Source organism: Diabrotica undecimpunctata, chromosome 6, assembly GCF_040954645.1.
Source record: "Diabrotica undecimpunctata isolate CICGRU chromosome 6, icDiaUnde3, whole genome shotgun sequence".
NCBI lineage: Eukaryota > Metazoa > Arthropoda > Insecta > Coleoptera > Chrysomelidae > Diabrotica > Diabrotica undecimpunctata.
This window is the reverse complement of record NC_092808.1, coordinates 6,829,914-6,974,092: the sequence shown is the minus strand read 5'-3', so window position 1 is coordinate 6,974,092 and position 144,179 is coordinate 6,829,914. Positions and strand designations below refer to the sequence as shown.

Genomic DNA, 144,179 nt, shown 5'->3' with positions numbered 1-144,179 from the left:
TTATGAACAATACGAACGAAGTTAGCGATAATTTTTTTGTTAATTATATCTCCATTGTTTATAAACATTAAGAAGTAAAATTGGCACAAATTTTGAATGAAAATCTAAACTTTATATTGAATTTTATAGCTACAAAATTTATACAATTTTTCGAAACTTAAAACCTTTCGAAACGAAGTTACTTTCGAAAGATCGACATAGGAAAGTGGAGGGGAAACTGTTTTAGCTCCTCGCTGCAAAATTTAATATTATGGTTACGGATTTATCATTTAAAAGCTTCAACAGTTCTGTAGGAATTTTATCAGGTCCATTTGCTTTTCAATTTTTAGCGTTTCTTATTGCGTATTCTACTTCTTCTTTCAATATGTCTGGCCCAGTTGCATTGATTATCTGAGTTAAGTTGTTTCTATCGTCTTCAAATAATTCATTCAGGTATTCTGTCCATCTTTTTATTTTATTCTCTAGATCTACAATAAGATTTCCATCTTTGTCTTTAAGTTTACCTATTTGGCATTTCTTTATGCTTCGGCAATTAGATGATACGGCAATCATCTAATAAACATCCCAAAATAGTCTCAGAAATTCTACAAACTATTTTTAAATAAAACACAACAATGGATGAAAAAATGGAGAGTCAAATTAAATGAAAACAAATCACTACACTTAACATTTACCACGCGTAGGGAAACATGTCCGACTGTAACTTTAAACGGTACGGGAATCCCACAAGGTGATGAAGCATTGAAGTGATTAAACTGGAGGAAGCATATATTTACTAGGCAAAAACAACTGGGTCATAAGTTGAGCAATATGTATTGGTTGTTAAACAGAAAATCAAAACTATCAACTGAAAATCAAGTATTAATCTACAAATTCATCTTGAAACCAATTGCAATCCCTAATATTGACTAAGTATACGAAGTTGCTTTCCTAATAACATTTTTCCTAAGTTTATATCTTGAGTTAAACCAATATAAATGCCCTGTCTAAGTGTCACAAAGTTCGAATAGCTATGATGATTGCCGACCTCCGCCGCGGAGATGGCACTTGAAGAAGAAGTGTCACCCACAGGTTTACTTTGGTTTTCCTCTCATACTTCTTTCAGGAACTTACAACTCTTGGATGATACATTCTACCTATAACCTCAATATTAGTCACCTATTTCACCCAGAAAATTCTTAAGATGTACCTGTAGAACTACCCTAACTACCTGCAGTTCTAACAGCATACCTCGAAACCTCTCTCTGATACAATGAAGTACAAAAAGCATAACCTACGAGAACTTTTTTAATTTTCGGTGCAATTTTTGTTATGTAACAACCTTCTACTCGCATTAGAAAACTTTTTAAAAAAATATTAATGAAATCAGTATTTTCTTAAGTTATGGTGTGATATACCATAGGGAAATCGGGATTGGTTTTTATATAATAGACATACGCAATATATAATTATTTAAAAATAAACAACTGGACTGAAACGTTATCTAAAAAATAAAAAAGTTTTATAAACAAATGTCTCTTAGTAATTATAAACAAGATTAAATAAAATCTACAATAATTCAATTCAATAAAAAATAAGTAACATTCCTTGTGTAAAACACCTAAATATTTACACAATTATCTATAAACAAACAGAACATATAAAATAAATCAATTAAGATAACTTAGTTTAAATGAGATCTTCTTAGTTTTAGGTATTTTTCTTTATTTTAGTTCTTTAAGGGTAATCTTAAGTGGGTCTATGAAACCGTATAACAGCCTGGCTTCAAATCTCATGTCTGGCTGGTCCCAAGATAATTCAAAATTTCTGATCATCTGCAAACATAAAGCTCATTTAATGAAAGTGAGAGGAATATTATTTAGTCATATTATAGTGCAATTTGAAAAATTCTTCAAACCAATATCAAAAAAAAGTACAGCATCAATTTGCTTTTCTTGAAAGATTTTGAAAACAACAATTATGATAAAGTGTCACTTTATCAGTTTTAAAAGGACCCAATTTAGTATTAGATTAATTCAATCGTGGCGAAGAAACACTGACGTGTGTAAATTTGTCTAAATAACAAATATCACAAAAAGAAAAATAGTGCATGGGAACAAAAATACCATTACCTAGACAACCATATAGGAGGGACAAAGAGCTCTGAAGCCTGGAGAACTATAAAAACGATGAGAACAACGACAAAAAACCAAGTCATAATAAATAGAATACCAGAGAACACATGGGTAGAGCATTTTGAGAACTTATTAACAGAGAGAAGAGAAAGGTTTAAACAGACAAATGAACAAGAGGAAGTAGAAGGAAGAATCGAAATATCAATAGAACAAGTGAAAGAAGCAGTTAAGGGAATGAAATTAAAAAAATCTCCAGGCCCAGGCGGAATACATCCAGAGTTGATTAGGTATGGATCATCAAAACTGTTTGAGATGATCCGAAAATTATTCGAAAGATGCTTAAATGGAGAAGAAGTTCCAGAAGAATGGAGACAATCGTATATCTCTCCAATACACAAGAAAGGCACAAAGATGGATCCTAAAAACTATAGAGGGATCGCAGTGATTGCTACTATAGGCCGACTATACTCAAAAGTACTACGATATTAAAGACAAACAACCCAAAGAACAAGAGGAATTTAGGGCCGGACGCTCCACTATAGATAATATTTTCACATTAAAAATTGCAATGGAAAAACGAGTGCAGAGAAATACCGATCTCCCAACTATGGATAGAAATGGATAACTTGAAAATAAACCCAATTCTTATTAACGCCACTCAAAAATATTACGAACAAAACTTTGCAAGAATTAAAATGGGACAAGAAATCAGCTCTCCTTTTCAAACAACTAAGGGACTAAGACAAGGCTGCTGTCTGTCACCCACCTTATTTAAAATCTATTTGGACAGATCCTTAGTGAAATGAGTAAAAAAATGTAGAAACATGGGAAGAAAACAAGCTATATACACTTTTCTTTGCGGATGACCAGGTAGTAATTGTCGAAGACAGCTACAATCTTAGCTATATGGTAAGAAAACTGCAAGAAGAATATGAAGTGGCAGGTCTAAACATGAATATGACAAAATGTGAATATCTCTCAGTTGGAACAGATGAAATATGTGACCTAGTCTTGGAAGACGACAAAATCAAAGGCGTGCAGTCCTGCAAATATTTGGGGGTCATTTTCAACAAGAAGGGAAATAGCACAGATGAAATCAGGGAAATAATAAACAAGGGCAGAGCAGCGACCCATGCCTTAAACTCTCTTCTCTGGTAAAAAACAATTCGACGAGAAACCAAAAAACACATTTACGGTAGTATAGTCCAAAGCATTACACTTTACGGTTCGGAAGTATGGGACGTCACCAATGCTAATAGAAACAAACTTATAACGACAGAAATGGATTATCTGAGACGAAGCTGCGGTAGATCGAAAATGGAGAGAGTTAGAAACGAACAAATAAGAAACGAAATGAAAATGGAGAGAAATATCAATGATGACATAGAAAGAAAACAATTAATCTGGTTCGGACATGTTAAAAGAATGCCAGAGTACAGATGGCCTAGGAGAGTACTGGAATGGATCCGTCCTGAAAGAAGAAAGAGAGGATGACCACGGAGAAGTTGGCGCAACGATATTGATGAAGCAAATGCTCCCTATTGATTTAATTGGGATTGATACACTATTAAAATGCTTGCACTAAATTGTTATAAAAGTCTTACGACTGTACAAAAATATTAATGATGTTAAAGAAATTTTAGTTCATACTTACATTTGCAATCGCCACTTCCACTTCCAAAGTAGCAAATCTTCTTCCGATGCACGAACGGGCACCATGTCCAAACGGCATGTAAGCGAACGGATGAGCGTTTTTCGCTGAGTACTCGTTACTGACAGATCGTAACCATCTTTCTGGCATGTATCTAGAGGGTTCTTTAAAATATTTGTCTATTAAAGTTGTTGTATAAAAATGCATTGGCACTACATCCGTCTAAAACAAAAAATAAGCATTCTAAAAATCATATGTAGCCACCATAGAGGATGAACATGGAATACGACTTACTTCTTTTGGGTGGTTAGCCGCTCTCATGCAACAACATTCAAAGCAAATATCAATATACTTTAAATTTTGTAAATAACAAAAGTTTGATTTCTTTAAAACATATTAAAATGGATATATTTGTCAGACATATAATAAAACTAAAACTAACAGACTCTGTTGCTAACTGCTAAGTTCTTAATATCAGACTTTGAGACAAAAAAACGTAGAACAATGTATGGGAGTGTATGTGCAATGTATGTACAGAACCACACATTCCTGAGGAAGACATTTGGTCTTGTTGGTGGGAAATAATTTGCTTTGATAATGCAGTTGCTTTTAAATATTTCAAAGGATACGTTGACAAATATAAACGTTAAAAAAAACTTCTTATATAAAAGATATATCCAAGTTAGAGTAAATGGTAATTTGTCGTCAAAAGTGGAATTGGAAAATGGAATTCCTCAGGGATCTGTTATAAGTCCTACGCTATTTATAATTGCCATAAATGATGTTCTACGAAATTTAAAACTTCCACTTAAAGGCCGCTTATATGCTGACGATCTCGTAATAGTTGGTCAAAGCAAAAACTTAAACAACCTCTCACAACTTGCACAGAGTTTCTTGTTAGATATTGAAAAATGGTCAGAGGAAACTGGATTTATCTTTTCAACAACTAAAACTAAATATATAGTATTTTCTAAAAAGAAAGTCAGTACACCAATCTCATTATATCTATACAACCAATCACTACAACAAAAAGATTCACTAAAATTGCTAGGAGTTACTTTTGACAGAAAGTTGAATTGGAAAGAACATATCAATAATCTAGCATGTAAATGTTACAGAAGATTAAATTTACTAAAAATTCTAGCACACAAGAATTGGGGTTCAGACAGGAGTACATTGCTAATTATATAGAGAACTATTATACGATCACAGCTAGACTACGCGGCTATAGCTTACGACTCAGTATCGAAATCAGTACTTAAAAAGCTCGATCCTATTCATAACACAGCACTCAGAATATGCCTCGGAGCCTTTTGTACAACACCGATTGAAAGTTTACTTTGCGAAGCAAATGAATTGTCGTTAAATGATAAAAGAGCTTACCTTAGTCTAACATATGCAACAAAAATTAAAGATAATGCAAAAAATCCTGTCTATAGAAATACTTTTACGGACAATTACCCAAACCTTAATGCAAATCACCGTTCTAATAAACCTTTCTATAAAAGAATAAAAGACCATTTGCATCTGTTTGATATTGTCATACCTGAATGTCTTCCATACACATATGATCATAATCCACCTTGGATTCAAAACATACCATCATATAACTTTGAACTTACGTCATTTGATAAAAACTCCACTAATCCTGATCTAATTATTTCCCATTTTAGAAAAATCATTAGTCGTTATAAAAATCATACCCAGATATACACTGATGGTTCAAAATCATCCGAAGGTGTGGGAGCGTCTGTAGTAACTCCAGAGAAGGTCCTTAAATTCAAACTATCTAATGTTAGTACTATCTATACAGCTGAACTGTATATTATCTTAACAGACTCACTTAGTGCCATACAAAGCATCCGACAACTGTATCCAAAAAACCCGCTTTAAAAAAAAATTAAAACAGTCCTTCTTCAGGCTTATATCAATCATAATGAGATAAATTTAATCTGGATCCCATCCCATATAGGAATAAAAGGCAACGAAACTGCTGACCATAGTGCGAAAGACGCGATAGTGAGTGACGTTTCCGAGATCGTAAACACATCAGTATCAACGGAAATAAAAGTTTATATAAAAAAATCAATCTTAAGTGCGTGGAAAAATAAATGGAATGTGTCGAATTCTAAATTAAAACAAGTGAAACCCAGCATAGAGGCATGGAATGTGTTACCTAAGTCAAGAAGCCAAGAAATAATAGTAACGCGCCTCAGACTCGGACATACTAGGTTAACGCATGATTACTTAATTAAAAAGTGCGAACCGCCGCGATGTGAAACGTGTAATACGACACTAACAATAATGCACCTACTATGTGAATGTCCCATCTACAATCAACAACGAAGCAATAACAAGATACCAGGAACACTTATAGAAGCTCTAGGTGCAGACTGTAACTTTAACAATACTCTGAATTTCTTGAAAGACATTAACAAGTACCACAATATTTAATAAACCAAATTGTATTGAAGTAATTGTACCAAATGGAATCCACTAATTTTTCGCTAATGGCCATTTGGTCGATGCGATTTTCTAAATAAAATAAAAAAAAATATAAACGTTTTTATTCTAACAATATTGCCTGTTTAACTCCTTGTTGACTCGTTGCACATACTTGACATGCACAGATAGTGCCAACTCTTAACATTAAAAAGAAACAATTTAGAATTGTAATACGAACACCCTTCTGCAATTCTATATTAACTTAACTACAAAACTATTATAACTAAACAACATTTAAGAGTTCCCAAAAATACGAAAAATTTAGCTTTTGACAATGACTTTATAAAAATGTCAACTTGTTGCTGATCAGACGGTACACTTTAAAGTAATGAGTTCCTTTTCCAAACAATATTTAATTATCTAAAGCATTCTTCTTCTAATTCATTTTCCTTATTCTATTTCCACTCTTCATCGTTAGTTGTTAGTTTATCAAAGTCTACATTCACTGCTTTACCAATTAGTTCTTCTTTCTCTGTATCAATTTGGGTACGTTTTTTCAATTATTCCTTTTTTGTCAATTACTGGGGCTATTTAGCAGGCTAATTAGTTGGGGTAGATATTGTAATATTAGTTTCTTCCTTCTATATCCCTAGCCATTCTACATATGTTCTTTTGCACATCTTTTAGTTCTTGTCGAATGTCTTGGTTTTCTTTTATGACTACTTCATATTTTTTATCAATGATATGGTTTTGATATCTCATTTGAGAGATAACCAAACACAACACACGTGTACAAAATTTAAGCCTGCAATTTACCTAAACTCAAGAAGAATTAAGAAGATATTCCTAGTCATATTCATATCCAGCACTTTATTAAACAGCTACAAAACTTTACTTACCCCCTTTGGCACTTGGTAACTTATAAAAATGTCAACTTGTTGCTGATCAGACGGTACACTTTAAAGTAATGAGTTCCTTTTCCAAATAATATTTAATTATCTAAATCATTCTTCTTCTAATTCATTTTCCTTATTCTATTTTCACTCTTCATCGTTATTTGTTAGTTTAGCAAAGTCTATATTCAACTGCTTTACCAATTAGTTCTTCTTTATCTATATCAGTTTGGGCACGTTTTTTTATTTATTCATTTTTTGTCAATTACTGGGGTTATTTAGCAGGCTAATTAGGTGGGGTAGATATTGGCATATTAGTTTCTTCCTTCTATATCCCTAGCCATTCTATGTTCTTTTGCACATCTTTTAGTTCTTGTCGAATGTCTTGGTTTTCTTTTAAGACTACTTCATATTTTTTATCAAGGATATGGTTTTGTGGTTCCACCATTCTCATTTGAGAGATAACCAAACACAAGACACGTGTACACAATTTAAACCTGCAATTAACCTAAACTCAAGAAGAATTAAGAAGATATTCCTAGTCATATTCGTATCCAGCACTTTATTAAACAGCTACAAAACTTTACTTACCCCCTTTGGCACTTGGTAACCGCTAATTATCATGTTCTTTGTAGTAGTTCTGAGACCTCCGATAGCAACTGGGGCAATCCTATTACTCTCTTTTACGGCAGCTTTTAAGTATTGCATTTCAGACAATTTGTCAGCTGTTATCACTGTGTCTTTTTCTGGAAGATATTTTAAAACTTCTTCACGAAGTATGCTTTGCTTCTCTGGATTCCTGGCCAGAAAGTATAGCACCGCTCCAAGTGTCTTTCCCGTCTGAAACGGATTTTTCATTTAATATTATCAAAAAAAAAAAGAAAAATGTAAAGTTAGAATAAAATTAGTACGACATTATAGTTGGAGGGACTATGTTGATAGAATGAACCAAGAAATAATAGTAAAATTGTCAATATTAGCTAATAACACTGAATAATTAATTCACGAAGTGGTGTTAAGGTATTATTATAAAAGGAATTGAATTTTATAACTTAAACATCATAGTTTTTAAATATCAAAAATGTAATTCAAAGTTAATCAAACTGCATTTAAAGAGTTTTCACCCATATACATATTTAATGACTTTCTAACATGTACATCCAGATAGTACTGATGATGGAAGAGTCATTCCGCAAGCGTTCTGTGATGTAGCCCGATAGGGTTCTTTATTAATAAACCTTGTATAAAGGAAAATTTTTTTTAATAACAATTTTTTTGGAGAATGATTTTGGAAGTGATTGTAACTGGGCATATCAGGCCCAGTGGATCAAATATCTTTGCAATCGAACATAAAATGTATATCTTTTTGTTGTTTGCAGAGTTCCAAGCTAAGCCAAGAGTTTTTTCTTGTGGTTCAGTACTAATCTGCATGATGATTCCTCTTCAGAATCAGTAATGCTTTTGTCATTGGATTTCCACTTGTAGAATAATTGTTGTTGAGACAATTAATGAACAACTGCAAACCTTTAGTCTTATTTAAGCGTTCAAAAGTTGTTAATCTTTGGAAAGATTCACAAGAGTAAATATTCTGTTGGTTGTTACAGAAAACGCATTTTTTTATGTGTTGGAAAGAAAAGATTTTGTTTTTTTTTTGTTTTAAGTTTTTTTTGTTTTTTATTAGATTTATTTACAGACTGTTTTTGTTTTTAAGTCTCTAAAGATTGTAACATTCGACATTTATCTTTCAAAAATTCAGTTAAGTGAGACAGGGTGCGAATTTCATTTGCATTAATTTTGTTTTCCCAGGAGTGTCTATTAGCATTATCAAATTTGTTGTTCATTAAGTAAGGGTGTTGTTGAATGGGAAAGTGTTTGGTAGGACGGTTTCCAAAACTTCCAAAGCGTTTAACTGTTTTTGTAATCCATTTAAAAGTCCCAGTAAAGATTTTACGTGAAAATTTATTGTTGTTTTTATCGGGTATTTGTAAGGAACTGATTGTTTCCGCAGCATCACCTTTCAAGGAAAGTCGCATCATATGTCCAAAGAAAACGAAGAACATCTCTGCCAGCTTTATGTATCTCAATCTGTAAAAAGGCTTTGCGAATATCAGAGATTACACCGATTTCTTGTTATTCGAATCTTAATAAAATAGTAGGAATCAATTCAATCAAGTTAACCTCTCTTTTCAAGGCACGGATTTAAACAAAGTTTGTCTTTTTCCTTAGATGAAGCATCAAAAATTGATCTGATTTTTATAGATGCTCCATTTGGCTTAATTACTGGCCTATGGGGGTAAATAATAACCTTCTCGGCTTAGCTGCTCTTCAAACACTTCCTCAATTATATTTTTATCCAGCCACTCCTTAAATATTTAGCCGTAGGCTTTAAGATATCCATCTTTGGTCATTTTCTTCAACGTGATATCCAGCCTTTTCTTAGCCATTTGGTAGTTGCTGTAATGCTGGATGTCCTTCTAACCAAAGCAGTCTGGTTTTATATCGTCCTTTAGAATCTATTGAATCGTCTCAAAGAAAAGTTGTTTTGCCGCTAAGGCTATTTCTTTTCTTATCTTCCTTTTTGCTGGAGCATTGGTGCCCAAAGCGTCTAACTTCCAAAGCTGCCTAATCGACGCGTTGCTAATAAAAAGTGAAATATCTTCGGTATAGTTGTCCGGTTGATCTAAATGTATTTTTCCCATCAGGGTCTTGCCCAGTAAGGTTTCTACAGCTACCAGTCGATATCTTAAAACATGCCTTCTTCGGGGCCTTGCTGCAATATCTACACCTATTAAAATCTCTATAAGAGACGTATCACCGGAATCTGTTATCTCTATATCTGGTATCCTGAGTTCTTCCATCTGGAGAGCATTAAATACGGAAGAAGTATCGCTACAGATAACGGGTTGATCTAGCGCATCAAATGTGCAGCTGTAGTTGTTATAACTCAAGATAGCATTATAACATTCATGTTTTTGTGCTAGTTCGCTGCCTCCAAATAATACATGCACAAGGTTAATCTTGAGCTTACATTGATAACCCAACAATCTAGCAGTAGACTTCAGAATGTATGTCTTTCAAGATCCGGTATCTATTAAAACACGCGCAACTCGCGTTTTGCCTAAGTAGTTCATTTCGACAAAGTTTGCAAAAAAACATTTTTAGTAGCACTGTTAGCCAGCGACTGATTTATTTTCGGCACAGCTTCACCATCATTCTCTATCTGTTTTCCTCTTGCTTTTTTACTTTGTTCATCTATAGATCTTTGTACATTAAAGGCACATGTGATTTATTTATGACAAAATAAACAACTTAATTGACTGCGGCATTTTCGAGATTGTTGTCTGATTTTTAAACAGCAAAAAACAAGCACCTATTTCTGTCAAAATATTCACTTTTTGGTCATAAGTTAACCAAGCTTTGAAACAGTGGCTGTTTTCGTGTGAATTTTCACAAAAAATACATCTATTTATTGTGCTATGAGAGTTTATTAAACCCATAGCAGAAGGAAACTGGGCTCCATTTTCTTTATTCATCGTTATTGTCGGACCATTCCGTTTAAACTTACCAGACTTAGCACCAGATAGGTCGAAACCCTCGTCCGTTAAGAAAACGTGCTGCTCATTGTCGACTTCGTTTTTCAAAAATTGCAATAAGCTTTAGAGACGATTTTCGATAGTAGAGATTCCGGCAGTTTTAATCGAAGTCTGTGATCCAATACCTCCTGGTAATCGCTGCATACTATTAATAAATCTGAATGTAGACACGATTCAACTAAAGGAAATAACAGCCGCGTATTTGTCCGACTTTATACCTAATGTCTCCAACGCCCTAAACTGAGTTGCCAACTTATCATATAATAAAGAAATATCTAATTTATTGCTAGACGAAGTATTATTATTATTACTAACTTGAGCGAATAACCCGAAAACTATCCACTAGTTACCTAGTTCTACCACCCGGTACAGTAACTTGAATTAAATACTCAATATATATATATATATATATATATATATATATATATATATATATATATATATATATATATATATATATATATATATATATATATATATATTATGCACAATCTCAAATAGCTTGCCTGTAAAAAATGGGATAATATAACCTTACTTTTACCCTCCTCTTAAAATATTTTAGTTACCGTGTCAACTCCCGCTGTAAACATATCCATAGTCATAATAAATGCCGTTTCCTTGTTCACTTTTGTTAAACGCTGCAGTACGCCAAACTCACCATCCGGTACCTTTTGATTTTTAAATTTTTCTGAAGATTCATCAATCATTCTTGATAGGACACTAAAATGAAACAAAAGCAGTTATTAAAGCCAGTCTTACTGGAGTACCTACCAGTGCTTAGCGAGGACAGCGCTGGGCAGGTACGTTTACACGTATCCAGTAGCTGGTACTAGTCTCACTGACACGCCAGTCCCTACTTGGAGAAGTCAGTCGTTTGTTTTATTGTCAGTGTCGTGTTATGTTTGCAAAAATGTACGTCAGAGACGATGTTTTTACACGTGTCTACAACCGCTGGCACGGGATTGGAGTGGAGGGGACCACAAAATAGACCAGCGCTGGCAGACAGCTCTCGTCTGACGCAACACGCAACAAAGTGTTTACGTGATGCCACTACCAAGCCAGCACTGTCGTGCCAGTGCAAATGGCGCCAGTTACTGGATACGTGTAAACCTGCCTTAATCGTCAAATCTAGGAACGACTTTCGAAATCTTACTTACGAAATATATTAGTAGAAGTAGACAATTCGACGTATAAACCTCGGTTGGTACAGTCTACGACAGAGTTTTCTTGAAGAACAGTGACAGTGGCATGAAATGGAATTTAAATCAAAATTGAATCGAAGAGTTCTGTCCGGGCAAAGTCCAGAAATTATAGCGAATGTTATGTATTTTATTCAAGACGAAAAGGGCAACGTAGCTCTAATATACTTAAAACAAGTTCAGAAACTTGTTACAACAGCAACAAGTGTAGATATAAGCACCATAAAAGCAATTTCGAGGGAAATGAAGTCCATAGATGAAGGTATGGCATCATCATTTAGTACTCCACATAAAAAAATAGGCCAGCTTTAAAATCTAAGTGGGATGAGTGTGACAAAGGGATACTTTGTAGATTTATAGTTTTTGACCTACAAAAAAAAGTTTCCAAGTCTACGACTAGTATACAGAAAAATTGTGTTTAAATACAACTACAATGTATCGCATGAATCTTTGAAACAATACATAAGGAATATAGGGTTTTTATTTCTAAAATTTCACTTTATCACTTTATCATGTTTAGCTCTAGAAACGACTTTATTGTAGACTATAAAGCAGATATAAAGGTCTTGGTTAATAACTTGGAATAATAATATTTAAAGCAAATATAGTTTCTTGTACCCACACCGATACGGAAGCTTAAATTCGCGTTACCCATCCCTACCAATTAATATTTGACCAAGAATTGTTTAAATTTTTTTATGTCAACTGCACAAAATAAGAAAGAATTATTTTTCTACTCACTCATTTATATAGTCAAGATTATCAGCATATTCTTTAAACCTCTTGGAGGGAAGATACTTCCAATATGGTGGCAGGTGTTCTAAATAGAAGGTTTGATCGAAGAACTTCAATACAGCTAGAACGAATTTGTTGGTTTCTGAATTTTTGTCTGTATGTGCATCAAGAGCCCCTAAAAACGTGATCTTCATAAATAAATGTTAATTAAGAACATCAAGAAGAAGAAAAACTATCTGACTTGACAATGGCTAGTGTGACCTTGCCAAAACAGTGGTTTCTCTATAAATCCATTTCAGAATTTATTCCTCCTTGGGTAACAATGTCTTCAACTAAAAGAAAGTTTTTAAGTGGAAGAAAAAATATCGGTGATAGAAGCATCTAATAAAAAATAATTATAGTGTTCGAGTTTTGGCCGGGAAGTTTCAAATAGGAAAAAATCAAGTTAGTGACATTTTAAATAAAAAGGCCGATTTAAAAAAGTGGTATAGTGAAAGTGGAAATGTTCCAACAAAAAAATAGGATTAAAACTGAAGGTGTTGCCATCGATGCTATAGTATACGATTGGTCTTGTAAAGTGAGAAGTAAGAATATTCCATTATCTGGAACGATAATAAAAGAAAGAGCTTTAGAGGTGGTGAAATAACTTAATTTGAATTTTAAAGCTTCTAATGGCTGGCTTGACAAGTTTTGCTAAATACATAACATTAAATTTAGAGCAATTTTTTGTAGAAACTGCAAATGCTAACTTTGACGACGTTTCAAAATGGCAAAGAAAACTGCAAAATTTATTAAGTGGCTATTTACCTGAATCGAAGATGATAAAAAAGATTTTAACAGCACAGCCGGTGGGAATAAGAGATGGGTGCAGACCAAAGTTGAGGTGTATACACGGGATAACACAGGATGCTGAGAAGATCGGTGTTGCTAACTGAAAAATCGAAGCAATGGACAGATCAGAATGGCGCAGAAATTTTGAGACGGTCAAGGCCTTTTAAGGACTCTAGCACCATGATGATACCTTATTTCAAAGTACAGTCACTCTTTGAATGCCAAAAATATGTATTTTAAATAAATAGCGAAATTGATGATTGTGATAAAATAAGGAAATATACGATACCTAATTGTCTGTTTAAAGCAATAATCGCAACTGACTCCAATGCCCATTTATACAGATCTTTCTCAAAATCTTCGGATGTTGTATTAGTCCCACTACTTTTCATGCGATATGCAATAAGCTTCATGAGGTCCTTAGCTGTTCCATCCATTCTCGTGGTGTATTGTTGAATTGTTTTAGGTTGCATTAGTATTGGATTTACGATAGTTCTTAACTTATACCATTCCTCACCTTGCCTAAAATAACACACAGTTATCATTTTATGTGTTTCCGTTTATCGCTTGAACGTTTATTGAGTGCGCAGCGAACGCATATCTCTTTACATCACAGACAAGAAACGTTTTATTAGACTGTTCTTACATAAAACGAACAAAGCAAACATGTAAGCCAAGCAAATCTGTTTAAATTCAAATGTGTTTGTAATTTAGATACAGATATCATTATTCAACCAATCATGGCCATTGCTGGACATAGGTATCCCTCAATCTCCTCCAATGTTCCCTACACTAGGCCCCTTATAGCCAGTTTCCCGCTACTATTTTCAAGTTTATTAAGTGCCCTGACCAGTTTCACTTTTGTGTCGTGATTTTTTCGTCAATCTTCATCTGCACAGTGCTGAATGACTCGTATATCGGCAGTCTAGTAGCAACGCGTGACTGAGAGTTTTGGTAACACTGATCTGCATAAGCCAAACGTTCCGTTCCTAATCTAAAATAAAGTATAGTTATTTTCATAATTTGTCTGTTTATTTGTTGTTGCCTTCTCTCTTCTCATTATCTTTAAACTTTTGCATACGAAAATAATTTCCTTTCAAGGAAAGAGTAGCATAGGTAGAAGAAGAATGTTCTGGCTGAAAAACCTCAGAGAATAGTTTGGATGCAGCTAAAGTGAACTCTTTCGTGCTGTAGTGGCAAATGTTAGAATAGCAGTGATGATTGCCAACCTTTGTCGCGGAGATGGCACTCAAAGAAGAATATGAAAAGAAATCTTAAAGCATAGGAACCATATTTCGTATGCTTAAAATTGACGATCCCGACTGTTGATTATCACTACACTCTATTTACAGTACATACAAAAAATAAACTTACAATAAAGCAATTCCTAGGTTCCCTTTAAAGAAATCTTTTCTTAGTTTACTTCGATAATAAAACATGGCGTCCATAATGAATCTGGAAGGGAAAGGGCCGCTGTTGCGAAGTATCTGTAAAAATAATATTCTGTAGAAATATACTGTAGACATAATCGTACAAGACGAAGAAATACATCTTATAGGGGGCAGTACGCAGTGTTAGTATGCTGCGCTAAAATATTTTAGCATGTACCTACTTAAAAATTTCTCAGTGATTTTAGGGTTTCACAAGAAAATCATAACGGTGGACAAATCGATGTGCATTTATTCTAGGTCAAACGACAACTTCTTAAAACTAAACTATTTTATATTGTGTATATTAATCTCTGTCTCAAAAAGAAAACAAGGTTATAGCTGATCGAAAGTAGACTTTTATTCATCGAATACAAAAATCGAAAGATCTTACAAAAATATTTAAAATGATTACAGGTAAAATTGATTTGCATGAAAATTAAGGTAAGTTATAGCTAAAATATAAGTCCACTTATACTTTTTGTGACGTAGAAAAAGTATCAAACTTACCTCCGTCAAAACCACCTAGCTTGAAACTATTCGTTGTTTAGTTATAATTTACTTCATTTATTTACAAACATTGCATTCTAAAAGTTTAATTGGCTTAGAAGGTTTAGTTTTGAAAAAAAAAATATTGAAAAAAGGGCTTGAAGATGGAGCTAAAGACATGCGAATACAACCTTTAAGCAATCATATCTCATTTAATTTTTAGTACATAGAAATAAAAAAAAATTAAAATCTTTAGTAAAAAAACTGTTTTTCTTCAAACGTCAAATAATGGTGACATTACTTATCTAACTTGATCCTGTCAAAGTTTGATGTCTCCGCCGGCAGCAGTTTTTTTTCCCATTTCTTTACGGCGGAGGGAAACATGTCATGGCAACAATATGAAACATGTCACAAAGCAACAATACAAATGTCATTAACAACAATTAAACAAAACAAAAAGTACAATTAGTTAATGAGGCATTTTCAAAATTGAAACCGTGCAAAAATGTTCCCGACTCTTGATACGCATTGGTAATTGTTGATGATACTGATGGTCGAGAACAACTTTCAGCAATAATTCCCGATGTTGGCGAATCATGAGGGTTTAAAATTTTTTGAGCATTATCGTTCTTATCGAACTTGGAGGGCCCCAAACGTGCTACTGCATCATTAGCCGCGGATTCAATTTCGTTTAGGTTTTCCATTTTCGCACTAAATTTGCGCTTGCGGTTGCAACAACAATAAGCTGTCTTTAATAATTGCAAACAACTGTCAAACAACTGTAACCAGGGAGACGCAAATCCCACCGACGACTTAATTATTTTAATTTCTAACATCTAGACGACTTTGATAGTTGTCACAGTTAATTTCGAGTAAAAATAGCGTATGAATTGTACTATTTATGGTTGAAAATTGCTACTTTTGAAGAAAAAATAGTATACTTTATTCGGCAAAGAAGCGACTTTTCTTGACTTGCCCGGGCGAATATCGGGCGCGTCAAGAAAAGTCATGCTTCTCCGCCTCATAAAGTAATATACTATTATTGTATTTTAACATTTGTTCTGTATCTTTTTTAGTTGTTGAGTTATTTTGAAAAAAAAAAGGGAAATAAATGCACCTCGTGCTTCTTTAACATTCTGAGCAAAAATCGTGAAAGAATGGACTATTAAAAGATATAATAAAAGTGATATAAATAAACTCTTATACGAAGGTTATTATATATACATACTCACATACTCCATATCATCTGGATCATACAGGAATATCTTATCTCTGCGTCCCCATATTCCTCCTAAACGTACTACATCTCCATACCGTCGTTGAAATCTTAAAAATTTATTTTATAATGTAATAAAACAATATTTTTTGTTTTTACTATTTTTTTTATTGCTGCATTTTCGACTTGTTTTAGTGTTTTTTGTTGCAGTTTTTCATTTTGGTCTAATGCGTTCTTCGCTATTTAATTTTAGATTTATATGGAAAGAATATCACATGAATAGGCTAACCAAATTTAACCCGCTTTGAACATTCCTTGCTGAATAAATAGTATGTAATTAGTTGCAAATAGAGTGTGATCAAGATATCAAACGAGAAATGGATCAAGCACTCCGAAAAATTAAGAAAGAAAAAGGGATTTTACCAAATGATATTTGTGAGGAAGTGTGGAGAGCATTAGGAGAGATAAGAACAAGTTGGTTAATAGGCATTATGGAAGTTCGACAAAGGCTGGTGCCTGTTAATAAAAATAAGGGAGATGTACAACAATGAATAAACTACAGGACCATAAAACTGCTTAATCACACCATGAAAATATGGGAAGGAGTAATTCTTAGAGGGATTTATGCAATAAAGAAAAAAACGCTTATATGGTATTCATTGATCTTGAGAAAGCATTAGATAGAGTTCCTCGAGAGATTCTGTGCTGGATACTCAATAAAAAAAGGCGTCCCCGGTGAATATGTAAGGATTGTGAGAGACATGTACAAGGAAGTAACAACTAGTATTAGAAAGGTGTGGGAGAGAATGATAGATTTCATGTGAAAGTAGGGTTAGCACCAGGGCTCAGTGCGTAGTCCTTATTTATTTTTATTAGTGTTAGATAAATTTACAGCGAAACTACAGGTAGCATTCCCAATGTTGGGCAGTTAAAAAGAAAGGGAAACACCGAAATGAGAGCGGATGAGACGAAAACGAGAATAGATGGAAGGAGTTTGATATTGATATGACCTAAGATACAAACTTATGGAGAAATGTAATTGGGGAAGCTGACCCCACATAGGAATAAAGGTAAATAGAATGATGATGATGATGAATTGTAAATATATTGTAATTCACAACAGGTTATAGGTCTACTCATACTCATGATCTACAGGGTTTTATAAGTCAAAATAATGTTAGTGAAAATATACTTACAGTAGGAAAAGTTTATCCGTATTTATATTATGAAGCTCTGCTCCAGGAAAAAACCTCCACATATTTCCCAGCACCGGCAAAGGTTTCGGTCCAGGTATGCTCTCAAACGGTTTGGCATTTTTCCATCCCTCTGGAATCGCTTCATCATTGTGAGCACTTGCCAAATTTTTATAAAAATTTTCTCGGTTGGGCGCTGTGGAATATTTGGTGGCTTGGCAAAGTGTTGAAAATTTCAACCGAAGAGCGCGTTTTAACAGCATGACGGCTTGTAAGATAGTGATAAAAATACTAAAATACCTAATTGTTGACAATGGTCAAGATTCAAGGTCATTTTAAACAACAAATTTTGTTTATACTGACGGATAAATTCTCTGGTCACCTTCAAAAAAATACATTAATTATTTTTAACAAAGAAGGTATCTACACTTTTGTTTGTTTACTTATTAAATGTTGCGAATATGATAATATATCTTTTGAATGCAATATTTAACATAAGGTTTATTATAACAAAAATATCATCCTTTAGATGATACACTAGGCTCCGACCACTTTCCTATAAGTACAATATTAACAGGGCGATATAAGGTTTGTTCCAACCAACATACAATAACCGTTTCTGTAATCGTTCTTGAACTAAACCCTATTCATTCTACAAATGCCCAATCGTCAATAGAACCACGTGTAAGCCAAACAGGGTCGTACTGATGTACGACCTATGTATCATACGATTTTTAAAAATATTTACTTTTGAAACTGTTAGTGTAAAAATTTCTTGAAATTTAATCATTATATCACAATTAAACTAAACTCTAAAAAATAACATGACCAGTAAATAACTTAACAATAACTATAACACAATATATTAACTTAAAAATCAACACGATACAATTAGAATTTAAAATGATGGCGAATTGGGATCTGTAACATGAGAATCTGTCTCGCTTACGGTAATAAATTATATTTTATCGCCTCTTGACGAATGAGACGGCGAATATCAACACGTGCTCATGTTTACTGATGGGAATTTGGTAAACGAATACACATTTCGTTCTATGCGCAGACGCCGACTTGTCACCATTTCGAGAACGGTGATATCAAAGAATATAGACGCTTATATAAGCGTCTATATTCTATATATATTCTATATATATATAAGCGAATATATAAGCGTCTATATTCTTTGGTGATATATTGAACGAAGTTGGAACGCTTTCGGAACTGTTTGTGAGTGATTAAAAATGGATAATAAATTAGCTGGTAAGTTAAATACATGTGATTATTTTTATATTATAAATACTTATATTCACAGTTACAGTTATTAATTAAATATTGTGTATATATGGGATTAGGCCAACAATTAACCTCGAAATCGAAACGACAAATTTTAGTAAGTCAAAAATGAAATTTTAATTACAATCAATTGTAGCTTAATCCCATATATAAATACAATATATAACCTAGACATGCCACAAGAAAACAGTTTCAAAACCTTTATTAAATCAAAAAAACGTACATTGAAGTAAAAACTACTAAAACTAATGTATGATGGTATATTAAAATGTATATTTTAATATACATTTCATACCATACATCCGAAGTTTTTAATTCAATGTAAGTTTTTTCAAAACTATGGTATACAGCCAACCACTGGGTTTCCCATTTTACTTTCTTTCTTATTAAATCAGTTACAATTAGAATATTTATTTTTAGAGTTACAAGAGTATGTGGTAATCAACACCACATCCACTACAACCCCTGTTTCGTCTGCTGTATTAGGATTGGGGACAGAATTTAAATGGAGCGTCAATCAAACAAAACAACTTATAGATTTTTACAGCAAATACAGAAAACTGGTGGGCACATTCCAAATAAAAAATGTAAAAATGTTGTGGCAAAGGATTGCGGAAGAACTTTGTAAGATCAATATATTGGTAACTTCCAACAACTGTCACAACCGATGGAAGGTACTAGAACGAAACTACAAAAAGTTTGTGGATGACCAGAAGAAAACAGGTAAGATTCTAAAGAAAACAATTTCATATTTTTGTTTGAGGGAAAGATTTAGGTAGTAAAACAAAAATCCAATCGGTTTTTAACAATATAATTTAGTGATTGTGTTTTATTTTAGGTAGAAGTCGAAAATTTTTTGAGTATCAACTTGAAATGGAAGCAATATTTGGGAAGAAGAAAAATGTACATCCAGAAATTTTATTATGTAGCAACACAGTGGACACATCATTCGAGGTAGAATCTGAAACAACTATAACAGAGGAAAAAGAAACTAATCAACCTTCGAGTTTAATCGATAACATATCGCCAGAAATATCTTTACCCTCCAAATCGACACCATCTCGCAAATTTAAAATAGCAAAAAGAAACACTTCTCAGTTAGAAAAATTGAGATTAGATCGCAAATTGTATTATGAGGTAAGGTTAGAAATTGAAAGACAGAGACTAGAAGAAGCAAAGAGAAGAACCAAAGTAATGGAAGAAAGGAATGAGATCATGAAAACGTGGAAGTGTAAATGTCAATTTAACTCTGCAACCAATTAAAACACTGTTGTTTTCAATATTTTTTAATAAAGTACATACAAAAGTATATTTTTGACAGCGGTCAAATAAAGATTTTTTATTTTTCTAATATCTGTCAAATAAAACAAAGTTTTTTTATATTTCTAATGAATTGCAGATTCTGTCCCTTATTACAGTGACTCCTACATCTTCTTCGACTTCTGCATGATTATCTACTTCAACTAGATGATTTTGTGCAAATTGTAATTGCACATCTGGCTCCCTAATAATGTTCACTAAAAATTCTTCTTCAATCGCTATGTTATGAAGTACACACGCTGCCGTTATAAAATGTACTATAATTCTTGTATCTCTTAGTTTTATATGATAAAGTTGGCGAAACTTTTGTTTGAAGATTCCAAAACAATGTTCAATTATGTAGCGATTCTTTGATAATTTTAAATTATAATTAATTTGTCTCCTTGTTAAATTACCTCTAATTGTCTTTCTAAGGTGTAAGTAAATTAGTTTGTAACGGATATCCACTATCTCCCAAAAGAAAATATCTACCGCATTTTATTTCCAAATTGTTTTTTAAAGGAGAGTTTCTGAACACCCGGCTATCATGCACAGATCCGGGATAACCTATAAAAACATCTATAATTTTTCTTCTATAATTACATACAGCTTGCATCTACAAAAAAATAAAGTTTTTGAAATTGTTAACTACCTAAAGTAAACTAACCTGGATTGAATAAAATCCTTTTCGATTTATGTACGAGTCCGGGTCATTTGCAGGTTTATCTATTTTAATGTGACATCCGTCTCTCGCACCTATCACATTCGGAAATCCATTATTTCTAAAATATTGTTCACTAATAGATTTTTCATTTTCATCTGGCCATTTAATAATGTCTATGGATAGGTTACTGAGAAACAAGGAAAGACGGTCGTATAATTCTATTAACGGAACTTATAGTCACGTTAAACCGATCACCGACATCTCGGAAACTTGCAGTTTGATGTCCTATATACCATAAATAGATAAGGACCTAAAATGTGCCATTTATAAATGTGTTACATGTCTAAAATAACATACACATAAGTTATTGTAGGTACCTGATGTAAAGCAGAAATGTTCCCATACTTTCCAGCTTGTTTATGAAAATCATGGCTTGCTTCATAACATTCACTTATATTTTCCACAATACCCCTCGACACTCTGAAATGCTCAAAAAAAACTTCTGGGGAGTATTGTTGTACTGTGTCATCTGTAATTTTATAATTTAAATTGCTAAATATTTTTTAATTTAATATTGGTTCATTCTTACCTAAATAATTTTCATTTTTTACCCTTGATTCTTGTAAAATGACCTCCATATCGTCATCGCTTGTCTCTGTATCGGATTCTAAATCACTATAATCCTCGTCGTCAAACATGTTCTTAAAAATTAAAGCGGTATCTTATAATTATATCTTTACTTTCTTCAAACACAATCACAAACTCCAAAACCTAAAATCAGCTCTAGCAATATGTTAACAAACGATATACACGTACTACGCAAGTCAGTCCCCAGTTCCACTACGATTCTTACTTTTAGTTGAGTATCATAATTACCGTTCTGAAAACGATTCCAGAATGATTCTACTTCAGTTGGAACAGAAACATTATCGTACCCGGAACGATAACTAAATGGTTGGAACGCATTTTCTTTACAGCGCATACGCGTAACCATTCCGAGAACAGTAATTTGACGGGTTGGAACAAACCTATAATAACAGTACAATACAACCAAGTCGAAAATGGATTGAATCTTCGGCCAACGGGAAAACCTATCAAAATATTTTAACAAACAGTATCAAAAATGAAAGTTTCACTTCCACAGTAGACAACTTTGAACAGTTGGTCTCCAATATTAATAAAGCAGCTAATAAGGCAATGAAATGTAGCACAGCCGACAGTAAGAAAACCATAAGACCAGTTTGGTGAGATAGAGATTGCAACGATAAAGTGAGAGATAGAAAAGCCGCTTGAAAGAATTATAATAGAGTAGCAAATTTTCAAAATTATATAGATCTACGAAAAGTACAAGCACAGTGTAGACTAATGTTTAAACAAAAACAAAAAAAATGTTGGGTAGAATTTATCAATCAACTTAATAAAAAAAAAATTCATACCAAAAATTTGGAATTTTATTAAAAAAAATATCAAATGAGAATAGCAGTTACAGAAAACCTTCACTAATACAATCAATTATCGAGGAATTATTAGATACAATTGCACCGACTTGAGTAAGTATTGAAAAGGTGGGTGGAACACTATAAAGAACTACTTACTATCGAAGTAGAAGATCTAAATTAACCACCCCCAGGAGTAAACAACAATACACCATTGGAGCCTCCATCAATTCAGGAAGTACGGGATTCAATAAAACACATAAAAAAAAAATAAATCTCCAGGAGATGATGGTATACCCGCGGAACTTATTAAATGAGGAGGTGCTGCTCTGACTAATCATATTATATATAAAATCATACTGAGAGCCTGGAATGAGGAACAAATTCCAGAAGAGTGGTGTATAGGGATCGTTTGCCCGCTACACAAAAAGGGTGATCAATTGGAATGTAGAAACTATAGGGGAATAACCCTCCTTAATACAGCATACAAAATATTTTCGAGTATTTCATATGGTAGCCTAAGTGCATATTCAGAGGAGCTTCTTGGCGAATATCAAAGTGGTTTCAGGCCTGATCGATCAACAACAGACCAGATCTTTATGCTAAGACAAATACTGGAAAAAACCAATGAATTCAATATCGGCACATACCATCTTTTCGTAGATTTTAAATCGGCCTATGAGAGTGTCCTAAGAAATAAATTGTATGAAGCCATATATGAATTCCACATCTCCGATAAACTAATAAGATTGGTTAAGGCTACAATGCGTAAAGTTGTTTGCAAAGTCGAAATACAGGACGAACAATCACAGGCATTTGAAACGCATGTTGGGCTGCGAAAGGGAGATGCGCTGGCGTGTCTCCTTTTCAACATAGCTCTGGAAAAGGCAGTCAGGGATCTCTAAATAGACAATAGAGGAAACATTTTTAATAAATCATCCCAAATTTTGGCATATGGAGATGATGTTGACCTAGTTGCCCGCACAACACGCAAGCTAGAAGAAATGTATATTACTTTGTCAAACGCCTCAAAAAATATGGGCCTGCAACTAAATGAGGAAAAAACTAAGATAATGGCATCAACAACCAACAATAGAGCCAGAAACATCGGCCACCAATTCACGGTTGATAACTCTACCTTTAAAGTGGTGAACAAATTCACATACTTAGGCTCCCTGATCACCAAGGAGAACGTCATGACGAAAGAAATCAAGCGAAGAATAATCCTAGCAAACAAATGCTATTTTGGACTGAGTAGACATATGAGAAGCAGAAACTTAAGCCAAAAAACAAAAATAACCATATACAAAACCCTTATACAACCAGTATTGACATATGGGTCGGAAACATGGAATATTTCCAAGGCAGATGAAAATCTCCTGCTTATATTTGAACGAAGGATCCTGAGAAGAATATTCGGTGGCATCTGTGAAAATGGTGTTTGGAGAAGGAGGTACAACTACGAGATATATCACAGATATAAACATATATTTGGTGGTAAAGACGTAGTATCCTTTATAAAAATAGGAAGACTAAGATGGGCAGGACATCTGGCAAGATCACAGCAGAACAACCCTCCTAGAAGAATCCTTATGTCACAACCTGTGGCAAGTAGAAGTAGGGGTAGGACAAAAGTCAGATGAAGGGATGGTGTAGATGAAGATGGTAGACAAATAGGCGCAGTAAACTGGCAACAGTTGGCAATGGATAGAACTGACTGGCGTAATAGACTTGGGAAGGTCGAGGCTCTTTTATAGGGCTGTAACACCAATGATGATGATGAATTTCACATGTAAATATTATACATATTTGCCATTTTGTTGTAGGTACCAGAATCCAAAGATGATTAGATTAGATGAAAAATACGTATTAATTAGGAATCCTTCGCACGGTGCTTCTGATTATTATAATTATAAAGAAACATACAGCGTCATATTGTTAACTGTGGTGGATGCCACGAACAGATACATATATGTTGAAAAAAATGGCCGTATAAATGATGCATTAATTTTTAACCAATCAGAATTTAATGCAGCACTAACGGAAAATCGACTTAATTTGTCCGAAAATGTGGTTTTGTAGCTGATGATGCGTTTCCACTACGTACAAATATTTAAAAACCGTATTCAAGAATTGGAGTGCTGTCACACAAACAAAAGATTTTTAGTTACCCTTTATCCCGTGCCCTAAGTATTGTCGAAAATGGTTTTGGTACACTGTCATCAGGATTTAGAATATTTAAAAGACGAATTTGCTACCAATTTGTCTACAGTAGATTTAATCGTTCGAGCTGCATGTGCCTTGCATAATTGGCTTCGTACAACTACTACAAATTATATTACTACAGGAACAGTGGATGTTGACTACGGAATATGGATACTACTACGATTACTTTAGGATCAAGGAGAAGAGACGGAGGACCTAGAAATTTAGGCGCAATTACAACAAATAAGGGAAGTATAATAACAACTAGTTGAAAAGAGCTGTAGAAATCCGGGATACTTTTGCTGACTACTTTGTGGGCTCGGTTTAGTACCGTGGCAAAATGAAATTATTTATTAGGGACTATTACAACAAAATGTATGTTTTTAAAAATATAAAAATATTATCTACCTACCATGTTTGATTGGCTTTTTCTGCCTCCCATCGTTACTGTTCTCAGAAATCTCTCAGCATTTTTAAACCAAATTAGAACCGGTACATATAAGTCGTCAGATCCAGAACCACTCATTAGTGATTTCAATACTTTGCTCAATTCATGATTTATGTTGTTCTAATATTTTTTATTTTATTTTTTAAGTAATTTTCAGACATATTGGGTTTTTTCATATGTTGTAGAATTGCTTCCAATGCTGCTCGCTTCACTTATAGAATGCGATAAAGCTCGGTTTGTGGATTCCACAATAAATTTTAATTAAACAAAAGTCAGATATCGAGCACAATTTTTATTAAATCTTGCCCAAGTACTTTCGCTCCTAGAGCATCTTCAGGGGTATTTTGTCAAAATTAGGCTATCCAATAATATATGGTGAATGTCATACACATTAACTGATACTTTTAGACAACACGACACAAATGACAAACAGTTTTTGGGCGACATTAGGAGAGAGTATGATCGGATAAGAAAATTCTCTCTCCTAATGTCACCCAAAATGTCCCTGAAGATGCTCTAGGAGTGAAAGTACTTGGGAAAAATTTAATACAAACTGTGCTCGATATCTGTCTTTTATTTGATTAAAATTCATATATTCGAGCATTCAACCTTATATCATTTGATTCCATAATACATCATAGTTTTGATAAGCATCCAAAAATCTTGCCATGTCTGCATTTGACCATTTTCAGCCATGTTTCCCTGTATTACAGCTTGTTGCACTAAAAACAACAACTTTATACACGCTAGAAGTACTCTACTCGACTTTCGGCACGTTGTGTTTCAGTGTGGAAATAAACTAATTGCACAGAATTAAATATTTTATTAAAGATATAGTGTAAAATGTAAATTTTTTCCAACGTTATCAGGGCTTGCTCCATTTTTTTCAAATTCGTTCAAAAGAGCTGCTGCATTGTGTACATTTAAATTTGAGAATATTCGGCGTTTAAACGATAAAATCACTCTTTCATATAGTGAAATTTTACTTGTTTATTACTTACTTTTTATTCTTGTTAGCTTTTTCGTTACAGGGTCACACCAATATCTATGTTCTGTCTAAGCGTCTCCTAGGGTTTGCTTTGGTTTTTCTCTCCTACTCCGTCCAAAAACTTACAACTCAGGAATTATTTGTATTAGATGATATATTCTACGTATAACCTCAATATAAGTCACACATTTCACCCATAAAAAATTTTTAAGATGCACCTTAATGAGGTAGAAAAAGCACAACTTACGAGAAAATTTTTAAATTTTCTGTGCGATTTTCTTAAATTATCTTTAAATAAGAACCTTTTACACAGCATCAGAAAACTTGACTCGTTTATGGCAGGACATAAAATGGGGAAATAGGAATTTATTTTTAATAGATAAATAGACATATATACCATATAATTATTTATTAAAGAAACAACTGGACTGAAAAATCATCTAAAATTTTTTAATAAAAATAAGTTCAACACTCTTTGTATACAACATTTAAATATTTACATAATTTTCTATAATCAAACAAAAAATAATAAAATAAATCGATTAAGATAACAGTCTGAACGAGATCTTCTTAGTTTTCGGTAATTTTTTTTTTACTTTAGTTCTTTGAGGGTAAGCTTAAGTGGGTCTATGAAACCGTATAACAGCCTGGCTTCAAATCTCATGTCTGGCTGGTCCCAAGATAATTCAAAATTTCTGATCATCTGCAATCATAAAGCTCGTTTAATATAAATAAGATTAGTATAAAACAAATAAATAAAGGGAATGGTTAGTCATATTTCACTGCAATTTAAAAAATTCTTCAAACCAATATCCAAAAATATTACAGCATCAATTTTGCTATATATACTCTATAAAGTTTGGTAAAAGTTAATTTCTAATTTAGTACCAGTAATTATAAAGTCATTATTAATGACTCCTTAACGACTCGTTAAGGACATACAAAGAATTGATAAGAATTATTTCCGAGAATTTCTAGTCACTGGATTTCAAACCAGTTCTTAATTTAGTCTCATTATGTTGTCGAGTCTCAACAAGAAAGGTGTTACCACGCGTATTAGAACTATTTTGTAGAATGGAGATGGTTAAGTGTAGTACGAGTAAATAGATCAGATTGACACCAGAATCCAAAGAAATAGTTTACACTGTATTCAAATATATGCAAATACTATATCCTGAAGATAATCGAACCAGTATTAAACAACGTGTGAGTGAAGCTACTGGAATATCTTTACGTACAGTAGAAAGGATCATTCAACAAGCGAGTATGTTAACAAACGCAGAGTCAAATAAAACACTAAAATTTCATTAACAAACAGTTCATTAGAAATACCATTCATCGTTTCCATGAGACTAAACGTTGTCATGTATCATTGAAGCCTTTGCAGAAAAGGCTTGAAGAGGTGTACGAGTGGACTGGAAGTGTGAGTTCTCTCTACAGAATTGTGAAATATTTGGGATTTAAATGGAAGAAAACGAGGTTTATTAATTGAACGGAATGATATTCCTGCTCTACGCATTAAATATTTGGACAAAATTAAATATTACAGAAGCGAAGGTAATTTAATTGTATATGTTGATGAAACCTATGTACATGCAGGACACACTACGCCAAATAGCTGGACAGATGACAAATTTGAAAAAATATATGTACACTTCCCGTCATATAAAACTGGTACACTTTTTTTTCCCAATGTAAACCTGGGTTCAGACTGGATATAGTGGTTCGTGAATTAATTCGTTGTTACCATCACAGATAACGGAATTGCACTAAATCTAATTAAAAAAAATAAAGTTATTATTAGATAGATATTATTTTTATCATTAACAACAAAAAACCGTATTTAATAAATTTAATAACCAGATCAGATTTTAGGGTTCAGCTAATATCCAAAATATTTGAAGGATCTTTAAACCTAGATTATTGGCACAGGGAACATTGGACTGCATCTACTGTACCTAATTTTTTACTTCAATTACCTACCGAACACGAACTGTATTTTGTATCAATAAGTTTAGTCACAGGCCAACTACCAAGATTAATTTAATATTTATTATATGAACGATAACATTAAACTAACATTATACTTTATCCTACGTAGATTATAAAGTGACGGATCCAATACCTCACTGTAATGTTTTATTAAAATAATTTAAAGTTATGTCTAGATTGATTTTATCTATCACTATATTTGAATTGAAATATTTTCATAAATTATAATAAAACACAAATCAAGGTATGAGTACTTAATTGAGATAATGAAAAATTACAAAATTAATATGAGAGTTTTTTAGGATGCATGTTTAAACAAATTTAATGTGACTGACTGATCGTGAATGCTCGATGTTTTAGTTTTTAGAATACTCAAAACTGGCGGTCTGTCACAGCCCTGCTTTTAGCTGATTTCATATAATATTTTCGTTGAACTGGCAACAGTGCCCTAGAAATTAGAATGACACATGTGACAAGATCAACTTACATAACTTGAAAAACATGATTTTCGGTAATAAGAGTTGTACCAGTTTTTTATGACGCGAACGGTACTTTAGCCACTGGATTTTACCGGAAAACTATATAAATTTTTAAAGTTTTTTTTTGAAAGTTAGAAAATAAGTAAAACCAACCCCAAGAACAATGTGTTACATTTTTGCTGGTTTTGTCATACCCAATGATTTGGATCTCAATATCCTTGGATTGCATCTACAATTCTTAGGGGATAATTATCCCTGCGAGAGGGGCAAGGTTTACTGGTTCCACTAGCCTGGACTGACTGGTTTCGCCCTCGCGGATTTACAAGAGGGTAGGGAGATTTTGGGAGGAAGGGGATTAAGGACTTCTCGGTCTCAGGTCCTGTAAATAGTGAGAGGCTATGGGCTTACGTTAGGAGCCGGAGCACTGCATAAGCGAAAAATGTGTGTCTCTTCTAGTCTCTACCTGTAACGGCCGGAAAGAACAAAAAAACAAATTTCGAGTTTACAATGTATTAAATAGACTGTATACTACAACTAAGATAAAAAAATATCAGTTATGGCCAATAATGTTTCGATCAGGCGCGAAGGGAGACGAGAAGAGACAAAGCAAGGAATTAAAGGGCGGACAATTCCGTATTATTAGATATACCTTGGGTTAGTATATAGATCTTAGTTACCTTCGCGTATTTAGGCTCTAGCTAATGAATACGCCTCTAGTCCTACAGGGATTCAAGGTCCGTCAGTTGAAACACGGCGTGCTATCGTGAACTTTCGACTCTACAGATACCGGCACTTCTACGTCACACTATCCCGTCGAATTAAATAGCGCGCTCACTGGCTGCGTATCGTCCCGATCTCCCGTCCTTCTTGCGTGGGGCGCTCTCGACTGCCACCTTCCCACTAGTCTTCGCTGGCCCGCTTCGTTCGGTTTTTTATGAGCCCGTATTCTCTCAGCCCTCACAAATATAGTGAGATTGAATTTAGCTCCATTTTTTATTCGGTCAAAGAAGAGTTTTTGGATTGTAATTGGATTAATTCTTGGACAGAAAGAGTTTGAGATTCTTCAGAATCTGCGTCGTTTCCATGGTCTTCCGCAATGGAAGACGTGGCCGAATATCATTAGCTATATACAGCGTATCTCTCTTGGTAATTATACACACCAAATTGTATGCAGTTTTTATATCATTTTTAAGTGAGAATATTGCCGCAGATGAATGTTTACATATTTTTCCTGACTTGCTTAGGCTACAGGTACATAATCCTCTAATGATGTCTACTGTTTGCTCTTCCTACTTTTAAATGGAAGCATTTTTTAAGGAAAGAACTACAATATCTTCCACTGTCAAAATCTGTTAGTCTCTCTGTTTCAAGTACAGTTCATAAGGAGTTATGATAAAATCCATTAATTATGTAAGATTAAAAGTCAATGTTCTATTTCGTACACTATTTAGTCTTTTAAAATTCTGAATACTATTTCAATACAATTAAAAAATAAACAAAACATAAAACGTAAAAATTTCAGGTTATGGTGACTCGTAAATCACGCTTAAATTAGGACCAATAGGAGGTTCATATTTATTTTCCTCTGCCGTACGTTGTGGGATCGGTGAATATGGGTCCGGTGACTATGGCACAACCTGCTCAAATGCCAATCTCACGGCGATAAACAGCGACAGCGGAAAAAGTCAGTCCTTCCACGATATTTTTGAATGTGGTGTACCAAATGTTATAGGTTGACGCTTATGTTGTTTAGGTTGACGCTTTTAGAAACCAAAAGTATTGTGGGACTAAATGGACTGTCATAAATACCATGTTGATCAGACACTGGCACTTCATGTTTTATTTATGATTTAATTGGGATTAATACAATATTAAAATGCTTGCGCTAAATAATTATAAAATTCGTTAGAATTGCACAAAAATATTAATATTGTTAAAGAAATTTTAGTTCATACTTACATTTGCAACCGCCACTTCCACTTCCAAAGTAGCAAATCGTCTTCCGATGCAAGAACGGGCACCATGTCCAAACGGCATGTAGGCGAAAGAATGAGCATTTTTCGCAGAGTACTCGTTACTGACAGATCGTAACCATCTTTCTGGCATATATCTAGAAGGTTCTTTAAAATTTTTGTCTATCAAAGTTGATGCATAAAAATGCATTGGCAGTACATCCGTCTAAAACAAAAAATAAGTATTCTAAAAATCATATCGATGGCTTTATTCCAAATGTGGCTAACTTCAATTTTTCCATTTTTGTTGAGCTATTTACACAGTAAACCGCATAATTATTTTAAGTTTTGTTTCAAATGTGGCGAATTTCATTAATTTTAACCTTGGCGCCAGAATATATAGAATCATTAGTATCTACGTACACAATGAACGTAGTTCGCAATTCCATATGTAGCTAGTAACACATAGCCACCTTTGGAATGGACATCTTTCGATGTAGGTGAAGTTAGCGCCATTTTTTTTATTATAATTTCTGGTACAGTGAACATACCATAGGTTGTTCTGTGGAAACGAATATTCAAAACATTGTGGTAACGTAGAGCTTGATGGGGAACATTAAAGTTAAACTGGCTTAACAGGGCAATCAATAAATCCATGTATGATCTTATATATAAATATAGCTCCTGACATATCATGACGGCTCTTGAGTGAGGGTAAAGATAATAAGGACAAATGTAGCTACGTGCATTTTATTACGAAAAACCTTCCCCAGACGAATAATTTAAAGAACTATTTATTATTCTTATATCTAAAGTGTTTGTCAGTATTAAGCCGCGTTTACACGATGACAATTGGCGAGACAATTGTCAGAAGACAACTGACTGGCATGAAATTATTGTCTTCGTCTAAACACTTCAGGCCAATTGCCTTGCCAACTGCCCTCACAATTGGCCCAAAATTCAGTTGTCTCCGGGAGTAGACTGAGGACAATGAGCTGCGCCCAGTGAGCCCCCCCATCACTCGAAATCTCAATTGTCGCGACAATTGGCGCTGTGTTAACGGTGTAGGCCAGTAGTGCTGTCTTGTTTTTTGCCAGTTCCCTCACCGGACACAACAGATGACGAGCAGTCGGCCATGTTTTAGCTGTCTACTGCCATGGTAATAGTTGGCCCCGTATAAACATCTTCTCGTTCAACTGGACTGGCCTCCGACAATCCGCAACCACGTGATGACAATTGTTCAATGACAATTGTCTCGCCAATTGTCATCGTGTAAACGCGGCTTTACTACCAAATATTTTATAGAGAAACAATAATTCAATTTGAAAGACCTGATTTGATCGACAGGGTTAAACTTTAAATTTCGTTTAACCGAAAACGACGATTTTGTAGTTAGTCACTTTTGGAACCAGGCCATCGATATGTAACCCACCATAGATATCGGACATGGAACACGACTTCCTTTTTTCGGGTGGTTAGCAAGTTAGTCACTCCCATGCAAAAAAATTCAAAACAAATATTAATATAATCTAACTTTTTTAAATAACAATTGTTTGATATATCTTTAAAACAGAATTAAAACATAAATTACTTTTTGCTACTTTTATAACATAGTCAGAAAATATATTTGTTAGGAATGTGTTAAAACTCTGATATCAACTCTATTTTTAATTCCACCTTTTAGTTACACTTCTTTGGATGTCTGCTTCTGTCGATGTATTGCTACATTATCTGCAAATGCACAATATGATGTCGCTGTTTGTTGTATTTTTCTTTTTTTTTTTGGTCAATTATCTGTATTTTGGTTTCAAAAACGTTTTGTTTTTTACATATCCAGTAATTTAGCAAACAATTAAAAATTAAGTACTTACCCCCTTTGGGACTTGGTAACCTCCTATTATCATGTTCTTTGAAGTAGTTCTGATGCCGCTGATAGCAACTGGAGCAATCCTACTACTCTCTTTCACTGCAGCTCTTAAGTATTGCATTTCAGATAACTTTTCGTCTGTTAACACCGTGTCTTTTTCTGGGAGGTATTTTAATATTTCTTCACGGAGTATGCTTTGCTTCTCTGGATTTTTGGCCAGAAAGTATAATACCGCTCCAAGAGTTTTTCCCGTCTGAAAAACATTTAATTTTATTTAATTTCTTTAATTTTAGTAAAAAACCGTTATGTTAGAATAAACTTAGTATGACATTATAATTGGAGGGATTATGTTGATGGAATGAACCAAAAAATAATTTTAAAATGGGTAATAATAACTAATACCACTTATAACAATAAAACAGTTTTAACGATAAGTTCAGTCTTCCCTAAACTCAAAGATAAAACATTAAAATATAATATGTCTAACACTGTATAGTATTCCTTGTACAAATTGTAATTTACAATACATTGGCCATTCTTCAAGGCGATTAAAGGACCATATCACCTACCACAAGAGTGATTGAAGAAATATTCAGATAGGTGTAGTTTATCTGTGCTCGTTAACCAAAACGATCACACAATGAATTACATACAAGCCAAGGTATTAGCAATTGAAAACAATTCTTTTAAAAGATTGACTTGATTGATTTAATTCAACAAAGCGATAGCAGCTTTTGCTAGAAGATTTAATCTTTTACACATTTCGCAGAGACCAGAGGACAGAAAACGATATTATTATATCGATTTCGTTCATGGCCGCCAAAGCAGGTGGCGCCTTTGTACGCTAACCACTGCGGTGGTGAAGCTTTAGGAGACATTCGTTGGAGTTTGAATTTGTATCAGCCCAAGTGTCTGATGAGGCTGGGATAGGCCGAAATGAGTCATAACACTTTATTGATATATATATATATATATATATATATATATATATATTATAGCTTATATTTGAATGAATATATCCATACCTTTACCGTTTTTTTTTAAATATTTTAGTTACCGTATCAACTCCTGCTGTTATCATATCCATAGTCATGATAAATGCAGTTTGCTTATCCACTTTGAGTAATCGCTGCAGTACGCCAAGCTCATCATCTGGTACGTTTTGATCTTTAAATGATGCTAAAGATTCGTCAATCATTCTGGAGAGAATACTAAAATGGAACAAAAGCAGTTACGAGTATATTCTCTAAAATAAACGTGGACAAACTGTTAAAGGGACAACAAATTTGCTGATAGAGTTCGGTTCTGCATCGATAATTATAATGTTGTATTCAATATGGGCTCCGAATATTTTTAACATTAATAAAGTTTAATGTAAGTTATAAATTGTGAATCTTAGTGATATATTGAAATAAACTGTAAGTGTACAAACTCCTTACATAACATCCAGTTAAATTAGCATTAAAGTCAGCAAATTGCAATTATTTGTTATTGTTGTCAATAAACAAATCCAGTTTTACCAGCAAATAACCGCTTTTAGTAAAGACCGATATACCTGTTTTAGCAGGTGTACAGAGTCGGACTTACCTTTCACGAACGTTTATCGAAATGAATTCAAACATGGAATCACACAACAGTTCTACAATACAAGACCATCAAAATCAAATAAACACATCACAGTCATACTCTTCGGCAGCGTGGAGAGTACAATTTCCTTTAAAGTCCCAAGCAATTATCTTTAGTGCCTTAGAAAACACCAAACTTCAAGACTACCTTCCCCCACTACAAACCCTTCTCAGTGTGAACAAATGTCTATTTCTAATATCCCGGAGATACCGAATAAAGTAGATGCATCAAATAAGGACAGTCACATAATTAATCAACCAAAAAGAAACTTTGATGACATTATTTAACCTGAAGCAGATCCATCTTCAAAAGAATGTAACATTTTTCCACCACCTAAAGTCGAAGCAAAATCTAAAAAAGCTAAAATTAGTTCAGCAAGCACTTCTGAATGCTCATTTTCTCTCTTACTTGTCCCTGCTAAAAACTTCATAGAAAGCCACCCTCTACTTTTCCCTCTAAACGTTAATCAACTTAACATGCTCCTAATCAATATCACGGGGTCAGCAGATCCTATAACCACAATTCAAGAATATACCACAGACTTACCAGCTTTGTCCTATATGCTCAGTCAAGTTTATCCCCATTTAAAGGAAAGATCCATAAAACGTAAATTCACGTCCATAATGAAAAAAATCCGTATTTATATTAGCAGTGAGACATCGGAAGCGGAAAGTGACACATCTCAGTTAAGCCAACATTAATTAAAAACACCCCTTGTCTAGTCCTTTCTGACTCTCTCAGCGCAGTCAAAGCTATGCAAAATGTATACCCTAAACACCCCATTGAGAAAATTATCAGGGCCGAATTATTGAAAGCTCAAGAAAATTTCAGAAGAGTCCACTTCCTATGGATACCATCTCATATAGGCATAGAAGGGAATGAAGAAGCAGATACTAGTGCGCGTAACGCTATCACCAGTGACACATCAGAAACAGAGTGTCGGAGTATCGCAGGCGATCTAAAAGTTTATTTCAAAAATAAGGTGTTAAGTGCGTGTAATCGGGAGTGGAATGACTCTAGTTCGAAACTCAGAACCATCCAAAGTGATATTTTTTCATGGAAGTCCACAGCCAGAAGTAGAAGATGCCAAACTATTATTACACGTCTACGACTTGGACACTCTAGGTATACTCATGCCTATCTCTTATCTTCTCAAATAGTGAACCTCCAAAATTCGAAACATGCAATACAGTAGGCAGTATAAAGCACTTCTTGATAGACTGTCCTAAATATGTAAATCAAAGACAGTTTTATAATTTGCCAAATAACCTGAAAGCACTCCGCAACAAAAGTTTAGTTCCGAACAATTTATTAGGTTACTTAAAATGTATAAATATGTTACACAAAATTTAACTTAATTAATTGTTACAAATGTTTAATTGTTCTCAAATTGTAATTAATTGTTACAATGAATTTTTTATGTTATAAACGCGGTTTTTCATCTTTTACATCACACAAATTCTATTATGTGCTACAAAAATTGATTATCCTTTAGAAGAGTATAAAGAAGTATGTCACAAATGAAACTGTGACTGAGATTCTTAAAATTAAACGCCTTTCGTTTTCAAGATTAAAGGCGTTGAAGAAACAAACGTTACACATTTTTTACGATTTTGCCGAAACTACTTGCAATATTGTAATGAAATTTTAAACGAATATTTTTTGGAAGCTGATGCATCCCATGAATTTGTTTTTATATCTGACTTTCATAAAGGGCGCTAGCTACCAGATTCGTACCAAGTATTATTCAACATAACATCATTCAATTTTTCGAAACCTTGTAACTGTGTACCATTTTCGAAATATTTTGATTTAGAAAATATGAAGTAATAACTGATGCTGGTTTAAAGTAATGATAAAGTTCTAATAGGTATATCTCCATTTTCTCTAAGTTTGCCATGCAAAATTGACATTTATTAATGACGACAAGTCAACAATAATTAGATTTTTGCGACCTTGTTTTTTGGAAAATTAGATATTGTTAATAAAAATTTAGATACAGAAGCTGAAATGCGTCTCACTCATCACTATCAATTAATACTTCAACAAGAATTGTTTTATTTTTAATGTCAACTCCACTCAATAAGAACGAATTAAACTTTTACTCACCCATGCATATAGTCAAGATTATTACAATAGTCTTTAAGCCTCTTGGAGGGAAGATACTTCCAATATGGTGGCATGTTTTCTAAATAGAAACTTTGATCGAAGAACTTCAATACGGATAGAACCAATTTGTTGGTTTCTGAGTTTTTGTCTATATTGGCATCAAGAGCTCCTAAAAACGAGATTTTCATAAATTAAATAGCCTTCTTGATTTACATACTGATGCCGGGTTCATAAATCTAAATTTATACTGGAATAATTCCTAGAGTAAGTCCTGTAATAATTCATTTAAATTATGAAATAACCGACCAACAAAAACGAATAAGGGAACTACTTTAAAACGTATTTTTCAGTTGACATTATTTTAAAAATTAATATTAACAGGTTAAACGCCATGACGGTCTCTAGGGACCGATGTTATACTATTGCCCCGGGCCAGAGCGGTCCGCCGGGACCGCTTTGTTATGCTTTCAGTGTTTTTTTTTCTGCGGGCCAAGGAACTGACAATTTCATTTATATTCTCGGATCCAATGGACCCCTAGGCGTACTTACAGCTTAGGCTTAGGTATAAGAGTTTATATGTATGTTTTTTTATCCAAACAATAAAACAATAATTTTTGTGTATGTAATATATAGTCTCCCGTTTTATACCGCTGTCGCGGCTTTGGGAGTATAGCAGGGTAGTCTGCTATATCTAGGGCCTACGGTATACAAGGAAGGTAACATGGCCAGTGCTACGCTTCAACCGTCTATTATTACCCCTGGTTTTACCCAAGGTACTCATTTTTATTGAGACTGAGTCGACCTGGGGCCTATAGACATTTTTAAAATGTCTAGATGTTCTTGCCGGCGGTAGGATTCGAACTCCGGACCACCGGCTTACGAGGCAAGCATCCTACCGCTTGCGCTACGCAGGCCCTTTTTTTGTGTATGTATATTTAGAAAAACTACAGAAATAAACATTTAATTGTGAAACAAAATAATGAATTCATTTGTGACTGGAATTAAAACATTCAATGCACACATATTCGTCACAATCTTTACAGAATGTATTAACTTCTTTTACGTTTATTTTTGGATATTTTTCCTTCTCTTTTTTTCTGTTAACATCCTTTGCAATACTTTTTTATTTTATGTGAAGGCCCTTCTTTTTTGCCAAAAATATAAAATATGTTCAGATTTTCGCTTTTTTTTAGGTGTTTCATTTGGCATATTTTCTTTGTATTTTTTTCATAAATCAACATTTCTTTGTACACTTTTTGCGAAACTCAGTAATAGATATACGGTAAACAGTACTTCAATTGCAACTTTGCAGTGCCACTTTATACTCTTTCTAAAAGCTGAATTATAGGATGCTATTCGATCAGAAAGGTCTATGGAACTTTTGCCTTTGTTGTACTCCAGAACAACAGTTGGCTTATACTTTGTTTGGTCCCTGACTTTTACTTCTTCCATTGAATCTGTATGTCTTGTCGAGTAAAGTAAGACATGGCTTTTGTCACGCCATTTCATAACACAAATTCCCTTAAAAATAAAAAACACACCACAAGAGGTGTGTTTGTCCATCTAAAAATTTGTTTGCTAGATCTAAACTTGTATATTAATTATCGGTAACTACTGGTCTTCCTGCATCCAAAACAGTTGTTCAGAAAGAGTCATTACAATATTTGTAGAAACACTGGCTCCCGCGTCTTGTTGTTTTCAGCAATAAATCTAAATCTTTATGTTTCATGTATACCGCCACCCCCGCAGAGCACAGTTTGAATATTTTTAATCCATATTTGTGGGTCTTAAGCAGTAAGTATTGCTTAAATATGAGGCGTCCTTGAAATGGAATAAGCAATTCATCTATGCAAAATGTATTTCCTCACTTATTTCCTTACCTCTTGATATTTTTTTTACAAGTGTATCAACAAGAGACTGAATTTTAAATGTGCGATCACCTGGTGGACACATTGTATTATCTGTAAAATGCCAAACCTGCATCAATAACTCAAACCGATTTCGACTCATCATCTTTGGTACAAAGCTACTGTATAATGTATTTCGTTTCCAGTAATGACGTATTCTATAATGACGAAGTCAGTACTTGAGTCGCATAAAGGTTTGATTGGTGAACCATGGTCATATATACAAACATATGGTTAAATGTAAAAAAATAATCAAATGGGGTTTCATTGACCAAAACTGCTGCAAATTATGGTCATATTTCTTTCGACTCATGGTAAGTAGGTAAAAAAAATTGGTTCACTCTATTTGTTCTTTCAAATTTAAACCAATGTTATTTGTGTCTTTTATTGTTTGGGAATCCTCCATCAAATCAGACGAAAACCATTACAATAAAACAAGACAGGACAAGCATTTTAGCTGGACAGCGGAGGGCCCGCTAGTGCTATACCAATAAAATTATACTCTGATGAGTATGGATGGCTGACGAACTAATTTCAGATTACAGTCACTCTTTAAATGCTAAAGATATGTATTTTAAATAAATATTGAAATTAAAGATTGTGATAGAATAAGAAAAAATACGATACCTAATGGTCTGTTTAAAGAAATAATCGCAACTGACTCCAATGCCCATTTATACAGATCTTTCTCAAAATCTTCAGACGTTGTATTAGTCCCACTATTTTTCATGCGATATGCAATAAGCTTCATGAGGTCCTTAGCTGCTCCATCCATTCTTGTGGTGTACTGCTGAATTGTTTTAGGTTGCATTAATATTGGATTCACGATTGCTCTTAATTTATACCATTCCTCACCTTGTCTAAAATAACACAAAGCTTTCATTATAGATATATGTTCATTGATCACTTTAACAGTGTAATAGAAACGTTTCTTTAGTGCATAGTGAACACATATTTCTCTTCAGCGCAGTCAAAAAACATTTTATTAGACTGTTCTTGCATAAAACGAACAAAGCTAACATTTAAGACAAGAAAATCGGTTCAAATTCGAATGTGTTTGTAATTTACATACAGATATCATTATTAAGCCAAGGACGTCCACTGCTGAACATAAGTCTCTCTAAGTCTCTTCTAATTTTAATAAAGATATCGTTTTTCAATGGTTAACCGTGAATCGGCGCAAAGGGTTATTCCTATACCTGGTTCACAATTTGTTGATAGCTCACTACAATTTTAACCCTAATTAGAAAACTGAAATACAGAGAGGATAAGTAATACGATATAATAGTAAAAACCAACCTAAAACTGACGGTTTAAGACGTTTTCGACTAACCCACCTTATATCTGAAGGAATACAATACCTTATAATCCTATTACGGGGGTATTTTGAATGGTTAGAGATGAACGACCAGTGTCGTAGAGTATATGATTGAAACATTTATTTGAACTAAATAAATATATTTTTTAAATTGTACTTATGTAAATTGTATTTTTTAATAAAACTTATTTATTTTATTCAAAAATAAAAAGTTTCTTGCCATTTGTAAAAGATACATTCATTTAATTAAGGAAAAAGGCGCCAAATGTCGCCTGGCAAAATTTCCAATGTGTTTTAAATGTATCCATTATTTTCGAATCCGGAGAAAACTAATAAATATTTTTGAAAAATTTAAACGCAGAATGAAAGATTACATTATTACTCAGGGCAGAAAGTCCCTGAAAACTTCTACAGTGTTTATTTTAATATGTTATGTAACAGGGGTGAAAATAAAAGAGAAAATATAGTATAATTTTTAATTGAAAATGTTGCATGCAAAAGAAACTTTTTATTTATTCTAAAAAATATTTCATTCTGCTTTTAAATTTTTCAAAAATGCTTTTTAGTTTTCTCAGGATTTGAAAAAAAAATGGATACATTTAAAACACATTGAACATTTTGACAGGCGACATTTTGCGCCTTTCCCCTTTAATACCTTACGATTACAACTACTATTACTTACCTTATATAATTACGATTAGAAAACTATTCAAATTCAAAATAAATAGGATCAACTTCGGAATCCGAATCGTCTTGAGGGTTAATAATTAGGTTAATAATCTCTACGGTCGCATCAATTATGTTATCAAGATCCCACATTTTTTGTTCTTCTTCTATTACATGTCTTACTGCATCTTTCCAGTTTTGTTTTGTAATATGTTATAAAGACTCGTATAACAATTCACGTACAACTTGTATTTTATATGACGTATTTTTTCTAGCCACATAACTTTTTATTTGTGCTCAAATGAGTTCAATTGGATTTATTTCGCAGTGGTAGAGTGGAAGTCTAAAGACTGTGATGTTTCGCCTTTCCGCCATTTTGTCAACTACGTATTTCTTGAACTTAGATTTGTGTTGCCGGGCAATTTTTAAAAGTTCTGCTTTTACCATTCCATCTTCGTAAGGCAGATACTTATTCCGCAGCCAGTCAAGAATATCCTGTTTCTTCCACGCATTCGTTAGAAGTCTTTCTACTAGTCGTGAATGATAAGGTGCATTATCTAATACTATAATTGAATTTGGTGGTATGTGTTCAATAATTTGCTCAAAATACTCTTCGAAAACATCAGCTGTCATCTCCTCGTGATAGTCTTTTGTGCTTTTGGAATGAAATTCCAACAAACCATGCTTAACAAATCCTTTTTCACTGCCAATGTGAGAAATTATTAATCTACTGCCTTTACCAGAAGGTGGGGAGATACCAGTAGACCAACCTTCCATAAAGGCTTGCCTGGAGCTTAATATATTTTTATCTGACCAAATTTTTTTTAGAGTATGACCTGAGTTTACCCACGTTTCATCCTGGTAGAAGATGGGCCTTTCTTCAGCCCGGAATTTTCGTATGAATCTTAGATAATTTCTTCTCCAACATCATCTTCTCCTCCCGGTCAATCAAAAGTGATTTTCGGTCTGATTTCTCCCACCGGAAATTTAATTCTTTTAAAACTTGCCACAATTTAGTTCGTCCGATATTAGGCAAATTCGGGTCGTCTCTAACTTCTTGTAAAATTTTGTTTAGGTTTGGTATTTCTTTTTTGAAAAAAAATCCATGAATTTTCCTTCGAATACCATTTTTGGCAAATTCATCAATTTCAATAGGCTTTTTCCCTCTCTTTAAGTGTTCGTTTGTGTTTAGGTTAGCTATACCGTGTTTTTTCTTTCTGATAGGAACCTATATAAAGTTGACTCTCCTACGCCAGTCATGTTGGCACAACTTTCGACTATGTTGCGAACAGTGTTTGTGGGATTCTGAGAAACCAGAGCATCGTGAACATTCAGGACAATAGTCTTCTCTCTTGGTGAATAGACAGACTTACTGACTGTACGCAACAGTACCGGTGTAAAACTTGATGATGAAGCCATCACAAACAATACAACAAAACGAGCACGAGCGAAAGGTACGTATATGTTCGTAGGTATATGGAATAAAAAATCACTCACGCACTGCATATAATTTACAAAAGAAATATTCGAGACGCTAATTACTGCCGTAGACGCGGAAACACCGACGAGCCGTGAATTACATGCGATCAAAAACGTACTAAACAAAAAAATTGTTTTCGTTCGTAACAACTTCACCCTTTCAAGTTAAGTTTCGAATATAATAATATTATTAAAAATCTGGGGAATTCCATCTTAATTATCTTGCAACGAATAGTACCTTCGAATATGAATTCCAGGTTTTCTAGTAAAGTGATTAAACGCGAAGATTAGTATTGAAATATCCAAAGAGATGAGGTATTCTTATTTACAAAATTGTTAATGGTTAAATTCTTATTTTTATTAATATAATATAATAACCAACATTAGTCGTGAAAGTTTTAATTGTTTTTTTGCTAAATATATTAGTATTAAAATATTATCAATATTATATATAACAATATTAAAACATTATATTATTATTTAATGAATAAACACCTTAGGAACGCCTATGATTTACGACCGTTTTATGAGTTTGAGGCATATTTCGTGCTCTCAACAATTTGTGAACGAAGAATAGCGTCGTTCAACAGCCTCCAGTAAGAGGTTTGAATTTGCGGTTCACCTAATTTGCGATCAAAGAGAGGTCTCCCGACTTCTTGTTACTTCGTATAGATGCCGTTTCTAGCATACCAGGCTGTTATTATAATTATAATGGTCAAATACTAGTCTACATTTCATTTTAGTTTGAACTTCCACAAGTGTTCCTGATGAGGAGTTGAATAACTCGAAACACGTGTAAAACAATGGTGGAATTCGAAATGAAATGAAATGCAATCTTTTACTTTCATTTTAACGTCTTTTTTTACGTAAAGACCGAAAAAGATAGCGTTTTTCAAGAGTGAACCGTAGATGCACGTCGGAGTAAAAGGTTATTCAAAGAGTCTTTTAACTTCAATTTGCGGTTCACCTAACGAAACCATATTTCGTATGCTTTGACTGATGACGCATGCATAAAGATTTACGGTCCCGACTATTGCTTAACGCCTACAATATTTTTACAGTAAATACAAAAAAAACTTACGATAAAGCAAGTCCCAGGTTTCCTTTAAATAAATCTTTTCTTAATTTACGTCGATAATAGAAAATCGCGTCCATAAGAAATCTGGTAGGGAACGGGCCGCTGTTGCGAAGAATCTGTAAAAATAATATTAGGTATTTCGTATTAGAAGAAAAAACACAGAAATACATGTTACATAATGCAGTAGGCCTACAAATGTATAAGGAATTTTTCCTACTTTATTTCCATTACTGTTCAATGCTAACTTCATCGACCTCTCGTTTATATTTCATTGGTCCTTTACTGATTACTATTGTTCTAGTTTTCCGAGTTGAAATCATTATGTTAAATTTTCTTGCTCTTGTATTAAATCTATAAACTAGGCTTTGAAGGCTATCTTCATTTTGGGCTATCAGTATTGAATCGTCTGCGTAACAGAGTATTTTAATTTCATTATTTCCCATTCTGTATCCTCTTCTTTTATTGACACTCTTTTTAACTTCATCCACGATTAGATTAAATAGCATAGAGCTTTTTCCTCTGCCTTACTGCATTGCTTGTATCTATAAGTTCCGTAAGTTGGCCATCTATTCTGACTTCCATTTATTGTTTTGACCGACTTTTTCAATTGTTTTTATAATATCCAGCGGGATTTCTTTATTATACGAGATATGAACACCTTTAAATCTTACTCTGTCCTAAGTGCCTTCTTCAAGTCGATCAAAGATTTATCTGTCTGTAATCTGTTTTAGGACGAATATTGCATCTGAGCGAAAAAAAGATAAATAAATAAGGGTTCATAGTATTCCAGATAAGATATTTTAAAGTTCGCCACTCACACCATTTTTGGGCCATTTTGCCTATTTTTCACAAACATTATTCTATAAATTTTTTACGCAGTTTTAGGTTTATGCAATGAAAAAATTATTTGCCTTTAAAATACTCTATTGTAAAAGATTCTAGGATCAATTTTAAGCAAGATATGTTTCCTTTTTAGATGTATTTTGTAATATGTATACTAATAATAGTTTCCTCTGAAGACGCTGGTACTCTAATACACAAACAACGAGATCTAATAGCAGGTATTATCCTTTGTATTAATGTTGCACAAAGTATTATACGACAGTTTGCAATATACTTTTTCATAGTTCTTCTTAAGGCATGTTGGGCATCTTTTGTAAGGTCATCAGTAGACTTCGGCAAATATGCATATTGCATATTTTATGCAAATATTCCATATTTTGGCATATTTGTATAAAAGTTTGCATAAAGTGCATAAAAGTTCAGATTTTTATACTGTATTTGAACATTTTTAAACATACCAATTTATTTCAATTCTTATATAAAATTTTGTAGTCATTTTAATCAAGAAATGATCTAAGTACGTAATCTCTACAGGTACAAAACATTCACAATTTCAAAGAAGATCAGTTTAAGTAGCCCTCAACATTCTTAGAAAGTCTCGGTCACTGAGGCATTCAGTTATTGGATAATCGCTAAGGGTTCGCTCATTTGCATTTTATGATCTAATCCCCAAATCTATCTACAATTTATTGTATCTTAACAGCAGGTAAACGGCTAATAGTTTTGTTCCTAATTTAGGGATTTTCCAAAATCTCCCAGTTTATTGAATTAGGTACCTAAACATTTCTAATTTGATGCTCAGATTTGTAAATCATTTTTGTTTTGATATTCAAAGCGTAAACACTCGTTGTGCGTAACAAAAAGGAAGATTGTGATTTTATAATGCCTAAAACAACCAGTGCTTCAACTTGGATTAAACCTTATAAAGAGCTGTCTATGGACATGGGAAAAATCTACTGTTCAGTCTGTGGCAAAATTGTAAGTATCTAATATTTTCTATTAAATATCTAATATTTCATACATACAGGGTGTTTCCAAATGACACTTACAACGTTTGACTGTAGATACTTCTCGAAAAATTGAACAAAACGATATAGTTAATGAGGGGTCAAACTTATTTACTTTTCGAGATACAGGGTATTAAAATTTAAAAAAATTAAATTCTTTTAGTTAATAACAACAGTAACTTTAAAACCAATAAACGTATTTACTTGAAATTTAGTACTCGTAGGTTGTTTTTAAATGAAAAATAGCTTCCTTTAGTGAGAAAAAATTGTCCATGGTACAATACAATGGTGTGTATTTAGAAAAATTTTTCACCTTTACTTTTTTTTATGAAGTCAGCTATTCTAAAACACAATTATTTTTATTGTAATTGAATTAACAAAAAAAAAACTTTTGTTGAATTTTAAAATAAGTTATATGATGTACCAATGGTTAGTAACAAAAACTAGTTTGTGGATTAATACTGCATTTAAAACACTTAGCGAGTGTTTTTTTTTCCAAACCAGTTATTTGATTAACCAAAAACACCTTGTATATTTTTATATTTTAAAGGTTGGGTTAAAATAAAGGTTTTTATTTTTATTTATAGATAGCATGTGAGAAGAAATTTCAGATAGACCAACATGTGAGAACTGCTTCACACATAGCAAAAAAAGGAAAAATAGGAGGAAAACATCAAACTTCAATGGCTAAATGTTTCCAATCTACTTCAAAAAAATTAGATGAGCAAGAAACTTTTAATGAAGACTTGTGTCGCGCATTAGTGTCTGCAAACATACCGCTTTCAAAATTAGCAAATGTAAATTTTAGTTCGTTTCTAAAAAAATATTGCAAACTTAATGTTCCAAGTGATCGTTCTCTAAGAAGAAATAATGTGAACGGGCTATACTCGTCTGTGTTAATTAATATTAAGGAAGAAATTGCCGATAATTATTTTTACATATCTGTAAACGAAACCACTGATTCCTCAGGAAAGTATATTGCTCATTTATTGATTGGTGTTCTTAAAGAAGATACCTTACCAAAATCTCATCTTATTTCATGCCAGCAACTTGAGAAAACAAATGCTTTAACAATTTCGCGTTTTATACAAGAAACATTAGCAACTTTTTTTCTTCCGACAACTATTCCTTCTAATAAATTACTGCTTATTTTATCGGATGCTGCTCCTTATATGGTGAAAGCAGGACAAAATTTAAAAATATTTTTCCCAGATTTAATACATGTTACTTGTGTAGCGCATGGATTAAACAGAGTTGCAGAGGAAATACGAAAAAAGTTTCCTCTTGTAAATACCATGATATCCAGTGTCAAAAAAGTATTTCTTAAATCTCCTATAAGAATTCAACTTTATAAAGAAATGCTACCTAACATTCCTCTTCCACCACAACCTATTTTAACGCGATGGGGAACATGGTTAGAAGCAGCTAATTTTTATGCAGATCATTTTGTTAAAATAAAGAACATAATTGATACGTTAACAGATGAAAGTTCCCAATCTCTTTTGGATTCTAAACAAACTTTTCAGAGTAACTTGCTTCAACAAGAACTTTCATTTATAAAATCAAATTTTAGTTTTGTTCAAAAAACAATTACTCAGTTAGAATCACCAAAACTGTCATTGTTCGAAAGTACAGCATTAATAAAAGAATTTGCGTCATGTTGTCGGAACGATATTGGAAAAGAAATTTTAAAAAAATTTGAAGCTACTATGGAAAAAAATAAAGGTTACCATATTCTTTCTGAAGTAGTCAGTGTTCTAGCTGGAAATATTTCGGAAACAATTAATTTAGAACCAAATGTTTTGGTTAGTTTGAAAAATGCTCCCGTTACATCAGTTGATGTTGAACGAAGTTTTTCCATATATAAATATATGTACTCAGACAGAAGCCACAAGTTTTTGTTAGAAAATTTTGAACACCACTTGGTCATTTATTGTTACCATAATTCTAAATAAGTTTATTCATACTTAAAAATGATGTAGTTACTTAAAATAAATGTAAATCTTAATGAATAGTAGGAAATATTTAGTTATGTACACTTTTTTTTTTAAATAAAATTGTTACTATTTTACGATTTTTTTATTTATTTGTATGCATATTTTGTAAAATATTTGCATATTTTCGGGTAAACACGTGCATATTTATGCGCATATTTTCTACATTTTTATTTGCATATTTGCCGAAGTCTAGTCATCAGTAAGTACCATAACTTTAAATTCTCTTTGGGCAACGCTTTTTATTATATCCATAACCACAACTCTATCATAAGTACCTACATCACTAGGATTTACTTCTATGTGATAATTGCTGTTCAAAGTCATAATTTCCAACTTTTTGTTTGAAAGAGTGGTAAAATGCATCATTTCCATTTTTAATCTCTCTACTCCAGCAGCATATAATTTTTTCAACAAACACATAATTCGAGTCTTTTTACCAGCCCCAATGGACCATATATAAGCAAATGGGAGAAATGACCATATTTTGTAAGATTTTTCAAATTCACACTTTGCTCTGTGTGGTAATCTGCACTTGACAGGTCCTTAGAATGATATTTATCAGCCCACAACATAATCATTTTGCTTTTCGAATTAAAACAGTATTTTTAAATATTTATATTATTTATATTTTATATTAATTATTTATATCTAAAAGATATGTTTCTTTAAAATCTTCTATTTTTGAAGATTTTTTCTATCTTTTAAGCTATTTTTTAAATTTCTGATTAAACTTTTTTTGTACATTTAGGTATATGCATTAAGTAAAAGTGATAAGCAGAAAGATAAACTTTTATACAAAAGTTATTATATACTCACATATTCCATATCATCTGTATCATAAAGAAATATCTTATCTCTTCGTCCCCATATTCCTCCTAAACGTACTACATCCCCGTACCGTTTTTGAAATCTGAAATATAAATTTTATAATGTAAATAAACAATATTCTTTGTTTTTAATATTTTTTTTCGTTGTGACAAAGTCTTCGCCTTGTTGTAGTAAAACTCTTCAAATAAAAACACACTAGATGATAATTTAACACTTAACGAGCAATGGCATATCAGCGGCGGCCGGCCAGGTGAAGTAGGTGAAGTAGGTGAATGTGAGGTTCACCAAAAAAAAAATATAATTAAATTGAGACAAATAAATAAAAAATGAAAACAACATTATTATATCTAAATTCTGAAATCAATTATTTATTCTCTTTTAATTAATCTAAAAATTAAAAAAGACAACTAGCTTTATTAGCGGTACGTACTTGACGGTCAAGTCCTGACCTGTCTCACTAGCCGTGTATAATAGGATTCAGGAAGAGGTGAATATAATTTTTGAAATGCAAAATCCATCTGCATCAGCGTTCACGGTTGCCATGGCAACGTGACGTCAGCCTATCCTTAGTGATAGCTGAGAAAACTGGTACGTGCAGTTCCGCTTAAAAATATATTATTCGTCTTCACCCACTGTTGGATGTGTATTTGGTATTCCTATTTTTCGGAAATTTCTCTAAGCGACAATATTTTGAAATTTAGTCCATTATATAGATATTTTTATATAGTATAGTATTTATTAGTTTAGTTTAGTCACAATATTAATTTTATTTGTTTAGTGCACTTTATTAATACATTTCTCTGTGGTTTGTTTCGGATTTCGGATATAAAGTGTTCTCGTGGATTTCGTTTGGACAAAATTAATTTTAGAGAGACATGAATCCAATTAATGACTTCTTCTTCTTCTTCCTATGCCGTCTCCATTAACGGAGGTTGGCGACCACATTTCTAAAAATTTCTCTGTCTTTTGCAACGGGGAATAAATCGTCTACAGTCATGTTTGTCCAGTCTCAAATATTTCGAAGCCATGATTTCCTCTTTCTACCTATTCCCTTTTTGCCATCGACTCTACCCTGCATGATGACCTGCAGAAGACTATATTAAATGGTGGCTATTTAGGCTCCATTTAGGCATTGGAAAAATTAAGATAAAAGGGATGTTCTTTTACATTGTCGACCAACCAGTATTTTAAACATCTGCGTCTGATCCAGAGTGGTCGGCTGCAATCAGCATCTGACTTAGAGTGGGCGGCTGAATCGAAACTCACCAACCCCAGGCGTGGTGTTTTAATCGCCAAAAAACCCTCAATGAAATGTCGAGGTTCAGAACTAAAATACCCCAGGCAAGCAGAACTGAACAAGAAAAACTGTTTTCAAGTTATTAGGGCCATAAACTCTAAACATTTTTTTAACGAATTTTTTATGAGATTTGGGCGCGAAGTAGGTACCAAAACTCCGTTTGGCTCCGGCAAGCTTTCCTCATCTTCACTACTTTTTTAGGCCACGAGCCGCCGCTGTGGCATATTAATGTAGAAGAACAATCAAGGAAGCTGCAAATGATATCATAGAATATATAGTTAGTACCAGTGACGCAGTACAAAGCAGATGGTTTGAGCTCTTTAAAGGACTACTAAACCCTATTCATTCTACAAATTCCCAATCGCCAATAGAACCACGTGTAAGCCAAACAGGGTCGTACTGATGTACGACCTATATATCATATGATTTTTAAAAATATTTACTTTTGAAACTGTTAGTGTAAGAATTTCTTGAAATTTAGTCATTATATCACAATTAAACTAAACTCTAAAAAATAACACGACCAGTAAATAACTTAACAATAACTATAACATAAATATAACACAATATATTAACTTAAAAATCAACACGATACAATTAGAATTTAAAATGATGGCAAATTGGGATCTGTAACATGAGAATCTGTCTCGCTTACGGTAATAAATTATATTTTATAGCCTCTTGACGAATGAGACGGCGAATATCAACACGTGCTCATGTTTACTGATGGGAATTTGGTAAACGAATAAACTATAGTTACCGAAGTGGAAAATGATACGTCACCCCAAAGGCCAAGAAATAATACCCACATAGAAATTCCCTCAATATTAGAAGAGAGAAACTGAATCACACGTCTCAAAACTAACAAGTCCTCCAAGACAAGAGTCGACTGCATCACAGCAGAGCTCATCAAACATGAAGATAACAGCATTATACATCAAATTCATAGCGTAATAGTCAAAGTCTGGCAAGTAGAATAAATGTCAAAGGAATGGTGCACTTGAATCAGATATCCACTGAAAAAAAAGGAAATTTGTTGGAATGTTAAATTTATAGGTGTATAACTTTTCTGAACACTATCTTTTTGTATCTTTTGTTCAGTTTGAACTACCACAAGTGTTCCTGATCATCTACAGCGAAATATAGAGAAATAAAAGAAAAAAGAGTTTTTTTTTCAAATAACAGACCGCATACCCGATACACACCATTACAATAAATTGTTATATATATATATATATATATATATATATATATATATATATATATATATATATATATATATATATATATATTCAGGAATTCTACAGTATTCACTGCCTTCCCTCGCTCAACCGTTTCCATCTCTCTCTGTTGTCTCTTACTTACTCATGGCGTCGTCTACTTCGTTCCTCCAGAATCTTCAGGGTCGTCCTCTTTTCCTCCTTCCTATGGGGCTCCATTCGGTTATTCTCTTTATCCATCTGCTGTCACTAGTTCTTCTTACATGTCCATACCACTTTAATCTTTTTTGTTCTAGTATGTTAGTATGTCTGTTTCTATTGATATTCTTTGCTTCACTTCGTCATTACTTCTCCTATCCATTCTTGTTACTCTGCAGCATCTTCGCAGACATTCCATCTCTGTTGCTACTATCTTACTGCTGTTTTTCCTGTTTATAATTCAATTTTGAGCTCCATATGTCATAATATTTCGCACTAATGTTTTATAAATCTGTATTTTTGTGTTCATATTTAGGTGTCAATCCCACCATACTGTTAAGTTGTCGAATTGCTGTCCTTGTTTGTTCTAATCTTTGCTTAATTTCTTCCTCTGTTGTTGCCTTTTTCGTGATTATAAACCCCAAGTATTTGAATTTATCTTTTGTTTTGATTGTTACGTTGTCGTCAATCTGCAGGTCTTCTTGATCTTGTGCAATCACTACTTGATCATCTACAAAGCTTAACGTATATAGATATTCGTTTCGTACAGGTACTCCCATGCCTTAGCATTTTCTTTTCCACGTAATCAAGGCTTTCTCTAAGTATATTTTGAATAGGGTTGGACATGTGGAACAACCCTGCAGGAGTCCTATTGTTGCACTGAAGTATCCTATGATTCTTGTTCCCATTTTAATGGACACTTTATTTTCTTTATACAGAGCTTTTGCAGCTTCTATGAGTTCCATCTGTATTTCTAATTTGTACATTGCCTCCCATAGTTCTGACCTTGGTACAGAGTCATACGCCTTTCTCAGGTCCACAAATGCCAAATGTATATCTCCTTTTTATGCTTTTTTTCTTTTCCAACAGTTGTTCCAGTGTGTATATGTGGTGTATGCATGATATTCCTGTCGTGAAGCCTGTCTGATCCTCCCCGATTTTGTCTTTTATCACTTGCTTTATCTTTTCTCGCACTATCTTCCCATATAATCTTCCTAGTGATGATAATACGCTTATTTCTCTGTAGTTTTTGCATCGTTTTCTATCTCCTTTCTTAAATATAGATGTCATATATGCCTCCGTCCATTCCTTTGAAAGCTGTTCTCCATTTATGATTTTCTGAAATATCCATTTTATCATCCGGTGTAATTTTTTTGAGCCGTACTTTATAAGCTCAGGTGAGATGCCTCCAAGTCGCGGTGCGTTCTTATTTTTGATTGCTTTTATGGCCGTTCTCATTTTCCTATCTGTTATTTTTATTTCTTGTTCTTGGGGATCTGCTTCGTCTTCGTTGAACACGCAACAAAAAAGCGAACATTGCAAAGAAACTAGTACTTCCTTCCTTTTTAGGTCCAGTTCACTAATTAAGGCCAAGAAGATCCAGTTATACCAGGACTATGTTAGATTAGTAATATTGTACGCTGTCCCAGTATGGAGCTCGACATCGGAAACCAATTTGAAGAAGCTTAAAGCTACAGAAACGTCATCACAAGATCATCGATGGATCTACATGGGAAGAAAGAATAATAAATGCAACCATCAAAGAAAGGTTCGAGTATACACCACTGAGGGAGGTGACTGAGAAAAGGACAAGATGCCTCTTCCACCAAGCCACAAGAGGACTCCTTAAGACCAGGAATATCCTCGCCAAAAATTGGATCCAGAGAATATTCAGATCAAAACACAGATGATCGACCATATGATCAAGGTGTAGCCGGGTGGTTGCCGAAAACAGCTAATCAGTACGATGCTGAAAACTAGTACCTACAGAAAAAGAAGCTAAGGAGTCCACGATAGAAAAATTCAATGTCTGAGGGGAAGCAGATAAACCAGTAAACGGTGCAGAAGCGGGACGTCAAGAAAAAAGACTACGATATCTTATGTTGAAATATTTAAGTGTGAAATGTTAGTTATATTAATAGTCCAGTCGTCAAAGAGTTGACCCCTAAAAATTATACGAACAAGCTGAATTTTGTCGAGAATATTAATTTTGGGACCCCAAAAAAGATGCAAAAAAGTTTACCACTTTTACCCCCGGGCTTCCCACTAAAACCCCTCTAGTAGGGGACTAAAAACGCAAAAAATCGATTTACCAAGAATCTGTACGCTGTAGAAACAAATGTTTCAAATAAAAAATGTAACTGAGATAATTTTAAACAAAAATGTTTATTAGAACTTTTTGTGTAGAATGAACCGTTCTCTCAGAAACAACGCTTGCAGCGACCGTCGATTTTAAATGTGTTACACGCGCGAAATCAATGTTCAATAAAATTTGTATCAGCTCGACGGTAAAAATTCGATATCTTTTAATCAAAGTGTTCTATCGACGCAAATCAAGATGCGTTCTAAAGGTAAAGAATGCAGCTTTCGTATGCAGTTTTTTTATTTTGCCGCAAATACTTCAGTTTTCAATACATTCAGTTTTTATAAAGGTGTTAAATAAACGTGGCACGATTTTTGCCAGTTTTTACGATTCTCGTGAGATCAATAAAATTGATCACTTTCATTGACCAGTTATAGTAAAATTTCCATTTTTAAAAATCAATCTTTAAAACATATGACATGAAATTTCAATTTTGAGTTGTTCAAGAAAATACTTTGAGAAAGAAACTAAAAGAATTCTCGAAAGTGGGACCTAACTTAAGTTTAATATAAACATTTTCGGAAAGTTTATTTTTAAAGTGATAAGATTTTATACAATTATTAAGTGGAATATACCTTATCATTTGGCGAGATTACCTTTTTTAATTGCAGTGATAAGTAGGCTAATTAAACAGTTTGTTTATAACTTATTCGTTTTAAAACATAATAATGTCATAATAATGTCATAATAATGTTTAAGTAATTATATAAAAATTCTATGAATTCTGGAATCTCTATGACTTCTCGTCCAATTTTTGGATTTTTTATATATTAACGCATAATCAATGTTTCCATATAGTCCAGGGAAATAATTTTTTCTGAGGTCATCTCAATAGTCAGTTATTTGACGAGTTTTTTTCGATAATATATAAACAAACTTATACGTTTTCTGCAAAAAGTTTGGTGTAATTTTTTTTGAATCTTCGCTTACCTTGCTTTTATTAATCTCGTCAATTTGGTCTTGATTATGTGAAGGATCAGATTCGAACTTAAGACTCCGCTAAGACCTCTCGGAATTGCTCTTTATTTGTTCTTAGTTTAAAGGCATCTATCCTCGTTGTTTTTTTTTTAAATCCTTTTTCTCTCTTCTTTCATGGTAATATTTATTTTTCCTCTAACTATACGATAGTAACTACCCGTTGTTACGTTGTTTATTGTTGTGACGTCTTCAAATATTCCTTTGTTGTTTGAGAGAAAATAGTCTATTTCATTTTTTGGTAGTTCCGTTAGGTGCGACCCATGTCCACTTTCTGATAGGTTTCTTTTTGTAGAAGGTATTCATTACATACATGTTTTCTTGTTCCAGGAGTTCCATGAGTTTTTCTCCTCTTGTGTTTCTTCTTCTTGCCTTAAAGAGGCGTAGTCTACAAATATTTAAATTAATTTGTTGCTAAAAAACCAGAAATATAAGGCAAATCGTTAATTGTCTATAACTCTTTTAGCTACAAATTATTTTATACTTTTGTGATTGCTTCCAGAGGGGAATCTTGTAGTACTTAACAAACATAAAATTTTAGGTTGATCCATCAGTTAGTATAAAAGTTATTCACATTGTTTATATATCAACGTTTCTGAATAGCCCATTTAAGGCCCAATTGCTTTCGAAAATATTTTAGTTACTGCGTGGTTACCACATGGTAACCGCATGCCTTTATCAGATATGCCATATATATGATAGAAAGACAGAAAATGCAGAACATTCAAATGACTCTTATAGGTACAATATTTGTGTAGTATTTGCTTATTTTCCTCACTTTGTTTAATCTGCTAACTAAAAGATTTTTAGTTAATTATTTGTGTTAGTTTACAAAAATGGAATGAGATAGCTTTTGTACCTCGCCACGCCTTTACTGTCAGTTTGAGAGTCCAGTTTTATAAAGGTTTAAAATTATGAATATATGGATGAATATCAACAAACTTGATATATCATGATCATGATATGAGTGAATGATACAGTGGCATGATACTCGCGTGATAATGAGGTATTATACTTGTATTAATATAAGTATTAAACGAAGTGTCCATCGTTTGATACTTTTAAAATCAATTTACATAAGTATTATTGTCAATTTTAGTGTTTATTGATAATAAATTTACAATTTCCAAGTAATGAATTAATTTAATTATCATTTAAATATCTAGAAATGATAACGAGCTCATTTTTAATGCACAACAATAGTATAATAACTGATTTTTAAAAAAACATTGTATGTATTATAATGAGGGGAAACTTAACAAAATGATTGATGAGTTCTGAAAAGAAGTACGGGCCATTATGGTAGGTAATAAAAATTGGTACATTCCCGGAAAATTCATAATGGAATATTCATGTTTGGTTATATTAATAATACATAATAGCTTTAATATCCTTGTCCTTGTCCTTAGTATACATGTCGGACTAGACAAATGACGTATTTGAAATAAAAACCGATTTAACTTTAAAGTTTATACGACAAAGATAAAACAGTTGCATCTTACGCTTAGCTGGACGTGTACGAACTCATCACTATATAGCCCCTCATAAAATTATTAGACCCTCGGAGATATAGTCAACTGATCACCGGCATCCTTTGGAGATTGGTAAACTCATCACCGCAGATAGGTAAACTCATCACCGGGATTTTTGCCTGGTTTCTAATGCGAAAGATTGCCTCTTACCTGTTATACTTCTCGTTTATGTGATAATTTAATAAATTCAGAAATTATTTTAAGTAAGTTGCTTTAAAATTTAACTGATATATTAATATGTCTCACGGTGTGGCCTATTAGACGTATCTGCCAATCTAAATGGTTTTGAGATCTAAAAATTTAGTTGCATAGGATTTCGATAGTGAACTTTAAAATGAAAATATTTGTCAATATGTGCTATTTTTGTTTATATCGGAAGTAGTCCCAACTTCGTTATTTGATTTTCATTGCATTTTTATATTTCTCATTGAATTCTCGAGATAATTTGTTAAGCATACATTCGGTCTAAGTCTTACCGTTTTGGCGTGATTTGACTATTTTGAAAATAATACACGATTTTGGACAGTTAGTAAATATAAAATATCTGAAAAATAGGAAAAGCTAAAAACTTGAGTGTGCTATTAGTGCATTGAAGTCGAAGGAAACCTAATTTTTTACACGTGCAAAGCTTTACATTTTATGGCATCATTGGCGGAAATTTTTAAATTTGAAGTAATCAGCAATGCATTTATTATGACAGAATGTATCAAAATGCTTAAGTACAGCTTCCTGTACTTTATCTTTTAATGACTTGTACAAAGATCCCACAATTAGAGTCCTTTTAAAAGCAATATTTTTACATTTTTTGGTTAGTTTTCGCCATTATTTGTAGGAGTCAGATGAGTTGTTCATTTCATTTCATAAACATCATGACAACTAACCTCAATTAGTGTAAGATACAAAATAATTTTTATTCTGTAATTTGTACTGATTTTGTTTATTGTAGCACCCTGATGATGCAAATAGAGATTTGCGAAAGCTTGGCAGTTTAAAAAGAGTACTTCTTTGTCCTATCTTCGGCTGCACACCCAAATATATAGTTGTGTTTGTAGTCTAACTGATCAGCGTTGACTACAAGCGTTTATCGCTTTTTTAGTATATGTATATAAGGAGTCCAATTAAGTTGGTACCATATGGAAAATTTTTTTATTTTTAGTTTTATGAAAAAAAATTTATTCTCTAGTTCTGAATGATCTAGAATTTCAGTCATCAGAATCAGATATTAGTATTCTTCGGTCATTTACGCGGTTTGTTAAACAACATGAATTTTATTAAGACTTGAGAATATCCACAATTCATTTTTTTTGACAAACCGCGTATACAACTAAAAAAAAATTATATCTGATCATTGTATTCTAGGTTTTAGATCATTCAAAAATAAAAAGGATTCACATATGGTGCTGATTTTATATATATATATATATATATATATATATATATATATATATATATATATATATATATACATATAACAATGTGACTTTAACAATTTAATTAGAAATCTCAAAATATAATATCAGAAAAGGTAATCTACAGCAACAAAGTAATATTATGCCTTGCCTACAAGAAACATCTTATACAGTTAACTTAAAGAACTTAATTACCCTGATTTTTTTCTGTTTGATCAGGATGATTCGCGAAAACCAGTGCGAAACAACTAAACAAAAACCGTATAACATTTCTACTCACCAGTTGTATGACATTTCGCCTTAGACTCTTTCGTCGCACAAGTCCACAAAAGGCAATTCGATTTTTTTAGTCTTTCGCAATCAATTGAAATTTGAAATTATTGATAACCATCAGTTTTTGTCTGCGTTGGCTCAGGACGTAATAAATTAGCAGTTTACTATCCATGTTGAAGAAACAAGGGCAAATGAAGAGAAATTTTTCTTTTCGCATGATTTTAGGTAGCTATCAATAGAATTTTGTGGAATTCCCAAATAAAAACCAATAAATTGTAGTTGCATTTAAGACATCTGGATTTGGATTATTCTGTGAAATTACCAAAAACTAGCCGTTTGCTGGGATTTTATGGTCTATACCTGATCCAGGCTGCAGGTAGGCCACTGATCAGTTTACCAATCTCTTAGGGTCTATTTTGAAAACCCTACTTTTATGGCGGTGATGAGTTTGTACTATGTACGAGGGTATTTATGGTAATTGGTGATGAGTTTACGTGGTACCCGCTTGGACATGTATTTGATAAAAGGGGAATTTGGAAAAAGAGGAATTGGTAGGAAGGAATATTCATGGCTCCGAAACCTTAGTCAATGGACTGGCTTATCAACAGATGAATTATCACTATCGAGAACAATAGTCATGGAAGCCTAATTTGGGAAAGGTACTAAAAGAAGGAGATGCATTTGATATTGCTAAGAGGACTAAAAATACGATAAAAAATTTTTATAGAAAAAAGACGAACACTTCTCAAAAATACACAAAACATATTTTTTGTAGTACAATAGAAAGAAAAACATTATTATTATTAAAAAAAACACTAGCGAAATCCCTGAGCAATTGAAAACATCATATCTTAGTACTACATACAAAAAGGGTGACGAGAACAATTGTGACAATTTCCGAGGAATAGCTGTAACTGGATCTATGTGTAGAATATGTGGGAAAGTTTTGAAAAATCAAATCAAGAAACAATATTTAGATTCTGAAGCAGAAGAACAAGCAGCTTTCCATACAGATCGACCACATTTTCTCCTTAATCCAAATAATAGAAAAACAGATTAAAGAAGAATTAAGAAATTCATTCATTGAAGAAGTTGTGGCAATCAATGAAAAGTACGAATATTAATATAGCGTTAATAAAAATCGTCAAAGTACGTGACTGGGGTATAAGTAACAACAGGGTTTGTAATATTAAAGATATTGAAACTAGGATGTTGCGTGTACCCCGGTTTAGGAGGGTACAGGCCCCTCAAGTGTACGACTTATGGAGTCACGAAGTAAAAAAAAAAAGAAAACTGAATACTTGTGCATTGAAAGACAACAAAAAGATCTCATATTGGTCGACAAAACCACCATAAAGCACTTCTACCTAGGTATCAATATTTGGCATGATGGAACATTAGATAAAGTCATAAGAGAAGATCCTATTATTCAGTTCACGATGGTGGTGGCAACTGATTCATCCCTACCGCTTCTTGACGTTCTTCTTCTTCTTCAAGTGCCCTGTCCGTTGCGAACGTTGGCTATTAACATGGCAATTCTGATCTTATTTGCGGCGCTTCTGAATAGTTCGACCGATGTGAGCCCGGACCACTTCCTCAGATTTTGGAGCCACGAGTGTCTTCTCCTGCCTGGCCCTCGCTTACTGTCTATTTTTCCCTGGACAATCAATTGCAGTAGACGGTACTTATCGTGTCTCAATATGTGGCCTAGATATTCAAGCTTTCTTTGTTTAATTGTATTCACGATTTCTTTCTCCTTTCCGATTCTTTGGATTACCTCTGTGTTGGTGACATGTTCGGTCCAGGATATACGAAGAATGCGTCGGTACACCCACATTTCGAATGCTTCTAGTTTTCTCGTGAGCGTTCTTGACGTTAGTATAAGGAAAAACCTTCTTCAAGGTTTTCATGACTACATTTATCGTAAACCCACCCATACCAATCCTTTCTTGCATGCCAACTCTCATCATCTACCTTCACAAATTAATTTTGTAATTAATACCCTCGTCTCCAGGTCAATACACACTTGTGATAATGAAAGTGGACTCGCTGATCTCTTTAGTTTAAAACCAGCTCTCAAAGCGCGAAAATCACATTAATAAAAGCATCCGCAGACATCAATATTCCACTCAATCTCAATCCAAAGTCTAGACTCTCATCCAACGAAAGCCTTCCTTACATAAAAAATGTCACTGACAAAATCGACAAAATTCCTAAATCAAGGAAAATAAAGACAATATTTACCCCCAACAAAAACTTTCATCTCTTGTCCGATCAATCAAAGACAACAAAGACTGTTAGAACAACTGAGTTGATGAAATTCCTTGTGCAGACTACCCCGATCCTATATAGACCAAATAAATCATAAAATCAAAAATAGGATTTATGAAAATTCCATTTCTGTTCGCAATTCCGATTCATTTTCACAAAGACTATTAGAACAACTGAGTTGATGAAATTCCTTGTGCAGACTACCCCCGATCCTATATAGACCAAACAAATCATAAAATCAAAAATAGGATTTATGAAAATTTCATTTCTGTTCGCAATTCCGATTCATTTTCAGCTCTAGGTCAACACCATCTTTATACTAGTCACCGAGAGTCATAAACCAAGAATTATCCAAGAATTAATTGAAAAAAGGCCAAATTATTTTGATAAAAGATTTGACGGCATCCGGTTTTCTTCGACATGGAGACCTCTCATAAAGAAAATATCCTCCGCTCCACTCTTTAATCAAAATCCCGCCATCAGAGATGTTCGCACTAACCCCCACGCCAACCTCCACCCAAACCACGGTACCATGGACGGTATAAATGAGTCGTTCGCTGTTCCCAGTAGCAGAAGTGCATTGATAGTGATCAGTGTAGTAGTGTCTGGGGAGTTGGGGCACTGAGATATCCGAAGCCCTGAAGAAGACACCAGAGAGGATGTTGAAAGCTCGACGCGGTTCGCTAGTATTTAGGATTTTAGGATTTCTAAACCATCTTGTGCCCTTGCACAACATAAAATTCCAACTAAACACATTATTGATTTCACGGATACAAAATACTGTGCAAACAACAAAATTATCATAAGCGATCCATCCTTGAAATGTGCCGAAAACCCATACAGCACAAATAAGAACTTCATATCCTTATTCTTCTTTTTTTAACTAATATTTTAAATCGGTCCATTCTCCATTGAATATAATATAAAAAAATTCATCTTTTTAAAATAATTTCAGTCTTTTTTCTTATACCCATTCCATCGATAATCGTACCTCACTGGCCACATATGGAATTATGACATGCAACAACGGATAGCAAACAACTGAAAATATACTAGTGTGGTGTCACTCTTGAAAGAGCTTTAACAAAACATCCAAATGAAGCCATCGGTCAAAATAAAAAAATCACTAAAAACTGAATAAATGAACAATGCTGCTGGCATACAGTTTTTCTTGTGTTTTTGTTTTTTTTTTCTCGTTCAGTTTGTTAAGTTTTAATGTTAAGTTATCGTAGAGTTTTCATCACATCATAAAAACCTACAAATTGTTTTGTAAGTTTGAACCCTGTTTTCTACTTATGTTCTAAGATCATTAGATCATCAAAAAATAATAAACGCGAAACGTATGCTATTAAATCAATGAATTTCATTTAAATAAGTCTTTCATTTGCCAATAATTGATCGATCTAACCTCTGCAATTCACATATTAAATATATTTTAAATTTAATTAACGGTCGTACTCTTTGCAATATATATATATATATATATATATATATATATATATATATATATATATATATATATATATATATTGTTATGGATCAGTTTATCGATCAGAAATAGAATAAAGAATTTTTTTATTATTTTAATATACCGCGGGCATATAAGTTAAAATACAACCCTGTACTTATTTGTAATAGTTAGAATAAGAGAAGACATTGTTTCCGTGACGGAACAGTTTTTCCTTGAAAGACTGAGTGAATAGTGAAAGGACAATGGAACCTCGTATAATTATAGATTTAAGAATAAACCTGTAATTGTATTTTGCGGTGGGCATTTTTCGAAAGTAAATAAGAATTAGATTTAGATATGAGATAACAAGAATTTGGAATTTTATTTCTGTTGAAAAAGGCAAAATTGTTAATGGTTTCTGAAAAGCAATTTGAGTGAAAGTAGTTTATTTGTTTTAAACATTATGTTGGAAATTTTCTAAATCGAAAATTAGTGGGAAAGATGAATGCTTATGATTGGTTAAAAAGGAATGATGGGGAATGAGAGAGTGGAGAAGGTTGTCTGGGGAGATTGAAAAGATTATTATGTTACCGGCAGACCAGAAGAGAAGACGTGTTTTTCGTGTAGTCAATCTGAGTACCAGTGTTTTCGTGTGTTAGTGAAAAAGGTGGAAGCTGAGAGCAGATCAAAATCGAGAAGATTAATACCTCTTTTGAGTCTGCATAGTCCACGAGATATAATTGAGAAAGAAAGGAGAATTTGTGAGTAAAGAGTACCGGTCAAAAGAGGATTGGGCTTGTGTTTTTTCGGAGGAGTAGTTTGCTGGTATGCGGTTTGGATCGATGCTGAGAACGGGAAAGATTTGATGGTAGCCGGACATAATCAATCAAGGAAAGAACTGTGGTTTGATCGAGAGGAGACGTCATTGGTGTAAAAAATAAAGGTCAGTCAAATAATTTGAATAAAAGAAAAATCTAAGATATTCTAAAGATAAAATCAAATATAAGCATACGAACTAAGATTCCAAGTTTCAAAGAGTTATTTTTTTTTGTGAATAAATTATATTTTTATATGGTCATTTTTTTTAGTAGATATTATTATAAAACAGATCAATAGATAGTTTGTAATTGAAATTAAATTTAGAGTATAGGAGTTTGTTGGGAAAGATAATTGCCCACAAAAGTTATTTATTAATATTCATCGTATTGTTTATTGAAAATAAATAATAATTTGTGTGTATATTTATGTTGTTTTAATGTTAGTTCCGTTTCCTGTTCTATCCCGATTATGAGCAACTAGGAGATACTGAACCCACTAGAAGAGATATATAAAGTAAACTGATTAAAGTAAAATTAAAAAGGCACCCTGAAAAATTTTAATAGTAATTGATTTGTATGACTCTGCATAAATTAGTGAATTAATTAATTAAATAATTGGATTAATTAAATTAGTGTTAATTAGTAATAAAACATCATAAAGCAGATCATAACAATATATATATATATATATATATATATATATATATATATATATATATATATATATATATATATATATATATATATATATAAAATATATAATATATATAGTATATACTAATGTAAAAGATACTCACAGTAGAAACATTTTATCCGTGTTTATATTATGAAGCTCTGCTCCAGGGAAAAACCTCCACATGTTTCCAAGCACCGGCAAAGGTTTCGGTCCAGGCATGCTATCAAACGGTTTAGCATTCTCCCATCCCTCTGGATTCGTGTCATCATTGTGAGCGCCTGCTAAATTTTTATAAAAGTTTTCTCGGTTAGGCGCCGTGGAATATTTGGCAGCGTCGTAAAGCGTTGAAAATTTCAATCGAAGAGCGCGTTTCGACAGCATGACGGCTTGTGAGATAATGATAAAACTACTTAAATACCTAATTGTTGACAATAGGTTGTATTTGGTCAAGATTAGGAAACATACAAGGTCATTTTTAACAATTTTTGTGTTTATACTGACTGACTGATTAATTCATTCTCTTATCACCTTCAAATAAATACATCAATAATTTTTAAGAATGAAGCTACGTCTATAATTTTTATTGGTTTTTAAACGTTGCTAATGGGACAAAATATTTCTTGAATACAATATTTAAAATACTATTTATCATACCAAAAATGAGAGAGAAGTACAAAAATAGGATTAAAGGAGGTTAAATAGGAAATCGTAAAAAAATAGATTTCCTATTAATTGCTTTCTGTAATTATGTATTTTTGTTAGTAACATTCGATCTACTTGTACAGAAGATATGAAATTTAGAAAGGACACTAATATATTTCCCGATAATATAAAAATTATTAAATTATTTTTAAATACGTTATTCTATCCTTGAGGGAAATGTTGAAAATATATTGATTATGCAAAGTTGACTTTCTACTCATTTGTTCCACATCTCGAAAGCTTTGAGCTTGTTAAAAGAAGCTTTGAAAAGCGCCACTGTCAATACTACGTAGAATAAAGTAGAAAAACATAACCTACAAGGATAAACATTTTAGATCAGAGTGTTAATGGTTTCTGAAGACATATTTCATCTTTATAAATGCTGATTTTGCCTTCTTTATACGTTTCTTTATTTTAATTGAGTTCCTTTTTATGTTGGCACCAAGGTATGCGAATCTGTCTTATTATTTGTAAATCCTCTAAACTGTCTGCAAAAGCTACTACATCGGCAGCATATCTAAGGACCTTCTAGTGCCAACGCTGTGGGGAAACTTGTCTTACTCCTGCGTCTACCGAGATTGCCTCGGTCAACCGACCTACCTGATTACCAACTTTAATGTTAGCAGTTTAGTTATAATAGATAGTATGAATCATTTTTAGCGTCTCTATCATCTTAGCCATCTACTTTCAGGATTGTTATGAGTTTGTCATGTTAAATCTATCAAACGATTTCCTTCATTTAAACGAACTTGATAAAACAAGTATGTATATTTATATAAACAAGGTCTTTGCATTTTTAGTATATCCTGCTATGTATGACTTAAAAAGTTTAACTATATAGCTCATCAGACTATTATTCTATAGCCTTGGAATGTTTTGTCATTCGGTATTTTTGGTACAGTTATGAGTATCACATTTATGCAATTTTACCCATCCTTTAAAATGCAATTCTTATTTAGAATTCAGTTTTACTAGTCCTTTCTAAATTTTCACGTATATACCGAAACTTCTTTTTAAACGAGAACCTATACTACAGAAACCACTATCCTTCGAAAAGCTGAATTATATACTTTCTCAAGAACACCATATAATCGTTTATCATATATCGTGAAATACCATAGTTAGCATAATATATTGTTAGTCTAGTTTTTGTACTTAAAAAGATTTTTAGTAATTTTAATAACTCAATTGCTTTTAAAAAGTATTTTCTGTGTATTAAAATATAAGTGGCACAGTCAGTAGGACTGTCAAACGGGCATTAGAGAGTATAATTATCGGTACGTTTTTACGCTTTGAAGAATTTAGTGAGAATATTATGGGATGGACACCTTTTCTTTTAGTGCAATTGCATTTATAGAGAAAATGGAAATGGGTCAGGTAGTTTGTTACAAAAATTGGTAAATGTTGGTAAAGACATTTTTGATATTTGGAAATTAAAAAATACTTTCAAAATGGCATCGCCATAATTAAAAAGGGAATATTTAGACATGATTCCAGATTTAAATAAAAACCAAGCATTGCTTTAACTAAATGTTAAGGGAAAATATCCATAAACTACGATAACGTAAAGAAAAACTTTGACTTTTTTTACATCATTCAGCATTTAACATCACATTTAGTGAAAATATTATTGAAAAGAAAACAAATCTGTCCAAAGTCTACAGTGGTTAACGATTGACAAAAAACTGAATAATCCCTCTGAAACTGAAAAGCTGAACGAGAAAGCTTAAAAATAACTCTAGGAAAATAAAATAGATAAAGAGGTCCACCAATATCCAGACTCAAAAAAAAAATCAAACTGGTAATTTCTAAGAGACTTGCAGAAGAAATACAAATAAACTTTAGCCTTAAAAAATCTCCCAAATACGATTGAATATCTGGTGAAATAAAGTAAAACTTTTGTTAGCGGACACTTCTACACAACCGAAACCTCTACTAAACGGACAGTTTTTAGGTCACCGAACATTTCTTATGTGGGTTAATATGAAAACACCTCCGAATACCGGACCCTCTTCACAACAACTCCGGACAAAATTTGCCTTCAGTTTTTCTAATGAATTATTGTAATTTTACTTGCCAACAATGGACAGTCAGGTAAAGGCGATTAAAAGATTAAAATTGGGGCTCTGGAAATCCAAATATACAAAATCCCTGTATAAAAAGTTTTTGATGAGAAGAATGTTATCATCTATATAATGTTCTTTATCAACGGCTGAACTGGAGAAGTCTGTAATGATCGCTAACTTCTGAATTTGGATTGTGGCAACATGGGAAGACGTTTTCAACCCAAACAATAAAACGTGTTTTATTAGGTGCAGTTTTTTAAAAAACGATAGTAATGGAGAAGAAATTGTGGAAAATCTGGAGGTATAATACAAGACCTGTAAAATGATTTGCCATTGTCAACCTTGTGTGAAAGTCATGGAGTCGAAAATTTTTTTAACTACCTAGAGATTGATGGAGCCCTATTGACGGAAAATCCTGAAGAAAACTTAGCTAGTTGTGTTAGTGATTTTAAAGAAAACGAACAGGAGTTCAATGTTTCCGACAATGGGAGTGACGATGAACTAGAACTTACTGCAACTGTAAGTAATTTAAATGATGGTTACCTAAAATTAAGAGACTTAGAATTATTTTTTATATATAAAGGTGATGCAAGGGTAATTAAAAAAATATCTGATATAATTCTAAGTGTTGAGTCAGAAATTGTGAAAAATAATGTTCAAAACAAAAAACAAACCGAATTTGTTTTTTAAGACGTAATACCTACCTTTTTGACATTAGTATTTTTTTTTGTTTTATTTGTATACAGATTGAACGAATTTAAAACGGAACATACGAAATCAATGTATTTCGGCTCAACTCCGCTCTAGGTGGTTGGCCAACAAAAGGTTGTCAAATAATTATATTATAAAAATCCAATACTTCAGCGGGCTGGTGGATTCTGAATTCATTCAAGAACAAGTCAAAACTCCACCCAAATAGGTTGCCTAGAATCACTGTGAAAACTAGACTACACAAGCAGTTATTATGCTGTCAAACCACTTATCGCTTCCTTACAGTCCAAGAGATAGAGCCGAAATTTTGAACTGATCAGTAATATGACATTTCTCTATTGGAATATATTCATTGTAACTGGGTTAAGACTTTGCCTTACAGGCGGACGCCCCTCGTGGTACAGGGGGTGGCTATACAGGGATGAAGTTGTAATTTTTTTCAGAAAAATTAACGATCGATAATATGGCTGAAAATTTGCCCAGAGTAAGATCTTGGTATAACCAGACGAAATCCCAAAGGGCGGACGCGAGAGTGGATACATAAGGGGTGGCGGACAGGGGCGAAATTGCAATTTTTTGGGGAAAAATTAACGATAAGTAATATGTCCGCCATTTTCATGGGTCATTATTTAGCCCCTAAAAACTCTAAATCCAAAAGGGCGGACAGCTGGGTTGGTCCACAGAGCCATAAAACGGGGTCAAATGTACCACTTGACTGTACATTTTAGGTCTCGGTAACAATTTTCAAACTGATTTTATTATGATATTTTTATACCGATTGATTTGAAAATTTGTATGCTCACTTCTGTTACTATTCTGAGAAGCGTCATCCTCAAAATTTTCCAAAAAAATTTTCGTAAATGAAAATTTTCGTAATTTTTTGAGGTAAAATCTAATTTATAGAATCCTTTCGATTTTCTGTAAGTTATACCATGATTTTTTTCCAAAAATTTTCAAACGATTTTTACGATAAGAAAAAAAAATTAGAAAAACTTTTCTAAAACATTTGATAAAACTCTACGTCATCGTCTGAATCTTTTATAGAATATTTTGTAGTTTTAAAATGATATTATGATAATGTTTTTTTTTCTAGCTAAAGTCATATTTACTTTACAAATCACATTTTTTTCTTAAATATAAATATTTTACGAATTAATTTTCAATTGAATAAATGTTTGATATTTGATATTTTATTAAATTAAAGTAATTTTATATTGTTAACTATTAAATGTTTTTGGTATAACAAATAGTAATTTTACTTATTTTTTATTACAATAAAAAGGTTTTTAAATTTATATTGCATAAATAATGGTTGTTCAGATATAAGAAAAATTTGATTTATTATTACATTAATAATCAAATACAAAATATATTATTTCTATTTATCAATAGGTAAAATTCAATTTGTAGAATTCCTTTAACATTTTACAAATAATTATTAATAAAAATCAATTTAATAGTGGAATTATCAATTTTTTAAGTTTTGAAATTTACTTTGTACTTAGATATTTTCAATATTTTTTTTAACTTTCAAATTGATTGAATTTTTTTTTTCATTAGTTAATTATAATTTTACAAATTCTGTTTGGACATTAATTTTGCATCATTATTATTTTAAAATATTAAAATAATAATGATGCGCGTTCCATTTAGATCAGTAATTCTAGACGCATGCGCTAAATGTAATAAGTATCAAGATGCTTTTATCCAACTTGGTGAAACTTGTGAAATTGTAATGAAGTTGTTGAAACCTTAGAAACTTTCATATGTCACTTATATGGAACAGGACTGACGAGAACAAATGAAGCAGATAATGAATGTGATATTATTGAAAGTGAAAGTGACGAAGGTGATGAATGTGATGACATCAGTGAGAGTGAGAAAAATGACGAAATTTTTAAAGTTTTTCTAATTTTTTTTTCTTATCGGAAAAATCGTTTGAAAATTTTTGGAAAAATTCATGGTATAACTGACAGAAAATCGAAAGGATTCTACAAATTAGATTTTACCTCAAAAAATTACGAAAATTTTCATTTACGGAAATTTTTTTGGAAAATTTTGAGGAAAACTTTACTTGACGCTTTTCAGAATAGTAACAGAAGTGAGCATACAAATTTTCAAATCAATCGGTATAAAAATATCATAATAAAATCAGTTTGAAAATTGTTACCGAGACCTAAAATGCGCAGGCAAGTGGTACATTTGACCCCGTTTTATGGCTTTCTGTACCAACCCAGCTGTCCGCTCTTTTGGATTTAGAGTTTTTAGGGGCTAAATAATGACCCATGAAAATGGCGGACATATTACTTATCGTTAATTTTTCCCCAAAAAATTGCAATTTCGCCCCTGTCCGCCACCCCTTATGTATCCACTCTCGCGTCCGCCCTTTGGGATTTCGTCTAGTTATACCAAGATCTTACTCTGGGCAAATTTTCAGCCATATTATCGATCGTTAATTTTTCCGAAAAAAATTACAACTTCATCCCTGTATAGCCACCCCCTGTACCACGAGGGGCGTCCGCCTGTAAGACAAAGTCTTAACCCAGTTACAATGAATATATTCCAATAGAGAAATGTCATATTACTGATCAGTTCAAAATTTCGGCTCTATCTCTCCGACTATTAGGCAAGCTCCTCTTTCCTTTAAAGGAGACAGATAGTTGAACGATATTTTATACAATGTCTATCACCGGGTATGGATTTATTTTTGTCCAAGTTTTATATTGGTCCACTATTTCAAATGCAGTTCAAACAGACATATATTAAATTGTATGTTCCGTTTTAAATTCGTTCAATTGTATATGCTTTTCAATGCTCTTTTTTATTTCAATTAATTAAGCAATAACTCTACACAACGGACAACTCTACACAACGGACAATTATTTGCCCAATTGGTGTCCGTTATAGAAAAGTTTCACTGTTCTTAAAAAAACTGTCAAAAAAAAACTACAATCAAGTTAACGTATATTATAAACGCACCTTTTTGTCCAAAACACTTGCCAAATCTTTAGAAGATAGCTGCAGTTATTATGATGCTGAATCCAGAGAAACAATAGAACACAGTTCTATTATAAATAAATTTATACACTTAATTTTATTTATTTATTAAAAAAAAACAATTTAAATAAAACAATAAGAAAAATATGAAATATTCATAAAAACCAACTTAACCTAAACGAAATCTTCTTAATTTTAACAAATTTTAATCACTTCAGTTCTTTAAGAGTAAGTTTGAGGGGATCCACTAAGCCATATAAGAACTTAGCTTCAAATCTCATATCTGGGTGGTCCCAAGACATTTCAAAATTCCTGATCATCTGCAAATAAAAAATTCGTTAATTGTAAATGCGATTCATATTTGAAAAATCAATATTAATTGATCTTTGGTAACATAACATATAAAAAGTATTTGAAATCTACTAAAATTCATTATACACTAATACCACAATAATTTGGTTTACTTGGAAATCTCAATTGGAACATAGATTACATCAAATAAAAAAAATTGAATTGGGGGAACAAAATATTCGGTAGAGACCTTTTTATGGACATCCATTCATTTTGATTATATGTTTCTATTTTGTTGTCTATTCTTTTATTTCCTCATTCATCGGGTACGCCACTGTTACGGTTTTCTCACAGCTTTTTTTGTTTTCCTTTTTTTCTAACACGTGTACTAGATAGCGACCAAAAACTGCACGTCCTTGATTATTTTTAAATGATCCACATTCAAATTGCATCCAACTTCATCATCTACATTAAGTGATTATTGGTAATTGATAAATCCCACTTAAAGCACACTTAGTATATTTTTCGTAGCATGTACTGGATATTATATGGCTACCTGCAAAATTCAAGCTGTACATAAGCTGTAGCAGATACCACCTTTAAATAAAACTTTAAGAACGTAGACCAAAGAACTCCTTTAATCATTATTATCTTATTTGTCACATTTCGTCTAATCTTTGGCACAATTTGGCTAATGGAATACTATCATATGCCTTTTGAAGATCGCAAATACCATGTGTGTCTACATACCGTGTTCCAAGCGCCTTTCTATTGGTTGTTTTAGACAGAATACATTGTCTATACAAAAACGACCAGTATGAAAGTCACTCTCCTCTTCAGCATCTTCTCAATAATATGCAATTCGGATTTTATCTTCCCATATATTTTACAGATTGAGTTGGTTATACTTAGCCCTCGGTAATTCATACAATCCTTTATTTCGTCTTTGTTTTTGTATTTACTGACGTGTTTTTCAATTTCTTTTGGTGGTATTTTGGTTTCTTTGCGGTAGGATTTATCAGAACTTGAAATTCTGCTCGATCTTCTGGCAACAGTTACCATCTTTTGTCATTTTTCTTGTCACAGATATTTTGTAGGTTAGCATTTGATCAGGACCGCTTTCTAACCAATCGATTCGTGCGAATATTTGAATTAGAAATTGTTCCGTAAGCGAACGACATGTCAGTGCTATTTAACAGCGAAATATCAAAGTCGTCCATGTAGTGCATAGACTTATATTTATATATTAACCCATTAGTGCCCAGATTATTTTTTCGCAGTTTTTAATGTAATGCTAATATTTTTTGCGAGCAGTTTTATTAAAAAACATTAAAATAAATGAATTTACGAATTCGGATTTATAAATCACTCAGTGTATAATGTTCATACGCCAGGAACTATGATACAACGATAGGAGCTAATGAGTGCAAAAAATACAAAATATATCTGTTAATAGTTCTATTTACTCGTATTTAAAAACTGAAAATGATGAAAAAGAAATTTAAACATTTTGGTTTGTGTGATAAGTAACGAAACAATCAATAGAGAGACCTAAGTTACATTTTTTACACATCGTGCCTGTTGAACTTTTGCAAAATCTTCCAGCACAACGTCTTCTTTGGTCGTTTGGAATTTTATCAACTAGGTGTTCCATCCTATCATATCTAATTTCATCGGCTACTCTTTGCGCATTAGTAGATGAAGTCCTGCCAGTGCCTTTGGGAGATGACGAATATTTCTTCAAATAAACTTGGACGATAGCCCTTCGATAGTCTATTCGGGAGATCTGAGAGTTGTTTGATTTTCGATACAAACACCACGCGGTATTGACTGAAACATCAAGAACCTATGTATGTGCTAACTGGTCGGCTAACTTGTATGTGTTTTTTTTCCTTTTGCGAATAATGTTAACATTTGTTATTGGATTGATGCCATATCTATTTGAAGCAATGCAAACTACGGAATTATCAACCCAATTAGCTACTAGTATAGCATCCGTTTTACTAATAGTACTTTCATAGTATGCCCTTTCCTTTTTCTGAATATCTTTTTTAGCTAATAAAGGACAGCTCCTAGGTAAAAGGTTTTCCCTAATCCCTAATAGTCCCCGTATTTCCGTATCCTTTCAAATTTAAATAAGACAATAAACAGAAGGTAGTAAATAAATTGTCAAAGTAAAATAAGAATGGATAATTTCAGATTATTAGGTAGTTCTATCATTTTCACCAGTGGTGCTCCCGCCTTTCCAAAGTTTCTTTCTATGTCAGTATCAGGAGTTACAGATTTTTTTCGATACCTCGAAATCATTCAAATAGCTCATCAATGTATTTAGGCACCAGACTTTATAACCAAATCGTATGGGTCTGGCTCTTAAAAATTGCTTGCAGCTATGATTACCGCAGTCGAAGGTATAGTCTTTTTCAGGAACAAAAAACTTTCTGAATCTGTCCTTCACTTTATTTATAAATGGCCGTATGAAACCCAATCGCGGGATTTAGAAACTTGTGGATATACCATATGAGCAGGTATAATATCGATATCATAAGATATCAGATATCCTGACAAGAACTAACCTGTTTTCAACTGAAAATTTGCGACGTAGGCGATAGAGGATCTATTTAGATGGCACCACTTTGCAGTTACATAATCGTAGCACTAGGAACTAATGGGTTAATATAGACCGAGCATACCGGCCGCGCGTACTAAAGACAAGATCTCTTGCAGTGGTTTGATCTGTCTCTAGTGCAATTGAATTTCTTGGCTCCCTCTCACCCCTACCAAAAAGAGACGCTGCTGTACTTACTTTATGTAAGACAGTGACACAATGAACAATGAAAAAAAAAGATGATGTTGTCACTTAGCTCTACAAACTGTTCAGTATATGTTAATATATACGTCTATGACGTAGTGGTCCAATACCGGCGTAATAATTTTAATAACTGTAACAGTTACTTATTTCGGTACCTTACTAAAAAAAAAAACATTTTTTTTCCTTACATTTGCGATGGCAACTTCTATTTCCAAAGTGGCAAATCTTCTGCCGATGCAAGAACGGGCACCATGTCCAAACGGCATGTAAGCAAACGGATGAGCGTTTTTCGCGGAGTACTCGTTACTGACAGATCGTAGCCATCTTTCCGGTATAAATTTAGCTGGATCTTTGAAATTTTTATCTATCAATGTTGATGCATAAAAATGCATAGGAGAAACATCCGTCTGAAACAGAAAATATTTTTATGAAATTTAGGTTTTTAATGTAGATATAATAATAATAATAATAATATATATATATATATATATATATATATATATATATATATATATATATATATATATATATATATATCAAGGATATCAAGAGTATTATTTAGTCATTTTATCTTCGTTCAAGGTATATAATTGTTAATACATGTCTGATAAAGAATAATAATAATTATTATTTACGATTTATAAATAAAGTAATTACCAAATTACAGAAAAATTTGTAAGAAATTCATGTCAGTTGTATATACTCAAAAACTAAATACGTTTCTTAAAATTTCCTACTCATTTTTTGGTTTTTTAAATTATTGTCTTTCTCTAACCCAGTGATTCCCAGAATGGGCGACACCGTCCCCTGATGGGTACTGCAGCGATCCAGTGAAAAATTAATTTATGTATTTCACTACCAATCACGCACTGCTACTATTCATGCGGTGTCACTGAGTTGTCGTTCAAAAACACGTGAGTGCTAGGGTTGCTACGGCAACTGCTACTCATGCGATTGGTCGACCGCAAACCAAAGCCTGGAACGACAGTAGTACTGCTAGTCAATCGAGGTAATATAAGATTACTGCTGACGAAACTATCGCAGAGGATTACTAAATTGGTAGCAGCACACCAGGTTAATCCTTTTCATTACACACTAATACATACATTTTTGTTTTGTTATTAAAATTTAGAAAAATTGCTCTAGAGACATTTGTGCTAATATTGTGGAATATTTCTTTATATACTTTTATTATTTTTATCAAATTTTCATACCAGTATTCAAATTTACTTTAAAAACTTCACTAAATAATTAAAAAACTAGTACTTACTCCTTTTGGTACTTGATAACCTCCTAGTATCATGTTCTTTGAGGTAGTTCTGAGACCGGTGATAGCAACAGGAGCAATCCTACTACTCTCTTTGACGGCAGCTTTTAAGTAATGCATATCAGACAATTTATCGGGTGTTAATACTGAGTCTTTTTCTGGGAGGTATTTTAATACTTCTTCACGGAGTATGCTTTGCTTCTCTGGATTCTTAGCCAAGAAGTACAATGCCGCTGCAAGTGTTTTTCCCGTCTGAAAAAATAATGTCAAGTAACTACGAATACAAGCTCAAAATCGGTGAAGATCAGGCCAAAGGGCCTAGTATTAGAAGGAAAAGAAAAATATAAGCTACAATAACCTTAAAAGCTAAAATAAAAGAACTACAAGATATAGTACATATTTTTCCAAACAGAATGCTATTCCCTTTGCAAATTTTGGATGTACGGGTACTAACTTCGGTAGAGGTAGGAAGCGATCATAAGTTAGTATTGTGCAAAATCCGAATGAAAATCAATGCATCATAAAAATAACATCGCAGAATACACCACAAATATAAAAGTTGAAAATCTACAGGACGACACAAGGTATTAATACCAAAAAAGAATAAGAAAAAAATACAGAAACACATAAATCATACAAAGCAATGGAGTCGAAGAAAGCTGGGCAAAAGTTAAAGCAAATATTTTAGATTCAGCTAAAGGCGAAAGAAATAAAGATAAAGAAATAAAAGCAAGTCTTTCCCAAAGTAAAAAACAGTGGTTCTATACAGAGATGAAATAAAAATGCAAGAAGAAAAAGCTTACCTGCAGTACTTCAATACTCAAACAAAACAAACGAGCGTGAGCAGGTTACACGAGAATAAAAAATGAAATACATATATTTATACGAAGAATTACAAACGAACACTGGATACGCTTTTCAAAAGAAATAGAGAATGATTTTTAATATTTACAAAACAGAAATATGGCGGTTTATAAGAGGTAAAAGAGCAGATGTGAAGGAATTAATATACCAGAAACAGGAACAACAAATGAAGTTGCAACCACATCATCATCAATGGCGCTACAACTCTTCGTGAGTCTTTGCCGCGTTTACTATTGCCTTCCATGTTTGTCGGTCCTGTGCCAGTAATTCCCATTGTCGCACTCACATTTTCTCTAGATCTTTGACTGCATCTTTCCACCTTTTTCTAGGCCGCCTTACAGACCTTCTTACCTCTGGCCTTTCCCAGAACACATTATTTATAAGGCGATTGTCGTTACTGCGTATCACATGCCCTGCCCATCTGAGTCTATTGGCCTTTATATATCTGACTAGATTTTCTTTTCCGAATAGAGACTCTAAACAGACAAACACCAAAAATAATCACAATCGAAGAAGTTTATACAGTACGTTTAGTTTTGAATTAGATATTGCACACTACATACATCGCTAAAATCGGTAACATTGCCTCTCCGATCTACTTAACACCTAGACAGAAAACGAGAAAACCATTTAGTAACGCATAACAATGCATGATATACACCTCCGTTCGTCGATTTTTGTTTTCATTACGTATGGCCGGTTCACTTCTTACAACATAAACTCGATAAATATACACTGACCTTTATAAGGCGGTGCATTTGTATTAGTTTTTAATAATGTGAACAACTTTTTGCCTTTGAATCAGAAATAAAAGCGCATTTCTTTAAAAAGATAAAAAAAACAAAAAATATACTCTTATTGAAAATAAAAAATAATTCCTAATAAAATAAGAAGTAATTCTTTATGCCCTACAGAAATGATTCAAATATTTGACCTTCTACAGCTGAACAATATTCCAATCTCTCATAAAAATATCTGCGGATAGATGAAAGAGTTTCTGCTGTAACAGAATTGGATACTTCTCTTATTCGGTTTTTTAATATATCCAAATTTTGAGCTGTAGCCTTAGAATGATCGTAGATGATGCTTTTTAAGTGTCCCCAAAAAAACGTCCATGGGTGTAAAACCGGGAGATTGCGCAGGCCACTTAATATGGCCTGTTTCACTAATAACTCGACTCGGGAAAGTATTAAGACAAGTACTTCCTAATTATTCGAGCGTTGTGAACTGAACAGCCGTCTTGATGAATCCAAACATTCTCCAGCTTTACATCAGGGAGACTGAGAATAGCAGGGAGAACATGATTCTGTAACAAATCGAGGTATACTCTACTATTTAAGTTGTCCTCAATAAAAAATGGACCTACTATGTGGTCTCCTAAAATGCCAGTCCAGACTGTAACTTTTTGAGGACGTTGAGTTCGGTAAACAACACTTCTGAGCTGGTTTTTCTACTCCCAATACCTTGTAATGGAAGGATTGTGTCTCCCTACTAACGAAGTAGAAGATTCATCAGTGAATAAAATGTTTTTAATAAAATTTGGTTCATCATTAGCCTTCGTTATTAGAGTTTCACAAAACTCCGTTCTTCGAAAGTAGTCGTCTCGATAAAGCTGCGTTTTCGAATATTTAAAATTCTTGTAACCGTGCTTTTTCTATAATTTCATTACAGTAATATTGCTAACATCTAACTCTCTAGCAACGCTTCTACGTATTGAATCTACCCTGTGGCGCACCCAGGGGGGGGGGGGTTTGGGGGTTAAACCCCCCCAGGGCATATAAAGTAAACAATATATAAAGAATAGTAGAAAAATGTAACTTGTCTTTCACACACAATACAACAATACAAAAAATCCAAAACGCTGATTGAATAATTAAATTACCACTTTAAATATGTCAACACAATAATTATTGTATAAATACGCAATAATTAATAATATTTTTCATTATATTTAGATATAGATACCTAATATTAGGCTTATAAAAAATTAGACAGAACGAGTCTGTTGCGAGTAGCATGCGCCTACAGGACTGTATCTGCGGCGGTCTTGTGGACTATCACGGGTTGTGTTCCTCTGCATGAGCAGTAGAAAAGAAAAGAGACATCTCTATGGGAGAAGAAAGCATTTGACAACAGCTATAAAAAAAGAAAAGGAAAGATCAATGGAAAAATGGCAAAAAGAGTGGAACAATAAGGAAGATGTTGCTCAGTGGACAAAGATGCTGATCCCGAGCCTAAGGGACTGGGTAGATTGTCTGTTTTAGGGCGTATCTTCATAGGTTCAGAAAGACAGATGCAGATAAATGCCTATACTGCGAATATTCCGACACTGTTACTCACACAATGCTGGAGTGTAATAGATGTACAGTGGAGAGAAACAGAATGTATAAAGAAATAGGTATGAACCCTGTGACTGTAAGAGATGATCGTAAAGATGACGGGAAATACGGAGGGATGGAATAGTGTTCACAATTACATCCAAGCAGTCATTAAAAAGAAAGAAGAAGAAGAGAAATACCAACCGGGCTAATGACAGAGATAAGATCTAATTACTATTTTAATGGGAATAAGTCGCAATTGAAGGTTAAAATAAGTTTATTGACGTTTGAATTTTTTATCTTTGATCTTGCACTGATAACTTGTTTATACTCCAACAATTAATATAAGAAAGAATAGCGGTTGGTACAGAAGTACATCTAGCCTTCATCGACCTACAAAAGGCGTATAATACAGTTCCAAGACTTAAATTGTGGCAAGCTTAACAACAACTCGACATTAGTCCATACCTTTTAGGAATAATCACACAAGTATACAGGGATAACACTATTTACCTAAAAATCGGATATAGACTATCAGAGCCAATAAAAAAAACTAAAGGACTAAAACAAGGATGCAGTATGTCACCCTTACTGTTTAATTTATATATTGAGGGAACCCTCCAAAATTGGAAAAACCACTGCCAGGGAATGGGAATCCCCATAGGAAATGACGTACTGTTCTCCCTAAACTTTGCGGATGACCAAGTCATCCTAGCTCAAGATTCTTATGATCTAGAATTTATGATAAAGTGTCTATAGAGAGAATATTTAAAATGGGGGTTACAAGTCAGCATGAAGAAAACAGAATATTTACTTAATTATCAGTTCAGATGCAAGGTTTGAAGTGTTGATAGACGAGGACGTGGAAATCAAACAAGTGAAAAAATTTAAATATTTAGATCCACTCATTGCTAAGAACGACTTGGGAGAAACCGAAATTAAACTCGAAGTAATCAGGGACGTAAAATTGTAGGATGTCTGAACTCCTTATGGTGGGATCACCACATTTCCAAAAGGAACAAAAAAAGAATAGGGCAAACCATGGTTGAATCAGTTCTTTGTTCTATGGCTCTGAAGTATGGACAATTAATGCAGACCTGAAGAGAAGATTGTTGACAGTTGAAATGGATTATTTGAGAAGAAGTGCTAGAATATCAAGGCAGGAAAGGAAGACTAACGAATCTATAAGAAATAACATGAATGCTACAGAAACGGTCATTGACAGAATAGAAAGAAAAGGTTCAAAATGGTTTGGACATCAATTGAGAATGTCTGACAAACGTTGGCCCCAAAAACTTCACAAATCGAAGCCCCCTCGAAGAAAAAAAGAGGTAGACCTCGACGCTCTTGAAATGAAGGAATTAGAAGAGCGATGTAATCGACAGGTTTGGAGGAGGAGCATGCCTTGCACCGGGAGGATTCCCGGAGGAGAACGGGAATACGGCGATAGCCGTCTTCAAAATGTATTGTATTTACAAGTTCGATTAATGTCAAACGTCAATAACCTTATTTTAACCTTCAATTTTGGCTTATTCCCATTAAAATAGTAATTACTTTAAAATGCCATAAGAAAATAGCTTCAGAACAATAGATAAGATCTAGATAAGAGAAGGGAGTGTTCCAAAAATGTCGTCAGTCATTACAGTGGCCATCCCACTTTCGGAGTACGGTACGTGCGACAGTCAACTGCGCATAAGTAAGAGAGGGTGGTTTTAGTTGGTAGGCAGGATAATAGATACCTGAATCTTTGGAACTGCTATCTTTAGTACTTTAAATTAAACTAAAACCCAAATTGTAGGGACTCAACATAGAGGTAGCATAAAAAAATTTCAAAACCTCCCCCCTAAGACAAATTCTGGGTGCGCCACTCAATCTACCTCGATTGTTGCACAAATGTGTGTATACTGGTATTACCTTTCCTCAAATTATTTTGGTGACACTTCTCGAGCGTGTCATTTTCTGCAAATTTTGAGGTTTAGGCAACTCTCAAAATTTTGAAAAATTTGTAAAATTGACTGCACACAAGGGGTTGGTCTCCTGTCAAAAAACACCGAAAATAAATGTACACACTGTTGTCCAGAATTACCACCACGAAACTATTTTTATTATTTGAAACTTTTCTGTGAATGTATAAGCAGACATGTTGGTTACAAAAATAAATTAAAAATCAATGCTGTTAGTGCTTTAATCAACCACGATAATAATGACAAATTATTGACGACGGGTCAACGGAGGTTCGTGGAAAGTCGACGGCGCGCAGTGTTGCCATTTATAGGGTGCATATCTAATTTAAAACTTAACATACTGTATAAGAAAAAACATGAATTACAAAAAACACTTGAAAAACTATATGATACAGGAGATTTTGGGTTTTTTGCGACCTACACGACGAATTGTTGTACTTTCTATCTATAATATTTTACTTACCGTATCAACTCCCGCTGTTAACATGTCCATTGTCATGATAAATGCAGTTTCCTTATTCACTTTTGTCAAACGCTGCAGTACGCCAAGCTCATCGTCTGGTACATTCTGATTTTTAAATTTTGCTAATTCTTCATCAATCATTTTGACAATTACACTAAAAGAAGAAAAGTTCACAATAAACTCTTCAGATATAGAAAATTAAAAGATTTAAAGGGTAAGTATGTGTGTATCAGAACAATCATTTTTAAGTTGTTCGACGTACATTTTAAGGTTATTTAAAAAGGTATAAAAACAAATGTTGTAGATCTTTTTATAACCTCCAACTTTATTTTTAACTTTTTTCCATAGGATTTGTAGTTTTTCCAGAAATCATGACTAACCGATTTTTACCCTTAAAAACTTATCCCTTTTCACTTTTCGACTTAAGATTGTCGGTTAATTATTTTTTCATTAGTTTCTTTTCCTTAATTTTCCAATGACAATATTTCCTGTAACTATATTTTTCACTTTTTACCATTTTTAAAAGGCCTTGGTCTATTTTTTTTTATTTTGGCCGAGATATTAATTTAAGTAGGAATTATAGTTTATTTTTATGAACGAGAGAGTAATTAGCATAATTTTAACTGGTAGCTCCGACCACTCCATGGGCGTGCTCAAGATTAATTGAAAAATTACTTTGAATAATTGTAAAAAATAAATGAATTATTTCAGTGTTATAAAGTGTTATGTGTATGTAAACAAAAGTGACCTCTTTTACATTAAAAAGGGTTTTAAAAAATTCACATTTTTTTTAATTTTTAAAAATTACAAAAGAGAAAAAGAGTTTTTAAAACCGTCTAAGGTATGTTAAATAGATGAATAAAAATATTAATATAAAACTTACAGCTACTTGTAACAAATCCAAATCAGATTCAGAAGATGAACTTTCAGAACCAAGATTTATAATAACTGGCTCGATCATTTTATCAGTAATATTGTCCAGCTTCCACATTTTTTCCTCTTCTTTAATAGTGTGATTTACTGCCTTTTCCCAGTTTTCAGGTTTTACATTATTTACGGCCTCCAAAAACAACTGTTTAACATCATGAATTTTAAAAGTGGTATTTTTTCTTGAAACTTCACTCTTTATCTGTGCCCATACCAGTTCAATCGGGTTTAATTCACAATGATATGGTGGGGATCTAAGTACTGTCATTCCACGATTTTTGGCAATTTCATCAATTTCGTATTTTTAAAATTTTTCTTTATGAAGGGCACACAACGAATAAAGTTCCTTTCTTATAGATCCGGGATGGTACGTAATATTTTTTGAACTCAGCCAATTCTGCAAGTCTTTTTTTAAACACTTGGTTGTGGGCAGTCCTTCTATAAGTCTGGAGTGATAACTTGCATTATCCATTAGGTACTATTACACAGTTCTTAGGAAGAAGATCTATCATTTGTTCGAACCATTCTTGAAAGACATCAGCGTTCATGTCTTCATGGTAGTCACCGGTACGAGTTGATTCAAAAGTTAATAAACCACCTTCAACAAAACCGTCTGAACTGCCAATGTGTACTATTATCAGCCTGCGTCCCTTTCCTGATGGTGGGTTTAAACCAGTAGATAAGTTATTTACAAAAGCGTGCCTTTGACTTGTAACAGTTTCATCCTGCCAAAATTTATTTGGTGTATGACCCTCGTTGATCCATGTTTCATCAAGATAAAATATTTTTTTTTTGGTTTCTCATTTCCTTTATGGTTCTTAGAAAATGTCTTCTCCATATGACAATATCGCTTCTTTCTAATAAAATAGATTTTCTGGGATTATTTTTCCAGCGGAAGCCTATTTCTTTTAAAAGTTTCCATAACGTACTTCGACTCATTTCTGGGTAATCCTTATCATCTCGAACTGAGACAAGAACTTTATCCAATGTTGGAAATTCTTGTCTAAAGAAGAATTCATGCACTTTCCGTCGAAGTCCTTCTTTAAAATGATATTCTATTTGAAATTTTGGTTTCCCTGGAGCATTACGTGGCATTTGAAAACTACCACATTTCTCTTCTTTAATAACTCTGTAAATCGTAGATTTCCCAACACCAAGTGTACTGCTAACTAACTCAACGGTCTCATCAACACTTTCACATAAACGTTTGTCTGTAAATGATTTAAAACAATTAAATATTAATGTTTTTTCATTAACTGTTAGAGGACCAATTTTTTGGCGTTTACACGGAACTTCCAAATTTGCCATAACAATAGTATACACAATAAACTGCACCTTGCAACTGAAGTACCTACTTTTAGTGAACTGTTAAGAATTTTGAATACGCCACTTGGACCTTCCTATATACAAAATGGAAAAACCCACTATCACATTTTCTGTGGAATAAGTTTAGAAGGTAATTATCTAGTCAATTACTGTCGTAGATTCCTGGAATTAAAGAATTAAATGTTTGATTGTTGAAACCCTTACTTCGTGGAATGCACTCATTTCAGATAAAATAAAACGTTTTATTTTATCTAAAGAATTAAACTTTATTTTGCAAATAGGCAAAGAATTAAACTTTATTTTGCAAATAGATAAAATAAAACGTTTTATTTTATCTAAAGAATTAAACTTTATTTTGCAAATAGGTAGGTACTTATTAAACTTTTATTGGTTATATATAACCAATAAAATAAACATCTTAAATTTCTGGCAAATTCATTAGTACCTGTTAACCTCCATCACTCCGACACTGGCAACCTTATTTAGGGATTAGTAATCCTCACAACTATTGTATTCTATTCTGCTCCAACCTTTATACCTGGTGGTCATACTCAATTTAAAATTGTTTTCCTATATACTTCTGTAAACTTGTTGACAAATATCTGTTTTTCATTGAGTCACCCGTATCAACAGTTTAGGGATTTGCATACATAATTTATTGTTTTATTACTCTCTCATACATAAAAATACACTATAGAAATAAAAAAATAAATTTTGACTTACCTATTAATAAAGTCAAATTTTTCACAAAATTCGTTTAGTTGTTTAGATGGAAGATACTTCCAATATGGCGGCATGAATTCTAAGTAAAAGATTAGATCGAACAGCCTAATTAAATAAAGGACAAATTTGTAGAGATCCGAATTTTTGTCTGTATTTGTATTAAGAGCACCTAAAAATAAGGACTTTTTAAATAAAATAATACTTGTTCACTCTCTCGTTGTTAAAAATATAGGTATAGTGTCTATAACACTTCGCCTTATACCGAAAAGCAAAATACCATAGACAAATTTAAACCGATCTAAATAATACTCTACCTAATTGTCTGTTTAAAGCAATAATTGAAACTGAATCCAATGCCCATTTATATAAATCTTTCTCGAAATCAGCGGGGGTTTGATTAGTTCCCTCGTTTTGCATACGAAATCTGATCAGTTTCATGAGGTCTTTAGCCACTCCGTCCATTCTTGTGGTGTACTGCTGAACTGTTTTAGGCTGCATTAGTATTGGATTTACAATAGTTCTTAATTTATACCATTCTTCACCGTTTCTAAAACAAGAAAAACTTGTTTAAACAGAAAAATAAAATTCTCTAACGTGACAAATCCAAAATGAATATGTGATCTAATACAGTAAGAATTAATCTTAGATCTAATGAAGGTTCGAAGGAAGTACAAATCCATAAAGAGAGAAAATTACAATGGAATACATAAAGAATGAAAATAGCAAAGACCGATGGCTACAAGATTCCTATTTAGAAATTGAGAAACTGGAGCAACGACACGACTGCTTATATTTGCATAAAAAATTAAAAGAATTAACAGACAAAAGCAGAATTTACAGGAAAAATATATTACAAGACTTTGGTGGTAGAATTTTAAGTGATGTTAATAGGAAAATTACATAATAGAATTATTTAAAGATGGCCAAAGAATCTGTCAACAAATAAAATCTAACCGAGATACAGGCCCACCGATTTTAATCTCAGAAGTTCAGAAATCCATCGACCAAGAGAAACGAAAATAAAACGAAATACCTGCAGAATTGTTACAACTATTAGATAATGAGAGTGTTGTGATTATCCTTTTTTTCTTTAACAAGATATACAGCAGCGGAAAATTACCAGACAACTGGTTAGAATCAATATTTATACCTATTCCCAAAAAAAGGAATACCAGACAGTGTAGCGACTATTTACTTATCAGTTAACTGAGTCACACTTTCAAAAGTTTTATGAAAATATCGTTTCCGAAACGGTAAAGTACTTGTGAAGCTCTTTTTTGCATGCGAATACTCTTACAAAAAAGCTTACATTAAGTTGGGAAAAATATTTACGTATGTTTTATAGATTTCGGAAAGGCCTTTGATAGAGTAATACATACATTACTATTTAAATAGTGAGACTCTGGATACGTATGCCATTAGATAGCTTAAGAAAGTTAACTACAATCAGACCGCTTGTATTAAGGTGGATCAAGAGGTTTCAGCTCAAGTTTCTATTAAGCGTGGTGTCAGACAGGGATGTGTTATATCACCGATGTTGTTTAATACCTACCCTGAACCAGTTTTTCAGATAGCGTTGAATAATTGTCGTGAAGGTGGTGGTGAAATTATTAGTAACATCATATACGCTGTAATATACGGTGTAACGAACATACACCGAACCCTTTGGAACGCTATAAAGAACGAATGCACTGAAAATGGTTTAACAATCAGTGGAAAGAAAACAAAATGGATGGCGGTCGGAACAATTAATATCGAAGATTCAGTACTAAAATTAGATAACAAAATCCTGGAAAAGGGTGAAACACTTTAAATATCTGGGTAGCTGGATTGAGTAGCTGTGTGGTAGAGGACTTGCCAGAGACAGGTTTTAATGTAGAAGACACTATGGAAAGGAATGAGTGGCGTAGAAGAGTAAAGAATAGCGACATCTAAAAAATAAAAAGCCAATGAAAAAGAATAATATGTTTAATTCTACTAAGTTATCGTTACTCTTTGGATTAGTTTTCGGCCGCAACCCAAATATGTCAAAAGTCACTACTGTGTTCAGTTAATAAATATCTATTAGCAAATACATAAAACATACTTACATAAACGTAAGACCAACATTCCCTTTGTACAAATCCTTCCTTACTTTTTTTCTATAATAGTACATACAGTCCATAATAAGCCTGGAAGGAAAAGGTCCGGTGTTGCGAAATAGCTGTAAAAATAACAGTAGTTCTTTTTTTAATTTGTAACCGTTTCAAATTATTTTTCAAAGTTTTAAAAATGAATTATTATAATTCCTAGTAAATATTCAAATTAATGTTGTTCACGCCATCTATCCGCCGAGTGCATCTTAATTACCTCAAGGATCCAACTGCAGTTCCTCATAGCTCCGACCTTAGCCTTAAAATCCGAGTGTTCGTAAACCCGCCATTCATCTCGCCTACCCCTCTTTGAACGTCCAACAGACAGGACAAAATTTTGTTTGAGTGGTCTCGAGGTAAGCCGAAAAATTCTTTTTCTCTTTTATATTTTCAAATAAATATTTATTTAGATACACTGTTAAAAAGTTGTAACATTCTACTTACATATTCCATGTCATCTGGATTATACAGAAAGACTTTATCTCTGCGTCCCCATATTCCTCCAAAATGTACAACATCTCCATATCGTTGTTGAAATCTGAAATATAAATTTTAAAGTGTATCAAACGAATATAGTAAATAATACAGGGTGAGTCATGAGGAACTTTACATACTTCTACCATATGTAGAGTCCCTCAGGGAGCATATCATGTGGCCACTAAAAAATGTCAACTCCTCTTCTTTATTAATTAACAGGGTGATTTGTGTAATTGACCATTTATTTCATTTTACTGTAGTGTTTATACAGCTCATTTGATTTTTTTAATTTTTGCATGATACAGTACACTACTATCAAGCATTCGACTGGTATTAGCTAAACTAAAAAATTCCAGGACTGGCTTTGGAAAAATTAATTTAGGGATTCGTATTAAATATTACACCCTGTATAATTTTTTTTTAAAATGCAATAAGTGATTTTCAAACTACATAAATAGCCAATGAAAACGACATATGTGACAATGTTGTCGCACTTTTATTAAATTTTTAGTGAACGATCAAATCTTACCAAAAATAGAACAACCATAATGAAGTATCAAATTATAAGGTATTAATTTAAACAAATGTTATAAATTTCAAACATTTTAATTAAAATGAGTTCCTACAACATAATCTAATACGTAGAAAATTAACATTTTTACTGTCACTTTGTATTATCTCTACGATAGAATCAATTGTTTTTCAATTTTAAATTTTTACTCATAGATCGTATTGGGGCATTATTTTCGATAAATAATAAATTAAATTGATTAAAAAGTCAAACCTCTTGTATGTGATAATTTTTGTTGATGTAAATGATTAAAATTTTATGTCAAATAATAATACATTGCATCAATTGTACTAGATAAAAATAAATCTAAAAAAGTTTAAAATTAAGGTTGGCGTTGACCGTTTGACGTTTCTTGATATTTTATACCCATTGTCATTATTGTCATTATCAATTGTTATTTATGTGTACAAGAATACATATTTCTTCTGTCATATCTACGTTAAGTACATTGTGTTAGTTTTGGTAGAGCTTTTGTTACTTTCGTTCAAAATGCCACATCAGTTTTCGACCACAGAATATGCAGACATAATATTTTTTTATGGATTCTGTAATGGAAATGGTAGGGCTGCTAGTAGAGAATATCGCAGGAGATTTCCTAATCGTCGAACTCCCAGTCATCCAACATTTGGGTCAGTTTTTAATTATTTGCGAGAAAATGGCACTTTTCCTAGTGGAACAACAGAGCGACATGTAGATGAAGCGCAGGAAGATGACATTATGGACGCCGTTACTATGAACCCTACAATAAGCACTAGACAAGTAAGTCGAGAACTCAATGTTACTCAATCAAAAGTAAGTAGTCTTACAAAAAAATAATCTATACCCATATCACATTCAAATGGTTCAGCGACTACATGCTGGAGATGAGATCGATAGGTTGGAATTTTGTAGATGGATTAACAATAATCGACCAACGCTATACAGGACACTATTTACAGATGAAGCCCAATTTACCAGAGACGGGATAAATAATTCACGAAATTCACATTTGTGGGCAGAAGAAAATCCCCATGCTATTCGAGAACGTCGTTCTCAGTTAAGGTTTTCGGTTAACGTGTAGATTGGTGTCATAAATAACCAATTAGTAGGTCCTCACTTTTTTGATGGTCCTTTAACAGGGCAGGTCTATTTGAACTTTCTACAAAATATTTTGCCGAATTTGCTTGCCAACGCGAACGTTGCTATCCGAGGAATGTATTTTCAGCATGATGAGGCCCCCCACACTTTTTACTGGCAGTGAGACAACATCTCAATAATGTTTATGGCAACAGGTGGCACGAAATAGGACGTGCAGGTCCTATTTCGTGGCCTTCATGATCCCCTAATTTCAATCCCGTTGATTACCATATTTGGGGACGATTGAAGCAACTAGTTTACGCAGTGAATATTAATAACAGACAACAATTAATTGATAGAATTATACATTGTTGTAATACTATTAGAAACGATCCCCAGAGTATCCGTAATTCAATACGTCAATTAACAATTCGGCAACAAAAATGTGTACAGGCTGCAGGGTTCCATTTCGAAAATCTATTTTGAATTATTTTTATTTTGTTACCATTATTGTATCTTTTCTAGTTCTAATTTATGGGTTTATCATAACTATGTACATATTTTTAGTTTTTTTTAAATTGTTCTTCGTTATTGTTAGTAGTTACTGTTTTTTGTTGTGCAGTGACTCAGTTTATCATTTCAATTAAAATGTTTGAAATTTATAATATTTGTTTAAATTAATTACCTTGTAATTTGATACTTCATTATGGTTGTTCTATTTTTGGTAATATTTGATCGTTCACTAAAAATTTAATAAAAGTGCGACAACATTGTCGCATATGTCGTTTTCATTGGCTATTTATGTAGTTTGAAAATCACTTATTGCATTTTAAAAAAATATATACAGGGTGTAATATTTAATACGAATCCCTAAATTAATTTTTCCAAAGCCAGTCCTGGAATTTTTTAGTTTAGCTAATACCAGTCGAATGCTTGATAGTAGCGTACTGTATCATGCAAAAATTAAAAAAATCAAATGAGCCGTATAAACACTACAGTAAAATGAAATAAATGGTCAATTACACAAATCACCCTGTTAATTAATAAAGAAGAGGAGTTGACATTTTTTAGTGGCCACATGATATGCTCCCTGAGGGACTCTACATATGGTAGAAGTATGTAAAGTTCCTCATGACTCACCCTGTATATCTTATAACTAAAATCTTACCTACTACATGCAGGATAATTGTTCAAATGATATAATATTATTCTACCTATAAAAACTAAAAAAGAAGACATCTGGACGAACTTCATAAACAATGTTCTAACTGTTTCTCTACAATAAGGCTTTTACAATTAAGATAATGAAACTTAAAATATTAAATTATTAAATGAATTTTTTGCTCCTTATGAATGTGTTGTGTATTTAATGAAGCACATATTGACTTATAGAACGATAACACTAAACTGAACGATTTCCTCGATGATATTCAAACTCTTCCACTACATCTAGTTTCAGATTTGAAAGACGTCATATCACGGCATTTGGAAGAACTGAAAAATCAAATTCGAAAGTACTTTCCAGATGTTAGTTCGGAAAACTGGGAATTTAAGTTGACAAGAGACCCTTTTCGAAGTATCGACTTCGATATCGAAGTTTACATTCTTCCAGTTTCAAGAGCAGGCAATTGACCTAAAATGTGATTCACAAGCAAAAGTAGATTTTGTAAACATGGATTTGGAAGAATTTTGGTTAACCTACTTTCCTGTTTACCCAGAAGTGGCTTGAAAGTAAATTAGGTTAATTATGGGATAGTTTCGACCCTGACATGTGTAAATCCTTAGTACAAACAATACCAGACAGGATTACCGCGATTGTAAAGGTGCTTGGCGATGAAAACCCATATTAAAATAGTAGTTTCTTGAATTGTCCGAACATTTAGTTGTCACGATGTTATGCAACATTCTCGTTTATTTTGCCGCCAACGCTGCAATTCAAACTTTATAGAGACCGAACCATTTTAATATTTTGTTATTAATGATAGAGTTGAGTTGAGTAATGAACGAAACATGGACAATAAAATCAGAGGATAGGAAAAGGATTGACGCATTCGAAATGTGGTGCTGGAGACGGATGCTACGCGTCTCGTGGACGGAGCACAGATCCAATCAGTCGATTCTCGAAGAGCTAAACATTCAGACCAGACTCTCCTCTCAGTGTCTTGCAAATGTTTTAAAGTTTTTTGGCCACATTGCGAGAAGAGACAATGACAACTTAGAAAGACTAATTGTATGCGGAAACGTAGAAGGACGTAGAGGCAGAGGACGCTCACCTATCCGATGGTCAGATCAAGTACAGAAAGCCACTGGAGAGACGTTTTCCGAGTCCATGAGAGCAGCCCAAAATCGCAAGAGATGGAGAGAATTGACAGCACGCATTGTATGAAATCACGATCCTCAGCAATGAGGAAACGACAAGAGAGAGAATGATAGAGTTCAATGTAAATTTTCGTTTGTCCGAACACTTAGTTGTTAGGAATCGTAATTTCAATCTGAGAAAGTACTACTTTCTTTGCAGAAGAGTAAGCTTGATCCCAAAGTCTTGATCTTATAAGTGATTTGTAAATGTAAATATGATTTATAAGACTTAATTTTATTTGTTGATGGTGGTCTATCAATTACTGTTATTATTATATTATTAGTATTCTTACATTATATAATTATCTATATATTATCTCCGATGCTTTACATATACTAATGTTACAATTTTCCAGGTGAATGTTAAATTTCTTTTTAATTATACGACGTCATTATCAATTTGATTTATGTCTCCTTCATTATATTAAATATTGAAATTTTTTATTTTAATTAAAAATATATTAGGATAACTCATACAGTGTAGGTAAAACTTTATGGTCGGTATGTATCAGTATGTATCTTACGTGAGATGGAGTGAGAAACACCTATTTAAAAAGAGAGAGGTATATTAGGTCAGCCCATTATATCGTCGAAATAGCATTAGTGGAACTAAGAAAAGAGGAGAAGTTCAACATTGCCAAACTTATTGGTTTTATTTGACCTGTTGTCTTTTTAGCATTTTAACAACATTCTAAGATAATCAAATTTGGGCGAATTGATTTAAATGGCAGCTTACTGTTTTTTATTTTAAATTTGCCACAATTTTTCTTTTCAATAAGTTTAATTTAACATTTTGATTTCCACTTCGGAAATCGTTTTATGTAAATAAAATTTATTAATGTTTCGTATTTTAAGTACGATTTCCGAATTGGAAATCTAAACATCAAAATAAGCTTATTTTAAAGTCACGTTGTGCCTTATTCGCAATAAAAATAAATTGAAATATCAAACCACAATAAAAAACCTTAGTAAATTAATTAATAATAACCTTAGTAATGTATTTTGAGAACGATTTCCGAAGTGGAAATTGAAACGTCAATAAACGTATTTTAACTTTTAATTGTGGCTTATTCCCATTTAAATAGTAATTAATTTAAAATGCCACAAGAAAATAGCTTCAGAACAATATTAAAAAACCTTCATACGAAATTATTTGGCAACGTCTCATGTCGCGTAGTCAAAGCACCGAATCAAAGTAGAACCATTGATTATAAACCACACCAAAACCACACCACGCATACAATATTGTGTGGTTTATAATCAATGGTAGAACACAGGTAACGAACGTGTAGAGGTGGGCATTCTTTTTTTTTTCGAATCCTGAGAAAATTAATAAATATTTTTGAAAAATTTAAACGCAGAATGAAAGAATACATTATTACCGAGGGCCGAAAGTCTCTGAAAACTTCTATAATGTTTATTTTAATAAGTTACAGGGGCGAAAAAAGAGAAAATTTAGTGTGATTTTGAATTTTAAGTATCTCATTCAAAAAAACTTTTTGTTTATTTCGGCCCTCGGCAATAATGTCACCTTTCATTCTGCGTTTAAATTTTTTAAAAATATTTGTTAGTTTTCTCAGGATTCGAAAAAAATGAATACATTTAAAAAGCATTGGCCTGAAATTTTGCGCCTACGCTCTTAACGCAACTAAACCGATTTTCGTAAACAATAGCTATGATTGTTTAACAGTAGTTTCAAGTAAGAGAGTACCTACATAAACAAACATAATGGCTATTATCGTTTATGTGTATATTTATTGAAGTGAAAGAAACTAATCAAGGATATATTTATTATAACTTGAAAAATAAACTAAACAATACAAATAGTAAATCGTACTTACATACATTTACATTACACGTTATTATTAAATCGCGAATAGTCTAAATTGATATTTAAAAACGTAAGTTTTTCTACTTTACTTCTTGTTAACCGCGTTCTTCTTTTATTTAAAATTAAAACCAGATTTTGAACATGTGTTCACATTTACATTACTTTTTTCTAAACCCGATATTAGTAATTGTACTACGTCGGATACTATGGATGTAAGGTTACCGTTTGCTAAAATTTTATTGCAAGATTCTTGAACGCAGCGTACCATAACAATTACTGAACTACCCTTCAAGTATTTTTGGCCACTCATTGTACTTGTTATTTCTTAAGGCCGTAAAATTTGGGAAAATTGAAAACAAATAATCCAGTCTTCATTATTTAGATTTGGTCCAAGTCTAAGTGTGTATTAACTAATACAAAAGTGGAACGGATTGCCTCTTCTAACTCGGTCATTCTTTTTAATATGTAATAGGTAAAGTTCTACCTAGTTTCCACGTCTTGGATTGGCCGTTTGGGAGCTTTGTTATGTTGTAATTGATACTTTAAAAGCCTTTCAAGCGATAAGGTACTTTTTTTGAAATGTGTTTTTTTAGAAACTGAAATTTGAAATTAGTGAAATAATTTCACTAATTTCAAAAGCGATCTTTTCTGAATTATGGTTTCCAGAAAAATGGCAGCAGCCTAATAAAATCGTTTTAAATTCTAAATTTTCGGTTAAATATTGTCCTGTTAATGCGATGTAACTCAGTCACTCCATATGTCCAAAGGTCAGTAGTAATACAGATATTTTCTACTTCTTTAACAACTTGTGATCTAATAATTTGCTTAGTTTTGGTATAACATTCCTGAAGTAATGAGCCTGACGTAATGAACAAGTTTTTCTTGTTGGTGGTTTATATCCAGGAATCCACGCTGCAAACTTTTTAAAAGCTCGTTCTTCAACTATGGAAAACGGATGAAACGAGTCTTTGCATAGGTTTATTAAATCCATATCTATTTTTTTCTTTTGTTCTAAACTAATATTTTTATTAATGGAAGTATCCATCACCTTTTGACGCTTGGGTCGCGGTGGCAGTATGTCAATACTTGTAGTAGAAGTAGTCGAAACGGACAGAAATGCGTCAGGAGAAGTTTCAATCATTGCAATATTCAGAAAGTGGACCATAAAAGCTGCATCTTCTACAAATGCGCATTTTTTGAAAATAAAATATTATTCTTATACTAGGTCAATAATTTTGACTAAGAAAAATAATTAATAATTGAATATTTACAATAAATAAATCCTTTGACGAACTATCAATAAAGATTTGAAATCGAAAATGCAGATCAATCGTAAATCGAAACTCATTCATTAATCAGAATACCTAGTTATAAAAAAAAATCGGTTGCCTGTAAAGTCGGTTTTACGGGCGAAGATTTTACGTGACAACGTCTTTTTCTCGGTAGAACATTTATTGATATGACTGAATCGACTGAATTACGATTGATTGCAGTGCAGAGTGATTTAAACTAATAATTTACTTAACACTATCAACATTTGTCAATAGTATGACATAACCTATAAACTCAGTTTCTCAACTTTTGTGTCAATCTAACAATTAATCAATCAATCATAGTTTACGATAATGAAATATTAGTGTACAATTATTTACCTTTATTGTTGTAGTTGTTGTAAATGACGAATCTAAGCACTCCACATTTTCACTACAGACACAGCTGACGATACTTTAACCACACGTGTGAACTTGTATTATGACGCTTTCTCGGTTTTCCAACGCCAAGAACGCTCGAGAAAGACAGAGACACAAGCACGCACCGATTCAACGCGCCTAATTCTCTAGTGCTGCGCGCGCAGCGGACCGATCATGTTTGAGTGGGAGAGAGACGCAAGGCATTCGCCGGTCCGGCGGGCCTCTCTCTCGTTCGGTGACTCATCGTAACAGACGTGAGCGGGCGTTACACTTTTTCATGAGTGACTCCGAGCCACAACCTAATTTAAGACGTTGTCACGTCAACAAAAGAAAGAGTTAAGAAGCTGGTTACTTCTATAAAAAAAAAAAGAAAAAGAAGATTGTACTAGTGAAAATCAACCAGTACAAGAAAAAGAAACTGATAAAGATGATAAGTCCATGGTGTATTTTTGATGAATTTATTAGACATGACTCATCTAAACATATACCTGTATCTAGAGATATAAAAGAAGTCGACATGTATTTGTCTGATGATATTACCCACAAAAAATTTCGAACGGTGATTGGAACTGTCCATTACAGTGGTGGAAAAACCATCGCCATGTATATCCTAACTTAACCACTATATTCATAAAATATTGTAGTATTGTAACAAAATCTGTTCATTGTGAACACATGTTCAAAATCTGGTTTAATTTTAAACAAAAGAAGAAACAACAAGAAAAGTGAAAAAACGTATGTTTTTAAATGTCAATTTAGACGATTCGCGATTTAATAATGTGTCATGTAAATGTAAGTACTATTTGTATTGTTTAATTTATTTTTTAAGTTATAATAAATATATCCTTCGTTAGTTTCTTTCAATATAATAGCCAATATGTTTTTTGTGTACTAGTTTACTATTGAAACTGCTGATAAACAATCAACTAGTTACAGTTTACGAAAAACGGTTCCGATAAAAATGTCAACGACCCACCTCTAGTTTCTTAGGATCGGAACCAGATATCTCAGATCGGAACTAATCGGAATTAATCGAAACTAATCGGAACTAATCGTCTTACTATTGGGCAATGGGCAGCAATAAGAAATATGGAGGGGAGATCAAGGGGAAATATGATTGTTATCTTTGTCTGTTCGCTGAAAATATGATTTTATATCTGCGTTAGATATCCTGTTAAATTTTACCATACCGACCATAAAGTTTTACCTACACTGTATAGTCAAAATCCAGTGGTATTTGTTCTAAATTTAATCGCTTAAACTGATTTACATTTTTAATAAAGGTTTATTTGCATTATTTTTACCTTTATAAAAATGCGCAGTTGATTGATTAAAATCCTGAATATATTTAGGTTTATAAGTAGTTTTTTTAATTTAGTCTAATTTAGTCTACATCATGAACGTATGAATCCATTCATATTAATACTGTAATTAAAGATTTGATAGTGAATTCTTAAAAAATTATATTTGTTGTAACAGTATCTTAAGACTTGCTAATGGCTAAAAAAACATAACCATGCAGTCATACAGAGAAGAAAGAAAACGTTAATGATTATCGTTTCGATAGCAGATGCGTAACAGAGGGCCAATACATACCTGTAAGTTTAAATTTGAGAATGCAAATTTGTAAATGGGCATTTTCTGCAAGTGCATATCTGCTTCTTCCATAAACAGAAAACTAATATTTTCCGGTCTGCCGACCTTTTATGATGAAGACTATAAACTATAATGCTTTGTACTTGACTATTGAAAGGTTTGAGAAATGCAATTTTGCGAATTTTAGAACAATATTTCTAGATCTAGAAATGCGTTTTCTCTTTACGTTTCGTATTTCGATAATTTCGATACGGTATTTGAAAGTCGTATTAAATCATTTTTTAAAGGAGGCATCATTTTCGATTCTCTGCGGGGGGGGGGGGCGACGGAGTTCGTTAGCCAACTTTCCGATAGTACAATGATAATAGGAAAAATGTAGCCAAAAAATGGGTGAATATGGTACAACACCTAGACACACGACACACTGAAGATATAATTAAGAAGATCTAAGTTCAAGGATGAACTGACAAAAACAGTAGATAAAGAAGAAGACAATCAATATAAAAAGCAAACTGTATTTCACTTGCAAAAATAAAATTCCTTACCTTATCAACAGATCATCCGTTTTTATTCCGTGAAGTTCCCCTCCGGGAAAAAACCTCCACATATTTCCAAGCACCGGCAAAGGTTTCGGTCCAGGCATACTCTCGAACGGTTTCGCATTCTCCCATCCCTCTGGATTCGCATCATCGTTGTTAGACGCAGTCAAATGTTTATAAAAATTTTCTCGGTTCGTCGCCGTGGAGTACTTGGCAGTTTGTAAAAGCGTTGAAAATTTCAACCGAAGCGCTCGTTTCGACAACATTTCGACGTGTGAATTCTAAATTGTTCACACAAGGTTGTGCGGCCTCTATATTTTAAAAATATCAAGGTTATTTATAACAACTATTTAATGTAATAATGATTGATGAAGCAGTGGTATTATCTAATCAAGATAAATGTTTTTAAACAATTTTTTAAGGAAACCGGAATATAATATGCAATTTAACTCTTTTTTCTCTTAAATGTTGCTAACGGGACAATATACTTTTTGAAATTTATAATATAATGAAAATTTAGAATAAAAAATCGACTACAATAATCTTTGTGTCCGATATGACCAATCATAGTAAACAAACCATTATAATTTTTTATAAATAATAAATAAAAGTAAAATAAAATAATTTTTAAATGTAATCAAGTAATGTTTTAAATGTAATCAAGGGGAAGATTGGACAGAATTTTACACAGAACCTATTGCAACAGAGAACATGATGCTCTCAAAAGGTCTAAATTATACTGTAACATGCCCATCACTTCCTAAATTATATACCAGTGGCGGCCGGTCAGGGTCGGCAGGGTCGGCAGTGCCGACCCACACCTTTATAGATATTATAGTTTTTTTAATATTTAATTTAATCAGTATTTCAATAATTAATTGTGGCAGGTAATCAGTTGATGTCATTTGTTTTTGTGAAATAAAAAAATATCTGTGAGATAATGAGATAATAAAGACTAAATTTTATTCATGTTTTTTTTTTAAAGAATTCGACCAATTCGACAAGACTAAATTTTATTCATGGTTTTTAAAAGAATTCGTCCAATCTGAGCGTTAAGTGATCCCTGCGTAGACACTTTTTGAATTGATGATCCGATATCGGAGACATCCATCCGCCTGTGGATTCTTAAAAAGGCACGTTTTGCATTTTCGGCGAGCCGATCCCAACCTTGACGATGTACTTGTAAAAATCAACGGAATATTAGTTGATTAGCAACCAAATATACATTTCTTTCCATATGAACTTAATTACCAAGTACGGCAAAATTAAATTTGCCGATGCTTCATTTAGATTGGTGATTGGTCGCCAACTGTACATTGCGAGCGCGGGATGAAATGTTATTTCATATAAGAACGTAAGTAGTAAAGTGAAGTGATATTCAGTGCAGGAACTAGCCTTTCTTTATGTGATTTATTTTTATTTTCTAAAGTAATACTGTGATACGTTACGTCTGCCGTAAATAGTTAAAGGTTAAAGGGTTTGACATAGAAGTTTTTTTTTAATTAAAGTGTAAACAAATTCAGGTAAATTAAGGTAAAAAATGCAAGCCATGGGAGAAACTGTAAGTATTGATAAGTCTGATATTGTAAATTATATTTTGCATAATGGGTTTTCATCTATTCCATACGAAGAACAAATTGTTATTAAAAATAAGGGGCGTCCTTTGCCTAAAATGTCCCGGCTTATAAATATTAGTGCGGGTAAGGGAAGTAATAGAATAGATCATTTTCAGATAATTGGTACAGAAAGTACTCATGGCTTACCGGGAGTGAAATAAAAAACAAACTTTTCTGTTGGCCTTGCATTTTATTTTCGACAAATAGGGGCAAACATCAAAATCCGTGGTGTGAATCTGGTTACGATAATTTAAAGGAATTATTTAGGGATTTACATAAACATGATATTTCGAAAGATCATACTTACAGCCAGATTAAATTAGATTTATTTGGAAAAAAAATATCTATGTTTCATTAGATAATGCCCAACGTGAAAATGCTATTAAACATAACGAAATTGTAAAAAATAATCACGCAGTTTTACGTCGTTTAATTGATATTATAATTTTTTTAAGTTGTCAGGAATTATCTTTTAGGGGACACGATGAATCGGAGCATTCGTTAAATCAAGGTAATTATAGAGAACTAATAAAAATGTTTAAGAAATACGATTTGGAATTTTCTAATTTACTTTCTGATTCGAAGACATTTAGCGGTGTATCTAAAACAATCCAGAATGAATTAATAGAATCAATTAGTTACATTTGAGTAACGTTATTGAATCTGAGATTCAGGAAACCATTTGCTTTTCACTAGAAGTAGATGAAACTACCGACATATCATGTCATTCACAATTATCAATTGTTGTTCGATACGCGTTACGTGGTAATATCTATGAGAGGTTTTTAGGTTTTACAGACGTGAGTAAAAGCCATAAGGCAGAATATATTTTTGGTGTTTTAAAGGACAGATTAAAATTTTTTGATATCAAAAATGAATTGGTAGGGCAAACTTATGACGGCGCTGCCGTGATGTCTGGTGAATTAAATGGTCTTCAGGCAAAAGTTAAAACTATTGCACCGCAAGCTTTATTTACTCACTGTCATGCGCATATAATGAATTTAGTTTTGCAGGATACATGTAAAAAAATTAAAGAATGTCGTCTTTTTTTTGCCAGTTTAAGCGGATTTGCTTCATTTTTCTCAAGCTCACCTAAACGGACTAATGTTTTAGAACGGTTTGTTTCGAAAATAATGTCAACGGTTTGTCAGACGCGATGGAATTTTAAATCTCGGTTAGTTTTTACTGTAGCAGATTTTCGTGAACAGCTTTTGGAAGTTTTTGATTTTATTATTGAATGCGACGATTTTCAAAGTGATGATAACTCGATCCGTGAAGCAATCGGTTTTAAAACTTTATTAAATGATTATTCTTTTAACATACTTTTAAATATTTTTAAGAAAGTGTTTACCCAAACCGATTTGATATTCAATGTTGTTCAAAATCAGTTAACTGACATTATTCATTCCAAAAATGGAATAACAAGACTGGTGCAAAATCTCAGAGATTTTCGTAACGATAGTAATTTCCAGTATATACGCAGTGAAGTTTTGGACTCGCTTGATATTTCCGAACCCCCAAAAAAAAGACAAAGGCATGACACAGAAACAGATATCGAAAAACGAGTATATTTTGAAATTTTGGATACTATTATTATGCAAATAGATACTCGTTTTTCGAATTTTGAAGATTTGCAAATTTTTGACCTCTTTGACGATTCAAAATTTAAAAGTTACGCCAAACAATTTCCAAGATATTTATTAGACAGGTTAATTAAAAATTATCCATCATTCTTTAATAAAATAAAATTAGAAAATGAATTAAAAGTTTTATATGCTGATCCAAATATTTTCGGAAGATGGGATAAGTTACAAGATATGTATAATTTTATATGCTGCAATTCATTATAACAAACTGTTACCGAAATTAATAAATTATTGTCATTAATTCTCTCATTACCACCAACGTCTGCCTCAAATGAACGAGATTTCTCTTGCCTCAAAAGAATCAAAACTTATTGTCGAAATACCATGAAACAAGAGAGAATGTCAAGCTTGTCCCAAATGTCAATAGAAAAAAAAACTTTTAAAATCTCTCCAAAACTCTAATAAATTTTACGATGACGTTATAACCCATTTTGCTACTTGCAAACAACGTAGACTTGAGTTAATTTATAAACATGTTTAGGTTCTAAATTTATAGGAAAAAACAAAAAAAAAAAAATAAAAAACAAGAAAACAAAAAATCTCCTATGATGATTTACTTAAGTCTTTATTAGACGGTATACCTATCTTAGGAGACAAAAAATACCTTGCCGACCTTGTCTCTCAAGCCACGAGCCGCCACTGCATATACAATTGGTGCTGTTGAAAGAGTCTATTAAGAACTACCAATATTCACAAGAAAAAAATATAGAGGACCGTACAAGAAGAAAAAACCACAAAATCAAAAGCAAATGTTCTTAAAGAGAAACTCAAAGCTACCAAAGCTCTAAAAGAAAATGAGACCAGCTGATAAGGACAATGCAACTGTAATTATGAACAAAAGAATTAATATTAGGAGGATATATCGATTGATAATTTTTTAGAAATAATAATAATTACAGATTTTAACATTGATTTCAAACAAGCCTCTAAATACGGTATTAGGGGAAACACTCTTAATAGCCCTTTTTATTTCGTTATTTATGTTGTTGTAGTAATTCTTATTATCTTTAGCGTTTCTTCTGGCTTCCATCATACATAGAATCTCCTCCGTCATCCATTCCTTTTTATTTGTTCTTTTAGGTTTTAAGTATTTCTCTGTTATTTCTTGACTTACTTTGTGCAAATTTTCTAGTTCTACATCTGTGTTATCTGTTTCTGTACGGGCCAATGGTTATTATAATCCATTAAAATCGGTAGGAGTTATTTCTCCAAAAGAAAGAAATCTTTATAAGTGTATTCACAGTTTATGCTGACACCAAAAAGTGGAAACAACCAGAAGACCTAAAATCCAATAGACCTATAAGTTTGTTGCCGATTCTATCAAAGGTATATCAAAGGTATTTTGAGATCTATCAATCTTAGAAAAAACTAAACTTATTCCGGACCACCAATTCGGCTTCAGGTTAAAGCATGGGACAATCGAACAGGTCCACAGAATAGTAAAAAAAAATTCCTACGCGCTGGAAAGTAAATCATAACCTCTCAGCAGCCTTCTTAGACATCAGTTCAGCCTTCGATAAAGTTTGGCATGAAGGCCTACTTAATAAGATAAAGAAACAATTGCCATATTCTTTCTTTCCACTCCTAAAAACCTACCTATCAGATAGACTCTCCCTGGTAAAGCAGTACGATGAATACACCCAGTTCCACCCTACGTATAATGAAACACAAGTACAAATAAAGTTATGTAATGAAATAACAAAAACAATCACCGCAACAAAAGGCCTCAAACAGGGATGTGGTCTCTCACCTACACTTTTTAACACACACACACACACACACACACACACATATATATATATATATATATATATATATATATATATATATATATATATATATATATATATATATATATAATAATTAATAATATATATAGATCAGGCTTTGAAAAGATGGTATAGAAAATGCGGAACAATGGGCATACCAGTACAAGAGAATATATTACATTCACTACTTTTCGCAGATGATCAAGTCATTTTTGCACAAGACAGGGAAGATATGGAATATATGATAAGGAAATTAAAGGAAGAATATGAACTTTGGAGACTCAAGAGAAATATGTGCAAGACCGAATACTTATGTATTGGACCCGAGGTTGCAGATTTGAACTTAAGTTTAGAAGAAGAGACTATTAAGAGTTGTAAGGCTTTTAAGTATTTAGGGTCAATGATTAGCTGAGATGGTACTTGTATGAAAGATACAGAAATGAAAATAGCACGGGGAAAACAAGCCACAAGAGCACTTCATGGAGTGATATGGAACAACACTCTAACCAAAGAAAACAAAAAGAGATTCTTTTAAAACATAGTGATGAATATTACCCTATATGGATTGGAAGTATGACCAATGACAACAACAATACGAAATAAAATAAGAACAGTTGAACTGGACTTTATGAGAAGATGTCTACAAATCACAAGAGCGGATAGAATAAGAACGGAGGAAATATGGAACAGAATGAAAGTGAAATGCTCAATTACAAAAAAGTTGCAAAACAGAGCCCTGCAGTGGTACGGGCATGTACAAAGAATGCCAGAGCATAGGTGGCCGAAAAGAATATTAAATTGGGACCCGCCGGGAAGAAGACGGAGAGGAAGACCTACTACAAGATGGAAAACATACTTTGGAAATGCTATGATAGATAGAGACCTTAGAGAAGGTGACTGGGAGAATAGAGTGCTGTGGAGGACGAAAACGGCGAACTAATAATGGGAAAAGCCGAAGAAGAATAGAAGAAGGTCTATAGTAAATGCTCCAGTGTATGTTAGCGTGCGTTAATAACGAGGCGCCGACTCTCGATCGGACTATAGGATGGTATTATATTATCATCGCCACGTAAAATAAATGCATTATTTTAAATGTGAGCATTCACAGTCAGAGCTATGCTATAGGCGAGGATACCATGCTATGGTCTCCGTAATAAACGCACAATTACATTCTCCTCTATAGAAAATGATCTGAACGTACCTTCGATAAAAGAAGTTGTAACAAGTTACAGTGTCAAATATGGTGAACGGATAAAAGTCACAGCCACCTAAAGCTTACAAGCCGTGAAAAAAAATGGCAACGCCGCATCAGCTGTTAGAAGTAGTCCGACTGTAAAGAGCCCAACAAAATAATAAATAAAAGAGGAACATCATAATATTCGCTATAAAGTTAAAATTAAGTAAAAAAATCGTACAAAATAGTCTGATAAGGTACATATATATCACATCTATTAAAACTGCAAAACATTGAATACAATGAGGTGTAATATTAATAGAATTTAAAAGTAATACAAGTGCATTCAGCTTACATTATTTACATAATTTATGTTAAAAAAAAAAAAAGAAAATAATCTTTTAATATTTTTGTAAACAACTTGTAGTTTATTGAATTCTAGTATCCCTTGAGCGAATATTATATTTATTAAAAGTGGCTTAAAAAAATGTTATTGAAATTCCAGGTATTTATTTTTTAAAGTTGAAAGCTTGCGCTTTTTAGATAAACTTTTAGTTAGTTTCTTTGTCATAATTTCATTATACTTGTTTTTTGTGAAGTTATTTAACAAAGTATTGGAGAAAATCACAGAAATTTTAAAATATAGTTCTCTAACAGCTGTTCCACAAACATCTGTTTATGTCCTTCACATAAACAGATACAAGTAATTCCTTCCTAATGTTAATGTTTGAAATAACTTTTATACACTCATCACTGCACTGATTGTCAATATTTAATAAATAAAAACAAATCCTTTCTTCTACAACTTTTATTTGCCAGTTTTTTAACTCAACCCTCTCACTAACACTTTGTAAAAATTTCTTGAAATCCACGATAAGGTCTTTGTTTTCGAGTTCTTTTATATTATTTTCTTCCCAGAGACTTATTTCTGCTCGTCTAGTTTCAGGATTTTTTCTTGTTGGTGGTTTTGGGTTAGATAAATATGACGGTTGGTTTTCAAAAATTCTTGGTATCGCATTCTCTTTCAACTTGGGAAAAACCAAATTTCGTTGAAGAACCGTACCATTTTTATCAATGAATGACTCACTTTCAATAATATCCGTTGCATCAAAATGTTTTTTACATACTACCGAACTAGAAGTTACTGGCTTATTTATTATTTATTAACTGTATTTTAAATTCTACCTTAACTATATGATATGTAGTTGTGATTCTATTTTAATATTTTATTACTTTTAACTTACATACTTTTTAATTAAACTATTCATAACAAATTAGTAGCATTTACAGTTGCTAAATACAGAAAAGGAAATCTCCACTGGAAGAGGCTCCTACACGCTATATAAACCAACAAAGTTACTTATAATTCTGTATTTTTGGATAGATGGAATTTTTTTAGATTAGGCTTTCATACTTTTATAATTGTTGGTTTCAATATTGACAGTTTTTGATGATCTTAGTTGTATTCCGGCTACTCTGGTGACACTTAGCAACCTTCTTTAATGTATCTTCTTTTCTTTTTGAGATATAAAAATTGTGGAATCATTGTGCAGTTGATATGTACCCATAAGTGTTGTTATCAGTTGGAGATATCTGTTTTGTTTGCTTTGAATAGCCTTAGTTATAAACACTTGACTAGAATAGATTGCATCTTACATTGTAACTTCAGAGATCCAGATAAGGTTTATAATTTTAATGAAACAGCAGTTTTTAGCAACATTACCTGCTATCAATTTCTAAGGTCACTTCCGTTGGAAATGACAACTTTGTATTATTTATTTTGTAATGATAAGCAGGTGTTCTATCAAATTATAATAGCTTATACTAAAAACCCAATTTAAAGCATGACATATCGGTAAAAATAACCAATTACATAATCACAAGATTTTTTAAAAATGATAAATTTTAAACATTTAATTTCAGGAAAATTTTTTAATAAGCAAGCAGCATCTAGCTGCTTCTATATCGCGACATCATTTTCTAATCGAATGTGACCCCCAATATATTCAGCGACTTTATTAATATCATGTGTTTTTTCTGTTTTTTCTACAGCTTACTTTTTCCTGTATTTTTCCATGTAAAATTCCATAAAGAAACGCCATGGTCCGTTCTACTATTTTTTGACACCTTTTTTGGTGAAGACCCACCGGCTCGCTTAATCGGGACGTATGAGGCCTCGTTCGAAAGGGAGTGGAGGGGACTATGTAGTTTTCTTTGGTTTTTGTGGGTGCTATTAATCTTCCAATTTTCATTAATGTATCAGTCAGTAAGGTGTTTTTAGTTTTTGATGTTTTTTTGTCTTGTGTTGTTTTAAGTAATTCCTCCATTTTTTTCTTTACATATTTGTTTTTAATCATAGTTTTTCCAGGTATAACCTCTGGATGTTTTGTATTTTTCTTTTTCGTTTTAAAATTAAGAGAATATCAATGTATATTATTTATTTATTTCCAAACAATTTGAATGAAATATTATTGCGGATATATCAATATACCTACATTCTTTCTTGTTAAGCCAAAGCTGTAACTTTACAAAACAATGTTGAGAAATCTTACACAATATTTAATAATAGTTACTTTAAAATAATAAAATATTTATATTCTTATCATTTAGATTGTATCTAAATATTTAGTTAATATTTTATCTAAAAACTAAAAACAGCATTTATTAAAATATACATATCAATTAAAATAAGTCAGCCTTAACGAGATCGTCTTGGTTTGTGGTAGCTTTCCATCACTTTATTTCTTTAAGGGTAAGTGTAAGGGGATCCACGATACCGTACAAAAATCTGGCTTCAAATCTCATATCGGAATGGTCCCATGATAATTCAAAATTTCGGATCATCTGAAAGTAAAAAAAAAATAGATAAAATTCCAACTAGATATCTATGTTAATCACTTTGTCCTTGTGTTGTATTAGATGACAGCGAAACTAGAGGGTAAAATTTGTTGGTGCTTAATCTATGCTGATGATGAAGACAATACTAAAAGTCATATAGAACAAATACTAGAACAGTAGAGACAAACTCTTGAAGAAAAAAAAATCGGTTGCCTGTAAAGTCGGTTTTACGGGCGAAGATTTTACGTGACAACGTCTTTTTCTCGGTAGAATATTTATTGATATGAATATTATTAAATTGCACAATAGGAACAAGGAATTGAATGAAAATAAGAATTGCACAAATTTTAACTATAGAAATATATTTTGTTTACTAAAACATTGTACATGTAAACTTAAACTTAACTTCTATTTGAGTGATTTTGTTGAGGATAGGACGATGATAGGAGAAATATGAAATGAAAGGAAGTGTTTCTGCTGTAATGTGTCTTGAACGCCAAGAACGCTCGAGAAAGACAGAGACACAAGCACGCACCGATTCAACGCGCCTAATTCTCTAGTGCTGCGCGCGCAGCGGACCGATCATGTTTGAGTGGGAGAGAGACGCAAGGCATTCGCCGGTCCGGCGGGCCTCTCTCTCGTTCGGTGACTCATCGTAACAGACGTGAGCGGGCGTTACACTTTTTCATGAATGACTCCGAGCCACAACCTAATTTAAGACGTTGTCACGTCAAAAGGTTAAAACTTAATAGGGTAAAAATATTTGAAGTACCTATTTGGAATGTTCATTTATAGATGGAGCTGCTACAAATAATAAGACATCTTAGGATATATCGTTAAAGGAGATTAATATTGATATGATTCAAGATTAAAACTTTACGTACATTTGCAATCGCTACTTCCACTTCCAAAACGGCGAATCTTCTGCCGATACAAGAACGGGCACCGTATCCAAACGGCATGTAAGCGAACGGATGAGCATTTTTTGCGGAGTACTCGCTAGTGACAGATCGTAGCCATCTTTCCGGCATAAATTTAGAGGGTTCCTTGAAATTTTTGTCTATCAATGCTGACGCATAAAAATGCATGGGATTTACATCCGTCTGAAACAAAAAAATAAATAAATAAAATGTAGATATTGTAATGTATATATAATAAGTGTCCCAAAATTCAAGGCAAGATTTGAATTTGTCGCCATTTGGCAACAAAAAACAGTTTGACAGCTGACAGTTAGTTAAGGGTTAGTAAAAATTAAGCATTATAAGAGAAAACCATGGTTTCGAAAAAATATTTTCAAAACCATAAAAGTTTGGCAGGCACAGCTTGAAAATTACGTACAAAATTTGGTCAAATATTGATTTAACTTTGTCAACTGTATACAGAGTAATTGAAAAATTCAGGGAGACTGTTGAAAAAATCTATTCTCAACATGTCTCTGTTTGATGCGTACTTCGGGATGGAGGCATCATTGAACCATACTTCTTTGAAAATGAGGCTGGTCAAGCAGTGACTGTTACTGGTGCTCGATATCGCAACATCATAATAGAGTTGTTTCTGTCTAAATTTGATGATATACTGATGTGGACGACATGAAGTTTCAACAAAATGGTGCCACATGCTATAAAGTCCGTGAAACAATTCAATTACTCATGCTCAACCTCATGCATGGTTTTAACTACGTGAGTTTTACCATTTTGAAATCCACGATTTACTTAGGATCGTGAGGAGGTCAACCTTAGTTAAAATAACTCCGTTTCCCACCACAAAGACAATCATGGAGATCCCTACCCTGGCTACCTCTTCTCAGAGGTAGCTCGGCTAATCCCTAAGACACACAAGGTATCAAGAGCAATCACAAGGAAGATCAAAGCATAACACAAGATTCAAACATTTTATTTAAATAAAAAATATGCCTGGTGGAATGGACAAGCTAATCCCTTGGTTGAATGGATGATGATGGGATATACCATGCTTTGGGATCAAACCTGGTCGAATGGCAAATCTAATCCCAATATGGCATATCCAGCATAATACTTTACGCTTTATATATAAAGCAAATATGTCTTTTATCATCCATAGTGTCATGTGATATGTCGTATGTCGCTATAGGTTCATTAATAACGAAGAAGATGTGTAGTGCCTTTTTATTAGTATCTTCGTTTGTTTTTCCTATCTAAATATATTCTTTATATCTTCCCCTTTTATTTGCTGTGTCGTATGTTAAGATTCGATCAGTTGTTCATTTTGTAAACAACCAGGGGCCTTCTTTAAGTCAATAAATCAAAATCTATTTTTATTTATAGTGCCCTATGATATCTCGTATGTTGCTATACGTTAAATAATAATGAAGATACTGTGTAGTGCCATTTTAGTAGTTTCCTTGTTTGTTTTTCTATCTAAATATATTCGTTATATCCGCCCCTTTTATCTGATATGTCGCATGTTAGAATTTGATCAGTTGTTTATTTTTTATACAGCCAGAGGCCTTATTTTAGTCAATAAATCAAAATTTGTCATATAGTAAATTTATTTTTCTCTATAGTGCCCTATCATATCGCGCATGTTGCTATTCGTTCATTAATAATGAAGATACTGTGTAGTGCCCTTTTGGTAGTCGCCTTGATTGTTTTTTCTATCTGAAAAATATATCATATATTTGTTATATCCTCCCCTTTTATTTGCTACATCGCATGTTAGGATTAGATCAGTTGTTTATTTTGTAGTCAGCCAGAGGTCTTTTTTAAGTCAATAAATCAAAGTTTGTCTTACAGTAAATCTATTTTACGTTTATTAATAATGAAGACACTTTGTAGTGCCCTTTTGGTAGTCGCCGTGTTTGTTTTTCTATCTGAATATATTCTTTATATCCTTCCCTTTCATTTGCTATGTTGCATGTTAGGATTCATTTAGTTGTTTAATTTGTACTTAGCCAGAGGCCTTCTTTAAGTCAATAAATCAAAATTTGTCTTTTAGTAAAACTATTTTTATCCATAGTGCCCTAGGACATCTCGTATGTAACTATACGTTTATGAATAATGAAAACACTATGTAGTGTCCTTTTGGTAGTCGCATTGTTTTTTTTTCTATCTTAATATATTCGTAAGATCCTTCCCTTTCATTTAACGTATCACACGCTCTCCAATAACAAAATAGCAAAGGAAATGTGATGAGAATCACCAAATAACAAAGAAGATATGATGTAATGCCCTCTTAGCAATGCCGCAATGTGTGTTTTTTCTGTCTCCACATATTCGCTATCCCTTCTCCTTTACAATGATGTATCATACGTCCTGATCCGACGAACTGTTCTACCCCCATCACAAAACGGTCAAAAAATGAGCAGAATGAACCTTAGCATTTTCTTATGGGATTTTACATTGTAAATGAAACAGAAACGGTATAGCAGTGTTTTTACAGGTCTTATTTATATTTAATTTTTTTCAATCAATTGTTATTTAATTCTAAGTACGTCTGTTTAACTTGATTTAATTTTATTTAATTCTATTTACCTTTATTTAATTTTATTTAGTTTTAATTTTATTTTATTTTGATAATTTATTTTTATAGTCAGTATATGTTTACCTTACCCAGTGACATATAATAAATATATATTATACGTCATTGATCTTATCTTACAATTACAGTAGCCTATATTTTCAGCAATTTTTTTGAAAAAATGAATTACTGTGAAGTAGTAAAATTTCTGATTAACTATATTTGAATCATCAATTTGTATAATGAATTAGCAATAAATCAACCGTATTGTTTCATAAACAAAATATGATTGAAATGTCAAATGTTGGTAGTTCAGAGTTATTTCCTAGGTGGCGTCGTTACCTTAGTGGACAAACGGTGTGATCTGTCATCATAGCCTTTTATACAGATAGTTAGCAATATTGTCAGTCTAAATCTCTTATGCCAAATCTTTTTTGACAGAAGTTTTTATAGTCAGCTACCTGTTTATATTCCGTTAATGAGTATTACAATTTAATAAAATCTTATGATGAAAAACTTATGATGATGAAATCTTATTACGAAAATGTTGGGAAAAAATGTAGCAATATTAATGATGTTTGTTTGCTGTAAAATAAGATGAAAAAACACAATGTATAATGCTGTCTTCTCTGTCTAAAAATTCTTAGAAAAAAAGATAAAGATATTTTTCAAATATTGCAGCAGGCAGAGACATACCTAGTGTCGTATTTGGTGCCATCTAAAGTACATGTATTTAGTAATTTAAACTAAAATTCCTGTAAAAACAGTACGCCACTGGCAAAATAAAAACTTGTAATGTGTATTCTAGGAGGCAACACTTTGTAAAGTATGTAAATGTTCCTTCGTAAGATTTTATAAATCCTGAGCTGCAATATCATTGTTGACATTCGTTATCGTATTTGTCTCAAATTGAATATGAAATTAAATAATTCTTGACATGTCTTAAACTCAGGAATACGTCTGGACTGGGAAAAGGATTCAAGAAGACCCGTTATAAGTACATGATATAGATTTGATACATGATATGAGATTTCATCCATTAAGGTTTTTTTTGGAGTTTGAAAATGGTATGTTAATGGTATACAAATGCTATAAATAATTGTATAAAAAATTTATATGCGGCGTACTTTGGATGATTTGCTTAATTGGAGGTTATCAGTAGTATGTGAAATATTGACATCGAATCGATTTGACAGTGGGGTTCGTTAGTATCGCAGTAGAGGCTAGAGCTAGGAATATAATCTAAAAGCTCATCAGCATAATGTAGTTCCGGAATTTTAAATTATTTTAAGAGGTTGTATCTCTGTTTTTTGTGCCGACATGTATATAGATATCATACTGTCATAGCCTAATTTTAAATGAATTGAAATTCTATATATACTTCTACCAGTGGCGGCCGGTCAGGGTCGGCAGGGTCGGCAGTGCCGACCCACACCTTTATAGATATTATAGATTTTTTTAATATTTAATTTAATCAGTATTTCAATAATTAATTGTGGCAGGTAATCAGTTAATGTCATTTGTTTTTGTAAAATAAAAAAATATCTGTGAGATAATGAGATAATAAAGACTAAATTTTATTCATGGTTTTTAAAAGAATTCGACCAATTCGACCAGACTAAATTTTATTCATGGTTTTTAAAAGAATTCGTCCAATCTGAGCGTTAAGTGATCCCTGCGTAGATACTTTTCGAATTGATGATCCGATATCGGAGACATCCATTCGCATGATTCTTAAAAAGGCACGTTTTGCGTTTTCGGCGAGCCGATCCCAACCTTGACGATTTACTTGTAAAAATCAACGGAATATTCAACCAAATATACATTTCTTTCCATATGAACTTAATTACCAAGTACGGCAAAATTAAATTTGCCGATGCTTCATTTAGATTGGTGATTGGTCGCGAACTGTACATTGCGAGCGCGGGATGACATGTTATTTCATATAAGAACGTAAGTAGTAAAGTGAAGTGATATTCAGTGCACGAACTAGCCTTTCTTTATGTGATTTATTTTTATTTTCTAAAGTAATACTGTGATACGTTACGTCTGCCGTAAATAGTTAAAGGTTAAAGGGTTTGACATAGAAGTTTTTTTTAAATTAAAGTGTAAACAAATTCAGGTAAATTAACCTAAAAAATGCAAGCCATGGGAGAAACTGTAAGTATTGATAAGTCTGATATTGTAAATTATATTTTGCATAATGGGTTTTCATCTATTCCATACGAAGAACAAATTGTTATTAAAAATCAGGGGCGTCCTTTGCCTAAAATGTCCCGGCTTATAAATATTAGTGCGGGTAAGGGAAGTAATAGATCATTTTCAGATAATTGGTATAGCAAGTACTCATGGCTTACCGGGAGTGAAATAAAAAACAAACTTTTCTGTTGGCCTTGCATTTTATTTTCGACAAATAGGGGCAAACATCAAAATCCGTGGTGTGAATCTGGTTACGATAATTTAAAGGAATTATTTACGGCTTTACATAAACATGATATTTCGAAAGATCATACTTACAGCCAGATTAAATTAGATTTATTTGTAAAACAAAATATCTATGTTTCATTAGATAATGCCCAACGTGAAAATGCTTTTAAACATAACGAAATTGTAAAAAATAATCACGCAGTTTTATGTCGTTTAATTGATATTGTAATTTTTTTAAGTTGTCAGGAATTATCTTTTAGGGGACACGATGTATCGGAGCATTCGTTAAATCAAGGTAATTATAGAGAACTAATAAAAATGTTTAAGAAATACGATTTGGAATTTTCTAATTTACTTTCTGATTCGAAGACAATTAGCGGTGTATCTAAAACAATCCAGAATGAATTAATAGAATCAATTAGTTACATTTTGAGTAACGTTATTGAATCTGAGATTCAGGAAACCATTTGCTTTTCACTAGAAGTAGATGAAACTACCGACATATCATGTCATTCACAATTATCAATTGTTGTTCGATACGCGTTACGTGGTAATATCTATGAGAGGTTTTTAGGTTTTACAGACGTGAGTAAAAGCCATAAGGCAGAATATATTTTTGGTGTTTTAAAGGACAGATTAAAATTTTTTGATATCAAAAATAAATTGGTAGGGCAAACTTATGACGGCGCTGCCGTGATGTCTGGTGAATTAAATGGTCTCCAGGCAAAAGTTAAAACTATTGCACCGCAAGCTTTATTTACTCACTGTCATGCGCATAGAATGAATTTAGTTTTGCAGGATACATGTGAAAAAATTAAAGAATGTCGTCTTTTTTTGCCAGTTTAAGCGGATTTGCTTCATTTTTCTCAAGCTCACCTAAACGGACTAATGTTTTAGAACGGTTTGTTTCGAAAAAAATGCCAACAGTTTGTCAGACGCGATGGAATTTTAAATCTCGATTAGTTTTCACTGTAGCAGATTTTCGTGAACAGCTTTTGGAAGTTTTTGATTTTAATATTGAATGCGACGATTTTCAAAGTGATGATATCTCGATCCGTGAAGCAATCGGTTTGAAAACTTTATTAAATGATTATTCTTTTAACATACTTTTAAATATTTTTAAGAAAGTGTTTACCCAAACCGATTTGATATTCAATGTTGTTCAAAATCAGTTATTATTCATTCCAAAAATAGAATAACAAGACTGGTGCAAAATCTCAGAGATTTTCGTAATGATAGTAATTTCCAGTATATACGCAGTGAAGTTTTGGACTCGCTTGATATTTCCGAACCCCCACAAAAAAGACAAAGGCATGACACAGAAACAGATATCGAAAAACGAGTATATTTTGAAATTTTGGATACTATTATTATGCAAATAGATACTCGTTTTTCGAATTTTGAAGATTTGCAAATTTTTGACCTCTTTGACGATTCAAAATTTAAAAGTTACGCCAAAGAATTTCCAAGATATTTATTAGACAGGTTAATTAAAAATTATCCATCATTCTTTAATAAAATAAAATTAGAAAATGAATTAAAAGTTTTATATGCTGATGCAAATATTTTCGGAAGATGGGATAAGTTACAAGATATGTATAATTTTATATACTGCAATTCATTACAACAAACTGTTACCGAAATTAATAAATTATTGTCATTAATTCTCTCATTACCACCAACGTCTGCCTCAAATGAACGAGATTTCTCTTGCCTCAAAAGAATCAAAACTTATTGTCGAAATACCATGAAACAAGAGAGAATGTCAAGCTTGTCTCAAATGTCAATAGAAAAAAAACTTTTAAAATCTCTCCAAAACTCTAATAAATTTTACGATGACGTTACAACCCATTTTGCTACTTCCAAACAACGTAGACTTGAGTTAATTTATAAACATGTTTAGGTTCTAAATTTATAGGAAAAAACAAAAAAAAAACAAACAAAAAATCTCCTATGATGATTTACTTAAGACTTTACAAGCCACGAGCCGCGACTGACTTCTACAGTAATATAATTTTATTAAAATATTACTATTACTCACCCCTTTTGGAACTTGATAGCCTCCCAGTATCATGTTTTTTGTAGTAGTTCTAAGACCGCCAATAGCAACTGGAGCCATCCTGTTGCTCTCCTTCAAAGTAGCTTTCAAATATTGCATTTCAGATAACTTTTCGGCCGTTAACACTGAGTTTTTTTCTGGAAGGTATTTTAAAACTTCCTCACGGAGTATGCTTTGTTTCTCAGGATTCTTGGCTAGAAGATACAGCGCTGTTCCGAGTGTCTTTCCCGTCTAAAAGAGTCATTGAGAATAATCAAAAAATACAAGACAATAATATCAAACATGTCACTTACCGCGTCTACACCCGCTGTTATTAAGTCAATAGTCATAAGATACGCTGTTTCTTTATTCACTTTTGCTAAACGCTGAAGTACTCCAAGTTCATCATCTGGTATGTTTTCATTTTTAAATTCTACCACAGCTTCATCGATAATTTTAGAGATTAAACTGAAAGAAAAAATTAAGCAATTTACAATAGACCAAATAACTGACTAAGTTATTCTTTTTCTTGTTAGTTGAGGCGAGACACGTTTACCTCTGGCACTTCGTCACTAGATATTTGTACCATACCCTCCCTTTTTCCGTGAAACTCCTAAAGTATTGTAGCGTCAACAAAAGCCAACAGTTTTCTTGTTTTAGGATCCCTCTTTATTTGACCAGTAAATTCCTGCCTCCTACTACTAAGTAAGTTATTATAAGTAGTGATTAAAGTTTAGTAATGGATCTTGTCGATGCTCACAGATCAAAAGTTCTGGTTTTGAACAAGGAGTTTTCCTCCTCTATTTGCTTTCTCTTTCTTTCTTCTTTCTCTTTTTTTCTTGTCTTCCTCTAGATTTATTCCAGCTGCCTAGTATTTTTGTTTCGTTCCTTTTAGGAAGAAATCCAAATTTTTATATGTACTCCTTTAATATTTTTAGAAGAGCTAGAAGGACGATATAGTCTCGAATGTATAAGGAATGAATATGGAAATAGTGTAACCTCGGAAACCTTTTTTTGGATGGTGCTAGAAAGGTCACCAATGGAGACACTGCGGACGGCAGCCAGATGGTTGGTGGAGAGCGAGTCGTGGGTTCGAAACTAGCTTTTGGAACCAGGAATGGGTCCAACGGACGAAAGAAGTAAAGATACGATAAGATATATTAGAAAAGATATAGAAATAAACAAAAAGATAGATGGGTAAAATTACCAAAGATAAGATAAGATAGGGAACAGGGCGCCACTTAATTTTTTTGGGGTTTGAGGAGAAAATTAAGAAACCTTAGAAAAGAAAAGAGATAAGGAAAGATATTTAGGTTCAGAGATCAAACCCAAGAAAAGATATCAACAGTTAGTTATTGAATAAATTTGGTCAACACTCTACATAAACAAAAAATAAATATATAAGGTATTACACTTACTTACCTACGAAACTTAATCAGCCTGATCTTTCTACTGGTCAAAGGTATAGTTATATTTAAAGGTAAAAAGCAAATATTCAGAGTTATGGTTATATCAGGGAACTTTGTTAGGAGTCGACAAATAAAATACATACATAAAACAATAACAATATACTCAACAACAAAATTATGACGCTGCTGAATGCAACACAAGTAATAAAAATACACAAACAACTATGAAATGGTGGTAGGTATACATATAAAAATAAGCAGAAATATAATTAGAAAATACCTTTACAAAGATATAAGTATAACACAATCATGCACAAATAAAGTTTTGGCGTATCTCGAGATATTACAGCAAAAAAAAAATGAATAAAAAATTATAACAAACAAAAATACAAAAAAGTTACTGAAGTGAAAACATAAAAATTTAACCAAACCGCACTTGGTTAAGTCGATTATTTGGTTCGTAACAAAAAAAATATAGAATGTTCTTTAATTGACTGCAAAATTCAGTAGCTACTCTCAACTACATTTGAAGACTTGTATGAACTTTAGGTACGTCCAGATAATAGAAGACGATATGATACCATACCATATTACTTGCCCAGATAGGTGGAGATATTAAGATTATGTTAACTTACAGTAATTCCTGACGACTGCTGCTTGAAGTCACTGAAGTTAATACTATACTGGAATTAAACACTGAATTTAATTACCCTTAAAGGTGCTTTACAACTATACTTAATCTAATATAGTGTAAGATAAAAAAACTCTAATAAGCAAGTGTATACACACTTATAAAGAAAATGCACAGAGACGGTAAGGTAGCAGATACGATAATGTGAGTTAGGCGTCTTAACTCGACGATTGCCCACCGAGAAGTAACTTGGTTCCTCTAAAATTTTACCAAACTACCCAGGAAAAGGTGAGGGTATCTTCCACTCAAAAATCATAGGCCAGTTGTATGTATTTCTGAGAAGGTAAAAAGTTCTAATTAACATTGAACATAACGGTATCTTTCTACCTACAAACGTGATGAAATATCAAATCTCCTAGATTAGGTTTTTCCCGAAAAACATTACAACGGGCGTTCGACGACAATTAGCGCATTTATTTATTTAGAACCCGGAAAAGGATTAACTAAGGATTCGCCAAACCGGCGTCTTTAAATAAATACGTAGGTAAATTCGTCAGTCATATTTCGGTAGTTTCCCAATAAAAATTTCGGATCGTAAACATGACCATCAGCGTATCATCCACATGGGTAAAAGGAATTAAAATAATTAATATTTTAATTATATAAAAAAATGTTACAATAGTTACAGTTAAAATGATATGGATGGAGTCTATAAATAGGATTACTGAAGCATATCATTGGACAATAGTTGGAAAAACTAGAGGAAACCGAATTTCTACTAGTTTGTGATAGATATAAGCAGTGTTAAGCAGATTTGATCACACGACATTTAGATTTAAATCAAAATATTTTACAGAAACCATTCCTTAATTTCTATATCCGTTGAACCGTATCCATCGAGCCGAATCTCAAATAAAAACTGAGTTTGCCATCTCTGCATATTTTATATTAAAATGGAGTTATACTAGCCAAATTTCACACAATAGTAATAATAACTAATAAATTCAAACAGAAATTGTCCTATTTTGTTTTGGTTAATCCTGATTAATACTAAATTAAATGTTTACTCACCTAGTTGAAAATTCAAAATTTGCATAAAATTGCTTTAGTCTTCTAGATGGAAGATACTTCCAGTATGGAGGCATAAGTTCTAAATAGTGAATTTGCTCGAATATCTTCAAAACTGAAAGGACGAATTGGTAGAGTTCCGATGTTTTATCTACATGCGTTTCAAGAGCTCCTAAAAATGCAAATATATTGCGATGAAGACTATACTTTCATATAATTAAACACACACATATAAACACACACGCATATATTTACAGGAATTATTTACATCCTCCAGACACTACTAAACTGATCAGTAACCAATGGGTTACTTCAGTACAGACACTACTACGTTGAATAAATCAACTTGATCAACTTGTACCATTAAATCTTGCTGAGTATCGGAATAAGAAACTAAAAACAAAAATCAGAAGAGGAAGCAATATTACCGTACCTACTTGTCTGTTTAAAGCAATAACTGACACAGAATCCAATGCCCATTTGAACAAATCTTTCTCGAAATCAGCAGGCGTTTGATTGGTCCCTGCACTTTGCATGCGGTATTTGGTAAGTTTTATGAGATCCTTAGCTACTTTATCAATTCTTGTAGTGTACTGTTGAATTGTATTGGGTTGCATTAATATTGGATTTACAATAGTTCTTAACTTATACCAATCTTCACCTTGCCTAAAAATAATAAACAGTTTTAAATCTTTGAAACTTTAAAAATGCACATATGAACATAAAAAATATTGTTTTATAAAATAAACTTACGACAAAGCCAGTCCAATGTTCCCTTTAAACATGTCTTTTCTTAGCTTGGTTCGATGGTAGAAAATGTAGTCAAAAATAAGCCGGGAAGGAAAAGGTCCGGTGTTACGGAACAGCTGTAAAAGAATAATGCTTTAAGGAAATAAATTCATAAATGAAAGTTGAGTTTTAAGGGTAATTATATTATAAATAATATATATAATCTATATATATTCTATGCAGTGTTGGTAGGTAGAAATAATTAAAATTTCTGCCTGGCTTTTATCGCAAATATTGGAAAACTAGCAGAATCCGGCCATTTTTTGTTGCAACTTGGAATATTCCTGTAAATTCTTGATCGCTAGAAGCCATCCACGAATCCATAACATGTTTTCTACGGAAAACAATTAATGGAGGATCTTCTTATCCATCTGCATTACGCCATTAAAATAGTTATGTTTTTTTCCCGGGCACTGCTGTTACTCGATGAGTAGGAAATGCGATCTGTACTACCACTTTGATCTTACTCGGATCCAGAGAAAAACTGGTTTCATGAAGATTCCATATTTGGCTAGAACTTAGATTTTCAGAAACACGTTTAAGAAATTTAAAATATTCATTGATGGAGAAAGGATCAATACTTTTTTTCTTGCTTCATATCTTGATCGATACTTCTTTTCAAGGAAAGTTAATGAGTTTTTTTGAACCGATTGAATAAATCATCTGCAGGAACGCCATCACGACATGGTGTGTTTTGATTAACATACTTTCCGATAAACTGAAGAACCTCCTTTTTGGATAGTCCAAAACCCCATTGGGCCATTTTTCTAATTCCGTCTGCAATACCTTTTTTAACATCTGAAGAAAGTATGGTGGGTCTTCCTTGTGTTTGACTTTTCACTCTGATGCCGATTTCATGAGTAAAAAGTGTTGCTTTGGGTATGGAATATACCTTTTCTCCTCTATATAAGCTAAGTCTTCCTCTTTTGACCTCTTCTACAGCCATCATTAAAGTATCAACTAAATACAATAGCTTTTGCCCTTTATTTACGTAATTGCGAACCATTTTGAAGCATAACAGTAATCTGAAAAGGACTAAATCATTAGAAACAAATTGTACAGCCTACAATTTGATTCTCATGATCTACTTAAAGGTAGAGTAGATACTGTTTATTAAGTACTTACTCAATACTAATTTATAAGTTAATAAGTATCAAACCAAACAATATACCAAATTATGTAGTAAAGAGAGAAGAGAGAAGAGATAATATCGAAAATATTTGAAGTAGATAGAGCTCACTTTATCCACGTTACTTTTAAATTTGGTATTGGAAAGCGATATTAATAAATCAGCATAAAACCGACCAGCTCTACTTACAATAATGAATATTAATGCTTCATTTTACTAATTTAGCAATAATGCTAAAGATCATCTTTTATATGAAACATTTTAAAATTATTAAATATGATATAAATTTGAAGAATATTTTACAACTCTAATATCGATATCGACAATGAAGCGGAAACTATGGTGTTTACTGAGCCTTAGCGGTCACTACAAGACGATAAAGAAGGGAATTTGTAGATGACAAAGAAGTTAATAAATCAAAAAAAGGGAAAACCAAAAAATGGTGAAAAAGTACTGAAAGAAGGTATGAAATAGACAAATTTATTAATTATAACGTTTTTTTTAATAATGGTCATATACAAGCTAATACTAGTACTAATTTAAGAAAAACCAGGAGCGGCATAAAATCTGCTGAAAATTGATCAAGAAATGAAGAAGTAACTGAAAATCTACATTCACCCAAATGTTACAGTCTTCAAACAACATTGGAAATACAATGTAAATATAAGAATCATAAAAAGTACGATGATCTACTTACATCCGCCATGTCATCTGGATTATACAGAAATACCTTTTCTCTGCGTCCCCATATTCCTCCTAAATGTACTACATCCCCATATCGTTCTTGAAACCTAAAATAATATTATTATATTTTAATTTTAAATTATACAGTTTTTTTTGCAATTTTGATTAAACATTTAACTTTTTGTAACAAAAGTTTTTATCTATATATATATATATATATATATATATATATATATATATATATAACGAGTTTATTACAGCTGCCGCTGTTTCTCGCCAGCTAGCTTCCAACGCTTGCGATCTTTCCAGTCATCTACTTGTAGACCCCTATCTTCCATTGCACCTTTTACTTCTTGTCTCCACGATCTTCTTGGTCTTTCCTTTTTCCTGCGGTTGGTGGGGATCCACTGTAACATTCTCTTTGGCCATCGTTGATCATTCATCCTTTCTACATGGCCATACCATTTCAGCCTTTTGCATTCTATAGTTTCCAGGACGTCAATGTCTATGCCCATACGCTCTCTGATTTCAGTATTCCTTACTCTATCTCTTCTAGTGAGTTGGCAACGTCTTCTCCAATAATTCATTTCCATAGCTATTATTTTGGATGCGTCATTTTTATTTATTACCCAAAGCTCTGAACCATATGTAGCAATGCTTTCTATGATACTTTTGTATATCCTAATTTTTGTGTTTCGGGTGATGTGGTTATTCCAAAGTATACTATTCAGTTGACGTATTGCTGAATTTCCTTGACCAATTCTAGAGCTATTTCTTTTGTATTCCGACCATCGTTTGTAATGTTTACACTGAGATATTTATAGCTATCAGTATTTTGAATTTGTTTGCTTCCTAGTTCTAAGTGCTTTCCTTCACCTCCCACTACTACGTACTCTGTTTTTGATGGATTAATTGATAAGCCCCACTTAGTATATTCTTCATCTATTTTTCGTAACATGTAGTGGATATTATCTTGATCTTCTGCAAGTATTACTTGGTCATCAGCAAAATGCAAGCTGTACAGTGTATGGTCTCCAATTTTAACACCCATAGGTTCACATTTTCTTTTCCAAATATCCAAAACCCCCTCCAAATAAATCTTAAAGAGTGTAGGTGCAATGCAGCAGCCTTGGCGAAGTCCTTTGGTCACTTTTATCTTTTTTGTCACTTTTTGTCCAATCTTTATTACACTCGTCATATCATCGTACAACTCCCTTACAGCATTAATGTAAATCGGTGGAATATTCTTGTCTTCTAGCGCCTGGCATAGCTTGGCTAATGGGACACTGTCATACGCTTTTTGAAGATCAATAAATACCATGTGTGTCTCCATATTATGTTCCAAACGCTTTTCTATTGTTTGTTTTAGGCAGAACACATTGTCTATACAAGAACGACCAGTGCGAAAGCCACTCTGATCTTCAGCGTCTTCCCAGCAATCTTCAATTCGGCTTTTAATTATCTTCCCATAGACTCTACAGATTGAGTTAGTTACACTAAGCCCTCGGTAGTTCTTACAATATTTTCTGTTGCCTTTATTTTTGTATAGATTGCTGATATATGTAGTTTTCCATTCTGGGGGTAGCTCTTCTCCTCTCAAGAATAAATTAAAAGTATAAGCCAATAGCTGAAATAGTTTGTCAGGGCCATATTTAATCAGTTCAATGGGTACTCCCCCCGGTCCTGGAGCCTTTCCATTTTTCATAGCGTTGGCGTGTTTTTTAATTTCTTCTGGTGTTATTTCAGTTTCTTCGCGGTAGGAAATATCATATTTTTGGTAGCCAATATCTTGGAATTCTGTTCGATCTTCTGTCAGCATTTCTTCATAATATTCGACCCATAATTCTGGGGCTATTAGAGTTAACCTACTGCATTCTTTTCTATCTGTTCTACTACCTCTAATTGTTTTCCAGGCTTCTTTACTTCTTGCTGTACCCATAAAATTTTCTACGTTATCGCTTAGTTATCGATTAGTTTTTATCTATCATTGATTAATATTGTTTGTTCAAACATGTATAAATTTATTTTTTAGTTGTGTATCTTTCTATACCTATATTCATTTTATATCTAAAAAAATTAACAGAGTTTATAAAAGGAGTTCCACCGAAAAGCGTATATAAAAAAATTGCATAAAAAAGACATTACTTGCCTTGAAAAAGTCGGGATACGTCCCGTAGCCTTCTTATATTACATTAAACCAAGACAAAAACAATCAACACCCAACAATAGAGCCAGAAACATCGGCCACCAATTCACGGTTGCTAACTCTACCTTTGAAGTGGTGGACAAATTCACATAGGCTCCCTGATCACCAAGGAGAACGTCATGACGGAAGAAATCAAGCGAAGAATAATCCTAGCAAATAAATGCTATTTTGGACTGAGTAGACATATGAGAAATAGAAACTTAAGCCAAAAAACAAAAATAACCATATACAAAACCCTTATACAACCAGTGTTGACATATGGATCGGACACATGGACCATTTCCAAGGCAGATGAAAACCTCCTGCTTATATTTGAATGAAGGATCCTGAGAAGAATATTCGGTGGCATCTGTGAAAATGATGTTTGGAGAAGGAGGTACAACTACGAGATATATCACAGATATAAACATATATTTGGTGGTAAAGACGTAGTATCTGTTATAAAAATAGAAAGACTAAGATGGGCAGGATATCTGGCAAGATCACAGCAGAACAACTCTCCTAGAAGAATCCTTATGTTACAACCTGTGGGAAGTAGAAGTAGGGGTAGGTCAAAACTCAGATGGAGGGATGGTGTAGATGAGGATGATAGAAAAATAGGCGCAGCAAACTGGCAACAGTTGGCATTGGATAGAACTGACTGGCGTAATAGACTTGGGAAGGTCGAGGCTCTTTTATAGGGCTGTAGCACCAATGATGAAGACAAAAACAAAAAAAAATTCAGAAATTAAAAGAAATATGTTGCATGATATTCGAATATTTGAAAGAAATTCATTCAAAAGCTTAAAAAAAACTGGTCCATATTTCTTTACGCTTTTGTGACTATTTATTATTATTCACATCGTGTCGATAAACACGAAAACAGGGGAACTTGTTTACTTTACTAGTATCGTTGTTGAAAGTAAAATAATTATTTGTAAACTTCGTCTGCAGGTGCATGTTTTCCTAAGTTGTCTCGTTCTAAAGCGTGTTTCTTCTTCTTGTTCAAGTGCCATCTCCGCGGCGGAGGTCGGCAATCATCACAGCTATTTGGACTTTTTAGACGGCTGCTCTGAAAAGAACATCCCTATGCTCCTCTTTCCTTGGATCTTTCCCTGTATAATGGAAGGTGTATTTCTCTCCACGTGTAATATGTCCGAGATATTCCAATTTTCCTGTTTTAATTGCATTTAAAATTTCTATTTCTTTATTCATCCTTCTCAGATCCTCTTTGTTTGTGACGTGTTCTGTCCACGATATCTTCAGAATTCTTCTATACACCCACAGCTCGAATGATTCCAGTTTTTTCACTGATATCGCATTCAAGGTCCAAGATTCCATTCCATAAAACAAAGCCGAAAAAATATAGCACCTCGCTAACCTAACTTTTATATCCAATTTTAAATCCCTTGTACATAGCACTCTTCTCATTGTGTTGAAATTTGCTCTAGCCTTTTCTATTCCGATTTTGATCTCCTGAATGTAATCAATTGTGGAGTTAATCTTTGTTTCCAGATATGCATATTTGTCCACTAGTTCAACGTTGGTTCCGTTTATTAGAAGATTCTCGTTATTTCTTTGAGTTTTCGATATTCTTATAAATTTCGTCTTCTTGACGTTTATTGTTAGACCGTAATCTTTTCCATACTCCGCTATTCTGGTCACCAGTCTCTAAGGATCGGAATATTTTCGGCTAAGATCACAGTGTCGTCCGCATATCTAATGTTGTTAATAAGAACTCCATTTAACTTTATTCCAGCTGTTTCACCCTCAAGAGCGTTTTTCAGGATCTATTCGGAGTAGGCATTAAAAAGAATTGGCGACAATACGCATCCCTCTCTCATTCCACATCTAATTTAAATTTCTTCTGACAGCTGTTCGTTAACACGTACTTTTGCTCGATGTTTATAGTATAAATTTGATATGATCCTGAGCTTGTTGTAATCAATCTTCTTTGATTTCAGGACATTCATTAATTGTTTATGTCGTACTTTATCGAATGCTTTATTATAGTCAATAAAACATGCGTATATATCTTGATTGACGTCCAGGCATCTTTGTATCAATATATTAAGCGAAAAAAAGAGCTTCACGCGTTCCTAGGCCTTTGTGAAAACCAAATTGTGTATCATTAACTTCTATGTCCAGTTTGTGATATATTCGGTTATGGATGACTTTTAGTAGCAACTTTAGCACATGAGACATCAAGCTAATGATGCGGTAGTCTCTGCATTCTCTTGCGTTTTTTTTTTGGGGAAATAAATAAAAATCGACGTTAACCACTCTTTGGGTAATACGCCTAAACTATAAATTTGGTTCAAGAGTGTCACTAAAACATCAATGTGCTTCTCATCTAGAATTTTTAGGATTTCTATGGGAAGCATGTCAGGTCCAGAGCTTTTCCCACTCTTCATTGTTTTAATGCGTGTAATATTTCTTCTTTTGTAATATATGAACCTATTTCTTCTGACGTAAGTTCTATGTGTTCCAGATCTCCTCTTTCTTCATCGAACAATTCGTCGATATATTCTGCCCATCTTTGTACTTTCTCGTCCGTATGTGTTATAGTAGTCCCGTGTCTATCCAGAATTGCATGAGTGGGATTTTATTTTCTTAGTCCTGCCAGTTCCTTAACTTTCTTGTGTAGGTTAAACAGATCATATTTATTTTGAAGGTCTTCGATCTCTTTGCATTTATCTTCAAAGTATTTTTCTTTTGCCTGCTTTATCATCTTCCTGATCTCGTGGTTTATCTCTCTGTATTTATTGTTGTCTTTGTTTTCAAATTGTTTCCGTTGTTTTATCATATTGAGTATCTCGTCATTCATCCATTCTTCTTTTTTCCTTGCGAAAGTCTTTAGTATTTCTATACAGGGTTCCAGTAGACAATGTTTTATTCGATCTCAGTACTCGTCAATATCATTGGTGTTTGTGTTCAATTTGCTGCAGTTCACATGCAGTTCATGTTGGAGGCATTTTTTTACTTTAGGCTCTTCAAGTTTTCTTGTGTCTATTGTAGGGATTCTTTGATGCCTTTTAATATTTTTAAGGGTGAGTGTAATCTTGGCGATAAGTGGATTGTGATCTGAGCGTGTTTAAAATAGCTTAATTCTTTAATACTCTTCCAGTTTAAATCATGTTTTTCTATTAATTTTTTAACATCAACTGCTTTTTCTTGTTTTACTTGTAAAGTAAATCTCCTTTTAAAGCACGTGGTCTAAGAGATTTATTTATTAAGAGCGGTTTTAACATCCTATCTCCTGATGTATTGCTACAAAGCATGCAATAATGTTATTCGATCTTTACTTGCTTTATGTCCACTTGTAGATTTTTCATCCTTGCAATGTTAGTGCGGTTAGGCATTTTTTTCCAATACAGTCCCGTTTCATCAGCGTTAAATACCTGATCGACACAATAGTCCCATTCCCAATATTTTGGCTGCTGCTTTATCTGCTGTACCTCACGCTCTCCTGTAATCTTGATATTATGAAATGCATTTTTTTTATAAAATAGATTAGCCATCCTTTACTAGCTGAACATTTTTTACTCGCTTGGGCAGTGGCAGTTGGTGGCTGTTTCATTAACTCATAAAACTGAAGAGCCTTTTCCTGGATTGAATAACCACAGAAATTACAGGAATTCTTCTTTGAATTAGTTCCTTAATCCAAATTGTGATGGCTCTTTCTGTTCTGTCTAATAATACATCCCTTGAGTAAGTTGTCTTAATGCCCTATAGTCAGATAATTTTTTTCCACTGTTGTATATATGATATGAATTACAAAATAATATGGCAAAGAAAAATCATTTGACATTTATATTTTTGTAACAGTTAATTTTTCTCGAGAAATTTGATCGCCTTATTGATTTGGTTAACTCATTAAATTTGGAAATCCGTGAAAAGTTTACAAGATGTTACGTGTGGTCTGTACTTTTGTATGGATGTGAAACGGACTTTAAACGCCGATATCATGAATAAAATCGAGGCGTTTGAGATGTGGTTGTATCGAAGGATACTAAAAATTCCATGGACTAACAGAACTAGAAACGAAGAAGTTCTTCGAAGAATGGGACATCAACGAACTCTATTAAATATTATTAAAAGGCGTAAACTAGAATATCTTGGACATATAATCAGAGGACCAAGATATGAGTTCCTTCGGCTAATTCTCAACGGTAAAATCGAAGGAAAGAAATGGATAGGACGGAAGAAACTCTCTTGGTTAAGGAATTTGCGGCAGTGGACAGGTTTGACAGCGGACCAATTGCTACACGTAGCGCAAGACCGAGATCAGTATAAAAATATTATAAGCATGGTAGTCGCCGACGTTCCGTAGGGATATGGCACTCTAAGAAGAAGATTGATTTGGTCTTTGCTGCTTTATTGATTAATTTATGTAATTATATAAAAATTTTATTATGTAATATTTAAAAAGTTTCCAGTAATTTTATAAAAAGATTATTTTTTTGACAGAAATCCCTATGACGTATCGTTTTCGGATAATTGATTTGGAATTTTCATGTATTATACAAAAAAATCACTTCTAATTAGGAAATAGTATTAGTAGGATTTATACGATTATTTTAGTTAATGTTGATAGTTAATTGTTGATTATATCACTAGCATTTATGTTTTTATTGACTAAAAAATTCATTTTTAATTGAGGAAGATTGTTAGGTATTGCTATTTTGGGTTTTTAATTAATATATTTTGGAAATCACAAATTGGACATACCAATACAATTTATTAAGAGACTTCCCATAGAAGCAAAAGACTTTCTATTCCCAATTTTTAATATTATTTGATCACAAAAATCATTTCCAAAAATCTGGAAAAAGACATTGTTCTATTATTAAACCAAATTAAGATAAATTACAACCAGATTTAGATCGTCCTATATCATTAACATGTTCTTCATGTAAACTTATGGAAAAAATAGTCAACAAAAGATTAATGTGGAACCTAGAACATATTGATCAACTTACCATCGAACAAGCTGGCTTTAGACCAGGCAGATCTTCAAACGACAACATTATAGATCTAAAACATGCTATTCACGAAACTTTTAAAAATAATCAAAAATGTATGGCAATTTACTTTGACATAACTAAAGCATTCGATACAGTATGGAAACACCGTATATTGAATATTCTAAAAAAATGGGATATCAAGGAAGTATTTTGGCCTACATTACAGAAATAATTTTTTAACTCAAAGAACATTCACATTTCAAAACAGGTTTTGAAATAGAAGGCGATCCAGTAAGTGAAAAGTAAAAGCGGTGAAGAGTTTAAAAACTAGTAAACTTGGGGTCCAAGACAATGATATACAGAGGCAAAGAAGGAGATATAGTAACTCAACAGAGTGGAATACTACAAAGATGGACAGAATTCTTTAAAGAAAAGTTTGAAACAAACGAAGAGCCACTATATGATGGAATTATACTGGATCAAATGGATACCAGAGAAACAACCCCCCCTTAAGTAGCTGAAATGCAAGAAGCAGTTACCAGACTGAAAAACAACAAGTCACCTGGATTAGACAACATTAGCTCAGAATTATTAAAGGACGGCGAAGACTTCCTATTGAATGCGATACACGAGCTTATTGTGAACATATGGAATAATAAACAACTGCCACAAGACTGGAATACCGAAGTAATTATCCCACTTCATAAAAAGGGAGATCCAGCTTGAATACAAAAACTACCGGGCAATAATGCTACTAACTGTGGCATATAAAATACTGTCAAATATTGTGTATGACCGATTGATACCATATGCGGAACACATAGTTGGGAGATATCAATGTGGTTTCTGCAGGCAGAAGTCCACAATAGTTCATATCTTCGTCTTGAGTCAAATCTTGGAAAAGACTACTGAATTTAATATAGACACACATCATCTTTTCATTGATTTTAAGAGTGCCTATGATAGCATCCATCGAGAATTTCTGATCCATGCACTGAAAGAGTTTAATATTCCAACTCAACTCATTGAGTATTATATATTAATTATAATTAATCATAATATATTATATATTAATAAATTGTATTTATAAATACATATTAAATTTAGATTAATAGCTTTAAAAACTAATTATTGTTGTGTATTGTGATTGTGCTATGCCAAAACAACTAAATAGTCTGTAGAAAGCTGATAAGCTTTCATATAAGATAGATTATTTTGAACAAGAAATAATGGCGGGACGTTTTTACTATTAATGCTCTAAATAGAGGTAAGTTTAAAATTTAATATATATATTTTTTGTATTAAAATGTTTTCTTATGTAATTTAGTGTGTTGCAGTAGTCTTAAAACTAAGTGTATTTACTGTTATATAATAGTTGACATTTTAAAAATTCCTCACTTACTAACTATTCTGATGTTTTGGCAACGCTGTGGGGTTCTGACGTCGTAAATCTCGAATGACGTGCACGCATTTTTATATGAAAAATACTATAGTAAAAGAAACACTTAAAGTACAAAGCAAAATTCGAATTTAAAATGCACTAACAGATACAGTCCATGTGAGAACGGGCCTGCGACAGGGAGATGCCCTATCCTGTATTCTATTCAACATCACATTAGACAAAATAATTAGAGAGTCAAAAGTCAACACCAGAGGAACAATAATAACAAAAAGTGTACAAATCTTGGCATTTGCAGATGATGTTGATATCATAGCTAGAAGCGAAAGAGAGATGATAGAAGCATTTAATGCGATAGAAAGAGCGGCACAAAACAGTGGCCTAAACATTAACGAAATAAAAACCAAATACATGAGGGCCAGCAAATCGACAGACCAAAGAAACCTACAGAATCTGACAATAGGAGACTATAACATCAAAAGCGTGAAAAATTTTACATATCTAGGTTCACTAGTTACTGCAGAAAACAATGTCAAAGAAACAAGTGAAGAAGTTAAGAGAAGAATACATATCGCTAATAAAACATATAATGGACTAATTAAACATCTAAGATCTAACAACATCACAAGAAAAACCAAATGCAAAATATACAAGACGCTGATAAAACCGGTCCTTGTATATGGATCAGAGACATGGACACTGTCGAAAAGCGATGAGAACCTATAAGGTACGTTTGAACGAAAAATCCTTAGACACATATATCAGGGGGTGAAAGAAAATGACATATGGCGAATAAGATATAATTTTGAACTAAACACAGCACACAATGAACCCGAGGTCATAACATCCATAAAGATCTTGGAGACTAAAACACCAAAACATATAATGAGGCAAACACCAGTAGGGACAAGGTCAAAGAGAAGACCCAAACTTAGATACATGGAACAAGTGGAACAAGATCTGAAAACACTTAAGATTACCAACTGGAAAAACAAAGCAAGGAACAGAACAGAATGGCGGAAAATCCTAGAACAAGCCAGGACCCAGAAAGGGTTGTCGAGCTACTGATGATGATTAAACTTGGGGTCCACAGGGAATATCGGCAGAATTGAATAAAAATGTAACATTCGCATCTTAACAAAAGTCTTTGGGGCATTTATAAATGACGGGAGAATAGAAACTAGCGTGTATTCCATTCTTCCAAAAAAAGGAGATAACAGAAATACTGAAAATAACAGAGAAATTTCAGTAACTGATGACAATGAAATTAACTCCAGGATTATACAAACAAACAGAGCAACACGAAGTTTTAATAATATTTTACGGACAGGAACTATGAAGTAATCAGATATCAAAAAAAAAAAGAAAATTTAACATGTGGTTATAATCAAGACCAGTGTATTATGTGTACAAGTAAATAGTTAATATAAAAAATATTGTACCTACATTAATAACATCTTGGCTGTGTTTATGTTATAAAGTTCGGCTCCGGGAAAAAACCTCCACATATTTCCGAGCACAGGCAAAGGTTTTGGTCCAGGCATACTCTCGAACGGTTTCGCGTTTTCCCATCCCACTGGATTCGTATCGTCATTGTGCGAGGCAACCAAATTTTTATAATAATTTTCTCGATTAGTCACTGTGGAATATTTGGCAGTTTCTACAAATGTTGTAAAGTTCAACCGAAGCGCTCGTTTCGACAACATGATGGTTTGTGGTAAAATAATGATATGCCACGCCGTGGGAAAAATAGTTGTGTTTGGTGTAGATTTTTAAATACATCAAAGTCTTTTTTAACAACAATTTAATATGGTAATTATGTAATTAGGCTGGTGTAGGAATTCCTTTGATATCTGAACCTTAATAATGGTATCGTAATCTCAGAAAATTAATAACAATAAAAGTTTGGCTGGTATCATTTATATAATAAAACATTTTTATGGAATAATTTAATATATTATTCCATAAAATTAGTGTTTACTGTGGCGTATACCATGCGTAAACCAAACTGACACACTTAGAGTAATCGTAGAATAGTTACAGGAATTCAACTTTCTCCTCTTCAAATGCTTTTTGGACTTTAAAAGAGCCTTCGACACTTTCACTGCTTCGATGACGTCATTTTCTATAACGAGTGATCGTAGAATGTGTGGTTGCGTGCTTATTTTCATATACTTCGTTTTGTTGGTGTTTATTATTAAACCCATTTTTGTAGCTGATTCTTTTAACTCTGAAACTAGCCTGGTATTTTCCTACTATTTGTTTTGCATATTGAATCATAAAGAAAATCGTAATTTTGTTTTATTGTTCACCCTGTGTACAAATTTTTGTCAATAATTTCAGTTAAACTTAATTTAAAAACTACAATATATTGTTTATACGAAAATGGTTGCGTTTCGATTTAATTTGAGTCTCTTACCACTCCCTAACACGTGTTTCTGTGTCTACCCGTCATCAGAGAGAGTTTGTAAGAAGACTCAAACCAAATCAAAACGCACCGACTACTCTGGCAATTATAGAAAAAATAATTACCAGAGTATGCTACTAGAGACATCTAACTTCATATATTGTTTACTTTAATATATAAAATAAATAATTGTTTATGCATTACTTCTTTATATACATAGTATTGATTTCATAGGGATTTCGAGATAAAAATGACCATAACTTGTTAAATACTCTGTATTTTCTCTACATAAGTTCTTTGGATATCCGATCTTCTTCTTATGGTGCCTATCCGTTACGGATGTTGGACACTAACATGGCTATTCTGACTTTGTTGTTTGCTGCCCTGAAAAGTCCTGTAGTGGTTAAGTTAAACCATTTTCGCAAATTATGCAGCCAGGATATTCTTCTTCGTCCTGGACCTCTTTTCCCATGCACTTTACCTTGATGTATGGTCCGAAGTAGGTCATATCGTTGTTCATTGCGCATTATATGGCCCAGGTATTCTAGTTTGCGACGTTTTATGGTTATGACAAGTTCGCGCTCTTTAGCCATTCTATGTAGTACTTCTTCGTTGGTAACTCTGTCTATCCAGGAAATCCTCAACATGCGTCTACAGCACCACATCTCAAATGCTTCGAGTCTCTTCAGTGATGCTTCAGTTAAGGTCCACGAGTCCACGCCATATAATAGAACGGAGAATACGTAGCATTTTAGTAAATGAACTTTTATTTCCAATTTTATATCGTGGCTATTAAAGATTTTTTTCATTTTGACGAAAGCTGATCTTGCCTTCTCGATCCTTATCTTAATTTCCGTCGATTGGTCCCACTGTTCATTTAAGTTTACACCCAGATAACAAAAGTTGGTGATTTGTATTATAGGTTGTTGGTTAACTAGTAATTGACCAGGTGGTATCCTATTTTTGCTTATAACCATGTATTTGGTTTTTTTGATGTTAAAATCGAGTCCAAACCTGCTACTTACTTCTGCCACCCTGGAGACAAGTGTCTGCAGACCTTCAAGACTGTCTGCAAAAATGACAGTATCATTAGCGTATCTTATGTTGTTCAATCGTTCTCCGTTTATAAGTATTCCCTCGTCTATGTTCGTTAGCGCTATATCTGATACCATAATGAAATTATCGACCGATGTGGCACTAAAAACTCACCCTGTACATCAAAGAACGTTGGTCTCGAAATAAAGATCAACAAAACCAGAGAAATGTGATTTGGCTTGTTTAAATTTTATTCTAGACGCTTCTCGTTTTAAAATAAAATACAATATCGGATTTTTACAAATATCAGTTCGACTATTGTATTATAGTCCTACAAAAAGAGTTATTAGTAAAATATTTTAAGTTAAATTTTAATATCTATACTATGGAAGAGGTTTCTGAAGCAGCATATATTAAATATGGCGTTTTACTAAATAGCCGTCACAGTAAACAGGTGGAAGAGCCCATTTACGCCACGGGGAGCGTCCTTTTTACAACATGTAAATTTTATCAATTTATTTTATCAAAAATAAACAATACAATTCTTCTTCTTCTTTTTCACTAGCTTTACAACTCGGGGCGATTCTTCGCCCATGCATCCATTATTTCCCTGCATCCTCTACGATCTTGCGCTTCTATTTCCCATTGTTGTACCCCAATTCTAGATAAATCGGCTTCAACATCACCCTTCCATCTTTTTCTCGGTCGGCCTACTGATCTTCTATCATCTGGTCTTTCAAAAAGCACTGTCTTTAATACTCTGTCATCCTCTGATCGTACCACGTGACCTGCCCATCTTATTCGGTTTGCCGTGATATGTCTAACTATGTTTTCAGTTCCATACAGAGTCATCAATTCAGCATTGCGGTGTCTTCCAATCCCCTGTGAATTCATCTCTTTGAGGGCCAAATATTATTCTGAGAACCTTTCTTTCAAATACTAGAAGCTTATTGATTTCCTGCTGGTTGAGAGTCCATGTTTCACTGCCATATGTAATAATTGAGCGAATAATCGACTTGTACAGTGTTAATTTAGATTTTCTTTTTAGCAGCTTCGATCTTAATAATGTTGAAAGGGAGTATAATGCTCTATTTCCCGCAGCTATCCTTGCTGAGACCTCTTTTTCTATGTGGTTGTCCGCTGTGATTATCGCCCCCCAGCTATTTAAACTCCTTTACTACTTCGAAGTTGTGATCATTAATACTGATGTTCTGGGAGTTAAATGGGTAAAAAGCAAAAACATGGAGTTGCTTCCAGTTTACTCCACTTAGCCTCTTCTACTCAAATCCGACTCTCACCTTCACGACGGTGAGCAACCCAATTGGATATCCGGTATCCAACCCAAGTGGAAAGTTGGGTCGGGAACTGACGAGAGCGGGTGAAATGGTCCTCCGAAAAGGGGGTTGTGCTATGGGCTGGCGTTTCGTACATGTAAAAATTTGGAGCCGCGAAACAGAAACTATTGCCTCGGAAATAATACAATTACTTTATTTAATTTTAAAAATATTATGAAAAAGACAGCAAAGATTTGATTTCACGCACAAAGCGTCTATGTATCTGTTGATACGTATTTCGACTTAATAAGTCTCATCAGAACAGTTATTCATAGGCGTTCTCAACGTGAAAAATAAATCTTTTCTGTCTTAAGAAGCAACAATAAAATGGCTTCGTTATGGACGCAATAGCGACATCTGATAGAAAAATCCGTAAAATAGTTTCGAAACAAATTCAGATTTCTGCTTTAATCTGAACCTTCTAAAAATTGTAAGGTATAACAGACGTTGATAAAGATGTTAATAGAGACATGGGGAATCTAAAATTTGCATTCCACGACATGTCTATCAACTAAGCAGAAATCCTTAACGAATTTGTTTCTTGTACTCATACAGAGTAGATCCGAATCCGATCTGAATTTGTTTCGAAACTATTTTACGGATTTTTTTATCAGATGTCGCTATTGCGTCCATAACGAAGCCATTTTATTGTTGCTTCTTAAGACAGAAAAGATTTATTTTTCACGTTGAGAACGCCTATGAATAACTGTTCTGATGAGACGTATTAAGTCGAAATACGTATCAACAGATATATAGACGCTTTGTGCGTCAAATCAAATCTTTGCTGTCTTTTTCATTTTATTCGGATCTACTCTGTATGAGTACAAGAAACAAATTCGTTAAGGATTTCTGCTTAGTTGATAAACATGTCGTGGAATGCAAATTTTAGATTCCCCATGTCTCTATTAACATCTTTATCAACGTCTGTTATACCTTGCAATTTTTAGAAGGTTCAGATTAAAGCAGAAATCTGAATTTGTTTCGAAACTATTTTACGGATTTTAAAAAGTATTATTTAAATTTTAAAAATACAAAACATATAGTATGAAACTTCACGCTAGTTTACAAACAGTACCGTCTACTGTATCACTTTTTTTATTTAATATTGAACCTTACTCCGGTCCTGCATTTAACGCGGATAAAATGAAAATTATATCTACTGTACTTGATATCGCGAAATAAAATGGATATGAATCATTATGATAGTTGCATTCCTACAGTTCTATAGTCGCTGTCTCTAGTTAACTATATTATCAACAAAAAAATGTCTCTGACAATGATTGGAGGTGTAAAAATCCCCATAGTGGGGCTAGGAACATGGCAGGTATGATTATTTTTAGATAGAAATTAAAATACGCAATTTTAAAACAAATAAGAATGCTTCTTCGACATTCCTTTTTTTGCCGTCCGTGTGTTTCATGACTGTTGGTGCGTCCTTCCATTGCACTTTGTACCTATCCGTTGTCTCAGGCATGTTTGCGTATCTGGGATATGTCAAGGTCTTTTTTTTTAATGTATGAATCATGCTAATTTATCGGTTAGTTTAGCTTGTAAATTAGTAAAAAATGTTAAAGTGTACAACAGGTTTAAATCTTTTAGAGTTTGGTTGATATAAAATATGCTATTCAAAACAAACGAAAATCTCAGATGTTGTTTGTTTTGTATAGGTTTTATGTTTTCTATGTTTTTGCTGTGTTTAGAAATAGTTAAGATCATTTAGGTATATATAATTATTTTCTATGAAAATTCGTATAATGCCCAAAATATGTAGTTCTAATTTTCGTTGATCTTGATTTTTATTGACTAAAATTCCAATCTTTTGGAGTGATTTGTAAATAAAGATTATTTTATATGATGTTATTTAACGAGTTTATTAATTTGCTTATCTCTTTTTATATATTTTTTAAACGAAAGTTCTAGAGAATTATATAATAAAATTATCAGTTCAATACATCCAATTATCAAGTAGAAGCTCTTTATTCACGGGGTATATGTTCTGTAAATATGCCGTGAATACAGAAACCGTGAATATGGAATGATAGTTATTAGGAGTAATATGGGATGAAGTGGAAAAAAGCAATATCACAATCAAAAGATGGCAAAGCTCCTGGACCTGACAATGTATTAGCTGAACTTGTAAAGCTATTTAACACTGACGGTACTCAACGACTAACAAAAATATTTAATGGCATATACACTGCGCTCCAAAATGAACGCATAATTTTAAAAACCCTGGTAAATCAAATAATTATAATGTTTCGGTTTTTGTGCTAATATATTATTGTTACCCCCGGTATATTGCAAAATTTATCGAAAGAACGGTAAAAAACGCTGATGTTTTTACCATTTTTTGCAAAAAAATTAAAAACATGCTAATTGTGCTTCATTTTATTTCGAATTTAGTTGGATTGGATTACGTTATGATTTTTTCTTTGAAATGAACCAACAGCAGCAAGAAAATCGAAATTTGTCAGAAAGTGACTGTTTTAGAATAGTTAGTCTTCGCGAAGAAGGATACACTCAAGTAGAACTCGCTGAACGTTTTAACGTCACCCAGTCAACCATTTCAAGAGTGTTAACACGTTTTTCTGTTACTGGAAGTAACTCGAGAAGACCCGGTCAAGGCCGTAGAAGGGTTACAACTCCTAATAAAGACCGGTTTTTGATACTTCGTACACTGAGACAAAGGTTTGTTACCAGTACTTCTCTACAAAATGAATTTTTGGATCGTTATAACTTAAGAATCAGCCAAAATACGATTAGAAGGAGACTTGCCGAAAACGACCTATACCCTGGAAGGGCACCAATTGGCCCATTATTGACCAGAGACCATAGAAAGCAAAGATTGCATTTTGCTCGTGAATAATGACGATTGGGGAATAATATCGTTCACCGATGAATCCAAGTACTGTCTTTTTTCTGATGACAGGAGAAACCGAGTGTATAGAAATCCTGGGGAACGCTACGCACAGTGTAACACCGTAGGGACTGTACAGTATGGCGGCGGCTCGGTAATGGTGTGGGGTGGGCTTACATCGCAGAGGTATATAACAGACATTTTAGAAGAGCATGTCGTGCCATTTGCACCATTTATTGGGGATAATTTCATGCTTATGGAAGATAATTCCAGGCCCCACACGGCAAGAATTGTGCAGCAGTATCGTCAGGAGATTGGAATTTCTACTACAGACAGATGGAAGCTACAGACAACCTTATTTTATCGACCGTACAGTTGATTTGTTGACATTGACGACTCTCTAAAGTCTAAACTGGTAACGCTGGTTTTTTCGCATCGAAACTCGTCTTTCATTTTTTTTTAGTCGAAACTACAAATTAGGAAGATAGCAAAAGAAATGTGTTACTGGTCACAATTTTTGTAACGAATGGAAAAATAAAACAACAAAATACGCAAGACAGCTCTTTCCAAAGAACGAAACATCCAATTTAATACGGGATGGCAGAATTTAATATTTTATGTTTTGATGTAATGTTTATTTTACCTAAACATTCTGTTTATATACATTCTCAAAAACACTGATCGCAGCGAAAGCCGCTTACCTCAAAGGAACCACCGAATAGCTTTTGAAAACACAATCTAGGCAAAGTTGTAATAAGGTCAATTTTATTTTTTTTATTAGTCCACTTACTAACACGTTGAAAAATGTTACCGAATGCTTTTTATTTCAATCGAATGTTATTTGTGGCAAAAAATGTATAGAAGACCCTGATTCAATATCTAAGAGTGGCAACAACTAATAATAACCACGGAGTTACTGAAGCAAGAAAATTACGACGTCCAAAACATTTACAGTTCAGACGAAACTGGACTTAATTGGAAAGCTTTTACACGAAAAACTCTTGCGTCACGTCGTGAATTGGCAGCACTTGGAATTAAAGCAAGGATCGTATTACTGCCTTAGCTTGTGCTAATGCCACTGATTGCCCATGCTTGTCATTGTTTTAAAGACGTCAATATGTCTGCGATACCGATCGTTTACACTTCGCAGAGGAGTGCTTGGATGCATCAATTAAAAAATGGCAAAAGATAGAAAACATTATTGCTTCTTGATAACATTCCAACTCATCAATGCGGGAATGAAAAATACCTGCCCTTAAAAAACTATGTGACCTAGCCGCTCGTAAACGGATAGACTGGCTTCGATAGACGAGAACTGAAGATATTTTTAAGCATTACTAACTAACGCTTAAAAAATCTTCAATTCTCGTCAATATTGTACCTAGAATATGTTTTATTTCATCAATTATATGTATTTTATCCATACGATAAGATCGTTTTAATAACATAAATTTCTTTAGGCTACCAATGAAGAAGAACTGGAAGCCGCCCTTGAGGTAGCTTTGGAAACTGGCTACCGCCATATCGACACTGCAACTGTATACCAAAACGAACATGTCATCGGCAAAGTTCTAAATAAATGGTTGACTTCCGGCAAGCTTAAGAGAGAAGATATTTTTATTACTACCAAGCTTCCATCGACGCACCTCCATCCCGATCTCGTTGAGTCAGCTCTGAAAGAATCCTTGCAAAAGCTTCAGCTTGAGTATGTTGATTTATATTTGATGCATTCTCCTATATACCTGAAATTTATCGAAGCTGGAAAGCCTATGGAACCTCTTCCTACTGACCATGCGGCTGTTTGGAAGGTAAGTACAGTTAGCCAAGAGCCATTTACATCAAGATTGATCTTTGATATAGAAATTTGATTCGCGAAAATAATGTATCTCTCTCTCTCTTGTCGTTTTCCTATTACTAAGGATCATGATTTTTTCCAATATTCCTAACAATTTTCTCCATTCGTCTCTATCTTCAGCAGCTCTGTGAGCTTCGTAGAATGAGTTTCCAGTTGAATTCTTAATTTGGTCAGACCATCTAGTTGGTGATCGTCCTCTTGATCTTTTCTCCGGAACGTTTCCAGAAACAATTAATCTCTCCAAACTATCGTCACCTCTGCGCGAACCACTTGACCAAAAATTGCAGAATACATTGAAGACATATTGTGGAGAGCCTTTTTTTAATCTAGAGTTGGTTTAGAATCGAAACGTTTGTGCTATGAGTTGTCTAAGGTATGCGCAGCTTTCCTCCCCAGCACCACTTCTTATAGGCATTAATTTTTTGGCGCTCGCGTCTGCGAAGAGTCCAAGTCTCTGCTCCGTATAGAAACATTTAGAATACAAGGGCATTCACCAGTCTCGTCTTGATATTTTGATATATAGGTATGTATGGCAGAATTTTACCAATCGACACCTTTTAATTTTTGGAAATAGCCATGAGATATATATCTATAGCGATAGGTCAAATGAATAGTTGATGGTCTATATTCGTCCGGTATATTAGGCTTCCTGAAATTAAGTGAGGCAGCATATAATAATATGACTAAAAGTAATTGTCAGCCATGCTAACTATTTTCTTAACAGATAGACCAACTTATTTGAAATGTTGTGCTTCTTGGGCCAGGTCGGGATTGTTCTGAAATGTTATAGAAAAATTTAATTTTGACTTGAAAGAAGCTGACAGAAACTGTATCGCAACCTGTAAAGGCATGCAAAAATAAGATATGCCCCAAAACCAATGGAATATGATTAAACTTTTTTGAAGAACATGCTTCTTCCGCTGTGTGTGGTGGAACCGGTTCAAAAGGAAAATTTCAGTTTGATTATTTGCAGCTATAGCAGTGATTAGTACTAGGATATCGGTATTTTCTGACACAAGGACTACTTTTTTGTTAACATTTTCTGCTATTTCTATGTGAGTTGTAACAATAGTCCTATCTGCATCAGCTGTACATTATATATATTTAATTAAAATAAATTCATTTTTCACAATACCAAAATTAAAAAAAATACATACTTTGTTTTAAACACTAACCCACTTTTTTTTATATGTCTATATAAAAAAAAATGGTGATTTTTCATAGGCAATTATAATACTTATCACTTGGTATTGTATCAGTAGTACTAACTGCTTGAAAGCACCAAATTTAAAAATAATTTTTTGAAGTTTTATATAAAATTGCATGCGATATTCTGAGGTCATTTTTCAACGAAATATTTGTGTTCAGCTATCACGAAAACCCTTGAGTAATATGTCAGTCTTTAGAATGAAATTAACATAAAACTCTAGGAGATGAGGTCCACCCTGGACACCAATTATCTTGAGAACCGTCGTCGTTATCATATTCATGTTCAGCGACCTAGACAACCCACGAGTAATGACTGTCGATTGATTTAGAATGAATTCAGAGAAACGATTATCTTGCTGTGGCGAATTTTGGATTATTTGTTTCCCAATCTTGTCTTGTATATAATATAAACAGTTATTCCTACCTTTTAGAAAATGGAGGAGCAAGTAGATGCGAAAAGAACCAGAACCATCGGTGTTTCCAACTTTAACGTGAGCCAACTCGACAGAATAGTGAAAAATTGTAGAATTCAACCAGCCAACATTCAAGTAGAACTTCACGTGTACTTCCAGCGGAAACAACTCAGAGATTACTGCAAAAAGCATAACATTGTGATCGTGTCTTATGGCACACTTGGATCACCTGGATTGAACGAATTTATGAAAAAATACGGCAGGTATAGAATAAAAAATGTAGTTAATATATTTATAGTTAGTGGTAATTATTATATAGACATATACAGGGTGTTTCATTACAACATGTAAATATTTTAAGTGCAGAATTTTAACCCATTAAACCCATTAACCCATACAAAATCCATGCATTCTGTAATGCAGCATCAATTAGATAAGTAAATATGGGCCAGTACCATTTCTTTGATCTAATACCAATGCGATAACTACAATCAGATAAAAAATTATATTCTAAAGGCAGACAAAGAGACAAACTTACCAAGATATGTTGTTGTCCATTTGGTCAGTTCCACCCATATTTTTATTGTATTCCGCTATAAGATTAGGCCTTGGTATGGGAAGTATTTTCTTTTCTTTTCTGTTAAACCTGTCTACTGCCTTCACTGGCTCAATACCATAACTCGTACTAGCAAGGGTGACAACATTATTGTCCATCCATCTAACATACACTATTCCCGTTTCCCTGTCTAAAATGTATGAAAAGTATCCTCTTCTTTGTTTTTCAACCTCCTTTTTTGAAGGAAGAGGGCAGTCCTTTGGCAAGCGGTTTTCCCTTATAGTGCCGGTTCCAGTATAACCATTAGCTTTTAGAGTACATAATAAATTTGGATTTGTAAACAAGTTATCGAAAAAAAATTGTACGGAAAGTTTCCTTTTTCCTTTAGTTCCCCAATCATTTGCAGTAGAGGAGTCGTTGGTTTTCCAAAAATTGATTCATAATTAGAATTTGATCTGGGATTTTTTCCTTGGTATACTTTAAAATTCACCAAGTAACCATTCGGAGTATTCAACGACCAAACTTTGTATCCAAATCTTACTGGTTTGCCACGGATGAATTGTTTACATCCATGGCGACCAAAATACCGAATCATCGATTCATCGTAGGAAAGATTTGGTTCAGGTATAAAGTGTTTAAGAAAACTTGATTTTAAGTGGTCCGTAATTAGCCGAAGCTTGTACATTTTATCAGAGGTGTTTACATTGTTATTATCAGCAAAATGAATAAATCTGCATATTTGCAAGAATCTATCACGGCGCATGGCTTCTGATATCATAATATTTTTCATATCATCTGAGTTTTCCCAATAGTTTCTTTTCGATGGCAAAACATTCATTCCACTGAGGATCAGAATACCAATAAAAACTTTTAATTCTTCTATGGTCAGATTAGGATTAGGACAATTTTGAAATAAAGCATAGTTTACCGTTTCATGTAAAATTATTTGAAGCAAATCGTCGGAGAAAAAACATTCAAATATCTCTGAACAGCTCAACGATTGGTATTTAGAGTAGTCCCCTGGTGGAAATGTACGACTACCGGTTTGCAAATCTCCTTCAACAAAATTGGTGACTGCTGGTTTGATGGCTATATTCAGTGAATAACTGTCCTTATTTGGAACATGTACATGAGTTGATGCAAATGCAGATAAAATATCAATATTATCAAGGTTGAGTCCCAGTCTGTCTTTGTTCGCAAATACAATCTTAGCTGGAGCACTCAGTTGTCCTGCCGACAAATTGTCTGCTAAACCACTCTCATCTTCATCTGCAGAGTCTTCATCAGTTAAGATGTTACTATCAGGAGGCTCAATATATATATCTACGGCATTTCCTTCATCATAAGCTATATCTAGAGCTTCTTGAAGCGTAATTCCCCTAAAATAAAACACATTATTCTTAAATGGCATTAACGCCTAACGAGCCCATATGGGCACACCTATGTTTAGAGGCAAATTTTATAGCCATAATAATTTAGACAAAAACAGTTTTTACATACTAACATTCCTTCACATGTTATTGATAATATACGTATAAATGCAATTAGCTAGATAATATTTTCAGAGTTAAATAATACTTACACAAATTTGATGTCCATATTTTTCACGAATATTACTATCACATGTATTCAAATATCCAAAACAAACGAAACCTTTTACCACTGGTTCGCACAAACTCTCCTAGGTATGTATCGACATGTACTAAACTTGTCTGACCACTCAAACCGCTTCGGAGTCCCCACTACAAAAAATTCTTCACGTTTTAAAAACCTCCTTCTAACGAGCCCATATGGTACCGTTAGGCGCTAATGGGTTAATATCAAATTATTACAATTTAACACTAAGAATATCTTTGATCAAATGAAATGCAAATATCGAGCACAGTTTATTAATTAAATCTTGCCCAAGTACTTTCGCTTCCTAGAGCATCTTCAGGAGCATCTGAAATAAGCCAAGAAACGTTTTGTTAACTGAGGAAAATTAATTAACTTCGATAAAAAAGTCGAAGTTGATGGTTGATAAAAGTTTTTATGTGATATAATGTTTTAGACATACATCACATAAAAACTTTTATCAACCATCAACTTCGAGTAGTATCGAAGCGTTTCTTCCTTAAGGATGTGTGGATACCCATATGACTTGGTATAAACCGGAACTTTATCTCTGGTTCGTATACGGTGCTTTATTCGGTTAGAAAATGTTAACGGATCGTCGGGATGATGAAATATCTCTACAAACTCCCTGCAAGTCGTCTTAGGTGAGATTCTTTTTCTGTATTAAGATGATCGGTTGAGATGTCGATCCTCTCCTTAGATTGTCTTCGGTAGGTATAATATCTGACGTGTATATATGATATTCTTCGAGATTTATTGGTTGACTTTTGATGGAATCAGTTAATGCTACTTGGATATATTCATCGGTGTTATTGACTAGCTCGGTACAGGCAAGTTGATTACATGCGACGTTGAGAGTTTCTATTAGGATGGCACCTCGACTTTTTATCTTGGGATGACGATTGTACCTGATGTTTTTTTTACTGGCAATCTGACTTGTGTAATTGTTTGGGGCTCTTGCTGGTCTGTGTAGAATTGGGCTTTGTTTGTGACATAGTAATTAATAAGAAGAATAGAATGCTCTGTGGTAAGAGAAGCAACTGGTTTATAAAAATTTTGTTGGTTAGCCCTAGAATTTTGTGCATATTGAGTGATTTGTTGATTTTGTTAGAATCTAGGTGGTTAAAATGTCCCTCTTAGACTATTGTTGAATGTCTGTTGTTGCAAAGGCATTTGATTTGGCCTTAAGAATGACTGTGGTCATTGGGGCTTGGGCACCTCAGGCTGCCATTGTGTAGGAGCAGGTGTATGAGTTAAATTGTGTCTCTACGTTTGTGAAGTGGCAGATGGTTTGTTAGAAGATAATAAGGAATAACTGAGATTTTTGAAGATCTCTAATATTTTATTAAACTGTTTATTCGGGCTGTTGGGCCGTTGTCTTCTGTTGAGATTTGTTCTCGACGTTTCGCCAACACTAGGGGTTGGCATCTTCTGGAGATGTTGATGCTTCGCTTGTAAGCAGAAACTGACGACGCGTTGTACTACGGAGGCAATATTTATAATTCCCACTCGCCTCCCCTCCACTGGTTTCGGCTTGAGGGGGCGTGTCGTTGTTTATAGTAGCTTTTTTATCTCCGTGTTTGGCGGGAAGGGCGTTTGTGGATTTTAATACTGGTATCCATGTTTTGTTGATTTTTAGTCCTTCTTCTATCCTATTGAAATTGTTTGGGTGCTTGTATATTTCCACCGCTTCCCGATATAACCGTGGGTAGTACTGTGAAGTTTTGTACTACCCACGGTTATATCGGGAAGCGGTGGAAATATACAAGCACCCAAACAATTTCAATAGGATAGAAGAAGGACTAAAAATCAACAAAACATGGATACCAGTATTAAAATCCACAAACGCCCTTCCCGCCAAACACGGAGATAAAAAAGCTACTATAAACAACGACACGCCCCCTCAAGCCGAAACCAGTGGAGGGGAGGCGAGTGGGAATTATAAATATTGCCTCCGTAGTACAACGCGTCGTCAGTTTCTGCTTACAAGCGAAGCATCAACATCTCCAGAAGATGCCAACCCCTAGTGTTGGCGAAACGTCGAGAACAAATCTCAACAGAAGACAACGGCCCAACAGCCCGAATAAACAGTTTAATAAGTTAGACGATGGCCGTGAAAGCCTAACGCAATTTATCTCTAATATTATTTTTTCCTGAATATATTGGATCGCAAGATCGAGATTCAGTGGTCTCATGGATCGAATTGTTGATCCTAGGGATTGTCTTAGACCTGCCGAAAATGTGGTTAGAGCTTGTCGTTGGAAAAATTTTTTCTTACTTCTTCTTAACTTCCTCATATGCGATTCAATTTGATTTGAAATGGCATTTAAAAGACGTGACATTTTTTATGGAATTAATTAAGGATTTTCGTTTGGGGTTTGACGAAGATTGACTAAATCTGTAGTTAATGAGTTTACGTTACGTTGGTTTGCAAATTTTATTGTCACCCGAATGACCGGGTGACATCTATAATTTTCATAGGTTAGTACGCCTTCACACACCCTTTACGACACTTCGCGAGCAATCACTGCCATCGTAAAGTTGTAGGTTTTGCCACTAGAGGGTGGCCAAAGCCAACCACTACAAAATTTGGTCTGACTTTGTTCACCTACGTCACCACATGTTTACACGAGTTTCAACAACACTATATAATTCGGACCTCAAAATTTTGACAGAACACAAAAATTAATAACATTAGGTTCAAAAGTTAATACGCTGTAAAGTTCAAAAATAGCCCAAAGTAACCCAACTTTACGGCACTTTAAATATTTACAAATATTATTGAAGCACCTCATAATAAACAAATTGTTTACTTATATTAATTGAAATTTACACGTTTTAGTAAAGTAGAAAACCCCAGTCTTCTTGCTGATCCAGTAGTAACCAAAATCGCAAAAAAACACAACAAAGCTACCAGTCATGTGCTGCTAAGATATTTAACTCAAAATGATATCGTTGTTATTCCCAAGAGTGTGAAACCGGAGAGGGTAAAGGAAAACTTTAATTTCTTTGATTTTACACTTGACGCCGAAGATTTAAAAGCTTTGGAGGCTTTGGATAAAGACCTAGAGGGAAGACTGTTCCACATGGATAGTCTTAATCCCAAGTTAGTATAATTGATTTTATTGTTAATGTTTTATACTCTAGTAATCTCACTTTTCATTGTTATTACCGAACTAAAAGCTAATATTATCTATTTTCCTGTTCTAGTAGCTAATTACGTATATTATTGTTTTATACTCACTATAATACCCTTCTTAACCTTTTAAAAGATCAAAAAGGAATTATCATAGGAGGAGAAATAATTAACAATATACGGTACGCCGACGATACTGTGATTCTAGCTGAAAACATCGAGGATCTGCAGGAGCTAATCAATAGAGTCGACATGGAATGCACAAATTGGGGACTGTCGATAAATATCGATAAAACTAAATACATGGTGACCAGTAAAGTGGATATCGGCGCAACCCAACTGATATTAAACCAACAACCGCTGCAGAGAGTTCAGAGATTCAAATACCTTGGATGTTGGATTACCCAAAATCTAGATTCATCCTTCGAAATTCGATGTAGAATTGAACAGGCAAGAAACTCGTTTCAAAAATTCAAGCCTCTATTATCCAATAACTCATTAAATTTGGAAATCCGTGAAAAGTTTACAAGATGTTACGTGTGGTCTGTACTTTTGTATGGATGTGAAACTTGGACTTTAAACGCCGATATCATGAATAAAATCGAGGCGTTTGAGATGTGGTTGTATCGAAGGATACTAAAAATTCCATGGACTAGCAGAACTATGAACGAAGAAGTTCTTCGAAGAATGGGACATCAACGAACTCTATTAAATATTATTAAGAGGCGTAAACTAGAATATCTTGGAGATATAATCAGAGGACCAACATATGAGTTCCTTCGGCTAATTTTCAACGGTAAAATCGAAGGAAAAAAATGGATAGGATGGAAAAAACTCTCTTGGTTGAGGAATTTGCGGCAGTGGACAGGTTTGACAGCGTACCAATTGCTACACGTAGCGCAAGATCGAGATCAGTATAAAAATATTATAAGCATGGTAGTCGCCGACGTTCCGTAGGGATATGGCACTCTAAGAAGAAGAAGATAATAACCTTCTTCTCCTACTCTAAGATATTATATCTTGTCTGTCCCGTACCTCCGTCCCACATATGTAATGACCACTTACCAATCACATCAGATAAAGTGGAAAAAGCAATATCACAACTAAAAGATGGCAAAGCTCCTGGACCTGACAATGCATACCTATGCTGAACTCATAAAGCTATTTAACACCGACGGTACTACCAAGATCATGGCTGGAGTCAACGTTTATTGCTCTACCAAAGAAAACAAAATCTTTATCCTGCAATGATTTCCGGACCACCAGCAGCAAAAATCATACATCAAAGGATATATAGACTATGCGAAGAAAAAATCAGACGTACAAAATTTGGTTTTCGGAACGCAGTGGGCACGAGAGATGCACTCTTTAGCATACAAGTGCTATTTCAACGATGTAGAGATGTAAATTACGATATTTATGCATGCTTTATTGATTACCATAAAGCATTTGATACAGTAAAGCACATGGACAAGCTGATGGAGATATTAACAAATATTGGAATAAACGCCTGTGATCTAAGAATTATTAGTAATCTTTACTAGAATCAAACATCGTCTATCCGTACAGAGGCAGAAGAATCCGATGATATCAAAATCAAACGTGGGGTTCGACAAGGATGTATACTATTACCCTTACTGTTTAACATATACTCTGAGGAAATCTTTCAAGAAGAAGTAGAAGATGTTGAAGCTGGAATTCGAATTAACAGAGAATGTATCAATAACATCAGATATGCGGATGACACGGTGGTATCTATTAAAATATCACGATTTATCAGTAACCATAAAAATCAGGTTACTACGATGTTATATTTTACCTATACTATTGTACGGAGTTGAGTCGTGGACTCTCACAGATTCACACTAAGGAAAAGTGGAAGGAAAATGAGGACCAGGAAATCGAAATATTTCCTGGCTGAAAAATCTGCGTGTTTGTGTTGTTTAACACAACAACCACATATCTTTTCAGAGTCACAGTTTGCAAAATACAGATTGTCATGATGATCGCCAACATGCTTCGGCACTACAAGAAGAAGAAGTCCCGTTTTACTCTGGTGCTAGAACCATCCCGAATTTGGAATTGGAAATGAACCAACCGTAGATTGAAATTAGTATAATATAGAGAAACGGGGTATAATGGATACGTGATTCAAAATAATAAATGTCATCTGATTCTATTAAAAGAATAGGGTAAAATCAAATGCAGAGGAGGTGCAGGCTCGATGAAGAATTTTACATTGGCTGAATTAAAGCAACTGTCATCCAGTTGATTGTTGAAAACGGCATTTGATAAAATAAATTGGACCGATAGGATCGGAAACATCTAGTGCATATACAAAACAGAGTACTTATATGCACTAGAAAATAAAGAAGATTTGAGGTTACAATTCCAAAGTTTAACAAATATTACTCTGTTTATCGAAAATCAAACATATAATAAATAGATTAGCACCTGTGTTGTAAATAACACAATAAATTATTTTCGTAAAAAATATCTTACGGCTGTCTCCTTTTTAATTTGCACGAGAATTGTATTACGATTAAAACATTTACAATTACATCTATTTTTAAAATTTTCTCTCTGTTTTAGAATTAAAGATCACCCAGAGTACCCATACAAAAGTCCATAAACGTGACGAAAAAGAAACAAAAAAAACTATCAGAAAACTGTTCGTCAGTTACTTGTAAAAATAAAATAATTTGAGAATATTAAAAAATAAATGTTTAAAATTTACTTGGTATTTTATTATTTTTTCAATATAGTTTAACAGCATGTCTTGTAAGAGGCTTCTGGAAGGTTCGAGAAAACATCCTGCCAGGTCCGTCAACAAATTGAAGGAAAAATTGCAAGAAATATGGAATTGGTTTACATTAGAATTTTGGCAGAACTTGGTAAAAACTATGCCCTAAGGAATTGTGGATTTCATTATATATAAAGGGGATGTAACTCAGTGGTAAACTTTCACACTTTTTTTTGTTATTATTAGATATTCTATGTGTTTTTTTTTAATTTATTATTTTTCTGTTTAGTTAATAGTCTTCATTACGTTATAAAATGTTTTCTATAATTAAGTAATTCAAAAATGTTGTTCGATCCACTTCGATGCAAAACTTCTAAAATTTACGCTGCTTTTTTATTTTTGTTCTCTAAAATGTAATTTTCTTATCAATCTATCGTTGGACATACTGACATGGGAAGGGGCTCGTATACATTGAATTATCCGTTATGGTTTGTAAGAAATGGCTTCTTGATATGTTCAATGTGCCTGAGGGAAGAGTTTCTGGCGCT

General features: G+C 33.2%; 3 protein-coding genes and 1 pseudogene across 3 annotated transcripts; 1 reads left to right on the top strand and 3 right to left on the bottom strand.

Moving 5' to 3' along the window:
* Nucleotides 1–1,531: 1,531 nt before the first annotated feature.
* Nucleotides 1,532–61,988, bottom strand: LOC140443450 (uncharacterized). The gene is made up of 20 exons (XM_072534714.1): nt 61,651–61,988; nt 47,256–47,349; nt 42,596–42,708; nt 38,679–38,911; nt 36,145–36,313; nt 33,467–33,620; nt 32,414–32,662; nt 30,550–30,768; nt 26,716–26,822; nt 21,896–22,070; nt 21,632–21,743; nt 17,790–18,054; nt 16,610–16,703; nt 14,836–14,948; nt 13,751–13,983; nt 12,637–12,805; nt 11,263–11,416; nt 7,695–7,943; nt 3,769–3,987; nt 1,532–1,814 (listed from the first exon to the last, which is right to left on the bottom strand). Exons 1-20 carry the CDS (start codon nt 61,908–61,910, stop codon nt 1,704–1,706), a joined length of 3,492 nt encoding a protein of 1,163 aa, XP_072390815.1. The 5' UTR covers nt 61,911–61,988; the 3' UTR covers nt 1,532–1,703.
* On the bottom strand, nt 43,565–47,011 carry LOC140442996 (replication factor C subunit 3 pseudogene; annotated as a pseudogene).
* A 6,108-nt stretch (nt 61,989–68,096) lies between the features above and the next one.
* LOC140443447 (uncharacterized) lies at nt 68,097–126,201 on the bottom strand. Its single transcript, XM_072534710.1, has 19 exons — nt 125,919–126,201; nt 115,935–116,028; nt 114,073–114,185; nt 113,753–113,985; nt 113,323–113,491; nt 110,526–110,679; nt 110,215–110,463; nt 103,136–103,354; nt 102,151–102,257; nt 100,259–100,547; nt 93,215–93,489; nt 83,534–83,627; nt 83,048–83,160; nt 81,272–81,504; nt 80,958–81,126; nt 77,982–78,135; nt 72,376–72,624; nt 71,294–71,512; nt 68,097–68,325 (listed from the first exon to the last, which is right to left on the bottom strand). The coding sequence occupies exons 1-19, from the start codon at nt 126,176–126,178 to the stop codon at nt 68,215–68,217; spliced, it is 3,504 nt and encodes a 1,167-aa protein (XP_072390811.1). The 5' UTR covers nt 126,179–126,201; the 3' UTR covers nt 68,097–68,214.
* Nucleotides 126,202–130,412: 4,211 nt separating this feature from the next.
* Nucleotides 130,413–143,624, top strand: LOC140443062 (dihydrodiol dehydrogenase 3-like). The gene is made up of 5 exons (XM_072534114.1): nt 130,413–130,572; nt 133,566–133,913; nt 135,601–135,845; nt 140,595–140,858; nt 143,481–143,624. The coding sequence occupies exons 1-5, from the start codon at nt 130,513–130,515 to the stop codon at nt 143,518–143,520; spliced, it is 957 nt and encodes a 318-aa protein (XP_072390215.1). The 5' UTR covers nt 130,413–130,512; the 3' UTR covers nt 143,521–143,624.
* Nucleotides 143,625–144,179: the final 555 nt, after the last annotated feature.

Bases quoted from the DNA above. Each gene is read 5' to 3' on its own strand.
- LOC140443450 (XM_072534714.1), bottom strand. From the start codon at position 61,910: ATGCTGTCGAAACGCGCTCTTCGATTGAAATTTTCAACGCTTTACGAC. The intron at 16,704-17,789 runs GTAAGTATATTT...TAAATTTTTAAG, and splicing joins ACGGATAAACTTTTCCTACT to ATTTCAACGACGGTATGGAG. The intron at 3,988-7,694 runs GTAAGTAAAGTT...TTTTTGTTTTAG, and splicing joins GTTACCAAGTGCCAAAGGGG to ACGGATGTAGTGCCAATGCA.
- LOC140443447 (XM_072534710.1), bottom strand. From the start codon at position 126,178: ATGTTGTCGAAACGAGCGCTTCGGTTGAACTTTACAACATTTGTAGAA. The intron at 113,492-113,752 runs GTACGGTAATAT...TTGCATTTTTAG, and splicing joins TGCTTTAAACAGACAAGTAG to GAGCTCTTGAAACGCATGTA. The intron at 78,136-80,957 runs GTAAGTCAAAAT...TTCTTCTTTTAG, and splicing joins AAATTTGACTTTATTAATAG to TGTAATTGTCAAAATGATTG.
- LOC140443062 (XM_072534114.1), top strand. From the start codon at position 130,513: ATGTCTCTGACAATGATTGGAGGTGTAAAAATCCCCATAGTGGGGCTA. The intron at 135,846-140,594 runs GTATAGAATAAA...TACACGTTTTAG, and splicing joins TTTATGAAAAAATACGGCAG to TAAAGTAGAAAACCCCAGTC. The intron at 140,859-143,480 runs GTTAGTATAATT...TCTCTGTTTTAG, and splicing joins ATGGATAGTCTTAATCCCAA to AATTAAAGATCACCCAGAGT.